The 115,525-nt window shown below is 43.1% G+C and overlaps 23 protein-coding genes across 34 annotated transcripts; 9 read left to right on the top strand and 14 right to left on the bottom strand.

Annotated features, from left to right (window-relative positions):
• Nucleotides 1-20,748: 20,748 nt before the first annotated feature.
• On the top strand, nucleotides 20,749-21,756 carry LOC111079858 (mitochondrial 2-oxodicarboxylate carrier). 2 transcript variants are annotated; one of them, XM_022375183.2, is made up of 2 exons: nucleotides 20,749-21,303; nucleotides 21,396-21,541. In XM_022375183.2, the coding sequence occupies exons 1-2, from the start codon at nucleotides 20,790-20,792 to the stop codon at nucleotides 21,452-21,454; spliced, it is 573 nt and encodes a 190-aa protein (XP_022230875.2). In that variant the 5' UTR covers nucleotides 20,749-20,789; the 3' UTR covers nucleotides 21,455-21,541. The 2 variants fall into 2 exon arrangements, with proteins under 2 accessions (XP_022230875.2, XP_022230873.2); XM_022375181.2 differs by having other exon boundaries at nucleotides 20,750-21,756.
• Nucleotides 21,757-34,247: 12,491 nt separating this feature from the next.
• Nucleotides 34,248-35,014, bottom strand: LOC111079856. Its single transcript, XM_022375179.2, has 3 exons — nucleotides 34,869-35,014; nucleotides 34,628-34,804; nucleotides 34,248-34,549 (listed from the first exon to the last, which is right to left on the bottom strand). The coding sequence occupies exons 1-3, from the start codon at nucleotides 34,924-34,926 to the stop codon at nucleotides 34,332-34,334; spliced, it is 453 nt and encodes a 150-aa protein (XP_022230871.1). The 5' UTR covers nucleotides 34,927-35,014; the 3' UTR covers nucleotides 34,248-34,331.
• A 971-nt stretch (nucleotides 35,015-35,985) lies between these two features.
• Nucleotides 35,986-36,790, bottom strand: LOC111079857. Its single transcript, XM_022375180.2, has 3 exons — nucleotides 36,656-36,790; nucleotides 36,399-36,584; nucleotides 35,986-36,323 (listed from the first exon to the last, which is right to left on the bottom strand). Exons 1-3 carry the CDS (start codon nucleotides 36,711-36,713, stop codon nucleotides 36,103-36,105), a joined length of 465 nt encoding a protein of 154 aa, XP_022230872.2. The 5' UTR covers nucleotides 36,714-36,790; the 3' UTR covers nucleotides 35,986-36,102.
• A 5,012-nt stretch (nucleotides 36,791-41,802) lies between these two features.
• Nucleotides 41,803-42,680, bottom strand: LOC111079852 (trypsin-1). The gene has a single exon (XM_022375175.2). The coding sequence runs from the start codon at nucleotides 42,618-42,620 to the stop codon at nucleotides 41,832-41,834; it is 789 nt and encodes a 262-aa protein (XP_022230867.2). The 5' UTR covers nucleotides 42,621-42,680; the 3' UTR covers nucleotides 41,803-41,831.
• A 90-nt stretch (nucleotides 42,681-42,770) lies between these two features.
• On the bottom strand, nucleotides 42,771-55,227 carry LOC111079853 (UPF0585 protein CG18661). Of its 4 annotated transcripts, none has more exons than XM_022375176.2 (2): nucleotides 55,139-55,227; nucleotides 42,771-43,455 (listed from the first exon to the last, which is right to left on the bottom strand). In XM_022375176.2, the coding sequence occupies exons 1-2, from the start codon at nucleotides 55,210-55,212 to the stop codon at nucleotides 42,831-42,833; spliced, it is 699 nt and encodes a 232-aa protein (XP_022230868.2). In that variant the 5' UTR covers nucleotides 55,213-55,227; the 3' UTR covers nucleotides 42,771-42,830. The 4 variants fall into 4 exon arrangements, with proteins under 4 accessions (XP_022230868.2, XP_041448194.1, XP_041448196.1 ...); XM_041592260.1 differs by lacking the exon at nucleotides 55,139-55,227 and adding an exon at nucleotides 43,558-43,701 and having other exon boundaries at nucleotides 42,771-43,497; XM_041592262.1 differs by lacking the exon at nucleotides 55,139-55,227 and adding an exon at nucleotides 43,558-43,701.
• On the top strand, nucleotides 44,077-45,867 carry LOC111079848 (COP9 signalosome complex subunit 2). 2 transcript variants are annotated; one of them, XM_022375168.2, is made up of 6 exons: nucleotides 44,077-44,215; nucleotides 44,291-44,485; nucleotides 44,533-44,667; nucleotides 44,725-45,206; nucleotides 45,267-45,599; nucleotides 45,671-45,867. In XM_022375168.2, exons 1-6 carry the CDS (start codon nucleotides 44,162-44,164, stop codon nucleotides 45,813-45,815), a joined length of 1,344 nt encoding a protein of 447 aa, XP_022230860.1. In that variant the 5' UTR covers nucleotides 44,077-44,161; the 3' UTR covers nucleotides 45,816-45,867. The 2 variants fall into 2 exon arrangements, with proteins under 2 accessions (XP_022230860.1, XP_022230861.1); XM_022375169.2 differs by having other exon boundaries at nucleotides 44,078-44,215; nucleotides 44,542-44,667.
• LOC111079851 (protein rolling stone-like) lies at nucleotides 45,856-47,096 on the bottom strand. The gene is made up of 4 exons (XM_022375173.2): nucleotides 46,551-47,096; nucleotides 46,395-46,496; nucleotides 46,146-46,332; nucleotides 45,856-46,083 (listed from the first exon to the last, which is right to left on the bottom strand). Exons 1-4 carry the CDS (start codon nucleotides 46,870-46,872, stop codon nucleotides 45,897-45,899), a joined length of 798 nt encoding a protein of 265 aa, XP_022230865.2. The 5' UTR covers nucleotides 46,873-47,096; the 3' UTR covers nucleotides 45,856-45,896.
• Nucleotides 47,285-48,530, bottom strand: LOC111079855 (protein rolling stone). The gene is made up of 4 exons (XM_022375178.2): nucleotides 48,096-48,530; nucleotides 47,940-48,041; nucleotides 47,687-47,873; nucleotides 47,285-47,626 (listed from the first exon to the last, which is right to left on the bottom strand). Exons 1-4 carry the CDS (start codon nucleotides 48,415-48,417, stop codon nucleotides 47,404-47,406), a joined length of 834 nt encoding a protein of 277 aa, XP_022230870.2. The 5' UTR covers nucleotides 48,418-48,530; the 3' UTR covers nucleotides 47,285-47,403.
• LOC111079850 (protein rolling stone) lies at nucleotides 50,956-54,884 on the top strand. Its single transcript, XM_022375172.2, has 4 exons — nucleotides 50,956-51,539; nucleotides 53,394-53,745; nucleotides 53,829-54,012; nucleotides 54,094-54,884. The coding sequence occupies exons 1-4, from the start codon at nucleotides 51,438-51,440 to the stop codon at nucleotides 54,281-54,283; spliced, it is 828 nt and encodes a 275-aa protein (XP_022230864.1). The 5' UTR covers nucleotides 50,956-51,437; the 3' UTR covers nucleotides 54,284-54,884.
• An 818-nt stretch (nucleotides 55,228-56,045) lies between the features above and the next one.
• LOC111079849 (protein rolling stone) lies at nucleotides 56,046-62,800 on the top strand. Of its 3 annotated transcripts, none has more exons than XM_041592258.1 (7): nucleotides 56,046-56,212; nucleotides 56,796-56,984; nucleotides 60,485-60,750; nucleotides 61,580-61,805; nucleotides 61,869-61,988; nucleotides 62,053-62,236; nucleotides 62,309-62,800. In XM_041592258.1, the coding sequence occupies exons 3-7, from the start codon at nucleotides 60,649-60,651 to the stop codon at nucleotides 62,640-62,642; spliced, it is 966 nt and encodes a 321-aa protein (XP_041448192.1). In that variant the 5' UTR covers nucleotides 56,046-56,212; nucleotides 56,796-56,984; nucleotides 60,485-60,648; the 3' UTR covers nucleotides 62,643-62,800. The 3 variants fall into 3 exon arrangements, with proteins under 3 accessions (XP_041448192.1, XP_041448193.1, XP_022230863.2); XM_041592259.1 differs by having other exon boundaries at nucleotides 56,046-56,219; XM_022375171.2 differs by lacking the exons at nucleotides 56,046-56,212; nucleotides 56,796-56,984; nucleotides 60,485-60,750 and adding an exon at nucleotides 61,171-61,431.
• Nucleotides 59,221-59,976, bottom strand: LOC111079854 (sex-regulated protein janus-B). The gene is made up of 3 exons (XM_022375177.2): nucleotides 59,845-59,976; nucleotides 59,602-59,769; nucleotides 59,221-59,540 (listed from the first exon to the last, which is right to left on the bottom strand). Exons 1-3 carry the CDS (start codon nucleotides 59,894-59,896, stop codon nucleotides 59,317-59,319), a joined length of 444 nt encoding a protein of 147 aa, XP_022230869.2. The 5' UTR covers nucleotides 59,897-59,976; the 3' UTR covers nucleotides 59,221-59,316.
• Nucleotides 62,801-66,234: 3,434 nt separating the features above from the next.
• On the top strand, nucleotides 66,235-71,024 carry LOC111079844 (adenylate kinase isoenzyme 5). 2 transcript variants are annotated; one of them, XM_022375162.2, is made up of 9 exons: nucleotides 66,235-66,484; nucleotides 68,093-68,416; nucleotides 68,496-68,638; nucleotides 69,006-69,188; nucleotides 69,250-69,358; nucleotides 69,446-69,746; nucleotides 69,818-70,034; nucleotides 70,098-70,262; nucleotides 70,327-71,024. In XM_022375162.2, the coding sequence occupies exons 1-9, from the start codon at nucleotides 66,463-66,465 to the stop codon at nucleotides 70,720-70,722; spliced, it is 1,860 nt and encodes a 619-aa protein (XP_022230854.2). In that variant the 5' UTR covers nucleotides 66,235-66,462; the 3' UTR covers nucleotides 70,723-71,024. The 2 variants fall into 2 exon arrangements, with proteins under 2 accessions (XP_022230854.2, XP_022230853.2); XM_022375161.2 differs by having other exon boundaries at nucleotides 69,250-69,746; nucleotides 70,327-71,023.
• On the bottom strand, nucleotides 71,009-72,814 carry LOC111079861. The gene has a single exon (XM_022375186.2). The coding sequence runs from the start codon at nucleotides 72,812-72,814 to the stop codon at nucleotides 71,009-71,011; it is 1,806 nt and encodes a 601-aa protein (XP_022230878.2).
• Nucleotides 72,814-75,261, bottom strand: LOC111079839. Its single transcript, XM_022375155.2, has 2 exons — nucleotides 74,567-75,261; nucleotides 72,814-74,496 (listed from the first exon to the last, which is right to left on the bottom strand). The coding sequence occupies exons 1-2, from the start codon at nucleotides 75,199-75,201 to the stop codon at nucleotides 72,849-72,851; spliced, it is 2,283 nt and encodes a 760-aa protein (XP_022230847.2). The 5' UTR covers nucleotides 75,202-75,261; the 3' UTR covers nucleotides 72,814-72,848.
• A 499-nt stretch (nucleotides 75,262-75,760) lies between these two features.
• On the bottom strand, nucleotides 75,761-78,518 carry LOC111079840. Its single transcript, XM_022375156.2, has 2 exons — nucleotides 77,857-78,518; nucleotides 75,761-77,792 (listed from the first exon to the last, which is right to left on the bottom strand). The coding sequence occupies exons 1-2, from the start codon at nucleotides 78,516-78,518 to the stop codon at nucleotides 76,232-76,234; spliced, it is 2,223 nt and encodes a 740-aa protein (XP_022230848.2). The 3' UTR covers nucleotides 75,761-76,231.
• Nucleotides 78,519-78,852: 334 nt separating this feature from the next.
• On the bottom strand, nucleotides 78,853-80,922 carry LOC111079842. The gene is made up of 2 exons (XM_022375159.2): nucleotides 80,375-80,922; nucleotides 78,853-80,308 (listed from the first exon to the last, which is right to left on the bottom strand). The coding sequence occupies exons 1-2, from the start codon at nucleotides 80,863-80,865 to the stop codon at nucleotides 78,868-78,870; spliced, it is 1,932 nt and encodes a 643-aa protein (XP_022230851.2). The 5' UTR covers nucleotides 80,866-80,922; the 3' UTR covers nucleotides 78,853-78,867.
• Nucleotides 80,923-81,063: 141 nt separating this feature from the next.
• Nucleotides 81,064-83,307, bottom strand: LOC111079843. Its single transcript, XM_022375160.2, has 3 exons — nucleotides 82,845-83,307; nucleotides 82,457-82,769; nucleotides 81,064-82,376 (listed from the first exon to the last, which is right to left on the bottom strand). Exons 1-3 carry the CDS (start codon nucleotides 83,285-83,287, stop codon nucleotides 81,132-81,134), a joined length of 2,001 nt encoding a protein of 666 aa, XP_022230852.2. The 5' UTR covers nucleotides 83,288-83,307; the 3' UTR covers nucleotides 81,064-81,131.
• Nucleotides 83,308-83,920: 613 nt separating this feature from the next.
• LOC111079845 lies at nucleotides 83,921-86,041 on the bottom strand. The gene is made up of 3 exons (XM_022375163.2): nucleotides 85,602-86,041; nucleotides 85,236-85,524; nucleotides 83,921-85,167 (listed from the first exon to the last, which is right to left on the bottom strand). The coding sequence occupies exons 1-3, from the start codon at nucleotides 86,003-86,005 to the stop codon at nucleotides 83,935-83,937; spliced, it is 1,926 nt and encodes a 641-aa protein (XP_022230855.2). The 5' UTR covers nucleotides 86,006-86,041; the 3' UTR covers nucleotides 83,921-83,934.
• Nucleotides 86,042-86,633: 592 nt separating this feature from the next.
• On the top strand, nucleotides 86,634-88,868 carry LOC111079862. Its single transcript, XM_022375187.2, has 2 exons — nucleotides 86,634-88,404; nucleotides 88,843-88,868. The coding sequence occupies exons 1-2, from the start codon at nucleotides 86,634-86,636 to the stop codon at nucleotides 88,866-88,868; spliced, it is 1,797 nt and encodes a 598-aa protein (XP_022230879.2).
• A 76-nt stretch (nucleotides 88,869-88,944) lies between these two features.
• On the top strand, nucleotides 88,945-91,298 carry LOC111079841. Its single transcript, XM_022375158.2, has 2 exons — nucleotides 88,945-89,377; nucleotides 89,455-91,298. The coding sequence occupies exons 1-2, from the start codon at nucleotides 88,959-88,961 to the stop codon at nucleotides 91,193-91,195; spliced, it is 2,160 nt and encodes a 719-aa protein (XP_022230850.2). The 5' UTR covers nucleotides 88,945-88,958; the 3' UTR covers nucleotides 91,196-91,298.
• A 754-nt stretch (nucleotides 91,299-92,052) lies between these two features.
• Nucleotides 92,053-97,888, top strand: LOC111079846. The gene is given in 3 exon segments (XM_022375164.2): nucleotides 92,053-92,199; nucleotides 95,841-96,928; nucleotides 96,930-97,888. Coding segments are annotated over 3 exon segments (1,581 nt in total). The 5' UTR covers nucleotides 92,053-92,099; the 3' UTR covers nucleotides 97,323-97,888.
• Nucleotides 97,889-99,731: 1,843 nt separating this feature from the next.
• On the top strand, nucleotides 99,732-108,376 carry LOC111079859 (glycoprotein-N-acetylgalactosamine 3-beta-galactosyltransferase 1). 3 transcript variants are annotated; one of them, XM_022375184.2, is made up of 4 exons: nucleotides 99,732-99,992; nucleotides 106,429-106,601; nucleotides 106,661-107,550; nucleotides 107,611-108,376. In XM_022375184.2, exons 2-4 carry the CDS (start codon nucleotides 106,559-106,561, stop codon nucleotides 107,848-107,850), a joined length of 1,173 nt encoding a protein of 390 aa, XP_022230876.2. In that variant the 5' UTR covers nucleotides 99,732-99,992; nucleotides 106,429-106,558; the 3' UTR covers nucleotides 107,851-108,376. The 3 variants fall into 3 exon arrangements, with proteins under 3 accessions (XP_022230876.2, XP_041448325.1, XP_022230877.2); XM_041592391.1 differs by lacking the exon at nucleotides 99,732-99,992 and adding an exon at nucleotides 100,066-100,190; XM_022375185.2 differs by lacking the exon at nucleotides 99,732-99,992 and adding an exon at nucleotides 105,216-105,320.
• On the bottom strand, nucleotides 101,793-102,632 carry LOC111079860. 2 transcript variants are annotated; one of them, XR_005967580.1, is made up of 3 exons: nucleotides 102,162-102,632; nucleotides 102,041-102,110; nucleotides 101,793-101,990 (listed from the first exon to the last, which is right to left on the bottom strand). XR_005967580.1 is itself a non-coding variant. In XM_041592392.1 (2 exons), exons 1-2 carry the CDS (start codon nucleotides 102,070-102,072, stop codon nucleotides 101,855-101,857), a joined length of 168 nt encoding a protein of 55 aa, XP_041448326.1. In that variant the 5' UTR covers nucleotides 102,073-102,137; the 3' UTR covers nucleotides 101,793-101,854. The 2 variants fall into 2 exon arrangements, 1 of the variants encoding a protein (XP_041448326.1); XM_041592392.1 differs by lacking the exon at nucleotides 102,162-102,632 and having other exon boundaries at nucleotides 102,041-102,137.
• Nucleotides 108,377-115,525: the final 7,149 nt, after the last annotated feature.

The following is a 115,525-nucleotide window of genomic DNA, read 5'->3' as shown; positions in this document are numbered from 1 at the left end:
TTTAGTCCTTGCGGTACATTCAACTGTTTTTATTCACATGCGCTTTCATTTTTCACTTTTGCACTTTTCACTCACTTGCGCTCAATTTCTTATTCCGCTCCTTTCTTTAGTCCTTGCGGTACATTCAACTGTTTTATTCACATGCGCTTTACTTTTCACTTTCACTCATTTTCGCCTTCCTTTCCCTCCTTGCCGTCTGATGACCATCCTGTACGACAACAGCATAACACATTTTGATCACTAGAATCAGCGCGACAGCTGCTTTTTTGTATTTTTCACTGTACGACAACAGCATCACACATTTCGATCACTGGAACAAAGCGAGGGAATCAGCGCGACAGCTGGTTTGATTTATTTTTCACTGTACGACAACAGCATAAAATATTTCTATCACTGAAAAACAGCGGTGCAAGCAGCGCGACAGCTGCGACCCAATACAATTTTTTCAGGCCAGCTTTTTTTACATTTTTCGCTGTACGACAACAGCATAACACATTTCGATCACTGGAAAAGAGCGAGGGAATCAGCGCGACAGCTGCTTTTTTTGTATTTTTCACTGTACGACAACAGCATAACACATTTCGATCACTGGAAAAAAGCAAGGGAATCAGCGCGACAGCTGGTTTGTTTTATTTTTCACTGTACGACAACAGCATAAAATATTTCTATCACTGAAAAACAGCGGTGCAAGCAGCGCGACAGCTGCGACGTAACAAAATTTTTCAGGCCAGCTTTTTTTACATTTTTCGCTGTGCGACAACAGCATAACACATCTCGATCACTAGAATCAGCGCGACAGCTGATTTTTTTGTATTTTTTACTGTACGACAACAGCATAACACATTTCGATCACTGGAAAAGAGCGAGGGAATCAGCGCGACAGCTGTTCGTTATTCACTGTACGACAACAGCATAAAATATTTCTATCACTGAAAAACAGCGGTGCAAGCAGCGCGACAGCTGCGACGCAATACAATTTTTTCAGGCCAGCTTTTTTTACATTTTTCGCTGTACGACAACAGCATAACACATTTCGATCACTGGAAATAGCTCTGGAATCAGCGCGACAGCTGTTCGTTGTTCACTGTACGACAACAGCATAAAATATTTCGATCACTGAAAAACAGCGGTGCAAGCAGCGCGACAGCTGCGACGCAATACAATTTTTTCAGGCCAGCTTTTTTTACATTTTTCGCTGTGCGACAACAGCATAACACATTTCGATCACTGGAAAAGAGCGAGGAATTCAGCGCGACAGCTGTTTTTTCTTTGCGTTATTCGTTCTGCTTTTAACTTTCTCTGTGCCCATATCGCCTCATTTTATTTTTATTTTTCACTCACTAGCGCTCAATTTTTTATTCCGCTCCTTTCTTTAGTCCTTGCGGTACATTCAACTGTTTTTATTCACATGCGCTTTCATTTTTCACTTTTGCACTTTTCACTCATTTGCGCTCAATTTCTTATTCCGCTCCTTTCTTTAGTCCTTGCGGTACATTCAACTGTTTTTATTCACATGCGCTTTCATTTTTCACTTTTGAACTTTTCACTCACTTGCGCTCAATTTCTTATTCCGCTCCTTTCTTTAGTCCTTGCGGTACATTCAACTGTTTTTATTCACATGCGCTTTCATTTTTCACTTTTGCACTTTTCACTCATTTGCGCTCGATTTCTTATTCCGCTCCTTTCTTTAGTCCTTGCGGTACATTCAACTGTTTTTATTCACATGCGCTCTCATTTTTCACTTTTGCACTTTTCACTTTCACTCATTTGCGCTCGATTTCTTATTCCGCTCCTTTCTTTAGTCCTTGCGGTACATTCAACTGTTTTATTCACATGCGCTTTACTTTTCACTTTCACTCATTTTCGCCTTCCTTTCCCTCCTTGCCGTCTGATGACCATCCTGTACGACAACAGCATAACACATTTTGATCACTAGAATCAGCGCGACAGCTGCTTTTTTGTATTTTTCACTGTACGACAACAGCATCACACATTTCGATCACTGGAACAAAGCGAGGGAATCAGCGCGACAGCTGGTTTGATTTATTTTTCACTGTACGACAACAGCATAAAATATTTCGATCACTGAAAAACAGCGGTGCAAGCAGCGCGACAGCTGCGACGCAATACAATTTTTTCAGGCCAGCTTTTTTTACATTTTTCGCTGTGCGACAACAGCATAACACATTTCGATCACTGGAAAAGAGCGAGGGAATCAGCGCGACAGCTGCTTTTTTTGTATTTTTCACTGTACGACAACAGCATAACACATTTCGATCACTGGAAAAAAGCAAGGGAATCAGCGCGACAGCTGGTTTGTTTTATTTTTCACTGTACGACAACAGCATAAAATATTTCTATCACTGAAAAACAGCGGTGCAAGCAGCGCGACAGCTGCGACGTAACAAAATTTTTCAGGCCAGCTTTTTTTTACATTTTTCGCTGTGCGACAACAGCATAACACATCTCGATCACTAGAATCAGCGCGACAGCTGATTTTTTTGTATTTTTTACTGTACGACAACAGCATAACACATTTCGATCACTGGAAAAGAGCGAGGGAATCAGCGCGACAGCTGTTCGTTATTCACTGTACGACAACAGCATAAAATATTTCTATCACTGAAAAACAGCGGTGCAAGCAGCGCGACAGCTGCGACGCAATACAATTTTTTCAGGCTAGCTTTTTTTACATTTTTCGCTGTACGACAACAGCATAACACATTTCGATCACTGGAAATAGCTCTGGAATCAGCGCGACAGCTGTTCGTTGTTCACTGTACGACAACAGCATAAAATATTTCTATCACTGAAAAACAGCGGTGCAAGCAGCGCGACAGCTGCGACGTAACAAAATTTTTCAGGCCAGCTTTTTTTTACATTTTTCGCTGTGCGTCAACAGCATAACACATCTCGATCACTAGAATCAGCGCGACAGCTGATTTTTTTGTATTTTTTACACGACAACAGCATGACACATTTCGATCACTGGAAAAGAGCGAGGGAATCAGCGTGACAGCTGTTCGTTATTCACTGTACGACAACAGCATAATATTCTACTGAAAAACAGCGGTGCAAGCAGCGCGACAGCTGCGACGCAATACAATTTTTTCAGGCCATCTTTTTTTACATTTTTCGCTGTACGACAACAGCATAACACATTTCGATCACTGGAAATAGCTCTGGAATCAGCGCGACAGCTGTTCGTTGTTCACTGTACGACAACAGCATAAAATATTTCTATCACTGAAAAACAGCGGTGCAAGCAGCGCGACAGCTGCGACGCAATACAATTTTTTCAGGCCAGCTTTTTTTACATTTTTCGCTGTGCGACAACAGCATAACACATTTCGATCACTGGAAAAGAGCGAGGAATTCAGCGCGACAGCTGTTTTTTCTTTGCGTTATTCGTTCTGCTTTTAACTTTCTCTGTGCCCATATCGCCTCATTTTATTTTTATTTTTCACTCACTAGCGCTCAATTTTTTATTCCGCTCCTTTCTTTAGTCCTTGCGGTACATTCAACTGTTTTAATTCACATGCGCTTTCATTTTTCACTTTTGCACTTTTCACTCATTTGCGCTCAATTTCTTATTCCGCTCCTTTCTTTAGTCCTTGCGGTACATTCAACTGTTTTTATTCACATGCGCTTTCATTTTTCACTTTTGCACTTTTCACTCACTTGCGCTCAATTTCTTATTCCGCTCCTTTCTTTAGTCCTTGCGGTACATTCAACTGTTTTTATTCACATGCGCTTTCATTTTTCACTTTTGCACTTTTCACTCACTTGCGCTCAATTTCTTATTCCGCTCCTTTCTTTAGTCCTTGCGGTACATTCAACTGTTTTTATTCACATGCGCTTTCATTTTTCACTTTTGCACTTTTCACTTTCACTCATTTGCGCTCGATTTCTTATTCCGCTCCTTTCTTTAGTCCTTGCGGTACATTCAACTGTTTTTATTCACATGCGCTTTCATTTTTCACTTTTGCACTTTTCACTCACTTGCGCTCAATTTCTTATTCCGCTCCTTTCTTTAGTCCTTGCGGTACATTCAACTGTTTTATTCACATGCGCTTTACTTTTCACTTTCACTCACTTTCGCCTTCCTTTCCCTCCTTGCCGTCTGATGACCATCCTGTACGACAACAGCATAACACATTTCGATCACTAAAATCAGCGCGACAGCTGCTTTTTTGTATTTTTCACTGTACGACAACAGCATCACACATTTCGATCACTGGAAAAGAGCGAGGGAATCAGCGCGACAGCTGTTCGTTATTCACTGTACGACAACAGCATAAAATATTTCTATCACTGAAAAACAGCGGTGCAAGCAGCGCGACAGCTGCGACCCAATACAATTTTTTAGGCCAGCTTTTTTTACATTTTTCGCTGTACGACAACAGCATAACACATTTCGATCACTGGAAAAGAGAGAGGGAATCAGCACGACAGCTGCTTTTTTGTATTTTTCACTGTACGACAACAGCATAACACATTTCGATCACTGGAAATAGCTCTGGAAGCAGCGCGACAGCTGTTCGTTGTTCACTGTAGGACAACAGCATAAAATATTTCTATCACTGAAAAACAGCGGTGCAAGCAGCGCAACAGCTGCGACCCAATAACATTTTTTCAGGCCAGCTTTTTTTACATTTTTCGCTGTGCGACAACAGCATAACACATTTCGATCACTGGAAAAGAGCTCTGGAATCAGCGCGACAGCTGTTCGTTGTTCACTGTACGACAACAGCATAAAATATTTCTATCACTGAAAAACAGCGGTGCAAGCAGCGCGACAGCTGCGACGTAACAAAATTTTTCAGGCCAGCTTTTTTTTTACATTTTTCGCTGTGCGACAACAGCATAACACATCTCGATCACTAGAATCAGCGCGACAGCTGATTTTTTTGTATTTTTTACTGTACGACAACAGCATAACACATTTCGATCACTGGAAAAGAGCGAGGGAATCAGCGCGACAGCTGTTCGTTATTCACTGTACGACAACAGCATAAAATATTTCTATCACTGAAAAACAGCGGTGCAAGCAGCGCGACAGCTGCGACGCAATACAATTTTTTCAGGCCAGCTTTTTTTACATTTTTCGCTGTACGACAACAGCATAACACATTTCGATCACTGGAAATAGCTCTGGAATCAGCGCGACAGCTGTTCGTTGTTCACTGTACGACAACAGCATAAAATATTTCTATCACTGAAAAACAGGGGTGCAAGCAGCGCGACAGCTGCGACGCAATACAATTTTTTCAGGCCAGCTTTTTTTACATTTTTCGCTGTACGACAACAGCATAACACATTTCGATCACTGGAAAAGAGCTCTGGAATCAGCGCGACAGCTGTTCGTTGTTCACTGTACGACAACAGCATAAAATATTTCTATCACTGAAAAACAGGGGTGCAAGCAGCGCGACAGCTGCGACGCAATACAATTTTTTCAGGCCAGCTTTTTTTACATTTTTCGCTGTACGACAACAGCATAACACATTTCGATCACTGGAAATAGCTCTGGAATCAGCGCGACAGCTGTTCGTTGTTCACTGTACGACAACAGCATAAAATATTTCTATCACTGAAAAACAGGGGTGCAAGCAGCGCGACAGCTGCGACGCAATACAATTTTTTCAGGCCAGCTTTTTTTACATTTTTCGCTGTGCGACAACAGCATAACACATTTCGATCACTGGAAAAGAGCGAGGAATTCAGCGCGACAGCTGTTTTTTCTTTGCGTTATTCGTTCTGCTTTTAAGTTTCTCTGTGCCCATATCGCCTCATTTTATTTTTATTTTTCACTCACTAGCGCTCAATTTTTTATTCCGCTCCTTTCTTTAGTCCTTGCGGTACATTCAATTGTTTTTATTCACATGCGCTTTCATTTTTCACTTTTGCACTTTTCACTCATTTGCGCTCAATTTCTTATTCCGCTCCTTTCTTTAGTCCTTGCGGTACATTCAACTGTTTTTATTCACATGCGCTTTCATTTTTCACTTTTGCACTTTTCACTCACTTGCGCTCAATTTCTTATTCCGCTCCTTTCTTTAGTCCTTGCGGTACATTCAACTGTTTTTATTTACATGCGCTTTCATTTTTCACTTTTGCACTTTTCACTTTCACTCATTTGCGCTCGATTTCTTATTCCGCTCCTTTCTTTAGTCCTTGCGGTACATTCAACTGTTTTTATTCACATGCGCTTTCATTTTTCACTTTTGCACTTTTCACTCACTTGCGCTCAATTTCTTATTCCGCTCCTTTCTTTAGTCCTTGCGGTACATTCAACTGTTTTATTCACATGCGCTTTACTTTTCACTTTCACTCACTTTCGCCTTCCTTTCCCTCCTTGCCGTCTGATGACCATCCTGTACGACAACAGCATAACACATTTCGATCACTAGAATCAGCGCGACAGCTGCTTTTTTGTATTTTTCACTGTACGACAACAGCATCACACATTTCGATCACTGGAAAAGAGCGAGGGAATCAGCGCGACAGCTGTTCGTTATTCACTGTACGACAACAGCATAAAATATTTCTATCACTGAAAAACAGCGGTGCAAGCAGTGCAACAGCTGCGACCCAATAACATTTTTTCAGGCCAGCTTTTTTTACATTTTTCGCTGTGCGACAACAGTATAACACATCTCGATCACTAGAATCAGCGCGACAGATGCTTTTTTGTATTTTTCACTGTACGACAACAGCATCACACATTTCGATCACTGGAAAAGAGCGAGGGAATCAGCGCGACAGCTGTTCGTTATTCACTGTACGACAACAGCATAAAATATTTCTATCACTGAAAAACAGCGGTGCAAGCAGCGCGACAGCTGCGACCCAATACAATTTTTTAGGCCAGCTTTTTTTACATTTTTCGCTGTACGACAACAGCATAACACATTTCGATCACTGGCAAAGAGAGAGGGAAACAGCGCGACAGCTGCTTTTTTGTATTTTTCACTGTACGACAACAGCATAACACATTTCGATCACTGGAAATAGCTCTGGAATCAGCGCGACAGCTGTTCGTTGTTCACTGTACGACAACAGCAAAAAATATTTCTATCACTGAAAAACAGCGGTGCAAGCAGTTCAACAGCTGCGACCCAATAAAATTTTTTCAGGCCAGCTTTTTTTACATTTTTCGCTGTGCGACAACAGCATAACACATTTCGATCACTGGAAAAGAGCTCTGGAATCAGCGCGACAGCTGTTCGTTGTTCACTGTACGACAACAGCATAAAATATTTCGATCAATGAAAAACAGCGGTGCAAGCAGCGCAACAGCTGCGACCCAATACAATTTTTTCAGGCCAGCTTTTTTTACATTTTTCGCTGTGCGACAACAGCATAACACATTTCGATCACTGGAAAAGAGCTCTGGAATCAGCGCGACAGCTGTTCGTTGTTCACTGTACGACAACAGCATAAAATATTTCGATCAATGAAAAACAGCGGTGCAAGCAGCGCAACAGCTGCGACCCAATAACATTTTTTCAGGCCAGCTTTTTTTACATTTTTCGCTGTGCGACAACAGCATAACACATCTCGATCACTAGAATCAGCGCGACAGCTGCTTTTTTTTGTATTTTTCACTGTACAACAACAGCATAACACATTTCGATCACTGGAAAAAAGCTCTGGAATCAGCGCGACAGCTGTTCGTTGTTCACTGTACGACAACAGCATAAAATATTTCGATCACTGAAAAACAGCGGTGCAAGCAGCGCGACACCTGCGACCCAATACAATTTTTTCAGGCCAGCTTTTTTACATTTTTCGCTGTACGACAACAGCATAACACATTTCGATCACTGGAAAAGAGCGAGGAATTCAGCGCGACAGCTGTCTTTTCTTTGCGTTATTCGTTCTGCTTTTAACTTTCTCTGTGCCCATATCGCCTAATTTTATTTTTATTTTTCACTCACTAGCGCTCAATTTTTTATTCCGCTCCTTTCTTTAGTCCTTGCGGTACATTCAACTGTTTTTATTCACATGCGCTTTCATTTTTCACTTTTGCACTTTTCACTCACTTGCGCTCAATTTCTTATTCCGCTCCTTTCTTTAGTCCTTGCGGTACATTCAACTGTTTTTATTCACATGCGCTTTCATTTTTCACTTTTGCACTTTTCACTCATTTGCGCTCGATTTCTTATTCCGCTCCTTTCTTTAGTCCTTGCGGTACATTCAACTGTTTTTATTCACATGCGCTTTCATTTTTCACTTTTGAACTTTTCACTCACTTGCGCTCAATTTCTTATTCCGCTCCTTTCTTTAGTCCTTGTGGTACATTCAACTGTTTTTATTCACATGCGCTTTCATTTTTCACTTTTGCACTTTTCACTTTCACTCATTTGCGCTCGATTTCTTATTCCGCTCCTTTCTTTAGTCCTTGCGGTACATTCAACTGTTTTTATTCACATGCGCTTTCATTTTTCACTTTTGCACTTTTCACTTTCACTCATTTGCATTTAGCACTTTTTCACTTGCGCTCGATTTTTATTTTCACATTAGCTTTTCCTTTGGCTCTCCTAACTCTCTATTCGGGATTTTCATAAAAAAAAAAAAAATTTACAAAATTTTGGAATATTTTCACTTTGCACATTTGCAAGACTTATCACACGCGACTTCTACGGGTTTTTATTGATATTTTTCGAAGTATTTACCGATTATTTCGTATTTTTAGGTACGCGACGTGAACAAACGTGCTTCTGCGCCGGGAATTGTGACAAAATTGTATGCAAAGGGCGCTGCGATGAGATCATCGCGAAGTCTTATCTCTCTACCCAATTCAGGTAGTGAGAGTGCAATGACCGAATGCGTGGGCGAAGAGTAAAGAGAGAATTGCCGAGCGTGGCTTTACTATTGCAGTGTGAGTGTGTGCGTGCGTTGCTGGTTTTGCGAGGCATATATGGAGTGAATTGCTGCTGCGCTGGGAATTGTGACAAAACTTTATGCAAAGGGCGCTGCGGTGAGATCATTGCGATTTTTTAGCTTTTCCTTTGGCTCTCCTAACTCTCTATTCGGGATTTTCATTAAAAAAAAAAAAAATTTACAAAATTTTGGAATATTTTCACTTTGCACATTTGCAAGACTTATCACACGCGACTTCTACGGGTTTTTATTGATATTTTTCGAAGTATTTACCGATTATTTCGTATTTTTAGGTACGCGACGCGAACAAACGTGCTTCTGCGCCGGGAATTGTGACAAAATTGTATGCAAAGGGCGCTGCGATGAGATCATCGCGAAGTCTTATCTCTCTACCCAATTCAGGTAGTGAGAGTGCAATGACCGAATGCGTGGGCGAAGAGTAAAGAGAGAATTGCCGAGCGTGGCTTTACTATTGCAGTGTGAGTGTGTGCGTGCGTTGCTGGTTTTGCAAGGCATACATATGTATGTATGTATATGGAGCGAATTGCTGCAGCGCTGGGAATTGGGACAAAATGTTATATAAAGGGCGCTGCGGTGAGATCATTGCGATTTTTTAGCTTTTCCTTTGGCTCTCCTAACTCTCTATTCGGGATTTTCATAAAAAAAAAAAATTTTACAAAATTTCGGAATATTTTCACTTTGCACATTTGCAAGACTTATCACACGCGACTTCTACGGGTTTTTATTGATATTTTTCGAAGTATTTACCGATTATTTCGTATTTTTAGGTACGCGACGCGAACAAACGTGCTTCTGCGCCGGGAATTGTGACAAAAATCATTGTATGCAAAAGGCGCTGCCGCTGCGAAGAGTGAGAATCATCACTTGTCGTCGTTGCTGATTTTCCTATGCTCCCGGCGACGAGTTGCTCGTTGGCCGTACCCGATGACATCATCTTTCCGAAACACCGTGCTGTTTTTGCTGTTCTGGCTTTGGTTTATGTTTCGTAGTTGTTGTTGTAGCCTCCCATAGGAGAAGAATGTGAAGGGGACTACAGATCATGGATCTATTAAATTCTATTATCCCTAAATTATATAAGAAAAATTTTATTATTTTAGTTTGGTAATTAAATAAATTGAGTCTATCAATATATATATGTATTATCTGTTTTTGTATTTATCTTTTGATCACTTGCAACCTCCTTTTAACTCATCCTTTCATACATCCATTATATTCCCATATATCCACTCAATAGCCCATCATTTTACATTCAAATCCAACATATCCAACATTAAATCTCATTCATATATATTATTTCTGCACAAACAACAACAACAAAATCCCCCTTGTCCACACAGAAACTTGGCCGAAGAGCAACAATTGTCAGGGAATATGTTCCCCCCCAACATTAATCAGAATAACTAGCCGCAAAGTTGACCCCCGCCCTGAGACCCAACCCGAAATTTCCCATAAATATGTCCCACAGCACAACACAAACTATTAAATGGGGGAGGCACACACATGCATACAAGGCTGACTTATTACCGAGCAAGGACGATAAGGAAAGGAGTCTCGGCCCCCCGAAAACAGAAGGCCGGAGGCAGGCAAGGCCAGTCAGGAAAACCGCAGCTTGTCATAATAAAGGGACAAGGATCCGGGGCGCACGTTTAGATTGGCCTAGCAAACGGCAGGACATCTACAAAACGGACGAAACAAAAGCAGTGGAGTCGCACAGGATGTGATGGACAAGGGCCGAGGCCGCACACTCTCTTTCCCCATCCTTTTTGCTACGTGACTTTGTGATTTTATGAGCGTTGCAAATGCCACACGTACTCGTGGCAAGGACCCCGAACCCCACACACACAGACCATGCCAAATCCTTAGCATTAACACTCAACTAGTGCTGGGAGGGGGTGGAGGGAAATCCTGTGGCAATGCTTTTTATGGCTGTGTTTAGTGAAAAAAAGGATTCAACTTGATTGCACCCCAAAGAATCCTGGCGATTCTGTGGCGGAATTTAATTGGCTGAGGGATGAACACTGAAAGGCGGAAGGCAGAGATAATCCCAACCAATTAGGCACCGCAGACAGCAAGGACACTTGAAATGTTCGGCATTGTAGGGGAAATTCCTCGTGAAATTCCATGCACAAAACATTTCTGTAATGCAAATAATTTCATTTTGATTGCGGCGAAAGAAAAGCAAAAAAAAAGGTGCCAAAGGACTCTGGGAAAAACCAGAAGCAAAGTCGTCTGTAAAGTTTTCATATTCTTTTGCCTGCAACACAACGAATTTTTAAAGCCTCCGGAAAATGTTTCAAGTGCACCAAAAAAACCAAAAAAAATATAAAAAGATGAGGAAAATCGGGTGAAAAATATGGATACACAGAGAGGAAAACCAAAGCAAAAGGCATTTTTTTGTTCCGCAAGAGAAGAGAAGGAATTGGAAAGACAGCGGCAGCAGGAACAGCGTTCTGTACTGTCTGGGGCCTGTCCTGCGTGTCCTTGTGGCGGGGCTGTAGCTGCGGCGGATTTCCTGATGATTTTATTGGGCCGCCAGCAAACATTTTTGAGTGTTGCCAGCAGCAGCCAGCAGCAGCGGCAGCGTCGGACTGCGGAATGCGCCAAAGTATTTGGTAACTTTTTTTTACCCCTCATCCCTACAAAAAACTGCTTCCCTTTTTGCATCTTTTTTCTTTTGCTATGGCCCAAGGCTAGCCAAAGGATCTGGCATAAAGGATTAAGCAGTGGATAGCCCCAAAGGCTTGGAAATTGTTGAGGCAACTTTTTTCATTCTTTTTTTGGGGTTTTTTAAATTTCAAGGCGAGAAGACACACACAATAAAATGTTGCAAAATATTGGTAGAATTTTTAATGGAAATCAACAGCGTAAGGAATGAAAAGAGAGAGAGAGGGGGAGTCCTTTCTGCCACATGTGTGCATCAGAGCATGTCCTAGCAATCGACTCCTTCTGTTGCAGCAGCTCCTGCTATTTGCTTCTCCTGTGAGTCATTGCCACTCTCCTTCTGTTTGGTGGCTCTGTTCCCCTTATTACAGCCGACAGCCGCCTGCAGGCTACTTATGGCTCAAATAGAAACCAGGCCAACACCTACAACAACTCCACCCCACACACACACACACACACACACACACACTACCCACCCACATGCGGATTGGGAACTGTATAACATTTCGCCAGAGTTTCTCCTTGGGCTTTACGTATCGCTGCTTATAGACTATGGCATGGCTTCTGGGCAACTTACTTAGCGGTTGAGTGCAAATCTTATGGCAAAACATATACGAGTGTTTGTACACGGACTGTATGAGTGTATGAGTGTGCGAGTGTGTATATATCTGAGTGTAAGTATTCGAGTGCGGGGGCAAAGTGGCTGTTTTGTAGGTTTAAGTTGCAGTTACGTGCATGGGCATGTTTAACGTTTGGGTTCACGGTAGAATGTGATTGAAATGACTTATGAGGCAGGTCACTCCCCTCCACAATCGGCAGAAACGTAGGGAATTTAAGACAGGAACTACCCTCTATCCCTTCCTTAGAGAGTACTCCTTCTTCGGGCAATCTTTGATGGAAAACTTTGATATATTTTTCCCACAGATTTCCTTTTATCAGCAGCCACTTTTAAGCTCAAGCTTCGAATAGTTTTCAAGCCCAAAAACTTGCCAAAAACTTTTGGCCGCATAAACTTTAAGCCAAATGTGATAATTACCACCAAAAAAAAAGCGACTTTTAAGCCAATGGAAAACTAATGATTTTTCTTTAATTTTTCTCTATAATTTCATTGCACTTTTCTGCATTTTCCTGCCCCCGCGACAAATGCTTGATCTTCTTTCAATGTCAAGAAGTCATGGACCAGACAAAAGCCAGCACTCGAATCGTTAATCATTTGGCCACAAGAAATTACGTATACGTCAAGTGTGTAGCCGGTCAGATAAGCGGCCCAAAGGGATGCACTCAAAGGGTGGAAACGTCCTGAAGGAAAGCACAGGGAAAGAGCCCTAAACAAGGTTAAGGTTTGAGTAGGACAAAAGGGTTTATCGTTTGATAAATGGCCCCAGGAAGTTCCACTCTCTATGGAAGACGGGGTTCAAGGTGAATACCTGAGAGCGCTGGCGTTGTGCCCACACACAAAAAAAAAAAAAGGAGGATAGAAGGCTGAGACATTCAAGGATAGAATTATGCAAATGAGCGCACACAGCAGCAGCAGGAGCAGCAGCAGCAGCAGGCAGCTGGCAGCAGCCAAAGAGGCAAACAATTTGTCAGGGTAGCGGTTTTTTGGGGGCTGCCACGAAAAACTTTCAAGACAAATCAATAGAACGAGAGACCTCGATTGCAATTAAAATAGTTTGGGGGAAAAGTTGCTAAAGACGTGACTGAAAGGGATTTCCACAGTGCAAACACACACACACACAAACACACCTCTCTCCACTCGTAGATCTGCCCACCCACTAATTAGGCGAAACGGGAAAATCAATAAACGAGTTGTGTTCCCCTTGCGATATTTATCCTTTCAGCTTTCGTATTAGATTCGACAAATGCAATTTTACAAGCAACTGAAGACAGACAATGCACTTCAGCAGCTTCAGCTTTAGCTTCAATAAAAAGTAATGCCCCTTTTTTATCCCAGAAAATACTGCCAGACAGCACAGCCACAGCAGCTACCGGAGGATGTGTTGCACATTTTTCTGCAGCCTGTTGTGTGTGTGTGTGTGTGTCTGCCTCCCTCCTCTGGCGCACTGCCACCCGCCTTGTCATTTAACTGTCAGTTTCTCGGCTTGTTTGTGTCGCCCGGCTGTCGCTTAAATGTCGCCCGAGGAGGCGCTGGAGCCAGCTAAGGGTTGGTAAAGCGCAAGGCGTGGCAGCGAATACAAATGGGAAATCTGTTGTGTGCGACTTCTTGGCGGTGATTATCTCTGTGGCCTGCCGGGATATATTTTGACTCGAAACAATACAGTAAGCGAGAGAGAGAGAGAGAACGGGAGAGAGCGATATTCAGAGTTCGATTGGCCAAAAGATAATTGATAAAGAAAGCGCAAACGGATATGCAAATGAAGATGAAGTTAAAAATCTTCGATTTATGCATTTAAATTGTAATTATTTCCTACGAAATCTCTTTCGTATTGGTGTGTGACTACTTTCAAAAATGAAAGAGCAGTCAGAAACTATCAATTTTAAGATTTTTACAGCAGAAGGAAAGCGGGGAAAAATCAACAAAAAAGAACAAATTTATTCCTTTGGGCATTGCATAGAACAAACCTGGTAAAGTGATAATAAATATTTTTTTAAAATACTGGATACCCATAAAAAGAAAGAATAAAAAAACTTACTACTCCTGACAATAAAAAAAATAGAAAATTATAAAAATTTATAAAAATTGTAATTTTAATTTAATTTATTTTTTAATTTAATTATTATTATTTAATTAATTTTTTGACTGAAAAAACTTAACTTTACTTTAATTTAAATATATAAAAAATGAATCATAGAATGGCCATGAAATGGTCAAGTGTGCCTCCTACTTCCCCACGGTTTTATTCATATTCATTGAAAAATGTTCAAAGGAAATCCTCAAACGGACGATCAGCTGCATATCATAGAAAATGTTAAACCATTTCCACCATATATCAATCATTTGTGCCCTACCAATTTGCCATCGTTCTGCATTCAGAATATTCAAATTTGCAGCTTCCTCACGCCGCCTAATTGATTGCATTTGCAAAAAGAAACCACACACAAAAAAAATTCAATAAACTAGTTAGCCAAGAGCCATGAAAAAGTGGAGAACAAGAGGGACAAAGAGAGCGAGAGAGAGAGAGTGGCGATGAAAGCCAAACGAGAAACATATTTTAGCCATGAAATTTATGCCGCCACACACTAAATGAATTTCCAGTCAAAAGAGGACGACCAAAGGACCTACTACCAAAACCAGGACGAGAGAGAGCACACAACACACCAACAAAGGACAAATGCAAACAATGCAGATAATTTAGTTGGCGGCGGCGGCGACAGATAGTTTGCAACAAAAGCACAACACAGAGGAGGGAAAAGCAGCAGGAGGAGGCACGGCCAAAAGAGGCCTGCCAACTTGTTTAAATTGGCGCTAACTCAACGAATGGGTGGGGTGGGCTGGGGTAGGTCTGAGCAAAAGAGAGGACTAAATCCATTGGCACGCCACAAAAATAGTTAACTTTGTGCTGGGGCAACGTTTAAATTATGCAGGCTCCACAGGATCCATTGGACACTGGGATACACTGGGATACACTGGGATACACTCCACCCATCTGCTCCCCATTCTCTTGGCTCTCGGCTCGCCTCTTCTGCTGTGTTTGTTTGCTAAACGTCTGTCAGAGTCTACAAATGTTTGCATTTGGCATTCAAAAAGTTCATGCAAAAATGAAATTAAGTTGACTCCCGCAAGTGGCTTTAAGGATTTACAAGAGATACCCGAGTTTAGCTAAGCCCCCAAAGATCTCTGTCTATGTCTATCTGTATGTGTGTGGCCCCACAAAATGCAGCTCATTTAAACACATGTCACAATACTTTCGCACAGCTGTCACTTTGACAATTTTCTAGATGAGTTTCTTGCGATTTCGTCTTGGCTTCCGTCTCGTGTATCCACACCCAAAGACCCAAAAAAAAAAAATCACCAGCAGCAGCAGCAGGCGAATCTTTAAGCTACATATCTCTGTCGTCGGTCTTGTCCTTTGGCAACGTCTGGTGCGTAGGTCTGTCAACGTCATCATCATCATAATGTGGCAGCCACAGAGGCACACGCACACACAAACACACACACACCACACGTTGGCTTTGGCTTCTTCTTTAACTTTTTTGGGAGACGCGCGTAATGAAAACTTATATCACAGAAATTACGAGCATTACAAAAATGGCAAACAGATGTGGATGTGCTTTTGCAGAGGCTCCTTTTTTTTACGGCCAAGGGAAGGTTTAAAAGAGTCGAAAGGGGAATTTTTGGGTTTGCTATAAGGTTTTTTTGGCTATTGCTAAAAATTGCTATTTGATTGCTATTTATAGAAATATTATTATTGTTCAGATGAATCATTTATAGGGTTCGGAATTCCTTACTTATATTTCTATTCATTTTGTTATTTTTGTATATTTTTGGCACTCGCTTTCCATTGATCAACTTTTCTTTCCTTTCTGCTTTCAATCCATAAATCTATCCATTTATTCTCCAGTCCTTCTTTTCTGAAATGATGACTTTCTACCTTGATTTGCATCCTGCCTTTCCATGTTTCCTGGTTTCTTCTTAACAAGCTTCTTTCTTACATATTTTCTCTTACTTTCTTGCGTTTCCCGCCTTTCTTTCTGCCTTTGAAGGTCTTATTCCAATTGATAGTTGCTTCTATCTTCCAGCTATCATCTCAAACAAGTTTCCAGGCAGTCTTTCGCGGTTTATCCCCTTGTAAAATGCAGCTTTGCTTCCTTCCGAAAAAAAACCTTTTGCATTAACAAAATTAAAATCCATGGGCCATGGCGTACTTTACAATTTCATGCGGCGCTATTCTCTATTCATATTTCTAGTTTGCTCATAACAAGCGGAGGAGAGCAGGAGCCAGCCTCATGCCCGGAAGTTGGAAGGATGCGCTTTGTGGACAGGACACATCCCCCCATATCTTCAGGGATGCTCTCGCGGTTTCCTAGGAAGTAAATTTCGTTATCGTTTATTATTATTATTATGCGCGATGTGTGAAATGTCTGAGTCCACCCTCCACTCACCATTCGGTGGCTGTGTGGCAGCGTGGCAGTGTGGCAGCGTGCGCGGTGTTTGTGTTGTGACGTGGGAAATAAATTTATATTCATAACACACAGGGAGACGGAAAGGGATCAGAGATACGGAATGAGGCTGAGGCTGAGGCTGTGGATGAGGCATAGAGTAGCACATACAGCGACATGCATACAAAGTGCTTTATGTGTGCCACAAGATGCTGAAGGGGGGGCTGTAGCTGGTGCTGGTGCTTGGGCAGGCTCCCAGCATTCCATCAACAAGACTTGCAAGTTTTTTGATTAAACTCGAGTGGTGTGTGCGGGTGTGTAGAGTTCTTTTTGGGGACTGCAGCTTATTAAAGCAGCATCGAGTCGAGTGCGTGTCGGAGTGGAGTTCATGTTGCAGCTAATGGGATTAGCGTTGCATCCAGAGAGCGAGAGCGAGCAAGAGAGAAGAGCCCTTCAGCCAGTAGTAGTAGCAGTGGCTTCGTCTTCTTCTTTCAATCTCCTTCACATATTGATTACTAATTTGCTTGCCAGAGACGTTGCCACGTCACAACTTTCCGCAAAACTTCAACTTCATATATCACGTCAGCAGATCCCATCCCAGATGCTTCCCCAGACAGATGCAGATAACTCGATTTTAAGGTAGCCCCCAAAACTCTAGGCATTAACATGAGCCAGGAGCAAGGAGCAACGAGGACTAAAGTTGTAACATGCGTCGTCCGCTTGATGCTACTTGGACAACTTCGTCGTCGTCGTCGTCATCGTCATATAAAATGTACAAAGACAAGGTAATTTTAGGGAACAGCAGGGAACTGGCAACTGAGGCAGCAGACACATGCAGCGACAGCGACAGTGGCAGTGGCAGGTCCAAGTTCCACTCAAAGTCATGCATGCATAAAGTCAAACGACAACCGGCGGAGAGAGCCGAACCTCCGCACAACAATCAAAAAAGCGTTGGGTAAGTCAAAGATGCCGCAGGGCCATTGGAGCTAACACAAAAAAAAAGGGGGCGAAATACGCTCTCTTCAGGGTAGGATTGGGCGAGTGCATGGCAATGGAAATGAAAGTGGGTTTGGATTTGGATTTGGTTTTGGTTCTGGGTTCTGGGTATATTTTTGTGGGCCATGTGCAATGCAATAACTTGCCAAAATGACACCATGTCCTTGGGGTCTACTTTTTTCGGGAAGAGCACAGTCAGGCGGGCACGCGGGCAGGCGGGCAGCGCGTGTTGTATCGATAACGGGTTTGTCGCTGCTGCGTGGTCGAGTCCAGGGGCTGTGGGGAGTGGAATAAGTATGCAATCGTGTCTGCACATCATACATATGTTGCTAGAGGATTCACCACCACGGGGGAGTACAGTGAGCGCAAAAGAGTAGCGCTTACTTTCGTTTGATTTCCCCTACTCAAGGCCATTCGCTTATGGGAACTTTAGGGGAATTATTTCAAAGATTCTTTAAAGATAGATGATGCTATGAAAACCCTTAAAAATCTATCAGAAATATTTGTAAAATCTTTTCGAAATTCCCCTATTTTCACATGCAAATTTCTCTCAGTGCATTTGACGGGCTGTGCAAACACAATGAGAAATCATGCACAAATCGAGCAAATTGCATATTTCTTACGCGACTGGGGCGACTTTTAATTTTTCATGCGAGAATTGCAGTCTTCGAGACTGCAGTTTTTCCCTCCGCCATTTCCATTTCCATTTCCTACATTGCGATTTCCATTCCGATTCCCCTTTGGGGACATTCTATTCCTTTTGTGCCATTTGTTTGGGTGTGTTAGTATTTTTGCACGTGTGTGTGTGTGTGACTTGTAAATTTCCCTTGTCGGACCATCGCCACAGTCAGAGGCGCTTGATTGAGCTCACGTTTCGCTGGAGCCGTAGCCGTAGCTGGAGCTGGAGCTGGAGCTAGAGCCTCCCAGTTTTTTTTTTTTGACTGTCAGACAGACACACAGTGCATATTTCCACACACACTCTGCCCCTTGACTTTTTATTCAAAAAATATCCTAGTACAGACTATGAAATGGAGTGCATACTCGAATAAGCCCTCAAATTAAACCCAGCAGCAGCAGCAGCAGCAGCGGGAAACTCTTTTTATTTCCCCCGTGTGCGTGGAAGACCGAAAAGTTTCGCCGCAATTTTCGTTGGTACGTGGGGTTACGGAATGATGATGATTTTTGGTATCTCCTTGAGGTACAAACATTTCAAACATCATTGTCTTTAATCAAACAGCATTAAAATTTACACATGTACCTCTTCGTAGTATTTGTACACAAAACAGATCCCTAATCCCAATACCCCGGCATCACATTTCCCTGCTGCTCCCAGTTGGAATCCCTTTTTCCCTTTTTTCCCTGTTTCATTTTTGTCACATTTTTGCATGTCACACGGCGTATTGCAAAACATGAGTATGTAAATTTTGCTGTGTTCTTTCCCTTCTTTCCTATTCGGGGAACACCCATAAGAGGTCCTCCGCCACTCTGCTCCATTATTTGCTGTGTATTAAGTACAGGAGTTGATTTCACATGTGGCATGGGTCCGGGTCCGGGTCCTCTGTGAAAAATGTTGCAAAGATGCAAAACAACTGTTGGCAGTTTGTCAAATTTGATTTGTCATACATCAAATGGCTTTAAAATGACAAGGAGGATGTCTGCTGACAGCCCAGGATGCCGCACATACTCCGTACATTGTGGGTGTCCCTTTTTTTTTTGCCATGGAATGGCATAGAGAAAATAGCAGAAAATAAAGCTAATGTTGGAAAATAACTTAAAAGTGTTGATGTGGAAACTGTACAAGGAAATATATGTATTGGTGGGTTTTTTGGATAAAGGGAATGGAATGGTCGCAGAGTCAAAGAGTTTATTCAATGAGATGGAAAATATTTGGATGTGTAGAAAGACAAAAGTTAATTAACAGAAGGGAGCTTAGTTAGCAGTTGATTAAAGGGGTGTTAAAAGAGTTCTAGTTCGCTGTAGTAGCTATAAGGAATTCTTTGGGTATTTATCAAGGCTATAAAGGGTCCTCCCTTCCTTACTTTACGCCCTATTAAACTGCCACCAAGTGAGTTATTTTCCTATGTAAAATCTGCTGCTGAATGCGCATTCTCCCCCTTTTATTGAACCCACTGCAATTGATCCGAGCAATTGCCAGATGTTATGGCGCCCAACAACAACAACAACCTCTTGAGCTTTCGCTTCCTTAATAGTCACTTCATCATGGAGCAGCTGATGCCCACCCCCTGTCCGTCCAACCGCCTGGCACACTTCACCTGGCGCCAAGCCAAGCCTAAGTGGAGTGCTCATTTACTTAATATTCTAATATAAATTTAACGTACTCCATCAAAAGTGCAGCCACCTCGGTGGCCAGAACAAGATTGAGATGAAGAATGGGGCAACAACAGGAGCAGCAGAGCCTGCAAGAGTACTTGTGAGAGACGAGACCCCTTGCACAGTTGAAGGACATGGAAATGAAACTCATTTGCCTCATCAGTGGCGGCCCATGGGAGGGGTGGCTGGTGGTGCTACGATGCCATGTAAGAGGAGACTCTACAGTTGGTTTTAGCCAAGGACCCAAGGACCCTGGTCTACATTTTGCGTTGCAGCGTGACAAGCAAATTGCCAGGATACACACCTAGCCACAGACAATGTCCTCCGCCTGCCTGCTACTGCTGCTGCTGCTACTCCTGCCTCCTGCCTACTGCTGCTGCTGCTGTTCATTCTGTTGCTCGGTCGCGTGTTAAACTTCGCCCACCCCCCCCAACATGGAAACTCGAGAGCTGAACACAACCCACACGACCACCACCACAAAAGCGTAGGAGGCGGAGGATGGGACTCGTAATGGGCGAACTGTGGAACTATGGGACTGTGGGACTGGGGAGGGAACCCTGTGTGACCATGACTAATTTGTTAGCAATTATGTTGGATTGACGTCCCCGGATTGGGCCACATTAGCATAATTGTTGTTATGAGATCCCCCCACCTCTGGCACTAGCCACAGAACTGACTTTTTGATGGCGATGCAGGTGCACTTGACATTCATTAACATCAGAACTGGGAGAGATGAGAGCAGAACGAGAGTGACCCAAAAACTATGGCAAACTCTGACTTTGAGTTTTAAGTCAGTTTAAGGAGCATTTTATTTGTATTTCCCCGAATGAATGGAACCCGAAAATGAGCCAAAGCCTGGCAAAGGTCGAGCCCTGCTGCAATTTGCGGCCGGCGGATCGGCGGGTCTCCTGGAATTATTGCTGTTGCATCCATTGGATGTGGTCAAGACACGAATACAGCTGCAGGGCGTGCAAGCAGCCGCCGGAGAGCTCCATTACACGGGCGTCATTGACTGCATATCGAAGATCTATCTGCACGAGGGTTTCGCTGGCTTTTGGAAGGGCATTGTCCCACCCATTTGCTCGGAGACCCCGAAGCGAGCGGCCAAATTTGTGATTTACGAGCAGGCCAAGCCGCTGTTTCTGTTCGGAGCACCGCAACCGACGGCCCTGACGCATGCCATGGCTGGGTCACTGGCTGGTACGCTGGAGTGCATTATCCTCAATCCCTTTGAGGTGGTAAAGATCACACAGCAAGCGAATCGCAGCGAATCTCTCAATACCTTAACGGTGGCCAGTAGAATCATTCGGAGTGATGGCTTTTTCATCAAAGGACTCTACCGAGGTATGACAGCGCTGCTGCTGCGCAATGCCATCTTTCATTTCGCATATTTTGGCCTCTATCAAGGACTCAAAGATGAAATTCCCGCCTATCAGGACAAGCTGGCGGAGTTTCTGCGCAGGGGCACCATTGGGTTCTTTTCGAGCAGCATTAGCTGCTTGTTTAGCATCACTTTCGATGTGGCCAAGTCCCGAATACAGGGGCCACAGCCCATCAAGGGCACCATCAAATATGAATGGGCTGTGCCCACGATCCGGACGATATACAGGGAGGAGGGCTTTCGAGCGCTGTTCAAAGGCATGAGTGTCAAGATAATGCGTGCGGGACCAGGAGGTGCAATCCTAATGCTGGCCTACGAGTATGGCTATGAGTATTTGACGAATAAATATGGTTGAAAAGTGCATAAATTAGATAGCTAAATATATATGAGTGGTGTATCGAGTAAAAACACTAAAAAGTTGGTTATCGATAATTATCGATTAATTATTTTACAGAAAAAACCATGATTGAATGATCGAAAAAGTTGCATTTGCCATATTTAACAAGATAAAGCATTTTAAACGACTATCTTCTAATCGATAACTTATCGATTAACTATTTTACAGCAAAAACAATGAACTAATCTTCGCAAACGATTCATTTGCCATCTTCCACAAGATAAAGCATTTTAAACGACTATCTTCTAATCGATAACTTATCGATTAATTATAATACAGCAAAAACAATGAACTAATCTTCGCAAACGATTCATTTGCCATCTTCCACAAGATAAAGCATTTTAAACGACTATCTTCTAATCGATAACTTATCGATTAACCGCAATGAACTAATCTTCGCAAACGATTCATTTGCCATCGATTAACACATATTTTTCATGAGAAAGCAATGCAAGGGACTTCCAATCGGCACAACTTCCTTTTCGAAGTAAAAAATATAGAAATTAAGTTTCCAATGAAGTTTCCACAGACTCCCTCCACACACATAAAAGTCACTTAAGTAACAAACCTTAAATACTCGTAGTTTTGTTGCTGTTTTCAGTTTCTGTTCAGGTTCGGCTTTTCGGTTACCTTCACACACACACAAACCTGACCACAGACCGCAGTTCTACATGTTTTACAATTTGCACTTAATTGTTTAGAGCTCTACACCGACAACAACGTCGAGGATAGAAGGGGAGAGGACTACTACAGCAACATCAGAGACACAGCATCAACAAGCACCGACAATTATAAGCCAGCCATAACAACAATTACAATTACAGGCGGGAAACACAGAGAACACTTACAAGAAGGGGAATTATAATTAATTTATGTCGAGTGTTGGAAAGTGTTTTGCCACTGGACAGGACAGACTCTCAAAGTGAGCTACGGACTTTGTTTCCACGGCATTTATTCCTTATTCCCACTTATTCCGAGCTCCACTCTCGTATTTGTTTGGTATCAAGATCAAGGGGTATATTGGATTTTGAAGAGAGAAAGAACTCACTCTGTAGAAGAGCCATGGCCCACAAAACTTATTGAACTTATTCTCCATTTCCCATTAAAACAAACCCATTTCCACATCACTAATATCTAAAAAGTAAAGGTAAGTAAAACGTCAGTACATACCAGGTATTTTCTAGCCGAAAACGTTTCATTCTTTTCCATTTTTTTCCTTCTTTTGGTTTGGTCTCATTCCACCTGACAGTCCCACCTAATTGTGTGGTAATTGAAGAGTCCTTCCATGGCGCAAAGGAAGTGCAATTAAGAGTCATTAAGGTGAACACCAGAAAAGCCAACACAAAGAAGAGCCAAAGGAAGCTGCTGGCTAATCGTCGAGAAGAGGGCGACGACCACAAAGAACAATTATCATATGCCTGAAATCGAGCGAACCAAAACATAAATCAATTTTAAATGCTGGGGATAAATATCTGCAAGCTACAAATCAAAATTTTCAAGCCATCAATCAACATTTTAAACATAAGTTTGGGCATTCCAAAGTGGGTTGTGTGAGTTGTGTGGGTGTGGGGAATTCTGGGGGCCATCAAATAGAGAGTTTCATGCTTAATTAGTTTTAATGCGTAATAAGCATATTTCTCGTCTAAATTAGCCCAAAAACATCGACCGAACGAGCGGGCCGAAAATGTTCAATTGTAATGGCAATTTGGGGAGGCCTTAAAGTATGCAGTGCACATTTTCAATTATTCATAGATGAAATTGCAAATGCGTAATGAAATGAAATCAAAAGCAGAATTCGCAATAGGCAGTGCACAGTTCCCTCTAATGCCCCACACGCCCCCTCATTCCGAAATCCCTATCTGAATGGCTGGCTGGTTGGCTGGCTGGCTGCCTGGACTATACATCTCATTTCCCAGTGGAGTGGAAATGCCCTTGAGCCATTTGCCATGCCATGCCATGCCATGTTCATGTTCATGTCGACGTCATTTTCCATGGTATTGTAATTACACTAATCTATACTCGAATACTCGTATTTCGTGTGTCTTTGTGTGGGCTGCAGCTATGTAAATGCATTTGAAATTGACCCTGGAGACATTTTTGCCTTTGCATTTTGGTCAATGCATTTATTGTTTACCCCGAGTATTGTTTGTTTCTCCTCGGTTTTGTTTAATTGTTTGCCAGCAGAGTATTTTCCACACTTCTTGCTGCTAATTGAGTAGATGGTTTTTGTGGCGAGTTCTCGTATATCTATCTGAAAGGCATGCCTCATTAATTAAGTGAAAATGCATTTCCACTTTTGCACAATTTTCATTGCAATTTATGCAATTTGCTGTATAAAATTAAATCCAAAATGAGACCAAATATTACATACACAAAAGACCTAAACAAAAAAAAATTCAACCAATTACTAAACAAAAATGTATCTTTTGGAAAAATTCCCAACTCAAAAATTTGGCAAACAAATTGAATTAACACAAAATGCATTGCACAATGCAATTTAATTGCTACCAACCCGAGTGAGACAGAGAGAGTGAGAGAGATCTCTCTCTTTGTGTCGATGTGTCTAGTCAATAAAATATGAATTATTTGAAATATTTAAACGTACCAGAAAATAAATCAAATGCCAATACTCGACACCATCGAGAGAGAGAGATAGGAAATGGATTTCTGTCAAAGCCAGAAAGAGAGACAGAGAGAGAGAAAACCAAGGCGCACACACACACACACAACTGAGAGAGAGGCAAAATTTACAACAATTTTATTTTATTTTTGTGTGTTTTTTTTTTGTTTTTGTGGTTTTTATGGTATTGTTGCCTGCCAAATACATTTTTTTCCCGACTCAACATTATATTGGTGCTCTTTGAAGAGAGTTTTATGATTTTTATCAAAGGTTTGCAATGCAACGAACTATAGATTTTCAATTCCATAGATCAATATACATAGATAATAATCTTGCTTTTCTATATAAATTAAGTCTCGCATTTTATATAATATTTGGCTAGAAGATTGCACTAAAAAGCTTCACGAAAATTATTGCATTAAGGGTATTAAGCACTTCGGCCTTAAAATTGAGACACTTTCATAGTTTTTTTTATTATTATCGGGAAACAGCAAAAATTGTGTTGTAGCTGTTGTGGTTGTCTAAATAAATTTTTTATTGACCATGGTTAACGCTTCACTGGCCAATAACCAGAGAGACAGAGGGGCAAACACACACTCACACACAAAGGGAATGCGGATGAGGGGCAGACACAGAGAGTGGGAGTGTGGCAGGGGCCGGAGAGTGTGAAAAAGGCAAAAACCACTGGAGAATGCCAAAACCAGTGGCAGGAGAAGCAGCAGCAGGAGAAGCACCAGCAGGCAGCAGGCAGCAGGAGCAGGCAGGCAGTCAGCAAGTGGAGTGCTCAAAGTTCTGGCTTGCCACACACAACGCCTCAAAGCATGCCACAAGTTATTTTCACACACCAGCACACACACACACACCAGCACACACCCACACAGGCAGCTCTATCTGTGTGAGCGAATAAATGTATGAATGAATGAATGAAATGTTCAAATTACACATGTTATACACAATTGTTGGTAGAAAATATGATTATGCTTGAGGGTGAAAAAGGCCCACAGAACGAGAAGCAGAACCCCAACCAGAACCAGAACCACAATCCAAGGACATGGATAACGAAACTTGAAATTTTGTCGGGGCTGAATGTGTGACACGGTTTGTGTGCTTGGGTATAGGTGTGTTTTCGTGGGTGTATATATGGGCGTGGGCGTGTGACTGTGTTTGTGGATGGTTAGGCTTTGGCATACTCTATGGGCGATGTTTTTGGAAGCAATTTGAAATGTTTGAGTGAGTTGAAAGCGATCTAAAACCTCAATAAAAATTTAGATTTAAGTTTAGAGTTTTTTCTAATTAGCAAACTCTATTTCAAACCCAAAGATTGTTAGTTCCCGTATCCCGTATAATACTGTGGAGAGTCTTCCTTACTTGGCATACATTTCCACCGAAAATACGACATTCCAAATAATGTTCTATTGCAGCAAAAATAAATTTCAATCACAAAGTGTTCAAAATAAAATAAAAACCACTTGGAAAGTATTCTACAAAATCTGGTTTCGGGAAACCCTAAAAATAGTATAAATAATTCCCCCCATTTAGCAAGAATATTCGCCATTCGTTCTTTAACATTTGTTTCCACAAAAAAAGGAAAAAAAAAATACACATTCCATAAATTCATAACACGTTTTCCGGTTACCTTCATTCATGGCATAGCCATCGAATGTTCAGACGGGTTTTATCCTTTATTCTTGACTTGGTTTGGCTTTTATTTTTTTGTACGAGTATTTTACGTGTCTCATGTGTTCTTCATGTGTTTTTCATTTTTAACTTTAAAGCCAGAAGACAGAAAAGCCAGGAGCCAGCAGCCAGCAGCCAGTAGGAGAGGGGTCGTTGGGGCTGAGGAGTTTGGTTGAAAATGAAATGAAATTAATATGAAGTTTGACTTAACGCCTCATAAATCATTGTCCAATTTTCAGACGACTACAACGACACCAGGACGCAGGACTCTGGAGAGTAGGAGGAGGAGGAGGAGGAGCAGTAGCATTACCAGGAGCAATATGTGTGGCTGAGAGATGACGATGAGGCGACTATCCTGTGGTGGCATCGTTGTCCTGCTGACGTTGTAACACAAACACACTTAAAATGATTGAAATATATGTAGAGTCGAGTCGGATATATATGCGTAACATGGCACGACATTGCCCCATCCCACATACATACATACATACATACATATATAGTAGAGTATAGTAGTACACATACTCGTACGACTCACTGTATATATTGGTGCTGCCGTCCTAGACGAGCGGCGTTTTGCTGGGAAGACAGAAGACTTCCTCATTACACGCTTGTCACGTGCACATTTAACGTTCCGTTGCACACACAGATACTCTCGCTCACACAGACAGACTCACATACATAATTATGCACACAGACACAGGGGCAGAGAGAGAGAGAAAGGGAGAGACAGGAGATACCAACACCAACACCAAGCCGCATGACAGTCATTCATATTAATATTGTCGGTCAAAAGCGTAGAGGGAGAGCGCAGAAAAGAAAAAAAAAACCACCGCAAAGCGAAACGAGAAGCTCTTTAGACGCCAGAAATTTCGAATTGCATACAAATTTCCAGTGTCCCAAAAAAGCAGCAGAATTAAACGTATTAAGCTCGAAGAAGTGTTTGCTTAAAACATTAAAAATATTTAATTTTAGAGCATTAATTTAATATAAAATATTGCACTTAAATTTTCACCAAAAATAATACTGTCATAAAACTCAAATCTAGAGCGAACCAAACCCTTAAAATTCCACTAAAGACACTCCACAGCAAGTCCTTGTTTAAGTTAGTCAACTGCTGGCTGGAATATGTAAATTTCTTTATGCATAGAACAAACTACAAGGACAATATACATACATAGGATCCTGGAAGCAATGCATGGCAAGTGTTTTTCAATTTGTTTTGCAAATTGAGAAACTCCCAGCCAGCGCCCAGAAAACAAAGGACACCAAATATTTGAGTAAAATTTAAGCCACAATTTGTAGAGAATTTAAGCAATAAAATCTGTGTAGCAGAAGCAAATAAAATTGCATCCGAAAATAGTAGCCTTAAATCCACTTAATCTTTCACGAATCAACTTTTAATTTCATTTCAAAATATTGTGTGTGCTAGTGCTGCAGTTCGAATGTCCAATTTAATGGCCAACTAAAAGAGACCCCGGCCAGTCCAGGGAACTACAGCCACTACCAGGGTCATTAAGCTTGGACTTGAAACACTGACCACATGAGCCGAAACCACATGACGCCGCTATGCCCACCCCCCCACTCGTTCTGCTTCTACTTATCCAGCCACACACACACACACACATCCTCATTCTGGGATAATTAAACATGCTGCGCACGTGCAACGGCTGCTTTCAACATTTTATGCTCAAGCAAAAATGATATAAAATGCATAGAAGGAGACTGTGGGCCAGGCCATGTCTGGGGCTCTGTTTTCCACAAATTGAACCCACAAGTAGACTGCTGACCGAGGCAGACAGCATCCAGCATACAGCAGCAACAATTTTTATATATATTAATTAAAACGAATTTTACGCGCTAATGAAATAAAATGTGAAAGTGTGTGTGTGTGGTTGTCCCGGAAGTAGAACATACACATAATAAGATATAGGGGGCGGATGTATGCTACATATGCCATGGGAAAAGCATGCCACAATTTAATTTGGAAGCACATTACACATATGCCCCGCTAGGATGCTTTTGTGTTATTCTCAGTAAAGAAAAGAAAATCATCTCGTAGTCAGTCAGTCCTTGTCTCAGCAAAAGTTGCAGAGAAACTGAGTCCCTGTTTGGGACTTCAAAATAAGTTTCGTTTGAAAGGAGCTCTTCGAACATGTTGCCTCTGTTAACGGTAACATTTCGGTTTGATGGGTGGGCGGTGACTGTACCGTACCCACTTAGCGATAATGATGTGTGTGTGTGAGGTGCGGGGGGGCTATTGGTAATTGAATATGTGAGTGCTTGAGTGCTTGTAATTAATTGAAAGTCCAGAAAAATGCAGAAAAGCTGAGATTTCCATTTCTTAAAATTATGGGAATTTATCTGTGCACTTTTCAATAAAGTTGTGGCAGTTCCCCACCCAAAAACCCAATGGATGGCCTTCTGCACACACACCCAAGTCCCATACGTATCCATTTACATCCTTCATTTTATCCTGAATGCTGACCCATATCGCGGCAGTTCTGTCAACGTTTTTCTGACAAATATTTTGACAGCTGTCACAGCGAAAAAGCGAAATCGAAAGTGACAGTGCACTGACCCCACTTGCGGCTGCCATGGCACCCAGCTGGATGCCTCATTGGGAGATCCTTCCTCTTCTTGATAATTGAAAATTAATAGTCGCTAGTTGCTTGTTTATGCAGGCTCCTGGTTTCCCCCCATTGCCTTGCGCCTGCATTGCATTGGTTTCCATTTTGTATTTTCGGTTGCGGCATCAAGGTGCCAATGTGGAGGAGCGAATGGGGGTGTGCATACACCTCCTCGTATGTGTGGCAACTCTGGTCGTTCCCGGAGAGTGGACACGCGTTCAGGCAAACAATACCAATTACCAAGCGCGTAACAGCCAGCCCAGCAGCACAGGATATAGCCAGGTCCTAGGATATGAGAGTCTGTACGAGACTCTGTACGTGTGTGTGGTGCATCTCTCTCCGTCTCTGTGTGGGTGAGTGCTTCCTGTCTGCCTCATATATGTATATACATATATATGTGCGGCTGTGTGTCAACTCTGGCCAATGCAGATGTCTGCTTGTGTTTGTTTTTTTGCTGTTTGTTCGTTTAACTGACATTCGTCCACTGTTATTTTTTCGCCCTCTCCAGCATCCAAGCATTTTTTTTCATTGGATTCTCTCATTTTTTGTTGTTCCTTTTGTTTGGAGTCACTCCCTGACCGAGAACCCATTGTACAATTTTAATTGGCGTTTCAGTTATTGAAATGTTGCACCCAGATCGATTTAAGTGTACCCTATAGGAGGGAGGGTATTGTGGCTATATGGAATGGGATATTTTAGGTGTCATGCAGCAGCACCGCTCGGTCGTTCACAAGCTTCGCTCTTAATACGCGTAGAATTTCCACTAAAAGAAGACAGAAGAGTGTCCAAAAATCCAGAGAAAATATAGCCATAAAATATATTATCCACGAATATTCTTACTGGATTCTTCTGGATTCCGGATTCTATTCTTTTCCCCCGAAAATATTACTCATCTCTTGCCAAGTTCACTGCAACATTTATCACAATTCAAAGCAACATTTAAACCATAAATGTAAGTGCATTCACTAGTCAATCGTTAAATGGCATGCCAGAATTTATTTTGCCGGATATTAACAGTCAATAATGTCAGGTTATTGTCGAACATATGCGGCAGCGATTTTTCATTGTCGCCTCCAATAAAATGTTTTCTCTCTTTTTCACATCTACTGACTTTTTGCCCCTACGCAGCCGTTTGCCCGGTGCATTTCACTTTTAATATGCTTAATGCGGCAGAGGAACAATAACCCTATAAAGTGTCACTTCTGGCGTTGCAAATAATGATTGATTTTCTGCTCGAGAGCCTATCGAGAGCCATGTATGCATAGGACCTTTAAGCAGATTTTCACAAGTTAATTGAGTTGCAACGGATTCACCGATTTAATTTAATTTTCTCCGGGCTCTCTCACTCTCTCTCTGTTATTGTTTGTTTCAGCTTTTCGGGGCGGGTGTTAATCATAATATGGCAAAGCATCCTGCATCCTGCATTCTGCATTCCTGTGGTGTTTTTGCGATTGTTTTGCTAATAACAAACACGAGGCACTCTAATTCCCTGTCCCTACAATCCACTACAATGCACTTTCTCGGCATCCATCCATCCATCCGGCACCTCACGTTGGCGCCTTGGCAAAGGATTAAGGCATGCCTCCTGTCATGCATAAATTCTGCAAGTTGTGCAACAGAGAGAACAGGTGGTGTTGGTGGTGTAGTTTGGAGCCAGGGATTTGATTATGCTACTTTGTGTTTGCAAATTTTAAGGTAGATAATTCATAAATCGGAAAAGTAAGACAGTAGTAAGACACTTTAATATTATGAGATTATACTGAACAAATTGTGTACCATGGAAGTGTATTACTTACACGCTGGCATCCCACTTATCCCACTCGGGCAATCCTGTGTAACTGCAACCTTCTGAATATTCTGAATTTATATGCCCTAAAATGTAATTTACGTTCCTTAAAAATGAGTTTATTATTATGGTATTATAAGCCTGTTCCATCGAAACTTTCACAAGCCAAAATCTGTAAATCATAAGCTGCCATTCGCAACAGTCCTTGTTCCAACATCATCATCATATCATGAGTAATCCCCAATAAAGTTTCAACGTTCGACACCCAACACCAAACAAGCCAAATATCTTTCTAATGACTTACAAACAAACCCCGCAAACCCGAAACCGAAACCAAACCCAAAACTTCCCTTTGGGAGCAACAACAGCAGTAAAGACTTTGCTAATCTCTGGACAAAACCTCAACCTCATCGCCTACTCCTGGCACCGCCTACTAATGCATTTTGCGACAATGCGATAAACGTTTTAGGCAAATATTACAATAATAATTTACGAATACAACAAGTTCTTCATATTAGTTGTGTGTGTGTGTGTGTGGCCAAAGGGATTTAATGCTGCCTTTGCCTTGAAATTAAGCCCCAATTTTTGTTTGGGGATTTTCACTTTTCATTTGAATATTCTTGGCATTTACACTTGTTCGTGTCTCTCATAAATTATGGCCAGTAGTTTTGTTGTGTGTGTGTGTAAATATTTTTTAACCAAAAACAGCCAACGAATGTGAAAACATTTTGGATGTTTGGTTGTGTTTTTGATTTATTTGCTTCACAATTAAATTTTGAGAAATGTGAGTAGAGACGAGAATCCTTTTTTGCTCATTTAATTTGATTTTTGAATATTCAAATTACAAAGGCATAAACAGCTTAAAATAATGCGATTTCATTTGAGTCAAATATTTTCCCCAATTTAATTTGCACATCTTTAAAATCAGAACATGAATAGAGAGATTAATGGAGAGGATTTCTATTTTATTTATTAATTCAATGAAAATGAGAATGAAAATCGAATATGGAATTGAAAGAGCGGGAAAATCTGTACTAAATAACCATAAACATTATCATTTGTTTCTCTTAAATGTGTCAGCAGTGCATGTGGAATTTCTCAATTTAATTCCCGATTTTAGCATCATAATTCAAATTGACTTTTCCGTAATACTACTTGCACACATTCCTAAAATGCCTGGGCATGCCAGCAGCATGCGGTCTGCATTTTGTGACAGTTTTAAAAATGTTTATAAATATTTAATTGTGCATTCAGTGCAATCGAATGCAAAATTCCATGGCAAATTTCAAACAACTGTCACGATTTGCGTGTCAAATTACAATAATATTAATTTTGAAAAAGATGGGAAATTGAATATAAAATGGGAATTGAAAACTGACCAAAAGAAAGGTTCACACAAAAAAAAAAAATGAATTAACCACGAATTACAAATCAATTTAAATGCGCAAAAACTTTTGGCCAACGAAGGAAACTTCTCGTTATTCTGTTTCCAGGGGAAACTTTTAATTCAATTCCATGTCTCAGGCATGTCAATGAGATGGCACCAACGGAATGGGAACGACCAGGACCTGCGACCAGCGACCAGCGACCTGCGACCCTCCTTTAATGCAACATTTTTTTTTCCGTTCGGAAATGAAAATTTGTTTAGTAAATTAAGAGTACTTAAAGTGCAAGTCAAGGAAGCCAGAGACCAAGACCGAGACGGAGACCTGGCACTGGTTCTATCTCTATCTATTCCCGTGTATTCCTTCCCCGGCAACAGGAACATTATGTATTCTTTTTTAAAACATGCAAAATCACGTCTATGCATCTTAATAACTTTTCGTGCTTGTGCAAACAATGCGAACGTGAAAGTTGAATAGGTTTTTGCTTAGTTATCAGAAGATTTCCCCTCCTGTCCTGTCCTGTCCTGTCCTGGTGGAAAACCGAAAGGCGATGGAGATGAAGCAGGAGCTGGAGACGAAGGTGGGGGCCAGGGTTCAGGCTATGGACTCTCAATGCATAAATCAAATGTACATATTGTAGTTCAAGTTAAACTTAATTTAGTTTCTTCGAGTTTTCCCAACAAGTTTTCGGTAAGGAGAGGGAACGAGAGAGAGAGCAATGGGAATCCCAGAGATACTCCGGGAAAGAGGGAGCAGACTCTTGCTCCCGGGGAGAATGAATAACGTTTGCTATCACAAGTATCATTATTTAGGTACGCAATGCATATCAGGTGGAAGTTTGTGTATTGTATTCATCGAAAACGCTTAGATTTTGATAGCAAAAAGTAGAGGATTGAAACTAAATTAATTAAATTAAGTTCACAATAAATAAACATAGAGTAATGAGCCAGGGTGCATTTAAAATATTTAAAAAATATTTATATTTTAAATTATTAAAAACTCAAAACATTTAAAAAATAAAAAATATATAAAATATTTTAAAAATATTTTAAATTTAATAAATATTTTATTTTAAAAATATTAAAGTTTATCGAGAGAAAAATGATAGATTTATCAACAAAAACTACGAAAAATCAATTGAAATATTATTATTTTCTACAATAAGTGATAAGAGATGTGAACTGTATAATTGTAGACTCCACTGCGGTTCTGGCACATCCGAAAACATTGCTCCCTCACACACACACCTTTACCTTTGATTACTCATCCTGATGTCCATATGTCAAATGCATGACCATAACTTTGTTTAGGAAGCCCATCCATTCCCATTTCGAGTACCAAAACAATTGAATTGCAAGGAAACCAATCAGTCAACAGAGGGTTTGGGATTCCCCCATGTAAACGTGACTCTCACTCTCCCACTCCCCCTGCAAAAAATCCCACCAAAAAACAAAGTTTCAGCAATACAAAAATTAATTGATGACGTACACACACCCACACACACATGCCACCCACAGTGGGCCACAGTGGGCCACAGTGGGGCACAGATGACGCACTGAACACTAATTGGCAGCAACAACAGCAACACCGTGTGGCACATAGCCACGAAGTCGATTTGATAACAGGAGAACAGGAGATGGTTCAGGAGAGTGGCATGCAGGAGGCATGGACTCTGGTTTTTGGTTATGAAACAACGAAACGGACGCCGTGACAGGGGTAGGGGATGTGGTGGTGGTGTAGGCTGGGACAGGCAATGGCCTGGACATGGCCAAATCGATGCAGACATAGACGAGCAACAATCAATCAATTAAATGCCTGACTGCAGTTCCCACACAGCGCAACACAACTCCAAAACGAGAACGAACATGACCCCAATGCAAAAAAAAAAAACCAAATACAAAAAAAAGTGTTGCCTTTTAGCCAGCCTGGTCGGCAGAGAAAAAATATTAAAGATTTATTCGTGTTGCTGTGTGCGGCAGCCACACTTAAGTGACATGCACCAAAGAGAATTCCCATGAACGGAAAACAGAGAATCAAGGGAATCATTTGGCTGGAGAAATTGCTGAAAAATTAGTACATTTTACCCAGCATTTACATTGGTTGGAGCACTCACACTCAAGGCTGAAAATATCGATATGATTGGGTCAATTGGCACTCAAGCAGCAAGTGCTAATGGGCACCCCCTTTTGGGATTTGCAAAACAATTTGTTCAAATAAAACTTAAGTACGTCTAGCCAGATGTGTTACGTTACCCAACTCAAAAGGTGTGTGTGTGGGGGGGGTGGTCATAAAAAAGTAATCACAAGTTGATTAACAACACTTGTGAAATGATGTCGAAAACGTGCAGCCCTGGAAATACCAGGTAGGTAATCTAATCATTGAATTGAGATAAGCAGCAACAAAAACCTGTCATTTATACCAAAAATAATTTATTAACAATTTGTTCTCCATATTCTTTGCTTAGTTCATCTGTAAAGTTAGTCAGAGGGGCGCATTTTAGGCATAGGTTTTGACCAAGAGCAGACCCACAACGCTGGCGAGAATGGTGTAGATGCTGCTGCTCACTTTGCCCGCAGGACTCTTGTTGCACTTATCCCCCGAGCAGGTTAGGCATTTGGTCTTGTTGTAATGCCCATAGGCAGGCTTCAGGCTCAAAGTGCAGGGACCCACAGCGGGATGAACGCAGCCGTGCAGCTGATGGATCACTTGATTATCTACAAACGGAACAACTCAATAAAGATATCTCTCTTTGGAGGGGCGGGGGGGGCGAATCTGCATATAAGGCTACTCACTCCATGTGTATTGCAGGGCCAGGCAATCGAAGCGAGTGCTGCTGGCATTTGCCACTCCCTGATGGTAGACCGCCAAGTGGAGGCTAGTCTCATTTGCCGCCGCATTGCTGCAGGTCGTCTTCTTGGGCTTCTTGCAATCGTTGGGGGTGGTGCAGGTATAGCACACCAACGATTCGGCTTTATTCCAAAAGATATATTCATTATACTTCTGCAGAGTTAGCCAATGGTTCGTTTCACTCACCAAACTGCACGCAAATAAAGGCAATCAGCACACTGGCAATGATGGTTTTCGTATACATTTTTTTCGAGTTTTTTTTTGCTTTGAACAGTAGTAAATTTTACGGGTTCTTTGCTCAATGGCTTTTCGCTTTTAACTAAACTTTGGTGGCAATTTCGGAATACCTTTATATCGCCTTTTTGCTCTTTAAAGGGGGAGGCAGAGTCTCAAAGTCTCTCTCTCTCTCTCTTAGTCACGGGCTAGCGATAAGCGATAAGTCCACTGCCTATGTACCATATATATTATATAGAGATTAGCTTATCGTTAATGTGGGGGTAGGGATTGACGAGTCTCTGAATGAAAAGGTTTTCCCCCAGGTGTTTTGTTTCTGGTTTCAAAATTCAAGAATACATTTTTGTATTCCACTCTTTTAGAAGATTTATTAAAAATAAATCTGAATGCGAGTCATAGTTGAATAATTGTTTAAGCTCGATAAAATCGTATTAATTTGAGTTTTAAATAATTAAATTTTGTAATAAAAATTTAATTTATTATATTTATTTATTAACTAAATCAATAATCTCACAGTTCTCTCACTCCCTTTGCTCACTCTTTATCTGGCCTTATCTGTGTCTGAGTTATCTTGAATCCCAGTTCCAGCAGCTTAGTCACAGCCTGTGAAATTGTACACTTGACTATGGCGGGGTCGCCGCCCATAAAACCCCCACGACTTATCGCTTATCTTCCACCATTGCAATATGCCAACTATTGGGAAAGCTATAACCATATAATACGCACAATTGGTAGCGATTAAAGGGGGATCTTTTTGGATGGATTGTTTTGAAGGACGTGCCAAGCGATCGATCATAAAAGTCTGGGCAAAACGAGTGACGACACACAGGCCCGAATTTCGCTCTGTGAATTTATTGTTGTTTGTATTTTATTCAAACCTGAGTTTTTGTGTATATAAAATACCCCAATAAAAATTCATAAAGAATTATCTCTCTCACTTGTTGAATTTCAAGGGAGGTAATAAGGGAAATAATAAGCCCATAAATGAGTGCAATAAATCCATGAAGATAGTTACAACAAAACATTACTAAAACAAATGAAATTGTTTGAGAATAACCAAAACAGGAAGTGGATTTCCGAGTGGATCATTCGCTGATCCCACCCATATATTATAATGTTATAATTTATATGTACAAAAACACTCTTCAAATACTCTACAAATCAAAGGTTCAGTTCGCAAAGGCTCCTAACTGAGAATCTTGGCCAGAAGCAGCGCCAGAACGGAACCAATCATGGTGTATGCACTGCCACTGAAGGTTCCTGCGGGATTCCTGTTGCAATAATCCTGGTTGCAGGTTTTGCAATTCTTGCTCCAAGCGGTCCTGTTGTCTGCGGCCGTTAGAGTCAGTTCACAGACCGTGGCATTGGGATGAACACAGCCCAGAAACTCAGTAATGCGACTGTTGTCTATTTGGGGAAATTCGGTTAAAAATTAGGACCAAAGAAGTCCTTCTAGAGGCGTTGTCATTCCACAACACTTACTGGAAGAATGGTAGTAGGTGAGATTGGTGCACAAGAAGCTCTGGCTGCCACCCACAACGGGAACATTGTTGTGCAACGTTGAAAGCCACACGCTGCTTTCATTGGCCGTGGTGTTGCTGCAGTCCTGGAGCGTGGGATTCTGGCAGGAGGCGACGTCCTTGCAGCTGTAGCAACTCAGGGAGTTGGCTAATTGTTGAATTCGATTCGATTAGCAAAAAACGATTCCTCCTGGAGCACTCAATCTAATTTTTTCTCACCGAATTGCACGCCCACAAAGGCCACAAAAACCACAGCAAAAATCACCTTCTTCCACATATTTAAATTTATTTATTTTTGTTTTTTTTCTTTTCACGACTGTTGACTGTTCGGCAAAGGAACTCTATGGATACTGAAGCGAATGCACTCCATGGCATCGCATTATGTAGGGCGGCACATTGGACGATAATAAAAACAAATAAAAGTGGATTTTATACGCCCCGTATAAAGATTAGATTTCGCTTATCTACGACCCACAACCCACATTGAGTCAGTACACATTTCCGTGGAATTGACTAAACTGCAATAAATACAATAAATGCTACAAATCTTATAGACTGAAGGAAGTACTCATAAAGGAAAGAATTTTGAAGGCAATTAAATTGAGGGCAATAGATTTCTGTTTCCATTCATTTTATTTTTCCATTCTGTTTTATAGCCATATGTATATATTTCCATATGGCAAGCGTATTCCTCCATTCGACATTCAATTGATGCCATTTGGTCATAAAAGTAATATCGAAAACATATCATAAATCATGTCTAGGTGATATGTAAAGCAATGGAAAGATAAACAGACAAAGAAGGCAGATATGAACCAGACAAAACTGGAGATTATACGAGTATTGTTCCATAGAAATCGTGAATGCATTTCGGCACGTGTGCCGCGACAAGAGCGTTACAATTGTTGGCATATTTGTTCTGTGATTGTTTCCGCTGGAAATACTGCTGAGAGGAATACCCCCTTGAATGGTCTTTCAGTGGCAATACTGAATGGGAAATATTTTTCCATGCTGATAAGATAAATGTATCTATGTACCTTCATATAGTTTCACGCAATATGATAAGAGAGCGTGCGAAAGTGACACACGACGAATTGCCCATTCAGGGTATAAAATATGCAATTAAAATTAAAGGAATAACGAAAAAATTATCTGGAATTAGTTTCGATAATTAATTAGTATTTTCATTTGCCCATAGCTAATTTAGTTAGGAAATTGAATGCATAATTTGGCATGCAATTAATACTCTTATGGAGTAATTCGAGGAACTATAAATATATTCAAAATAAATAGAAAAAGGGTTGGAATCAATTGGAAATTAAGTAAACATTGTGAAGTATATTAAATGCAATAAATACTCATCAGAGACTTACTTAACAGTCATGTTCTCACACCCGTTAAGTAGGTAATGGCTCTGTATCTTCCGCACAACTCCAGAAGAAAAAAACACGTAGCTTAGCTTGCCCACACAAATAAACTCCAGGATAATAGTCCTGCCTCAGGCAAAGGAATAATTTTCTAACTAAATTTGAAAGGGACTTTTGCCAGAGGTGAAATTGAAAATCATACATCACAATCCTGGCCATTGCCCAGGACATGCCACGAATAGCTAAACAGGCAGCAGCAGCAGCAGCCGCCTCTGGCAGGAGAACAACAGACCACAACGAGGCTAAGCCGCTGTCAAGGATGCGTGGGGGAATATTACAAATGACAGGACAAATGAGTGACTGCATGGGAAAGCCAGAATCCCGAATCAGTATCCACGCAGAGACAGAGAAAAGAGCACTCGAATTCTGTAAACAACACAAAAATAGGAAATCGCCTGCGGTCGAGATTTAAAAAAAAAAAAATACATATATATATAGCCATATACGTACGGGAATGTACAATGTTCAGATAAACAACAGAATTACAATATGCTTTCTTAAAAATTAAAAAAAAAAAAAACAGATAATACAGCACAGAGAAGAGAGTAGGAGAAAAGCGCAAGCATTGCCTGACAGGACAATAAGCAAGGATAAGCATCGAAATGATGATGATGATGATGATGAGGATGGCTAAGAGGAGCCACAGCCAGAGAGCCAAAAGAAAGACAAATACAAATACAAATACAAAAATACAAACACGGTTACGGATCTGCGACAGGCGACAATGATAGCAAAAGTCGTAGTCGTAGTCGTAGTCGGCAGCAGAGCCTTGACAGTTACATTTGTGTCCTGTTGCGGCTCACCCTGCATCCCTCCTCCTCCTCGTTCCTCATGCTGTTTGTCTTCTTTTTTGCCAGCCCTGCCTCTTGTTTCAATGGCTGTTTTTTTGTTACGGGGTTTTTTTTTGCACATTCCCGCATGCACATTGCATTCATATTCCAGTCACGTATCCTTTTTAATCCTGACAAGAATATTATTTCCATAAAAAACAGAATGAGGGAGAGAGAGAGAGAGAGAGAGAGAGGCCAGTGCCATGGCAACATCCTTGCAGATCAAGCATACGACGCGTAGGCCACCTAACTGAGTCATAGACAAGTCGGAAATGGCCACGAACAGATGTATTTAATATTTGGTTGTTTTTTTTCTTTTTTTTAATACATTTTGTTAGAATGCCAGTCGGAAATGTAACAAAAGTTTTCAAGAAAATGGCCAGCAGGGAAATTGTAGCATAAAAATAGGAAAGGAGTTGCCTTTTTGGGGGAGCACTAAGAGGGGAATTTTAGGCAGTTCTTTTCCATTAATCAACAAAATCTATCAAAAATGCAATCATTTGTGGATGTTTTTAAAAGATTTAATCAGCTGACATCAAGACCTAAAAATCAACTTCGGCTTTTTTCTTCTATTGGGAAAAAAAAACGTCCAAAATGCCAGTGTATCGAATCCTTTTTTGTTATCCGATCGACAATATTTGTTGGCCACATAACAAATTACAAAAGCTGCAAAATAATTTATTACAATCGATGCTGAATGTTGTTGGGGCAGCTGCTGCTGCTGCTGGAAAGAGAAACAGAGAGTGAGAGAGAGAGAGAGGGAGAACAACAATGTAGACTACAATGCAAACAAATCGACAAACTATAATAATAAGACAGTCCCCATGGCATGCCAGGAGATAAAATTAGAGACTGAAGCGAGGCAAAACAAGACAGGGGGGGAAACTAGACAGAACGACAGACAGACAGACAGTAGTGGAAGGAACAGGAACAGATAGCAGTAGTAGTATGTATGTTGGTGAGGGGACTGTGGGGATTGCCTGGCCCCACTCATTGCATTGTCTGCAGCAGCTGCAAAAACTTTCAACATCAATGAAAGGAAACAAACAAATTTTACATTTTCCATGTCTCGACTGCGTCCACTGGACACAGAACCAGCAACAGAAACAACAGAAACAACAATATCCATGCAACAGGAACAAGAAGAAGGCGAAAAAAGGAAAGCGGAAACGAAGCAGAGTGAAAAAAAAGGCGGAAAACCCAGAAGAAAAACAATAAGAAAACAGCTTAAGTACTGCTACAAGTCGTTAGTCGGGGTCACCATTTCAGGGTGGGGGGGTGGCGAAGGGATTGGTTGTTGGTACTTTAAAGGATAAACAATTGTCCTGTGTCCTGTAGGGTCTTAATTCTGTGTTGTACAGTGTTCAACATAATGATAGTTATCGATTGACACAATCGATTAATTGTTAAATATTCCAATGTTAAAATTAAATATTCAGATTTACTCACTTATTTTATTGGATATTCGTGCTGATCGATTTCGATATTTGATCGATTTCCATATTTGATCGATTACTGCTATCGAAGAGGTGTGAGAGCATTCCATTGGTACACATTCTTAAGTAATAATCCAAGATATTTAAGCACTCAATCAGGCGAAAATCATTTGCAGTATACTGGAATCCGCTCAAGGATATAAATTCTGAAAGTTAATAAAGTAAATTTGAATATATAATATTAAGGATGATATTCTCTTTCATGGTATATCCCACACAATCTATGGAAATTACTGATATTTCTGTGTGCTTAAACTTTCCTATACTTTCGCTACGCACCCTCCGTATTATACCCCCAACATATATGCCTCATGTCCTTGTCCTCAGTTCATTGAAGAGTGAACGTAGCAGTAGTAGCTTCAATGCAGTAACCATCTACCCATAACCGTTCAATTTGCAGTTCATGTCTTGACTTCGCTTCACCCATTTGCTTGTCTCTATTTTTTTTTTTGTGGCTCCTGCCACTTGCTGTTAACAAGTTCACGTGCAAAATTGCAATGACCCAAAGGACATGGCATTCACACATACACACAGCACAGAAGCACACCTCTTGGGCAATTTGCTGGCTAGCTAGTAACCTGCCGGGCTTCCTTCTGTCCTCTCCGACACGCGTGGTCGCAGTGCTAACTGCTTTGACAACAGCAGATGGCAAATGGGGAGCAAGCAGCAACAGCAGCAGCAGCAGGCATTCGAAAAACAAGAGGGAACATGACCAGAAACCGACTGAACGGTTGCAGCAATTTGTGGCAGCATTTAATCAACAATTAGCAGAAATGCGGGCTGGAAACCCTCCCCTAAAACACATTCCAAATTGAAGATGAAAGCCATAAGGGGGGGGGGACACTCAAATAAGAAACCTATGGCACTCCAAAAAGTCCTATTCACTTTGCATATTGCCTCATCTTGCACTTTTATTTGCCTTTGGGCCAATTATTAAGTAAATTTGCCTTCTGTCTCTGCTGAATGTCTGTGGCAGAATTGTCGATATGGATATGGTCAGAGTCTCTGTTTGGTCCGCTTCCTCTCTGCTGCACAGACTGTGTCAATATTATTTTATTGGCTTGAAGGTTTTTCTGGGTCAATTGCTTCTATTTGGAAAATGATGCATTGCCCGACCATCAATGTCATAAATGTCTTTCTTGAAGAAGTCTGATGCATCTAAGCTTGTAAACGCCATAGAGAAAACAATTATTGGCTTGAAATGGTCAATTGCAATGCAAATACACACTGAAGAGGCTATTGACTCTTGCTTGCTCTACAGAAAAATCATTTGAAACTGGCGCCCAAGTGAGTGTCATAGCCGTCAGCCTGTGGAACACCACCGTGCAAATGTTCCATGCTAACATGGATCTTCTGTTAACTATATTTATCTAAATTTCTGCCCAAAATAAATTGAAGAATAGTTGCTAAAGCAAATAAAGATTTGTGCCTTTTGCTTCAGCTTTCAAAATTGCCATAAATTTTAACCGCCAACAACTATGCACTCAGGAAGTGCCATAGCACGCAGCTTCAAGACACGCATATGTCACAGCTATGTGCTGTAAGGCGCACAACCGGTGCTGTTAACAACAACAGCGCTCTGTTAGCCAAACCACAACCAACTTATTTTTGTTAATATCTTTATAATTGAATAACAATAAACTCAAACTCCACTTACAGATCCTATCCAATCCCGCACGGCAGAGACACGAGAATATACGCCTGGATAGTCTGGCCGGGCACAGCCGTAGCCCCAGGAAACGACTCCCCAGAGCGTACCATTGGCGGCCAGCGGTCCACCAGAGTCTCCCTGACACGCATCCTTGCCGCCTTCTTGCAGACCCGCGCAGAGCATGCGATCCGTTATGGTGCCAAAGCTGCCGTAGGCCTCGGTGCACTGTTTCTGGCTGACTGTTGGCACAGTCACCGCCCGCAGGATGCTCGTCGGCTCCTGCGTGCTCTGGGTGTTGCCCCAGCCGGAGACCAGGACGGCAGTGCCATCCGCAATGGCCGCATCCTGCTTGGGCAGCCCGATAAACGCCTGCGTCACGTTCTTCTTGTCGTAGTCCTCCAGTTCCAGCACCGAGTAGTCGTAGTCGATGGTGTAAGTCTCGAACTTTGGATGACGATGGACGCGCTTGATCCCCACCAGGATGCCGCCAGTGTCTGTGCGCGTGGAGCCGATGCGCACCTTCGACACAAGAATGGCCGATCCCTCCGTGCAGTGGGCAGCGGTGAGCACCCATCCGTGCGCGATCAGGGAGCCGCCGCAGAAGTGATAGTTGCGCTGCAGCGACACCTGGTAGGGTATCGCCTCAATGGTCGTCTCCTGGCCGCCCACAATGCGTCCATCGAGGCGTGGCCGACGCGACGTTGCCGCCAAACAGCAGCCGACAAGCAGGACCAGCAGCAGCACCAGCAGGCGGCAAATGGCGGGCTGAAAGCGTGCCATGGTGCAGAGTTCCAGGCAGAATGTTGTCCCAGTCCATGCCGTTTGCGGGTTTTATAGCTTCTCTGCAATCTCTCGCTCTAATCAACTATCAATTGCTTATTCAGGGTCAATCTAGGTTGTCCACTTGGCCTAGTTCCGACGAGTTGGCACTCCATGCAATAAAAGCATTTATTGCAGCCACAAACGTTGTTATCTTAAGGGGTTACTCGGCTACAACTTGAGCCAGGTCACAAATTTATTGTTGGAGGGCATCTCCACTAGTTTCTCCAACCGCAGGCCATTCTGCGCGGCCAGATCTTTCAGATCCTTGATGTCCCGCACGCCCCACGAGGCGTTCCGCTGCCTGAGGCTGCGGTCAAAGTCCACATTGCTCTGTGGCTGCAGGACGCCGTCCTGGGCGTACGGCCCGTAGGTGAACATTTTTCCACCCTTCTTTAGGAGCACGCCGGCTGCCCGGAAGAGTCCCACGCTGCAGGCCCAGGGGCTGATGTGCATCATATTCGAATTGAAAATGTAATCGTAACTTGCGTGCTGCGGCGCCGTCTCCCAGTGCCCGGGCTCCTGTGTGATGTCCACGTGCAGAGGCGCCCGTATATTACCCGTCACACAATCGGCGGCGTATGCCGCAATGGAGGAGAACATTTCGCGAGCGTTTTCCGTGGGCTGAATGCTAATGTTGGGCAGAAAAGGCGCCAAAAAGCCGGCGTGCTGCCCAGATCCAGAGGCGATTTCAAGTAACTGTAAATTCGGTGTGGCTCTGTCCACCTGCGCCACAAGCGCATCGGCAATCGGCTGCGAATTGCGATCCGCCGATGGATGCGTGCTCTTCATGGCGCTGCTGCAACGAAGGGAAGTGTGTAAAAGTCGTTTCAGCAGACTGTCGGTATGAATATTGAATTAAATAATAAAATAACGGTACAACTAATACAATGTTTACCTCATTTTTGCAAGCGAAATTTGTTAAGTCACAGCTGTTCAAGTCACACACACCCACCATGTAGCAAATATGTAATTACTGTATAATTACCACGTAATTTGTTTTCATGACTTTGTTGTTGCTCACACAAAATTTGTATAAACAATCCAATAAAAAGCAGTACTTTAAATAAACCAGTCTTATAGAAAATTGACTGATCTATCGGATAAAATTATATGTTCATTCCTGAGCATCCTACGTAGCTCGTAATACTAAATCGAATATGAAACTCGAGGAATATCATTGCCACTTAACCCATCTTAGACCACCCACGAAAATGATAAATCTTGAGGAACTTTACCGCAGTTCAGATAAGATATGTACAGGCTATATTTTCTTGTAAGTAAGAAAGAGTTACAAAGAAAATTTACAAACCGCATTGTCCGCGTTTTAACTCAAGTTGTTAACCTGTTCAATTAGGTGTTTTTTAATAGTGGGTTAAGTGGGTTAAGGTGGACTTATTCAATACTCTTATCCAGCACTCGTCTGTTTTTTCGCGATTCTATATGCCGGCTGGCTGTGTTTCCTTTATTGTGCAGTAAATAGAAGTTAAAAGAGCAAAAAAATGTCTGACAACGACGATGACTTCATGTGCGATGATGACGAGGACTACGGTTTGGTAAGGAAACATTTCAAGGCAAATCAAAAACAGATTTTCAATGGCGTCGTTGGGTGGCATTTTTTTTTTGTGCAGGAATATTCCGAGGATAGCAATTCGGAGCCCGACGTGGATCTGGAGAATCAGTACTACAACAGCAAGGCCCTGAAGGAGGAGGAGCCCAAGGCGGCGCTGGCCAGTTTCCAGAAAGTTCTCGATCTGGAGAATGGCGAAAAAGGAGAGTGGGGCTTCAAGGCCCTCAAGCAGATGATTAAGATCAATTTTCGATTGGTAAATACGTAAAATGTGCGTATTGCGAATCTCTAATTAATATAAAGCTCCCCCAGTGCAACTATGACGAAATGATGGTGCGTTATAAGCAATTGTTGACGTACATCAAGAGCGCCGTCACCAGAAATCACTCGGAAAAGAGCATCAACTCGATATTGGACTACATTTCCACTTCCAAGAATGTGAGGAAAAATCCCATTAAATGTATTTCCCGCTCTATGTTTTATGTTCTCTGGCAGATGGCTTTGTTGCAGAACTTTTACGAGACCACTCTGGATGCCCTGAGGGATGCAAAAAACGACAGACTGTGGTTCAAGACCAACACGAAGCTGGGCAAACTCTACTTTGATCGCAGCGACTTTACCAAGCTGCAGAAGATACTGAAGCAGCTGCACCAGAGCTGCCAGACGGACGATGGCGAGGATGATCTCAAGAAGGGCACCCAACTGCTGGAGATCTACGCCTTGGAGATACAAATGTACACCGTGCAGAAGAACAACAAGAAGTTGAAGGCCCTGTACGAGCAGTCGCTGCACATCAAGTCGGCCATTCCGCATCCTTTGATTATGGGCGTAATCCGGGAATGCGGTGGCAAGATGCATCTGCGGGAGGGAGAGTTCGAGAAGGCGCACACCGACTTCTTTGAGGCGTTCAAGAACTACGATGAGAGCGGCTCCCCCAGGCGAACCACATGCCTGAAGTACTTGGTCTTGGCCAATATGTAAGTGGCTTCAAAGCCTAAAAAAAAGGGAATCCCTCTTTATGCATTATTCCTTTATAGGTTGATGAAATCTGGCATCAATCCGTTCGACTCTCAGGAGGCCAAGCCGTATAAGAATGATCCCGAAATACTCGCCATGACCAATCTGGTCAATTCCTATCAAAACAACGACATCAACGAGTTTGAGACCATTCTGCGCCAGCATCGCAGCAACATCATGGCCGATCAGTTCATACGCGAGCATATCGAGGACCTGCTGCGGAATATACGCACCCAAGTGCTCATTAAACTGATCAGACCGTACAAGAACATCTTTATACCGTTTATAGCCAGTGCCCTGAACATTGAGCCCGCCGAAGTGGAAAGCCTTTTGGTCTCCTGCATTTTGGATGAGTGAGCAGCAATCACCTTTGACCTCTTCGATGATTGATGATTGATTAATTAACGTTTCTTGTACTCGACAGCACCATCAAGGGACGCATCGATCAGGTGAATCAGGTGCTGCAGCTGGACAAGGTCAATAGCAGCGCCGCCCGCTATAATGCCCTGGAGAAATGGTCCAACCAAATCCATTCGCTGCAGTTTGCTGTCGTTCAGAAAATGGCCTAAATCTACGCCCTGTTTGTGGCTTTTAAAACCCCATTAAAGTATCTAGAATATATATCCACAATCCTTTCCTTTATTCCATGTTTAAGAAGCAGCTTCAACTCTTTCCTGCTTCCTGCCACAACTGTTGTAGATGCATACGCGGAGTCTGTAGAACCCAAAGACACAAATGGAGAAGCAGCCGACCAGCGCCACACAGCCAATGACCGTGCCAATGGCCTGACCCGGTTTCTCCCAGTCCAAGATAGTGTAAATGTAACGATTACCCTGGCTGGAAAGGGGTTAAATATGGGATGAATTCATTCGAATACTAAAAACATATCCTAGACTTACAAATCAGTGCCGCCGGACCAGAAGTAAATCAGCGAGAAGAGCCCATAGGTAATGCCCGCGGCAAAGGGATAGACAAAGTGCATAATGTGCGTGGGAAAGGCCACCATGAAGCAGTCGAAAACCATGAAAATCGAGTTGAAGGCATGGGCCCAGAGATTGAACAGCTCAGCGCCCATTTCAGGCATGGCTAGGAATGGAATCAAAGAAAATATTAAGGATCTCTGCTACCCATTCAGGAGATCTACTCACATGGATAGAGCGCTGCCCAGAACACGAGTGTTATCATCATGGCAAGCACCACAGTTGTGTAGTGGGAAAGCCAATAGATCTTGAGAGCCACGCTGCCAGGAGCTACAAGAGCAGAATGTGTCATAAAAAGAAACCTTCCATGGAGCTCAAACTCACCAAAGTACGAGGGTTTGATAAAGTAAATGGTGGCCACGACTGCTCCATAGGTACAGGCATAAAAGCACAGTGAAAACCCCCAGTGCGTGAGGTAGATAAACCAAGTGCCGCCGTTATAGTGCCTCACCAGGCTACCAATCACGCCACCGGCAAAGAACCCAGCCCAAATCCAGCGGTAGAGGAGCCACAGAATATTGCGTTGCCCGCGCTGCCACTGCGAGCGACAGAAGACACCGGGATCATCGTGATGCAGCGAGAACTTGGAGCGCTGGAACTCCTTCTTGAGGCTCAGGCAGCAGGACTCCTCACTTTCGTTTCGCATCGTATGAGGATTCGTTTGCGTTGACTGTTTCGATGGTGGAACTCGAACTTGAAGCAGGTGTGTTACAGTCCAAAAATCGTTTATGCTTATGGGATAATCAATGCGATAATCGCACCCTTTTCATCCGGTACGACAATAATAATTTACGTAATAATTTATGTATAATTTACCGCACGTGTCTTCGATAAGACGCCCCATGGACGCGTAAAGGTAATCGCTGACTTAAAAATCATTCCCTAAATGTAAAGGAAAAATTTCCACAGTATTTAGTAGGGTGTATATCCCCAGGCAAAATACTCAGCTGATTCATAGTCAAACCATAAAACTATTGGTACTCGCGGGTTTTCCTCGAATCGAACGTGATAAGAAATCCAAGAAAAAATGCAAAATGGCACTGGTAATACCCTCAAAATTTAAACAGAATCCAAGCTGGCAGTTCGGGGATTTAATTGCCAAAATTTGCTGACTAAGAATAAGCTTACAAATAGTTCTTAGAATATCTAGAAAACAAGTTCGGAATGTTGTTGCGACTCAAGCGACTTGCACTGTCTCCGTGGAGGCCCTTGTCGATGGAATCTCCTGCTCCTGCTCCTGCTTCCTGCCACAACTGTTGTAGATGCACAGGCGGAGCCTGTAGAACCCAAAGACACAAATGCAGAAGCAGCTGACCAGCGCCACACATCCAAAGACCGTGCCAATGGCCAGGCCCGGTTGCTCCCAGTCCAAGATAAAGTAAATGTAACGATTGCCCATGCTGGAAAGGGGTTAAATATGGGATGAATTCATTCGATAACTAAACCTATTCAAGACTTACAAATCAGTGCCACCGGACCAGAAGTAAATCAGCGAGAAGAGCCCATAGGTAATGCCTGCGGCAAAGGGATAGACAAAGTGCATAATGTGCGTGGGAAAGGCCACCATGAAGCAGTCGAAAACCATGAAAATCGAGTTGAAGGCATGGGCCCAGAGGTTGTACAGCTCAGCGCCCATTTCAGGCATGGCTAGGGAAGCAATAAAAAAAAACAGATATTAAGGATCTCTGCTACCCATTCAGGAGATCTACTCACATGGATAGAGCGCTGCCCAGAACACGAGTGTTATCATCATGGCAAGCACCACAGTTGTGTAGTGGGAAAGCCAATAGATTTTGAGAGCCACGCTGCCAGGAGCTACAAGAGCAGAATGTGTCATAAAAAGAAACCTTCCATGGAGCTCAAACTCACCAAAGTACGAGGGTTTGATATAGTAAATGGTGGCCACGACTGCTCCATAGGTACAGGCATAGAAGCACAGTGAAAAGCCCCAGTCCGTGAGGTAGATAAACCAAGTTCCGCCATTATAACTGCTCACCAGGCTACCAATCACGCCACCGGCAAAGAACCCAGCCCAGATCCAGCGGTAGAGGAGCCACAGAATATTGCGTTGCCCGCGCTGCCACTGCGAGCGACAGAAGACACCGGGATCATCGTGATGCAGCGAGAACTTGGAGCGCTGGAACTCCTCCTTGAAGGGCAGGCAGCAGGATTCCTGACTCGTGTCCCGCATGGTTGTGGTCGGATGAACTCGGCGTCGCTGGCGCTGGATTAGGGCTGAGAGGAGGGACCACACCAGGTGGCTGGTTCGCTGGTAGAACACGGACTGGCGTAGCCATGCGGCGTAGGCGACTGATAGCCATGCGAATGGGCCATAATTTCCGCAAATCGTTTTGGCTTGAATCGGGATGTAATCGAGGTGTGATACGAGCTCTCCTTATCAACCGTTTATTTCTAATTCAAACAGCGTACGCCCTCCAGATAAGACTCCAAAACGCGAACGTGGTCAAGTGGGGCCGGTGCTATCCACTAAAGTGGAACCGAACCCTTGGCTAGGCTGCGTGCACCAGGAAAATCCAAACCAATCGATGGCTCGTAAATATTTAAACTTATTTTGGGAATTTTCGCACATGATTCAAAGTCAATAATAAACCAATTGGTAGACCCATTCCGCAATGCGAAGGCTAGGCGGCCTTTCCATTTAGACCCGAGACGGTGATAAGGAGGCGAAAAAGAGAGAGAAAACAAACCCACACGCAAAGTATTAGACCAAAAATTGCTATCGATGTTGGAGTACCCTGGAAATCTCAATTAGCATCGATACATTCGATCGTTGGAGTGCACCAGTGGGCTTGCAAGATCATTGGCATGTAGTTTGCTTGCTTCGCAAATCAAATATACCCTCTGAGAGTGTATTTTTTATAGCACATGTTTCCACCTTTCCATCTTGCAAATTTATCAACGTTTTTTTGGGCTGGGGTATGTCCCATGTGTGCGAATGCTGATTGACGTTCGTTTCCTCTTCTGATATCTGAGGCTTTGACAATTGTGGAACTTGAACCATTCAAGTGGGTTAGTGTGACTGCGAGTGAGTGAGTGTGGCTCTTGCCATTAGGACAGTCAGCTAGATAATGATAGGACTGGTGCTCATAGGCCTATCTCTGCCGTGAATCATTGATTGTTGGTGAGAGAATCGACTACAGCAGAACAGAGCTAACGGAACACACTTACAGGTAATACAGGGTATTTACTTACGCGTATAAGTTCTAGCAATGATTTCCAGATGATGTTTTGTAATGGAATTCAAGGCATAAAAGTAAACACATGCCACATTGCCTTTCTGTTGTGCTGGCACTCGTGTGAAATTGGATCCGTTAATCTGGCCATATTTGTGAGTTTATTTCCATCTAATGTTATCTGAAACCCGTGCTGGCAATCGATCACACAAACCTCTTGCAGTTGTCAGGCGATTTCATCTTCAAGCCCAGATTCCCATCGTTCCCACCGAGAGGCTGCCAAAGTGCCAGCCAAATTGAGTCCCAATTTGGAGTGTATAATTAAATTTATGCAATAAAGTGGATATATCATCTGTTGGGGGTTTCTTCTTTACAACGATTGCGTCGAGAGACGGGGACGGAGACGTCAACGACACTTTCGACTTCGTCAATGGCAAGGTCAGATGCAAGGTTAACGAACCTGGGACCCGGTGGGCTGCTCTGCCTCCAAATATAATGCTGGCAATATATATATAATATATATATCTATATTCGTATCTCTCATATGCAAATTTAGGGAGGAACGTCAATGGGTAATCGATGCTCGAGTGTTTATTGAACGAAGTGTCTCGGTAAATTGATCCAAATTCAATTGCGAAAACATGTCCAACGATGACAAAGTTCAATTTGATGGGGCATGACCTATCATGACCCCTGCGCACTCTAACTTGAAGTATCTTGAGCTTGAAGTAACATAAATCATTTCATTTCGCTTTGAACTGCATTGTGGTACGCGATCTTGGACTTTAAGCTGAGTTCTTAGGGGTTATCTGCAGAGCGAAAGCTAATTAAGATGCAATTAGTCTGTGTTCAAGTGCCCAATGGCTCTCACTCTCCCTCTCTCTCGCTCTATCTCTTTTGTTTTATGGATTAGATAAGGTGTGTGTAGTAGAAAAGCCTTTCCTTTCGTCTATTTATACCATTGCCGAGCAATGTAGGTCAGAAAGAAATGAATATTGTACATACATATGTGTATGTACATATGTGTGTAATTCTTGGCACAGCATTTTTTGGCTGCTTTTGAAATATTTGTCTCGATAGTGATCTTAATTGGTCGACCTCTATGGCTTCAAGTTCAGTGCTGGTTAACAATGACAGAGAGATCACATGGATGTGTGTGTGTGTGTCAATATCGCATTGATATAATATCATCCATTAAATGACAATTCCCACACAGAGAGAGGGAATCAGTCCATCGTTTCTCAACTCACTCTTTTGGCTGCAGAATGTTGACTGCTCCATATTATTAATTAAATTTACGCTGTCGCTGTGGAGCCGTGGAGATATGATCGGTTATAAAGCCTGTCATGTCTATAGTTTGTTTTCACATTTCCCGTTAGGCATTCGATCAAAATAGTCCCTCGCCTCGGCTCGCTCTGTAACGCGCGCTGCTGTGCTGTGCTTTGGCTGTGTGCTCGGTCCTCCTCTCTGACCGACCGAAGTTCCGTCATTGTTTCGGCTCGGGTTCGGGGCTCCCTGCTCGACCGATCGACCGATCGAGCGATCGTTGATCGTTGGTGGGTTCCCCATATACCATATATCGATCTGGCTGTAGTCGTGTCCGAGTGCGCGTGCCAAGTGGAGCTACTATTTGCTAATTGCTCCGTTTCTTAGCTGCTGCTAACTTCCTACCCCCAGTCCTCCCATCTCGAGAGGGTTTCAGTGCTTTTTCAAGATCACTCACTGCCGCCGCGACTCCAACATCATCGCTTCCCCCCACCCCCCTTTTATATATCGCATTCTCGCTCTCTCTCTCTGTCTCTGTGTATCTTTCCTTCTTTCTCCCTCGGTGTTCGTGTGAGTCGTAAACATAACTCAAAGCTCTGGTTTAGTCAGAGGAGAGGGAAAAAATAAAAAAGGCCTTTTCGGGTACGTCAGCCAGTTGCCGGCTATACGCGACTCACGTCGGAGGGTCTGGGTCTGGGTCTCTTCCTCAAAATTCTGTCCCGCGATACAATCAAAAACCATACAAAAAAATATGCAACTTTTCGATGACTTCTGCAAGAGCTTCAACAAGGAACTGCAGCGGGAGAATTTCTGCTTCGCATACAAACGCGTGCATCTGTTCTACCGATCGCAGGTGAGGAAAATGTGAGGTGTGAGGTGTGAGCTGTGCGGTGGAATAACCCCCCAACAGCCCATGTGTGGTACGAGTATCAGAGTTCGGCAGAGACAGCAGTAGTGCAGCTACGATCGTAAGTTGTAACGATCGTGAGATCATTTCCCTGGGGGAAACTTTAGCACGTGTTTCCAAAGTTATGTGAGTGGAAAGAGTGCAGCAACAGGCCACAGGCACATGCCACAGGCCACTGGCACAAACGTAATGTGATTGATTAACCAAGGTGATCTAATCAATTTTTATTATGTGAAACAAATCAAAAGTTGATTATTCCTGTTGTTCGATTCGATGCGATGCGATTCGTATATATGTATGTATATTCAACGTGCAACGTTCGACTGTGTTACATAAGGCGAAAAAGGCAGTAACTACCGAGTTCTCACATAGAACAATTAAATGGATAAAAGCTGTCAGCCAGAAAAGCGCTTTTAAGACAAACAACTAACAGATGAGAGATATCAAAGTGCTATGAAAAAATCTTTATAATCCAGTGTGAAGTTCAGATCTAAATCAACAAACAACAGGGAGGCACACTCGAATGAATGGAAAGCACAACGGATCAAAACTTAAACCACATTAACATTAACCCACATGCGTGCGAAGCAATTAAAGAATTTAATTTCATAACCTAAACCCAACTACCAACGGAGTTCTCATGGCACAGAACACAGTATGGAATGAATGGGAAAGCTAAACAGAATTTCTGGCACTAAAAGCTCTGCCCAAACTAAAGTTAACGATGACAAAACAACCTCCCAGCTATCTGGATAAATGCATTATAAACAAAATGTGATAAGGACTGGCAGCTTTTTAGACATTTCATTGTCATGTTGGGCAAAAAGATAACACAACTAAAAAGCACAGTTTCAAAGTACAAATTCGTAGAAGAACATTCTGAATCATTGTGCAAAAAACAAAAAAAAAAGTACCCAATTGGTAGCGCCCCCCAAAAAGAATGCGTAGAATTCGAATCAAAACAGGAACCAGACAAATTCTGTGATAGTAAGGTTCTTATCAGACTTCAAACAAATGCCCACCATAAATATTCCCTCCAGAGGCGATGCGTAAATTGTAGCGTAGATGCCAACGATTTGATTTCCGCAAAAATTTGTTCGACTTCACATCAAACTAGTTTGATTATTATGATGATTATGATGATTATTACACTTGCGTAAACAGAGATTTTGTTTTGATTTGCAAAGAAAACAAAATGTGACTCGCTTTATGGGGCCCCCATAATCGTGTTGGGTGGGGTTGGCCTGCACAAGCTGCCTGCCTGCCTGCCTGCCTGCCTGCCTGCCTGGCTACGTCATTGTGTGATAAGCAAAAATGTGGCAGAAGCTGTCATAAATTATTATACTATACTACTAGTATTTGTTTGTTTTATGACGACCGACCAAAAGGTCTGGAATATTTAATTAAGTAATTACATAATAGAAACACACTAAAGATCATCGTGTAAAAACAAGTAAATCTGCGATAAGGATTTGTGGAAATTTTACGTGCCTACAACAATGTCGAGTGCCTTTTTAAATGGGACTTACTAATTATAATGATGGAACGAACCTGGAATACATATTTTAAATAATTAAATCAAAGATCATGGCGTTAGGGGCAGACATCTGAACCCCTGCGATAAGGATTTATGGGTATTTGATTGTAAATTGCAAGCAAGTACAAGATCTGCAATAATGCACACGAGCCAGAGATTACTTGTACTTATATTGAACCTTCATATAACATTTAAGCGATTGCAGTTCTCTTACTTAATCGATTCCGCTTTCTTTCTACTCCAAAAAAAAACTCTGCTCTCAGTGGCAAAAGGATGACACGAACGCACTCTACCTGCTCTATCGATGGATATGGGCGCTGTTCTTTCTGGGCGTCTATATCATGTGCATTATCGTGCAGTTCTGCGATGGAAAGTTCTTCATTTACATGACCAACTGGGGATATGGTCTGTGCACGATCACCATGCTCATTGCCGCAGTGCAGGTCACCTGCTGGCACTACGATCTAAGGAACACCCGGAGCCTAGTGCAGGAGTCGGGCAACAAAACGGAAACCACAAGGGGACTGAAGATCTACTGGTGGCTCTACAATATGACACTATCGCTGGCGCTGATCATATCCACAGTCTACTGGGTCTTCCTGCATGGCAAAATGAGTGAGTAGACAGACAGATCATTGGATTACATGAATGGGATGTAATGGGATGGGATGGATTGAATTGCTTCTATTAACTTGCAGATAAACCCATGCGTTTTCCGGCCATTAGCGTTATTACCCATGGACTGAATACGGTAATGATGCTGATCGATTTCCTGGTCGTGGCATTTCCGCTGAGGCTTCTCCATGTGGTATACAGCATGGCTCTGGCGATTATGTTCTTTGTCTTCACCCTCATCTACCATTTCTGTGGTGGCACAGATGAGTAAGTGTCGCACCCGCATATACATACATATATCTTGTTGTATAATTTTCATTGAATTTTTTTTTTCCCCTGCTCACATAGATTTGGCAATCCCTATGTGTATCCCATATTGGATTGGAACAATCCCACACGCTGTCTGGTGACATTTGTGGGCATCTTTGTGCTGATCATGTGCTACTGGCTGCTGCTCTTCGGCGTCTACAAGCTGAAGAGAATGTTCAATAGGGCCTTCAGTGTGGTGTGGACACCGCATGCAGTTGGTCTCATCTGAGCACATACATCTACGAGCACTAAGAGACCTAAGTATCACCAGCATTATACAACCCTCACGTTTATATAGCACACTCATATACTGTACACATCTATGGCGAGCGCCACACTCTTACACATTAGCATGCATTTATTTATATATAGATATATATTTGTACATCTAGTATTTGATACAATAAGTTTTAATCATCTGGTTCCTTAATGTCGAAGCTACATACACACATCATATATCATATCATATCAGATTAATTGGTTTAGTTAGGCTAGTGAATAAGCAAAGATCTGGTTACTATATATGAATGACATACATTGTAGTTATATAGTGTATACATAGATATGAAATTTGTTGAAAATACTCTATGCATTTGGTACGAGTAATATGAGAAATTTGAAATTGTATAAAGAAATGGCGAGAAAATGCAGATAGCAGATACAAAAATAAGCATAATATCGAAATAAATAGAAATCAAAGCTGACAAGATTTAAGTGAAGAATATTTAAGACAAATTTAACATTACAAAATGTCATATAATGAATTTTAAGCGATGTACCAAACTTTTAAATGATTAAAAGTCTGAATGGAATTTAATTAAATTAAGTTATCAAATTGGATGCATTGAAGTGGATTATTGAAATGAATTCATTAAGCTATGAAATCGATCCTTTGTGTGCTTAGCAAATATCCCAATGTATATACCCATATTATACCCCAATTTATATAGCCTAATGTTCCATTTGAAGTGGAACAAACAGGTTCAATGACACACACACACAGAATTGGGTAACGGATTGGGTAATTCTCATTTTCGGGTGTGTTTCGCTTTAATTCTTACTCCAACCCAATTCCAAGACTTACCTTACTCGATTCTTGTTCTGCCTTTGTGCCAGACGTTTTCTTTGTAAATTCTGGTAATTAGATTTCAAGACCATCGCCTCGTGTCTGTGTGTGTGTGTGAGTGTGGCACAGCTGTAAGAAAATAATGGAACAGTAATCAGAAGCGGAATAAGAATAGGAAATTTGTTTAAGACATACCCCACACACACTCACACACTCTGCTCCTCTTCCTCTATGCATTTGGCAAACTGTACGAAAAGACTTGCTGTTATTCTTCCAAACATTTGCCAAAAAGAAACACACACACACACACACTAAGATAAACGAGTAATTAAGCTCAGACGCGATAAAAGAAGAAGCAAAAAGGCAGAAAAACAGAGCCAAAAGCAAAGAGTGCTGAGGCATCGCGTCGTGTTTTATGGCTTTTATCGTTCTGTCAATATCTTGGCAGCAGAAGCTAAGATCGGTACTTGTTGTGTTACGACTAGAATACACCCAAGTAACGGGGCCAAGCCCCCTCTCACAGTACAGAGTGCCAAAGAGGTAATTTCTATTCAGCCTTTCATGCTGAAATATTTATCCAATTGGGTTTAATTTTAGTCGGGGGTTTTTTTAGAAGAATGTCTGCATGTACACATGCATCCCCTGGAAGACTGTATACCCCCCTGTACCCTATAGCAGCTGGAGCGCACATAAAACTCAACCAACCACACGAATCGCTCACCTGGCGGCTGCGGCTGCGTTCGTGCTGGTAGTCGGCGTAGCAGCAGCAGCACAACAGCAGCACAGCAGCAGCAGCACAGCAGCAGCAGCAGCAGCACAGCAGCAGCACAGCAGCAGTACAGCAGCAGCAGCAGCCGATTCTTACGATATACGAGGCCTGACTTTACGATATCCAAGCAATATACGAGGCTCGGGCCTGGAGACTCTACGATCAACTTTAAAGCCACGACAAGCTTGGAGGGGGATCAACGATCATTTTTATACCGTGCGTCGCAGCGAAAAGTCGTGATTTCGGATAGTCTGTTGTCTCTGCACTACGAGTAGAGTATCTGTTGGATGGTTGATGCGTGTCGCCTCTCTCCACTATATCCAGTGAGATGTTGTTGCCTTTTTTTTGGTTCTGGTGCATTGGCGCGTGAATGTTGTTGTTGTTGTTGTTGCAGTCATCGTACAACTCGAAAATATGTCTAGATACCGTTATGCAAAGTTGTTGTTGCTGTTGCCATTGGTGACCCAAATAGAAATTACCAACCGGGCCAAAAAAGACAGTTTAGACAGACAGACAGCCAGACAGCCCACAGCCAGCCAGCCCCCAGCCAAGCCCCGCGTATAATCCGCGTACAACAATAAAAATAAAAAATAGCAAACAACAAAAAATAAGAGTTTGTGGCAAAAACAAATAAAATAAAAATAGCTAGAAAAAAATATATTCACTGTCTAACAAAATGAAGATTGTTACCACAGCGGATCGGATCTCTTGCGAATTTCTTACTTTATTCTTTTTGTGGCAAGATTCTGGCATTTGAATTGTTGATGTGTTTTTTCAGTTGTCATGGCTTTACTTCTGTGTGTGTGTGTGTGTGTGTGTGTGTGTCCCTTCTGCAGAAGTAATAAAAAGTGTATTTATTCTATTGGAATTTACTTAAATTGAAATTCTTTTATTTTCTGGTTAAAGTTTCTACTTCTGGAGGTTTTCTGTGCGTCGCATACGAAGTGCCCCATTGTACGTAGGCACACTTGAAAATAACAGGCACGTTCCGACACATAAAACGTTAATGAGTAAACCCTCCGAAAATACTACCCACAAATGTGAACAATTATAAATTTCCTGTGCAAAGCGAATTTGGATACGAACTAGTTGAAGGTGAGTGTGTGTATTTCAAGCTACATATGTAAAAGGTGCCAAAGGTTGTTTTATTTATGGTAATCTAACGTGATAATCTAATTTGTTGATTTGCATTGGCAAAACAAGTTTTCTCCGCTCGTGTGCTGCTCTTTTAGTTGCGATTCTGAGCGGGAATCTCTAAGTATTACCCTTCCCCAATTAACTTTTACTTCTCTGGCACCTCCACTGGAACATATTATTTTCGTTTCAATTCAATAACTGACCTTGTTCAATCGCCACAAATAAAAAGACACACACTCCAAACTCCAGTCAACTTAAATAATAGATAATTGAGTGCTTGCCCGATCTCTGCCCTTCCTTCTACATATGTATAACATTTCTATTGGATAACTTAATTAGCACTCGATAATTGACTCAATATTTATGGCATGGAAGTAAAATCGTTAAAACTGTTAACTGTTTTCGAGCCATAAAATGCTCCATAATGCTCCCCAAATGGAACAATTAACGGCTATACTGTGGTGTGGTTCTTAACTTATTAATCATTTTACAACGCATTTCTGTCAACGCAAAGCAAACAAACAACACAATAATCGTTAGCCAGCAATTGTTGGGTTCGTCCCCCCCCCATACCAATCAGGGTTTATCAATGGAATAATTAGCGTCTAGTCTAAAAATGTTTACTAAATAAAACTCAAGAATTTTGATGATCCACTTGAGAATGAAAGTTTTTTTTTTGATTTTATTTGCATAAGAAATGCCTTTGATTTCACTTTTGTTTGAGACCCCCGAGATGATTGAAAAGTGATTGACAAAAGATTGTGAATTAATCAAGAGCAGCGCGTGACGTGTCTTATCTAATCGGCGAGCAGATCTTGATAAGATCTTGGCCGTGTCTGAAGCTATTTTAGCCATTGCCTTGCCATTCACCCGAGCGGTTTGACTGCATTCAATACGACAAAAATTATTTACACAGCTCCCAAAGGTCAACGAGTTTTGTGGGTACAACTTCGGGGGCTATAAACCTATATATCTTGCTGTAGACCTGGAGAGTACAGTAAGTTTCACAACGGTTTTGTTTGGCTGCCAATGGTTGCAGGCGGCTAGTCAGCAAAGTAGGTCTGCAGAGTTTACCTTCAACTGTTTTACCATTTCGATACGCACTGTACACATCTGTTGTATGCTTTTCTGGCCCCCTTTTTGAGTCGACACAAAAAAAATGTAGCACAAGCGACAAGCGCGACCCCGCCGAAAAAAGCGTGTAAATACTAGACTCCAATGTGAGTAGTCGTAGTAAATGGCCAAACAGTTTGTTAGCCATGAGCCCCCCCGCACCCCCCCGCACCAACACTTCCCCAGTCAAACACCTCTGGTGGGTAGACACGCGTTTGCCTGTTGAAAAGTTTCATTAGCGTGCCGTTCGTGCAAGTTCAGGGACACTGAACATCATGTGTAGTAGTCGTAGTAGTCGTCGTAGTCGTATAATAGCTCCAGAGCGGCGGTAATTATTTGTTAGAGAAGTTAGCTGCATATAACCAAATGAAGTTGTCTGGCAAAATATGTTTTAAATGGAGTTGCGAGTGTCTAAAGAGTGTCGGTGCAAAGAGCAGCAGTACCGAGCACTTGTAGGGCAATATCTAATCACAAGTGAGACGCCCCAAGGTTGCCATAACACTTTAGTGTTGCCTGTCTATGTATATAATAAATTACCCAACTCTTTTGGGGTGTCTGACCTACACCTCGATTTCAAACTGAACTGCGGAGAACCTCTCTCTCTCTCTCTGTCTCCCTCTGTGTCAGTGTAGCTTTGTGTTTCGCCTCATTGCATCGACCTTAGCAAGCTAATTGTCATATTTTGTTTAAATTCATATTTTCAGTGCTGCAATTAACAATCCGCCCGACCAATGCCAAAACAGCTGCGACTAGGGTTCATATTTCGCTATATGTATATAACTTTAGTCTAGCGAATAATTATTCAATGGCTACGACAATGGGTATACACACAAGTCAATAAAGCGGTGCAGCGAAGCGAATGAACTTCCCAATAAATTGATCCATAAATGATGAGCCGCCAGACCAATGCACTCCATAAAATTGTATGAATAGTCCGTCCTATAACGGCAGCATTATCAGCATGATTAAACAGACTGCTCTTGACTGCTCGTACTTGCCTAGTTTAATGTCTGGTTTCAGGTCAGGGCAATGGGCTGCGCATGCGCAAAGGAAATGAATTAATGTGAGGGGAAAACAATCATTTAACCAGTCCCAGAATCAAAATTGTGTGTTTTAATTGGAATATAAAGCTTATGTTGAGACAATAAATTTGGAAATTCTATTCAATGCATATGCCCTAAGGCTTCATACCCCCCGACTCTGCATCGATTTTAAAGTCTGGATGCACCTTACGCAAAATATCTTTGGCCTTGTCATGATCGGCCTTTCCCAGAACCCCCGATTTGCCATAGAGCTTAATGTACTTCTTTTGCGGATCATAAACGAGATAGCCGCCGCCGAGGCCCTGGGTGCACAAGCCCAAGCCGGCTGCCTCCTTCTGGAGTTTATCATAGACATGCACTGAGGGAATTGATACACATATACATATATCTTATAGATGCCGAAAGACTTTCCAACTCACGATGGTACTTGGCTCTGGGACTGCTGCGTATCACCTGCTTGGCACTGCCCATCATGCCATGGATATAGACATGGGACAGCACATATTTGTTCTTTCCTGCCTCCAACTTGGTCAGGGGAAAATTGATCAGGGCGCGCACTGAACTATCACAATACAAACGGGTAGCAGCTGTCCATCCCCACAAGGAAAATATATATTATTCCCCATCTATTCCATATCTATCTACGCTTTGATTATACTTACCCTGCATTAGAGGACGCCAGGTGGGCGCCAGCAGCTTTCGAGTTATATCCATATCGAGAAAGTATTTTTCTGGGATTTTTCAATTTTGTAGATGTTGACGACACAGAGATAGGACAGGCTTTGAATGAAAATGAATTGGTTGTGTTGACGGGGCGGATGACTTCTCATCGACTGTGTACTGAGTTTGGAAAAAGAAAGAGTTTTCCAATTGAATTTGTAGAATTACAACAAAAGCGCATAAAATTGCCAAATAAATAATAAATTTATAGGCATAAATAAATAAATAATCCCTAGCCATGCAACTAAATTAACTGCTGATGTTACATAGATGACCCATGCAAAAGGAATATAATTAAATAAATATGCAACGGCCAGCTGGTTGCATCTGGGATCTGTATGACCCTTTGACCCTTACAAGTGTACGCGTAGATTAGATAAATAATTTATTATCTACCAAATAAAATCAGCACGTAAGAAAACTCTCAAGTATTTACTTCTCCGAGCTGTGGTTCGTTCTCCGGAGCAACATCTGCACGTTATTTTTGTTGTGGTGCTGCTTTAATTGAACTAACTAAAAATATATACGAGTATTCACGACTAACTAAACTAAATTCTAATTTATTTTCGCATTGTTTTCCAGATCGTGATAAGCGCCCAGAGCATGGCATCAGAGCCAACCGTTTGCATTGCATAATCCCTTGGAGAACTTAACAGTTGCATGCATCAACGGCTTACGTAAACAAACATACGTCTAAGCCGGCAAGAGCCAAGCAAATAAATAGTTACAGACAGAAGCTAAACAAGATGAGCAAGCTGCAGGTGATAGTGCAACCCGTGAAGAAGGAGTTTGCACGCAAAAGCTGCGGCTTTGATCATGACACGCCCGATGATTTTGTCAAATCGCAGGTAAGAATTCTACATATAGAAAGACAGACAGATAGACAGACGGACTCAAGTAACACCAATGAGAAAAACAAATACTGTAAAGTTAATAGCTCTCTAGCTCTAGCTGTGGCGGATACGGCCTTGAGCACGCCACAAAACGCCCACGACTGACACGCACCTGAGGAGGTGGATTATTTGTATTGCACTCGGTGCGGGTCAATGTACATGATGGGCATTTTAAAATGCCTCTTGGCAGTGGCAGCAGTTATAGGAGACTGTACAGAACAGAACGCTGGCCAGTTCCAGCTAATCCATCAATATATCCTTGAGACTTGGCTCCATTGACTAGTAGTACCCCCAATTCCCCAAGTGTAAAACAAAGTGGGCGTTTTCTTTGCTCGCTTTTGTTTTTTTCAAACCCATTTTCTGTGTGGCGGACTACGGACTACGGACTACCTTGAGCATATTTGATGACTTCTTCCATGCCCAGTATCAATAGAGAGTGACCTCTCTCTCGTTCTGGGCACAAATATAACCACACACACAATACATATTATATTGTGCACGACAGTAAAGTTTCTCCCTTCGCACAGCGATTGTTCCAGCATTTTAAATTAAGCCATTGAAATATTCATAAGCGGGGCAGACCATCACCAACTGTCGGACAGAGCCATGGGTAAATGGGTAGAATATTAGGTATAGGTAAAACCCATTATTATATGCTTCACACGACGAACTTTTAATTTTTTAATCGATTGAATACAGCTGATAATTGTCGCTAAACTGCACTTTGCACCAAGTAAAAGCCCCCGGAATAATCTTGGAATTTTGATCTATTTTTATTTTGTAGTGGCAAACGTGTACCAAGAGCATAGCATATTTATTCTATCGCTGGTTCATGGCTCTGTTCTTTGTGGGCGTGGTAGTCGAGTCCATGTGGCCATTGGCAGATGATGAATACAGCTATTGGCTGTACTTCATCTACATGACCAATTGGGGCATTTGGATGTGTATGCTGACGAATCTATTGGGTGCCATACTAGTCACCATTTGGCACTATCATCCAGAATATGCGGGTAAGTTATGCATAAATATATAAAGTAGATTTATGGGGCTATAATTCTGTTTGATTTTCATAGATAAACTTTTGAATGTCCAGAGTTCCTTTAGTTACTTTCGCCTGTACTGGGGCATGCACATCATAACTCTGGTTCTATCCATTGTCATTACCATTATCTATTGGACTATACTGTATGATGGTGAGTTAAGTACTGAGGGATATTATCTATATGAACTGAAAACATTGTTCTTTTCTCTTTTCAGCTAATGAGAGCACTTTGGATGCCACGAATGTGCTCACTCATGCCTTCAACTCGATTTGTATGTTCATCGATCTGTGGATTGTGGCACATCCGCTGCGGCTGCTACATATATTTCTACCAGTACTATTCGGCGTCATCTATGCCATCTTCTCGTACATCTATCATGTGTGTGGCGGTATTAACAAGTGAGTGAAGCAACCACCCACCATCATTCAGCATCATTCAGCCTCATTCTTTTCAATCTGTTCATTCTGCAGGAAAGGCAAACCTTATATCTATCATGTGATCGACTGGACCAAGCCACAGAGCTCCTTCATCACAGTTCTAGGGGTTCTCATCCTTTCCTGCTGCGTCTACGTCCTGCTTTTCGCTTTCTTCAAGCTACGAATGTTCCTGCATCGACGCTGCCAGAGAGCGAACTTCGTTTTGCCCACAACTGGCAATAAGATGAATGGCTCAGCGGATGACAAGCAAACAGGGAATGGCATACAGCACTCGCCCTCCCGCATATCCATGGTGCTGGGCAATTTTGCTGGCTACGAGAACCAGGCCTATGCCCCCAGTGTGGGCGAGCAATCCAGTAAAAAATAAACTAAGTTCAACTAATCGAAGCTTTAGTCGCTTTAGTCAAATTCTGTAGAGTGCTGTAGAATGCTAACCAGTGATATTATGTTTTATAGATCATTTTGTTCTTAAGTAAATAAATATTATAATGTGGGGGATTATAAGTTGAAATATTCTTTGAAATATAATACAAAATTCGAGCTATTTTCTGCCCATTTGGATGTCATTTTCCTTGGCACCAAAATCCATATTTAAACGCGATGACAAATAACAAACTGAGTTCCCATCAAAAATTCCATAAAATAATTAAATGTTCAAAGGAAACAAAACATGTTTGTTCTCCCTGCCAAAGAGCCTTGGCGCCTCGTTCCGCCCTTTGGGAACTTTACAGTTGATGATCAAAAATTTATATTAAACTGTCACATTATAGTCGGGGGCTATCTTGACCCTCTTCCATGGGGCGGCCACACAGTTCTCGTGCACTCCACATGCCCAGATTCAGAGAGGCAAATTTTTTGTTGGGTTTGAGATGTGTAAATATTTTAGTATATTCCCTAATCACCTTTGAATGACTTTATTGGCCCAAATACATGGGCCACGCAGGGGCCAATAGACCAGCAAGGACATGCTTAATTCTGATTAGGTGAAACCTATAAATAAAAGGTGAAGGATGGCCACAGATTGTCCTTGCGAGAGAAAGAGATGGAACGGAGATTTTATATATTTTGAGTATAAATTTTCAAAGGTTTTTATGGTTATTGAAATTCCCCTATAAATCCCGTATATTTATTTTCTTTCCTTCGATTCTTTCCTCTGCCCCATACGGAGTTCTAATTTAGCTCTTTCAACACCTTCACTTAATCCCCATTGAAGACAAGTCAACCTTCGCGATTGTCCTTAATCACAGATGTTTCGGTTCGTATTGCTTAACCCAAAAATGCTCAACCAGTGACCACACCTTGCCATGGGATTATGTACATATTTAAGGCAGAAAAAGCACCGTAGCCTTAATTAAGTCTCAAAAAGGCATTTAATAACCAAACGCCCCACCGGACGGACTCAAGGACGCGCAAGAGACACGAGGCTCGGTACTCGGTCCTCTGTCCTCGGTCCTCGATGTTATGGTCATTGCGAAGGCTTTACTTTACTCATAAGTTGGGAAAATTCAGGCTTCAACCCAACGATTTGGGAGGTGTGGGTGTGGGGTACGGGTACGGGTGTGGGTGTCAATGTCAGTCTGTGGGATATATGTATGTAGTATGGCTGTTGGTATTATCTGTGTCGTGGCTGTTGTCGTTGTTGTCCTTGTGTCGACGGGGCACATGACATGTCCACGAATTCCAACAAATTAGGCGTCGCATCTGTGGTCGGCCATGGATCGATATGAGACCAATTTGATCGATATGTAATTTCCTTGAGCTTTGAACTTCCTTGCGTGTCCTTGCCTAAGCCTAAGCCTATGCCCCCAAACCCAAACCCAGACCCAGTCCCAGTCCCAGTCCGAGACCCCTGGCCGGTATTACGAGTATTTCAAAAGAACCAAATAAAATCAATAGAATTTTAATTGAACTGATTTCGGAAATTTTGACAGCTGTCATCTGTCAACGCTTCTGCCCTGCCCTGCCCTGCCTCTCCTTCGTCACACAAAGCCGAATAGAGAAACTTAATAATTACAGTCAATTATTGTTGTGAAATATTAATTGAATGCCTTCTGCCTTTGCTTTCACACAAATGGCACATCGCAGAGGAGCCCTTGCTCTATAGCACTATCCTGCCATCTTTCCCCTTTATGGGGTTTATCAATTTGGGGGAATATTTGTGGAGTGTGTGTGTGTGTTTGTTTTGTCAATGTGTTGTGGCATGATTGCGCAATTTTTACTGCCATCAGGCTCATGAAAGACTCTTTCAGAATGGAACAGAACACATCCTACAAACACACAAACATAGTATATATTATATAGCTCAAGTCATGATAGGTGAACGATTTGTTAGCACACTCAAGGGCATTTAATTAGATAGCATTTTTAATTTTAGGCATACGACACTTGCGACACCTTCCAAATTATATTTTGGATCATTTCATGCAATAATTGGAGAAAATTTAAATAAAAATATAAAATAAATGAATGTATAAAATAAATAAAATATAATTACACTTTCGGAAAAATGACATATGCAGTAATATATAATAATAATATATACGTTGTAGAATATACTAAAATTTTAAGAAATATATTTCATTAATATATGAAAACATTTAATTTTATTTAAAAAATATTTGATTTAATTTATATACAATTAAATGTCAAAAACACTTTCTATTTAATTAGACCACTTACAATTTCCAATCTCGTAGCAAATATATTGGTATATATTTGTGAATTTAAGCGTAATGCCCAGGGCTTTTTTCTCTGAGTGTACAAATCTGATCTGATCTCCAAATATATGTACATAAAATATATAACAAATAAATAAAATTAAATAAATAAAATAAAATAAATTAATACTTTCATTCCATTGCATTCGATATTCGTTGCGATATACCCTAACAGCCTGTCCCTAGCTGTTGCCTGTTTTTTTGGCCTCTCGACTTGAACAGCTGCACGTCAAAGGATTTATTTAGATCGAAAAAATATGAAACAAGCGACCCAAACAAAACAAAATGACAAGAACAATCAACATGGAGGACGGGAAGCACCAGCACCAGCACATCACGCCAAACCGAAACAATGGCAGGATGGTGTGGCAGGGTGGAGGGGCTTTAAAGTATTCCACAAAGGGCTGAACATGTGTGTTGCTGGCTGGGTGGTGTGGGCGCTGGGTGGTGCACCTCTATGAGAAACGCACCGCTGTGCGCTGGCTCCAGGACACTCCTCTCGGACAGGACACTTTGTTTGGGGCGCATAAACAAATGGCGGCGGCCCAAGAATGACACAGTCGTGGAAATGGCAGTAGAATGGTGCGTGAGTTTTCCAGCCAGGGGCCAAGAAAATCCCAACCGTGATAGATAACCCCCCCGCACACCCACTCAACCCACTCAAGCCACTCCAGCCACTCAACCCACTTGCTGTGGCACACCACGCGACTGGAAGCGAATGTGGATAGTCGTGTGGCATGTGGGGAACGGAAACCCGCTGGAATTCATAAAGTATTCATTAATTGGAAAAGCGCGCCTGGTCGACCCGTTGACTGAGTGACCGACCAAGTCCAGTCCCGACTCTCGACCAGACGGAATCGGATTCCGATTCGGATTCAGAATCGGAATCCACTCGCAGAGCTACCCAAGCCGAGTCATTTGTCAATTTTGAAATTCAGTTTCGTTTCGGACGTTCATCGAGCAGTACGTGTCGCCCTCCTGGTTTGTTAAGGCCCACCCGCCCCTCCCCTCCGGTGGAAATCAGAACACAAAATCAGAGAGTACGTGGCAGCATAATACCGGCGGCAGTGGCACCCGTTCTCGTGCGTGTTACCAACCATAAAACCCCCTTCCCCACCCCCACTAGTATCCCAGAGATACCCAACAATAAATACATACTTATAAATATATACTTATAAATATATATATATATATATTTACATGTTGCAATGTGCAAAACATTTGTGGAATTTTAGAACAACAAATTTTCCGTTGAACAGCAACACACCACCTGTTTTTCCTTGTATACGAAGGCGATAATAATATTGCCGGAGTGCAACAGTGCAACGGCTGCAAGAGGTGTGTGGTGTGTGGTGTGTGCCCGCCGGGCTGCATGTTCTGCTGCTGCTTCTGGTGGTAGCTGTTGATGTAGATGCGTGGTAGGGAAAACAGCATTGCGAAAATTCAGCTATACTGGCCACCGAATGGATAATGGGTATTTGTTTAGACACAGGTGAGTAATGCCACATGCACCACATGCCGCCCCGGCCCCCTACAGGAGATTTGTAATCACTGATTGTTGCTTGGCCTCTCGAAAAAAATACAAATACCCCTAATGAGTGGCATTGAACACGCCAAGGGGCAGCCATACGTTGCGGAGTGTGGGAGTGGGTAGTAAAGGACTTTTCATTACGACAGAAGCGGCGATAAATACTATATAAATTAATAAATTGGATTAGTATATTTTTTGGCTTTCTCTTGATTGCGATTTGAGAGCTAGTCATATTTTTTGTAGCATAATTTTGGGAGCTGCAAATAAAAAGGGGGGAAAAAAGGCAACCATTTTATGGATATTGAGATTTCTTGCGTTTCTTTATCTTAGATCTTAATCTTATCAATTAATGATATTCTTGGCATTATTCATAATTATTCACAATTAAAATATCTGCTAGAATTTTCGCTTATTTAATTTTTGATATTTAAATTTGAAGGAAGATCCTTAAGCTTTTCTTTTCTGTTACAACAGAACAGACAGACTCTCTCCCTGGCCATAGCTCTGATGGAATATTAAATTTTCATATTCAATTGTCCATTAGTCGAATGGCAATTACAATTGAAATTGCTGCAATCATTTCTCTAAAACAATTATCTGTGACAAAACGATTTTTGAATGAAATCTACACGCGTATTACGTATACGGTATGTAATGTACGGATGATAGCGCGGACCTTGCCAGCGGACAATGCTATAATTTCAATCGGAACTTTGGGTCATTCGCTGCGGCCTCGATGGCTGCCCATATCCTTGGACATGTACGTTGACCACCAAAAACCCCTGCACACATAAATTCCGAAATGGCGCGCGTCACCCACAAAACGAAAAGGGAGGGAAAGCGGTATAAGGAAAACCATGAAAAACCATGAAAAGTGTCGCCGACACACAGGCTGAAAGGAGATAGCAACAATAACAAAACATGTCAATTAAATAAAACTGCAGGAAAATCAATAAAAATGTCACACAGGACTAAAGCCAGAAGCCAAAAGCCAAAAGAGACACAGGACACCACTGGACACGACTGGAAATATGCGAAATTGCCTCACGCGAAGGTGGTTGATGGGGTGGGATAGGACAAACAGGTCCTGGCATTGCCCATATCTACATACATATGTATATGGCTACAGCTTTGATAATGTCGCAGCTGATTTTCCATGAATGAATTCAGCGATGACGCAATTCTATAGCAATTCTAGTATAGGCGGTTGCTATACAATTAAACAATTGTTAAACATGTTTTAATGATGTGTTTTGTGCGATTTGTCGCCACTCCCCTCCCAACCCCACACTATGCCAACTAATTTCCTACTTCTGGCAAATTACTTCCGACCTCTCGAAGGGGCATGCAGACTAATGCCAAACTGGCACGAGAGCCTCTGAGCAGGCGAGCAGCTGACGCTAACTTGCCAACACATCCGGTTTCCGCTTGACTAATGGCCACCACACCGCCCCCCATTCAGCCCATTCAGCCCATCCATTCGCTCAGGGTCAACTGTTGCTCGAATCAATCAAGTTCTAGGAGAAAGTTAAAGTTGTTCCTTTTCTTTTTCGATAATTTTTATTGTAGATGCCAGCGCGGCACAAGATACCGGCGAACCAGGCAACGATTGGAATCATACACGGAATCGGAATGGCCAAAATTCTGGCGATATGGAAGCCGCTGCAGTAGCGGCAGCGGCAGCAGCAGCGTCGGGTACTACCAATGCCGTCGCTATCGATATGCAAAATGCTGGAAAAATCAAATTCGATCCGCCCAAAGTGCCAGTGATATTTGTTTTAGGCGGCCCCGGTAGTGGCAAGGTAACCCATTGCGATACCTTCATGCAGGAGAGACGCGGTGTAACGCACATCAATATGATGGATCTGCTGCAGCAATATGCAATGGGAAATGGTAAGAAAAACAACGATAAAAACTTTAATTGAATTTTTTTGAGCATTTGAATAGATATCTTAATCGAATTGCTTTACAGACATGCAGGACTTTTCGCAACTATCATCTAAAACGGTCACCGAAGTGCTGATGTTGGAAATGAAAATGGCTCCAGCTGCCAAAGCATACCTAATATCTGGATATCCACGCTCCATGCGCGACGTTGTTGAGTACTCGGAGAAGGTAATTTTTCTACCACTCGTAATTTGTCCCTGTTGGCTTTTTTATTATTATTTATTACGTGTGTGTGTGTGTGTGCTGGTTGTGTGTGTGCTTTATTGGCCCAGTAAATTGCTGCTGAACTATTTGAACTAATTAACTGGCAAATGGGTCAGGCCGAAACACCACACCTGAACACCTGCACACCTACAGACAGAGAGACAGACACAGTTTGTTTATTCGGCCATAATTCCCATGAATTTAGAGTGTGTGTGTCTCTCCGCTCCGCTCACTTATGTATATCCTTGCCACGAGCGAGTGCTAATTGGATGATGGCGTTGTATTTTTGTTCCCCTATTAACGCTCTCACCTCCCCATGCTTGTTCTTTAGATACAAGTCGTCAATGGCGTGATCTTAATATCGTGGCGCCAATCGGTTCTACAGAAGCAAATCGATTATGGCGCCAAATTGGGTCATGTTGTACTCTCCCTAGCCAAAATGGAATTGGAAAATTTCTTCAAAAATGTGATGCCAGTCGCTGATTATTTTGATCAGAGCGATATGCTATTGGCCGTAAGTATTTCAAACTGATCTTATATATATCTGCTGCAATATCCAACTGCCACAATTTAAGGTTAATGGCGAGCGTGCTCCCACAGAGGTGTATAAAGATTTTCGCACCGCTGTCTTAGATATACTTAGCACGCTCGAGAATCAAGAGGCCATGATGAATGGAGTTACAGGTATGGGCAGAGGGATACATGATATACCCGGCAGTATAGTTAGCGTAGACACCGCACCTAGTCAAGTCCAAGCGACTCACATTGCAGACGACAACGCCACCAGCACCACCACCAACAACGTTGCCGCCCCAGCCACCGATACCGATACCAATACCAATACCGAGACCACCCTGCCTCTGGCCATCGATCAGAGCAATGTGGGATACCCCACCAACAGTGCTGACGATGACAGCGGTGTGGTTGTCACACAGCAGCCAAAGCGCCAAACGGATTCCGCCGATCTGCCAGTTTTGCCACCCATTATATGGGTGATTGGTGGACCGGGCAGCAACAAGGCCACCCTCTGCCTCAAGGCGGTGGGCCTGAATCCCGGCTGGGCGCACATTAGGTATGGCTACTGGGACTCAATTTAAACTTTATCTTTAATTATAATTAATTGACTTGACTATTCGGTTGCAGTGTGGGTCGCCTCTTGCGCAATATCACAGACTCTGCGCCACGTGCCAATACCGAGAGCTATGCGGTCAAAGAGGCCCTGGCTGCTGGCGATATGGCGCCCGAGAAGTCATTGAATCAGCTACTGGAGTCGAATCTCCGCCAGCTGCTCGACAGAACGGGCATCATCATCGATGGCTATCCGAGAAATCTACAGCAAGTCAAATACTTTGAGAATAAGGTAGCCAGCGGAAAGTCCCCGCAAAATAACGAATTTAAAACACGAAACTTGATTGCCTTTCAGTACCAGCAACGACCGCCCATTATCCTGCTGGACTGTTCGAAACTTCAGCTGGGACGCGGACGCATCGACGATACAGTGTCCTCGTTTCGCCGACGACTGGAACTGTTTCGGGAGCAGACGCTGCCCATGCTCAAGACCATGGATAACAGCAATCGCTTGCAGATTGTGAGTCAACATTTTGAGCAGAAACTTCAGAGCATAAACTAACCCCATAAACTGCACCCTTTAGGTCGATGGCGACACGGACAGTCCGTCGGTGCAGCGGGAATTCGAGCGCCTCATACGGAATCATATCCAGCAGTTGCTGAACCGAAGCGACGACACCGATGCCACGGCACCACTGGGCCATCCGATGATGCGCAACGAGCAGACGGACGCCATACTGCACGATCTGGAGACGAATGTGCCGGGGGCAGTGCCCACGATCAGTCACCATGTGAGCATGATGAATGGACACCTCAAGAATCGGGGCAGTGCGCTCGGCAGTGGCAAGCATCCCACGCAAATGATGAATGGCCATGTGCCCGGCAGACCACCCACTGGGCCTGTGCCGCAACCGGGGCCCGTGGACTTTAGGCACATGCTTGAGGAGGCCGAACGATATCCGGTGGATTCGTATATGTAGATCAATAGAATTTAAAGCAAGGTTTTATATAGTTTTCTAATCGATTTAGGCTAAGGATCGTTGAGTTTTACAAGGGTACAAAGGGACCATTAGGTTTGCAGAACTAGCATCAGAGACGGACAGAGTCAGAGCCAGAATTTAATTCAACATTTGATTTCACTAGATACGTAATACGTATACCTAAGTACTCGTACATATAGACGCATATCGAATAAACAAACACAAGAGTCCGATGCAATTGAAATTCAAATAAAAGCGTCCAGAGTCCCCGGGGTTGCTCCAGGATCTAATTAGCAGTTATCCTGTCGTGGCATACACAAAATCTCTGCACCTTTCTGTGCCTGATGCAACTGGCATCCCCATCGAAGGCGTTCTGTCTACTGATCTCCATCATGTCGGTGTCCATCAGATGCGTCAGCTCGTTGTAGCTGACGGTGGCCTCAAACACCAGCCTATTGGGCAGGGCCTCCAGTTGTATCCGATAGTAGCACACACTGGGATCATCATGCGGGGATCTTTCCTTTTTCTGGGCCCTTCGAATGCCCGACAAACGGAGCTTACTACACCGATTCAGTAGCCTGAGATCGGTTAGAAACTGATTGATTCGCTGAACCACAAAGTGTGCCATGGTCTGGATACGGTCGCTGAGGGGCAGCACTTTGTACGCCTCGCAGGTGCACCAATGTGGCCCGATGCCCGCATCGGAGCAGGTTCGATCCTTTGGCAGAGCGTAAAGCAGACTCTGACAGCGAGGACACGACGGCGGAGACTCGTGCGCGACCTGCAGCGAGGCTATATGTTTCAGAGTCTGCTGGAGATCGTGGGGAGAGCACAAGCGATGGCTATTCAACTGCAAGGCATGGGCAAACTTCGGATGGCGCTGGCGAAACCATTTTGGCAGTGACACGAACAACATGGGCTGACGTTCCTCCAGCTGGCCATCGGGCAGGTGAAGCAGCTCGCCAAACTGCATGCCATGGTCGCTGAGCAGCACCACAATTGCCTGGTCGTAGAGTCCCAATGCATCGAATCTCTTTAGATAGTCATGCAGCAGCTCATCGTTGTCCGACGGTTCGGCATGGCCATCGGACCGAAAAAGATTCGTCCAGAAGAGGCCAAAGAAGGGCTGCACACCCCTCACATATCGCTCGATCAGCTGCGTGCAGTAGTCCAGGGTATGTTCCATGCTGAGTCGCTTCCTTTGACAGGTCCTGGGCTTGGGCTTAAGCATGGGCAGAGGCGGCAGATAGTGGTCCACCGGTGGCCTCTGGCACTGGGCGATCTCTGGACTGTCCGCGGATATTGCAGTCACGTAGCCGGCAAATTTAAAGTCCTTCCACACGAGCGGCAAACGGTCCAGACAGTCAGTCAGATTGCTGTCGCCCACCGCGTTGAATCCGCGCATCTCGTGCCAATGCCTGCCACCGAGAAAGTCGCTCACCTGGGGCAGGACTCGCCGCAGATTGCCGCGCGACATGGAGTCAATGCCCAGCACAAGGACACTGGGCTGCCGCTGGCCCATCCGTGGCGCCTCCTCTTTGGGCTGTACAAACGCCAAACCCTCGGACACCCGCCGGGTGTGCATGGCGTAAGTTTGATTAGCCCCCAAGTCACACTGCAGCAGCATGCTCTGCACATCCTTGGGCACCAAGTGCAGGTCCTTGAACGTCACTGGTTGCCGCAGTCTGACATGGTTGTCGGGCCGTTCTTCAATGGCCCTGTAAGAGCACTCGACGATTGGCCTTTCGTCACCCAATAATTGAGCTGCCACTTGCTGCTGAATTCTTAGCTGATATTGGTGGCGGCGCGAGTTCCATTGGGACCCAACCAGACGAGGACGCTTCGCTGTGCAACTTTCTGTGGTGCGGTGCCGGTGTCTGGAGCGCAATCGAAGTATCTCCGATGAGAGAACCCTCAGCTGCGGCATCTTACAGTGCTCCGTGTCAATGTCCAGCTTTTCCACTTCATCTTCGATAATCTGATCGATCAGTTGCTGTATGCTAACGTTTCCCCCAATCAGCACACTGCCATAGCCAAATGAGAGAATGAGAGCCAGTTCGAGAACGAACAACCGACCCACAAAAAGCTCCATTTAAACTAAACTCCAGCTCCAGCTCTGGCAATTGTCACATATATTTAGTTGGAACATTGATTCGTTCCGTTGTGCTACTAACAGAACTTGTTGTAGTGTTTTCCTCAAAATTAATTATCATTCTCTGCCAGTCGGGATCGAGGTTTCCATCTGTCAGGCAGAAGCAGAACTTCTTGGCAATTTTATCCTTGATGCAGAGCGAATCGTTGTGATATCTGTTCAGCCGACTGACATCTTCTATATCGAAGTCAATCAAAATCTCGCGTTCCGTGTGGTAGCGCACCGTGGCCTCGAAGCGACCCTCCGGGGGATTGGTGTGAAAGCGCACACGATAGATTATGATGCTACCGTACAGGGTCTCCTTGTCGTTATCCAGAGCCAGCAGCTTCCGCTCGGCATAGTCCAGATCCGCGAGCAACAGGCGTTCGCAATGTCTGTTGAAATGGTGGAGTATCATCCAACGATTGATATAATACAGCGTCAGTTTGACCAGGTTGTACGCCTCTCCGTTGAGCTTTACGGAAATGAATTCGTTGCACGGACACCAGTGATCCCCGATGCAGGCCTCCTGGCAGCTGCGGTCTTCCGGCAGGGCGTGCAGAAGCGACTGACTGGTGGGACAACTCGTCAGCGGAGGAAGCTGCTCAGGTTTGGTTGCATTCAGCTGGAGAATGTGCCGCAGCGTATTGTGGAGATCGTACGGAGACGAGAGACGGTTGCGATTCAGATGGAGCGTCCGGGCATAACTAGGATATGCTTTGCGGAACCAGGGGGGCAAATAGATGTGCAGCATGGGCAAACGCTCCTCCAGGAAACCGTCCGACAGTTCAGTGAGATCACCGTATCGCTCCCCATGATCGCTGAGCAGTATCACGATGGATTTCTCAAAGACCTGGTGCGTCTCGAGCATCTTTAGGTAGTCTAAGAACAAGCCATCCAAGCTGGAAGCTCCGTAATGATAGTCGTGCGTGAAGGTGCAGCTCCAGAAGAAACCAAAGGCTGGCTGATCCAACTCCTCGATGAATCGTTGGGCGAACTGCATGCAAAAATCGTACAGATACGAAATGGTTATTCGTCTGCCCATACAATAGTCGTAGCCGAACCTCCGGAAGGTGCGCATCGCCTGGGTGAGGCCTGTCAGGAGAGGGCGCAGATAAAAGTCTGTTGGCACTTGACCAAAGCCGACATCGGGTCCTGTGAAGACGCCGTACCGCACTATATCTTCGCCGTAAGCCGTCGAGTAGCCTGCTGTCTTGAAATCCTTCCATATCCAGGGACACGAATCAATGCGGCCATGGCTTGACACACCACAGACTTTTTCTAGATCCTTCGGCCTGCCACCGGCCATAACAACACACAGATTTGGAAACGTATTGTCCGCCACTTTGTTGTAGCCCTCCAGCTCGAACCAGCCCAACTGTCGCACATATTCGGCCGTCCTTGGCATTGTGCGCCTAAAGTTCATACGCGACATGGTGTCCAGGCCCAGCATGATGACGCTGGGCTGCCTATCCGATGGTTGCGACTCAGTCCGAGGTTCCTTGTTGATCACTTGCACGAGCGGGAAGGCATCCCTCTGAATGATTCTGGACGCGTTCCTTCCATCATGGCACTCGGCTATAATTCCACTCATATTCTTATCCAGCGCCATGGACTGTGTGATTTCGACGGGTGGCAGAAGTCTGTGACAAAAGAGGTTCATTCAATCAGTAGTCAATAAATCAGAAACGACTATGAGTCCTACGGACTTACACACTAAAGAACGCTCCGGTTGCATTTTGACCGCGGATCACCTCCTGATAGCTGCAAGTCAGCTCAGTGATGTTCGGAGCCAATCCGACCAGCACCTCGGTATTCACATGGATTTTGTATTTCTGTAGTTTGAGATCGTAGCTCAGCGACATCAGATCCGACTCATTGGTGCAGCTTCTCAGTGTGGATGGAGTATAGACGGCCAGAGCTTCTCTGGAGAAGGGATCCGCATAGGGAATCTTGCACTTTCGGCTGTACACAAAGTACCGATTCGCGGGCTTGGCTGTCCTCTTTGGCTTTCTGTACAGCATGAAATCATCAACACTGCGTGTGGTGTCGGATCTGCGTATCGGGGCTTTGGTGGTGGATGTTAGGGCCTTCTCCATCTTCAACTTGTAGTACTCCCTATTCTGCAAGTGCTGCTGCTTGGCCAGCTCGTACAGCCTCTCCGAGCGTGATAGGGTGTTTAATCTAGCTGATGCTGATGCCTGATCCTTGGCATGAGGAAACGGTCCAACGGTATCATCATAGTCACTGTCGCGATTCACATAATTGGCCCATAGCACAACCAGGAGGATCGCAACGAATATAATACTGTATTTTTTTATTTTCATTATTAATTTACGTCTTATCATGTTTTCTATTTCGTGAGTGTTTGAGCTTCTTAAAGTGAGTATTGGCTAGGTATTCGAATGTGATTTGTTTGCGAACAGCTGCTATGATTTCGGCAACTAGTCGTTTAGTTGCCAAATTATATTCAAAATCATATAAAATAGTATTTTAACGAGAAGGAATGTGTGAGCTGCTTCTGGGGACGCGACTCTACTAATACCCGTACTCAGTTAGTATATACATTTTTGAGCTTATGATTATTTAGAATTAAAAAAAAAAAAAAAAAATCACATATTACATTACCAAATTTGGTTGCCCTAGCTTTTATGGTCTCTGAGATCTAGGCGCTCAACAAGACGGACGGACGGACTGACGGACAGACAGACATGGCTCTATCGACTCGGCTATTGATGCTGATCAAGAATATATATACTTTATGGTGTCGGAAACGTTTCCTTCTCTGCGTTACGCACATCCACTTTTACCACAAATCTGATATACCCCTTAACTCTTTTTTGAGTACGGGTATAAAAATACAAAACACTGTAAGGAGCCGTACATTATTATTTATGTAAGTATTATAATTAAGTCGCTTAACACCTTCCCGCCTAAATACCTATTTAAATCGAATTATAAAATATTTGATCTGTTCGCTAAATCCGTCTCTGTTTTCACACCAACATCAGCCGTTACATCGGGCTCTCCTCCGCTAGCTGGCGCACACTGCTCGAGGAAGATTGTGTGCGAGAGAGACAGAGAGTGAATGAGCAAGCGCTTGAAAGGGACAGCGTAGTCACAGCAATTTGCTTTGTGCATTCTGTCTATAATAATGATACGCTCTAGTCCAGGTCCACAATAATAATGCTGTATCGAAATATACCTCGAACTTGTATTTGACATCAAGAAACATTTAATTAATTAATTAATTAATTAATTAATTAATTAATGAATAATTAATATGCTCTGATAGATCATTGATTGATTCGATGTGATGTCATTCAAAGGATGAAATTTTGTGTTTTGTGTGTATTTTGATCAAATATTTTTTGGGTACTACTGATTCGTCCATTCAGGATCAATGATTCCAGTGCAGAAGCAGAACTTTTTGGCAATTTTATCATCAATGCAGAGCGAATCGTTGTGATATCTGTTCAGGCGACTGACATCTTCTATATCGAAGTCGTCCAAACGCTGCAGATCCTTGTTGTAGCGCACCGTGGCCTCGAAGCGACCCACAGCTGGATTGGTGTGAAAACGCAGACGATAGGTGCTAATGGCACCGTACAAGGACTCCTGTCCGTTCTCATCGCTCAACAGCTTCCGCTCCGCGTAGTCCAGATCGTCAAGCAACAGGCGATCGCATTTTTTGTTAAAATTTTGTAAAACCAACCAACGATTGATGTAGAACAGCGTCAGTTTGACCATGTTGTATGCATCTCCGTTCAGTTTTATGGTGATGAAGCTGTGGCACGTACACCAGTGATCGCCGATGCAGGCCTCCACGCAGCTGCGATCCCTTGGCAAAGGGTGGAAAAGCGATTGACTAGAGTTACAATTTTTCAGCGGAGGAAGCTGCTCAGGTTTGGTTGCATTCAGCTGGAGAATGTGGCGCAGCGTATTGTGGAGATCGTACGGAGACGAGAGACGGTTGCGATTCAAATAGAGCGACTGGGCAAAGTTAGGATATGTTTTGCGGAACCAGGGGGGCAAGTAGATATGCAGCATGGGCAACCGCTCCTCCAGGAAACCGTCGGACAGTTTGACGAGATCACCGAATCGCTCCCCATGATCGCTGAGCAGTATCACGATGGATTTCTCAAAGACCTGATGTCTCTCGAATATTTTTAGGTAGTCCATGAATACTCCATCCAAACTGGAAGCTCCGTAATGATAGTCGTGCGTGAAGGTGCAGCTCCAGAAGAAACCAAAGGCTGGCTGATCCAACTCCTCGATGAATCGTTGGGCGAACTGCATGCAAAAATCGTACAGATACGAAATGGCTATTCGCCGACCCATACAATAGTCGTAGCCGAACCTCCGGTAGGTGCGCATCGACTGGGTGAGGCTCTTCAGAAGAGGGCGCAGATAAAAGTCGGTAGGCACATAGCGGAAACCGGAGTCAGATACCGAGAAGACGGAATCCCCTATTATATCTTCGCCGTAAGCCGTCGAGTAGCCTGCCCTCTTGAAATCCCTCCATATCCAAGGACACGAACCCTGCTGATCAGGGTATGAAAATCCGCAGATTTTCTCCAGTTGCTCTGGCCTGCCACCGGCCAAAACAGTACAGAGATTTGGATAGGTATTGTCCGCCACTTTGTTGTAGCCCTCCAGCTCGAACCAGCCCAACTGTCGCACATATTCGGCCGTCCTTGGCATTGTGCGCCTAAAGTTCATCCGCGACATGGTGTCCAGGCCCAGCATGATGACGCTGGGCTGCCTATCCGATGGTTGCGACTCAGTCCGAGGTTCCTTGTTGATCACTTGCACGAGCGGGAAGGCATCCCTCTGAATGATTCTGGACGCGTTCTTTCCATCATGGCACCCGGCTATAATTCCGCTCATATTCTTATCCAGCGCCATGTTGTTTGTGATGTTGACTGAAGGCTGTAGGCTGCGTAAAAAGGGTCATTCAGTTGGTTATTAATTTATGAATTCTATGAATTTAATGGACTTACAAACTGATGAAATTTCCGGTAAGATCTTTACGGAGGATCACCTCCTGATAGCTGCAGGTCAGCTCAGTGATGTTCGGAGCCAATCCGACCAGCACCTCGGTATTCACATGGATTTTGTATTTCTGTAGTTTGAGATCGTAGCTCAGCGACATCAGATCCGACTCATTGGTGCAGGTTCTCAGTTTGGCTGGGGTGTAGAGGGCCAGAGCTTCGCTGGAGAAGGGATCCGCATAGGGCATCTTGCACCTTCGGCTATACACAAAGTACCGATTGGCCGGCTTGGCTGTTCTCTTTGCATTGCGACTATCCCGAAAGTCGACATCCATAGCTGTGGTATCGAAGGCTTCATCCGTCTTTGCTTCCTCCTGCTCCTGCTCCTGCTCCGGCTCCGGCTCCTTCTTCTTCGTAATTTGGTATTCCCGATACTTCAGGTGCTGCTGCCTGGCCAGCTGATACAATCGCTCCGTCTCGGATAGGGCACCCCCATCGGTCTTGTTCTGATTACCAGCTGAGGCCCGATCCCCGGCATCACTCTCGCGATTCGAATGATTGGCCCATATGAAAATCAAGAGCAGGCCAAAGAATATAATTGTGCACCTCTTTATTTTGAAAAATGATCTACGCCTGAACATTTTTCCTCGTCCGTGTGCTGTGGTTTCCATTCGGAATTGAAGTGAGTTTTGTTTGGACAGCTGTTCTGGGTGCTGGAAGCTGGGTGATTGATGAGTGAAGGGCTGTTGTGATTGGCGAAATTCAATCAAACATCAGACATTAAGTCTGAGACTAGCGTTGACGAAATCATCATTCGATTCATCATATTCGTCCTCTCGCTCCTCCAGCCAGGCATACCGCACTTTCCTCATTTTCGTTACCATTAATTCCTCACCGTAAAAGTCATCGAACGTCGGCACGGATGTCTTTTTGTGGCAAACACATATTTTCTTGGCCAGCACATCCTCCACACAATTCGATTCGTTGCGGTACGAGTTCAATCGACTTATCTCATCCAGTTCAATGACTACGCTCTCCGCGTTGCTTTCTGCTGCTTACCAGAGTTCGAAATTTGCCACCATTCGGTGTGGTGGTGAACTCCAGCTGATAGACCTCCATTCCGTGGGGGGGATCGATTTCGACGCCAAAGTCATCAAAGTGCAGCTGGCGCTTGGCTTTGAGCAGTTCGCCAAGGTACAGCTGCTGGCAGTCGGTATTCAGATTCAGCTTGGCCAAATACTTGTTCATCCGATAGACGACCATGCGGCCCAGTCTGACGGCCAGGCCAGTGGTGGCCACCGGCACATAGGTCTCGCAGGCGCACCAGTGCACGGGAATGTTGGCGTCCTTGCAGCCTCTGTTGCGGGGCACCACGCGAAAGAGAGAGCGGCAACCGATGCAGGAATAGGACTTCATAAAGTCAATGCCCGGACGGATCTGCTCCACAATGGATCTGATGCCCAGATGGAGATCAAAGTTGGAGGTAAGACGATTCCGGTTTAGCTTGAGGGCGCGCGCCACCTTCGGATAGCGGCTACGGTAACCGGGCGGCAGATAGATGTGCAGCATGGGCAGACGCTCCTCGAGAAAGCCAGAGGCATGCTCCGCCAAGTGGCCATACCTGGCCCCGTGGTCGCTGAACAATATGACAATGGACTTGTTGAACAGCCCGTAGTCCTTGTACTGCTCCAGGTAGTTGACGAAACTCGCATCCAGATTGGCGCCGCCGCTGTGATCGTCGTGGGTTAAGCTGCTCGTCCAGAAGAGGCCAAACAGCGGCTTGGGGGACTCATGGACAAAGCGCTGGATCAGCTGCCTGGCATAGTCGAAGATGTAGCTGTAGCTGTGCCTCCGGCCCAGGTAGTAATTGCTGCCCAGATACTCCACCGCTTCGAGCACATGCTCGAGGATCATCAGGAAGGGACGAAGATAGAAGTCGACCGGCTGCCGTACAAAGCCCGCCTTCAAATAGTTGAATGTCGATATGGAGGGCAGATCCTCTGCGTATGCCGTCAGGTATCCGGCATTGTGAAAGTGATCCCACAGATACGTAATGTAGTTGAAGCAGCCCGTAGTCTTCAGGTTGCAGCTCTTTGACCACCACTTGGGGCTGCGACCCGTCAGCAGGGCCAGCAGATTGGGCAGCGTGTTGTCCCCCACCTTGTTGTAGCCCTCCATCTCATACCAGCCACTGTGGCGCACGAATTGCGAGGTGAGCGGCATCGTACGGTGGAAGTTCATGCGGGACATGCTGTCGATGCCAAACAGAAAGACACTGGGATAGTGTTCAGCGCGCCAGGCGTCGCTCGTCTCGTTGCGATTCCCCGGATACTGGACAAAGGAGAAGGCATCGGCCTGCACCACACGCGAAACATTCCGGATATCATTGCAGCTCGCAACCAATCCCAAAAAGTGCCGCGGCACAATGAAATCGGCTTCGAAAAATTGAGCACGACGGGCTCTGGAAAAGAGAATCGATCCTCACAGGGATTAAAGTTTATTCCACAGACTGCCGCCGAGTACTCACATGGCAAACGAATCGTTTGTGCCCGCCATTGTCTCGTAATAGAAGCAAGCATAGTCCGAGTAGTTGGAGAAGTGAGTCCTCATCAGTTGATGGTGCAGGTGCAGTGTGTAATACTTCGTTTCGCGGTTGTAGCTAACGCTGAACAGATCCGGGTCCGCTGTGCACGCCTTAAAGGGCATTGGCAGCGTCATGTCCAGGAACTCTTTCGACAGTGCATCGACATAGGGTATCTTGCACTTGGGACTAAAGACAAAGAACTTTTCAGCAGCGCTTTGTGGTGTCCTTTCGCTGGTCGATGTTGGCAGATCCGAGAGGGTTGTTCTTTGAACATTTATGGTCTGCGATTTGTTAGTTTGTGGCACATGCAAACGAGTACTGGGCTCCACCTCCAGTGTCCATGTTAGCTGGCCAATGGGATTAAGAAATATAAAGATCAGCAGCAAAATGATGGCACAAGGCACAACTTTGCGTACGATATTGTGTCGAAGCATGGCTCGAGTTTGAACTGCTATGAATTTTGTGTGTATTTATTTTTGTAGTTGCAGGTTCAATCGAGGCACACTTTTTTCCCCAAAACATTACCGAAAATGTATAAAAAAACGCGTGAAGACAGAAAGAAAGCCACGTCATGCAGCAGCACCCATCGGTTGGCTTGCATTTCAAGCCCGGAAACCACGACAACGTTTTCATTTATGTGTACTTTATTTTATTATCCTTAACTCCTAATGGGATCATATATTTATTGAGATTAGAAAGTCTATGGCTTGAGGTCGCTAATGCAAATGCAATATAATTTAGCTATTTTATCGTCTATGCAGGTGGAGTCTTCCTTGTAGGAATTCGTGCGACTGATTGTCTCCACCTTTACTTCCGCCGTTTCGGTGACATTGTTGAAGACAACCGTGGCCTCGAAGTCGGCGCTGTTCTGTTGCACCTTGAACTTGGTGCGATAGACGGCCACCTCCAGTTGGGGCAGCGCATCGTGCCAGCTGATGTCGAGACCCGTTTTGATTTGCGTATTGTGGACATAGCTCAGGGACAGATTGCTGCACAGGTGGGAGAGATTCTTTGCCACGAAATACTCATTCATCAGGGGTATCACACTCTGGGCAACGCGATCCGCCCAATCCAGATTGGAGATGGTTCGATATGGCTGACATGTACACCAATGCTCATCGATGGCCGCCTGGGCACAAGTCCGGTCCTCGGGCAGTGGGTAGAACAGCGACTGGCAGGTGGGGCAGTCAAAGGATTTGGGCAGCTCGGGTCCGCCACCGATCTCAATGATGTGCTTCAGCGTATTGTGCAGGTCAAAGTTGGAGCTCAGTCGATTCCGATTGAGTTCCAAGGCACGGACATAGCTCGGGTATTCCGCGCGAAACCAGGGCGGCAGGTAAATGAACATCATTGGCAAACGCGACTCCAGGAAGCCCGATTTCAGATCTCTCAACTTGCCGAACCTTGTGCCATGATCGGCAAAGAATATCATTATGGTGTGCTCGAAGGCACCGTCCGCTTCGTAGTCCATCAGATCTGTCAGCACCATGTTCTGCATGGCCGAGGGCATGAAGGGATCGTCGTGGCTGTAGTGATTGGTCCAGAACATGCCCCAAATGGGTCGCTCCTGCACATAGCGCTGCATGAACTGGCGGCAGTAATCGTAGATATAACGATTGGCCAAACGACGGCCCATGCAATACCTCATGTACCCTCCGGGCAGGCGGGTAACCTCCGTCTCGGCCTCCAGTGCACGCAGAAACGGCCGGAAATAGTAATCCGTGGGCTTCTCGGTGAATCCGGGCTTCAGATAGTTGAATGTATTCGATCCACTCTCATCCTCCGCATAGGCCGTCATGTAGCTGGCGTTCTTGAAGTAATGCCAAATCATTGGCAACTCCTCGAAGCAGCCGGACTTGTCCGTGTCGCAGACCTGCGATTTAGCCGTGTCCGGGGAATAGCCACTGAGAATGGCAAACAGATTGGGAAACGAATTGTCGGCCACCTGCAAGTCAAAGAGACGGAGAGAGAGAGAGAGAGACTGCGAGTGTCAGCGAACAGCGATAGGTTGGTTGCCATTCTAACCTTGTTGTATCCCTGCATCTCATACCAGCCTGGGCCCTGCAGGAACTTGTGTACCTTGGGCATTGTGCGCCGTAGATTTATGCGTGACAACGAATCAATGCCGTACATTATAACGCTGGGCTTTCGGGGCCCCAAAGTCTTCGCCTTGGGTGTGGGTGTCGGTGTGGGCTCCTCCGGCTGATACTGTATAAACATGAATGCGTCCCGCTGCAGCACTATGTGAGGCTCCTCCGCCGTCTGGCACTCCATCAGCATGCCCTCCACATGCTTGGGCACCACATAGCCGTCCGTAAAGTATTTATCTGCCTTGAGTCTGAACGAATCGAATGGAACAGAGACTGTAATTGGTTTCCTACGAAGCGGATATCATTTCTTGTACTGCTATTACTTGTCGTAGGTATCTATTTGTTGGCCGTAGCTGATTTCCTCATAGAAACAGTTGTACTCCTCAGCCGTAGAGTTGAGCAGCTGCTGGGCCACCTGTTCGTTTATATGCAACACATATCGCAGCTGCAGGGCATCGTAGGTGGTCGTCACGAGATCACTCTCATTGGAGCAGGTCACAAAGGTCTGTGGCTTGTATATTTTCATCAAATCCTCACTGAAGGGATCCACAAAGGGAATATGACACTGGGCTGTTCGCACAAAGTATTGCTGGGGTTGCGGCGTAGCGACATTAACGATTCGCGTTAGCATGGAAACAGTCTTCTCCTTTCGTACATCCGGCAATTGATTTCCCATTGGTATGGCACATACGAAAATGATCAAAAGCAAACAGAACCCGAGGAGCCATTTGTACAGGGGATGTGCGGCACGAAAGCGCGAGTCCATGTTGTGCCATCGACCACAAATTCAACTCAACTGAACCTCCACCATGTTCCCCCAAAAAAACGAAGACCCTCATGGCTCAGGCATACCTGCCTGATTTGTATAGTTTTCGCACTGTTATCACTGCCCCCTGCCCTGCCATGCCCTGCCCTGCTCTGCCATTCTGTGCTCTGCCCTGAATGCGTAGGCATTCGGCAGTTTTGTAACTTGTTGGAGTGCACGTTCAAGTGGCGTTCGACCATTTTATCTGCCACTTCCCATAATTGTGACATGCGGAGGCAATTACTTGCCAAAGAAGTGAACTTAAGAGGTTTCCGAAGCGCAGTCTAAAGGTACTTTTGAGATTGGTTCAAAACAGAGAAATAAAATAAAATACCTGACCTTTTTTGAAGAATTTTAATGGTTTAGAAATGAATGGCACTGATCTACATATTATGTTATATTCATATTATATTATATTATATTATATTATATTATATTATATTATATTATATTATATTATATTATATTATATTATATTATATTATATTATATTATATTATATTATATTATATTATATTATATTATATTATATTATATTATATTATATTATATTATATTATATTATATTATATTATATTATATTATATTATATTATGTAATTTGCATTATTATGTCTTCAGCTCTGTTAGACATATGCAATATAGTTTTTTGATCTTATCGTGCATACATTTGGAGTCCGTTTTGTATGTGTTTATCCGACTTATACGCTCCACATTTATGTCCAGAGCTTCGGTGGCATTGTCGAACAGTGGAGTGCCAAAGAATTCGGCATCATTTTCGTTTACCATAAACTTTGTGCGATAATACACCATTTTGGTGTGCAGCAGCCGGCTGTCCTTTTGCTCCGTTCTGGTGACGTACTTCAGTGTCAGATTGCTGCACAGTCGATTCAGTTTGTGCTGCCAGAGATATTCGTTGATGCGATGGATAACTCGATGGGCGATGCGGCGGGTCCATTCGCCGTTTACCTCCCGATAGGCATTGCATGTGCAGTAGGTTTCCTCGATGGCCGCCTGAGCGCAGCTCCGATCCTCGGGTATCGGCAGCAGTAACGACTGACACGTGGGGCAGTCGTAGAACTTGGACAGTGCAGACGCCTCCAGCGTGGCACCGCCTATCTGCAGGATGTGCCTCAGTGTGTGGTACAGATCGAAATTGGAGCTCAAGCGGTGCTGATTGAGGGCCAGGGCTTCAGCATGCTGCGGGTACTTGCGCCGGAACCAGGGCGGCAGATGGATGAACATCATGGGCAGTGTCTCCTCCAGAAAGGATTCCGGCACCTTCTGCAGCGGACCGAATCGAGCGCCGTGATCGGAAAAGAATATCATAATCGTGTGCTCGAAGGCCCCGTCGCGCTCAAAGTTCAACAGATCCTGCAGGATCTTGTGCTGCATCGCCGAGGGCATGAACGAGTCGTCATGGCTGAAATGATTCGACCAGAACATGCCCCAAATGGGCCGATCGGCCACGAAGCGCTGCATGAACTGGCGACAGTAGTCGAAGATGTAACTGTTGGCCAAGCGGCGGCCCAGACAGTACTTCATGCCGCAGCCCGGACACAGCTGGACCTTCGTTCGGTTCTCCAGGGCCACCACAAACGGACGGAAGTAATAGTCCACGGGTTTCACCGTAAAGCCCGGCTTCATGTACGTGAACGTATTGGAGTCGCTCTCATCCTCCGCAAAGGCCGTCAGGTAGCCAGCCTTTTTGAGATCCTTCCATATAAAGGGTATCCTGTCCAGACAGCCCTTGATGTCCGTATCGCAGAGCTTGGACTTGGCCGTTTCTGGGAAGTAGCCCGTCAGAATGGCAAACAAATTGGGAAACGAATTGTCGGCCACCTGAGACCCGCACAGAAGAGACTTAATCAGTGATTGGTTAAGAAGAGAATGGAGTATTGATTCCGTACCTTGGTGTAGCCCATCATTTCATACCAGCCCGGTGACTTGAGGAACTCGTACACCAGCGGCATTGTGCGCCGGAGATTTGTGCGTGACACGGTGTCAATGCCGTACATAATTACACTGGGCTTTCGTGGCTCCTGAGGCCTCACTGGCGGTGCCTTTTGGTGCTGCACAAACACAAAGGCATCCTTTTGCAGCACTCTTGTGTGGTTCAATGCTCGACACTCGACCAGGATGCCCTCCACAGACACCGGCACCACATAATCTCGGCCGAAGTAGACCCTATCTCCGATTCTGCGCTCGGGGAAAATGATTTTACTGAGAACACTGCCTCTCCACTTATTATTACATCATTGAAGAGAGAACTTTACCTGTCGTAATCGTCCGCTTGCTCGCCGTGGATGATTTGCTGATAGAAACACGTGTATGGGGTATCGTTCGAGTGCAGCAGCCCGTGGATCACATGCTCATTGATGTGCAGCACATATCGATTCAGATATGTGTCATACTGCACATCGATTAGGTCACTTTCATTGGTGCAGGGTATGAACGGCAGCGGCTTGTAGTACTTCATAATCTCAGCACCGAATGGATCCACATACGGTATCCGACACTTGACCGTCTTCACATAATACTTTTTATCTGCTACGCCTGCTATATCCCCATGGTTTTTTCCTATTAGCTCATTGTCTCTCTTGCATAAAATGATTAAAATTAGCAGCAATGAGACACAGCAGAGACACTTTCTCACAGCGTTCAACGTGTACCGCACCATTTTCAATGCTTGTCCTAACTGATATTAACAGTCTGCTTAGTGCTTGGTGCTTGGGCTTGGGGGGGGTTTTCCTTATGCTGTACACATCACTCGTACTTTTACCGCAGTAAATCAATTTCGCGGTGTTTTTCTCAGAAGTGGCGAAGTGCAGCTATGACTTAGAGATATCTCGAATGGTTACAGGGCAAAGAGAGTTCGCGTATTATGAGTAATAGTACTTGACAGCCAGGGGCTTGCAGGCTCCGGATTAAAGAGAAAATACAGCGCTCCGTCGCCAGAAGAAAATGTAACTCAAACAACGCCACTCCGTGCGGTTGCTAGCCAGCCAATAGCTAAATATCTAGATAATAGCTGCCGTTCCGTTTAATTTTTAGAGATATCAAAACCAAAACAAATTTGGGTTCATTGCCATTCATTATCTTCTGATAGAAGCAATCGGTTAGCTTGATTATACGTAAATTTGGAGCGTATTACCGACTATTGGCATTATGATTCATCAATGGAAAAAAACACTTACATTTTCAATTGTTGAAGTTAAATTACCATAAAATCGCTTTCGACACGCCACAATCGTAGATGTCGTGGAAAGTAATGGCTGGGGATCATTCAGAGCAGTAACAGACGGCAAATGGAGCCACGTTGGGCACTTTTGATATTGATTTTGACTCTGCCATTTGCCCTGGCGTTGAAGAAAGGCAAAACAGCGCCACAGAAGAAGTCTACGCCAAGGGAAAACTACTTCATAAAATCCTCAGAGTGTCGCATTCGGAATGTGCAACAAATGCCAACGAATGCCACGAACAATAGGCAGGATGCTGATTTTAGTGAGTGCTATCAAGATTATGATTTGATCAGCACACGCTTCCACGACAAATACCAGCGATATTTGCTGCACATCAACGAACTTCTCTCGCAATTGATTGTTGGGTACAGTTGCAGTTATCTGGCGATACAAAGGGGCACCCAAATCGTACGTAAAGAGGTGCCCTTTCGGGATGGCTATGTGGTGCCGCCGGAGGTGGAGGGCATGATAGCCAGCTGCAGCAATAGCCTGGGGAAAGTGCTCCAAGCCAAGGCCTTGACCTTTGTACAGCCACGCAGTGGAGCGCGTAAAGCGCCCAAACACCGGAGACACCGTAAAGCCAATGTCATTATGATCAGTATGGGTGCCATTTCTCGTTTGAATTTTCGCAAAAACCTCCCAGAATTGGGCAAACACCTGCAAATGGAGGGCTGGTACGAGATGCAAGGCTACGGCAGTGTGGGCCAAGGCCTCATGCCCAATCTGATGGCCATACTGTCGGGCTACAGTCCCGACACGTGGAAGAACATGGAGTGCCAGTCGCAGCAATTTGGCTGCTTGGATGCGCTACCTTTGATTTTTGATCACTTCAAGCGGCATGGCTATCTGACGGCCTACGGCGAGGATATGAGCTACCAAAATCCCTTTGCATTCGCAACGTCCAGCCTCGACTATTATGCCCAGGGAATGAGCACTGAAATGCCCAGCAATTGCCTTGGCAGACTGCTGAATATTCGCTATGTCTATGAATTCTGGCAGCAATATCTGGAGCAGCACTTGCCGATGGGACCGGCCCAGCCCCTGTTTGGACTCTTCCGGACAAACAGCTGGAACTACGACCTCTTTGAGGGTGGTAATATACTGGAACCGTTTGTTATGGAATACTTTCAGCGCTTCATTGAGCTGGGACTCTTCAAGCACTCGATTGTGATGCTCTTCAGCGATGGCGGTGGAGGCCTTGCGGAGAGCCTCCTGTCCATGCTGTTCATTTGGCTGCCGCCTTGGTTTCGCGCCAAGCATCCGGAAGCGGTGCAGGCCTTGAAGACCAATAGCCAACTGCTGACATCCCCATACGACCTGCATCTCACCCTCCGGCACATTGTGGAGCTGGGCGAGCGGTGGCCCCAGGCTGTGGCCGAGCTGCAGGACTGTCCCAAGTGCCAGACACTGCTGGCGCCAATGAACGAGAGCCGCACCTGCCCGGATGTGGGTATAGGTGATGCCACATGCCCCTGCAACACCTACAAGCCACTTGGCAGCAGGAAAACGAGGCAACTGCCACTGGGTGAGCTTCTTGTGCGGGGCATAAACGACTATTTGCACCAGAGAAACCTCCAGGAGCTCTGCTCCAACCTCACCCTCAAGGCCGTCACAGCCGTGTCCGTTCGTGTGGAGAGGCAGCATCCCAAGTCCCCCCACATGGACACCTATCGCGTGACATTCAGGGCCCAGCCCAGCCGTCCAGAGTTCGCCGGAACCATTCGCTTTGACCACAAACTGCAGACAATGGGCGACCTGAATGTGGGTTCCATTCAGAGATTGGATCCCTATCGAAAGGATTCCGAATGCATGAAAAAACTCACGGGCAAGAGGTTTTGTGTGTGCAAGAAGCCCGAGGAGAAACCCGTCCACCAATTGAAGGCCCTCACGGCAAAGCACAGCATCAAGAAGAAGGCAGCAAAGGAAAAAAAACTGCAACTAAAAATAGCCAAGCGAACGAAAAAGAAGAAATACCGCGCAAAAAGAAGGCCGCGAGAACCACCGCGAAAAAATATTGCCATAACAAAAAAACAAAAACCAAAGAAAACCGGAAAATAAAATACGTTTTCCAAAGAGAGAATATTGCATCGAGGGGATAGAAAAAAGCAGGGACCGTAATCATTATAGGCTAAATTTTAAAAAGCATAAAATAATAATTAAATGTTAAGTTTTTGGATATTCATCGGTGGTAAATAATAATATATATAAATAATAAAAATAATAATAAATAAAAATAAAAAAAAAGTGTTTTACAGTCACTCTAATCATTTTGCAGCTGCCAGCATGCCCGTGCTCAATTGATTCTGCACCAAAACATTTCAATCCCCACGCTCTACATGTGAAATGTTTCGAATAAATCGCAGCAGACGACATTCGACGATTAAATCCACGATGAATGTGTGGAGTTTTCGGCGCTTTGTGATTCTGCTGCTACTCTTAGTCACCATTTGCATTATCGATGGAGCGACGAAAAAGAAAAATAAGCAAACGACACGCAATAAATATAAAAGAGTATTCCCGACCAAAGGGCACAGGAAACCCATGAAACCGAGGACTCCATTGCAAAGACGAAGTGTTGCAGTCAACAAAAATCTGACCAAACGAGATGAACAGCCCATTCAGGATGTGCACGATATCGTTAGGTCCAGCTACGATCGTCTGCGCCATTTGCATGTCCTTCATGTCAGCGAATCGGCGGTTAATCTCACAGTGCGCACTCTCGAAAGGAAGCCCCAGGACATGAGGTACACGTGTGGCTATCGCAGGATCACCGCAACTCCATTGGGACTGTACACCAAGGGGAGCATCAAGTAAGTTATTCTTCTTCTTCCATGACCCCCAGCCAAAGAACTGCGGCAGCTCATGCGACAAACGTTTCGTTCAACAGTCGTGCCGTGGAGATTCCCTTCGGGGATACTTATGTTGTCCCTGAGGATGTCAGAGGGATGATTGCCATTTGCAAGAACAGCCTGGGCGATGTGCTGCAGGTGGAACCCTTCACCTTCGTCCAGGCAATCAAACAGCCATCAAATCCGCAGCCACAGAGGCATCAACGCCGTCCCAGCGTCCTAATGTTCGGCTTCAATGGCATGACCTCGAAGCAGTTTCGATCCGCCCTAGACGCCATGCCAGGGCTGGAGAGCAGCAATCAGGGCTGGTTCGAAATGCAGAACTACAAGCGAATGGGCGAGAATAGCTACATCAATCTGATGGCCCTGATCTCCGGCTACAGTCCCAGTGCGGTGCACAATCTTCAATCATCCAGTGCCATGGACGCGATGCCCTTCATCTGGCAGCGATACAAGGCAAATGGTTACCTAACGGCCTATGCCGAGGATCTGTCGCTGATCAGGAAGTTCCCCTTTGAGTTTGGAAGTCAGCCCGTGGACTACTATCTGCGACCATTCATGCGGGGCATCGCCGACAGTTTGCATCTGCGCAATCGATCCACAGAGTATCACGGACTGGACAGGCGGCTGTATGTGGACTATGTCTACGATTATTGCCAGCAGCTGCTGGAGCATTACCTCAACCCCACACAGCCCCTGTTCGGGCTCTTCTGGACGAGCAATTTCGTGAGTTCGGATCAGGACAAGCGGGAGCCAACATTACGGGACTATATCAGACGCTTCGAGCAAATGGGACTCTTCAGGGAATCGATTGTGATATTCTTCAGCGATCATGTGTGTCATCCCATGCTGTTTGTGTGGCTGCCGACGTGGATTCGCCAGCAATACCCCGACATGGCCATGGCTCTGGCAATCAACACACAGCGTATGACCTCACCCCATGACCTCTACCTCACATTGCAGGATATTGTGAACCTGGGAGCGAAAGGACCAGCACAAGCCCCGTTGCAGCCAGAGGGTTGCCCCGCCTGCCGCACGCTGTTCAAAGAAATTCCCAAAAATCGCACCTGCCACGAGGCCGGTCGCAGCGAGAACTACTGCAACTGTGACGCTTCCATGGAACTTTTGCCGGAGGAGACCGAGCTGCTGCCACTCGGCTGGATGCTGGTCAACAGCCTCAACGAGTACCGGCTCTCGCGACCCCAGCTACGGAGTCGCTGCGAGGCGTTTTCTCTGCAGAAAGTCGAGTCCATACATCAGCATTGGTCTGCCCTCAAGTCGAGCACTGTGCAGTATCGCGTGCGTTTCACCACGCAACCCAAAGCCGCGAGATTCCTGGCCACCGTTCTGTACAATCACGACACCAACAAGCTGGTGAATGTCAGTGTTCCCTCCTTCGGGCGACTCCTTCAGTATGTGCCTCTCTCGCAGTGTGTATCAGATGGGAATGACAAAAAGTTCTGCGTGTGCAAGCCAACCACCAAAAAGAAGAAAAACCCCAGGGTAGTACGAAGAAGAAAGAACACACCGCAAGGGAAGAAACCTCCTCAAGTGGCGAAGCTATTGGATACTCTCATGCAGAAGATGGATAAAATTGAGAAATCCAATGCATTAAGGCGTCAGGAGATCAGAGGGGAAGTGCAAAAACTGAAAAAATTTATCGCAACCTCCACAACGGCGGCCGAATGGATTACTTATCTGGAAGCCATCACCACGCCAAGTCCAATGTTCGATGGCATCGAGACCCATGTCAATGTGCCGTTTAGCCTTAATTTCTGATGCAAAAACTTTCCTTCACGTAACACTTGCTTAACTCCTTGTTTAGCCCATAAAATAAATGATACCAGATAAGATAGATGCCGTGGGCATATAAATTTTACATTTATTTAAACTCTACAACAGATACAATCTTATCTTTGTTTGCTATCTGCCAACTGAAGCTGAAGCTGAATCTGACGGATGTCATTCATGTACATATATCTAATAGGTACGCTCGCTTCTCATGTCACACAACAAAGAAGACTCTAACAGCATCAAAACATTGATTCAAAACATCCTCTAACAGAAGTTTGATTTCAATTTTTTGAAATGAAAGATAACAAGTTTATCACGAAATATTTCCCACATAAAGGGAAAGTAATTAATTATTTGAACAGAATTTCATGGAAACATTTCCTCAGTCATTTCCGGTAAAAAAAAAAGTCAGAAACAAGCCCCTGATATGCACATATTGTGTTTCAAATTAACAGAGTGCTGTTGGGCTTGTGCTGAATAAGTCTCGCTGTTGTCAAGGATGGATACGAGATACCCATAAGTAAACCTGCGAATCGTACTACTGAATGACTGACAATCCCAATTAAGCTCTTATCAATTGAATGATTGTGCCAACCAGTGTACCCAGTATGTTCCAGACTTTATAACGCTGTTTACTAATTCATTATGATAATAGACAGCGACCAGCCAGCCGCCTATAGCTATCAGTATTAGCACAGAAGAGAGTGTCTCTCGTTTGTGTCTCTGTCTGTCTGTTTGGATTAAGCGTCATCGTTATCCCAGTTTGTTGGGGCCTTTCAAACGATTCGGATTATATTCTTCCCGTCAGTTCGTTGCGATAATTTGCGAGCTGCGGTCGTTGCCTTTCCTACAAGTCCTTCATCCTTCCTGCGAACACGCTGCCCACAAAATGGCGAATAAAAAGATGTTCAATAGGACGACATCCATCAGTCCGGGACAGTTGCATTATTATCACACGGATTTCTATTACTCAATGGCCGATTTGAACAGTAAGTTTAAGGCTTAAAATAAATAACTCCCACATTTATTATACCCCACCATGACACTGACATTAACATGACCCGCTGCTCCCTGCCAGAACCAGAATGATTCAGTTTTAATTTAAACATTTCCGTTTTTATCAGACAGCTTATACTCGTTGTCTTTATTTTGTTGCTCTTCAAATATTGTCCGTGTTATCACCTACGTTTTATATGCGTACGTTTTATATATTTTTTTTACCATTCTTGGAATTAACTTTATGGGGGCTCATTCGACTACTCATTCATGCTACTAAATATTTAAACCTCATTTTTATAATTTTAAATGAGTTTTATAGTTTTTAGTCCTTAGATTTGATAATTAATTCATTTAGGAAATTCTGTTTAAACTAATATATTTATATTTAATATCTTTCCTGAAACAATTTCTAAATTGGAATTTTTTCTATTGCGTTGAAAATCTGTTTTCAGATCTAAAAAAAACAATTCATATACATTTTCAAAATAGACAGAACTAACCGCCCTTAGCCCTGTTTTCCATCCCTCGAATAACATGGCATCGCCACCAACTTCCCGTCAAAACAAAAAACGTTTCACTCGTACTAACGCAGCGCAGACATTTAAGAGAGAGAGCCGAGCACAAGAGAGTATTTTGAGAGCGTACAAAAATCTCACTCATCGTGTTTTATTATTAAAAAATTTTCATTGCAACAGCTCTTGAGCTATCATTCGAAATATTGCTTTGAAAGTGAAGTGTTTTGTTTTTTTTATGCTGCGTCTCGTCGGGAGAAAATTTCGTAATTATTATTTTGTAGTTAATAATTTACTTGGGAAAATGTTCAGCAGGGTGAAAATGGTGAAATGAAAATGTTAGAAACATTTAAAAATAGTTAAACAGCTAAAAATAAAGCGTGAAATAGACAAGAAAATGGGAGAGTGAGTGAGTGCATTTTTCCGAGATAAGCGAGAGACACAGAGGGCGAGAGAGAGAGATAGAGAGAGAAAGAGACGCAGGAATCGAGAGTGTGAGAGCGTGAGAGCACCTCAAACATTTGTTGATTGAAATGTGTGTCAATATAAAATAAAAAATCGGAGAATCGGACTGATAATAATGCCAGAGCAACGGCACGTTTGATTAGAGAGCCCCCTCCTGCCCACACACCCATGCATTTATCTAATTTTGGATATCTTTATGCGAGGAAAAACCCCCAAGAAATACCTGAATAGAAACTGCAAAGAAAAGACAATGCCAATGGCAATGGCAATGGCAACAGCAACAAAAACATCGGCCGTATAAACAAAGAACGAGAACGAGATCTGCATGCGAAATTCTTTGTAAAATTCACACTTGTCACAACGCAAACCCCACAGCGCGCAAATCGGAACGATAGGGAAAAGCAAAATCATGTAAGTGGAAAATTACAATAAAAGGAAAATGTACCTGCAAAAGCCGAAGCTGCTAATGCCCTTCAAAAACTTTGAAGGGAGCACACAAAACTACAGATTGTGGGGGTTTTGTTTTCGGTTTTCGATGGGAAAAAAAATCAGGGAATTTATATACTTTACAAGGTGAAATATGCCACAGTTTCAGCCTTACAAACAGCAACGTAAAACCACAATACCCTATTTAAGGGCACACGCTTAAAAATGTGTAAACATCTGTTATTTGTGTACCGATTCACATGACTAGGAAAAAAGAGTTACAAGAATCGAATTTCTTTATAGTGGCACAAAAGTGGGAACGGTTTGATCTTATAGGCAGCTGACTTATTTCCTAGGCCTTAGTACAAAAACCTTCAAATGTGTGCGGGTTTTGTTTATAAAATGTTTACGAAAAACCGGCTGGGCTGGGCTGGGGGGAGAAAATGCCATGGCTATGCCCCCGATCCGACACACAGCAATAGCCGAATAAAAACCTGTCGTGACTGGTTTTCTTTTTTTGTGGGTCTGTGTTGCTAGGAAAATGCCCAAAAAAAACCAAACAGAAAAATATGCAAAATTTTAGCTTGAAAAATGTAAAACAGCTGTAAGAATAATAAGACACCTGAACTCTGACATTATTTGGGGGCACAAAAGAGCAAATTTAAATCAAAGGAACAGGTGCAACGGAAAGTAGACAGAGCCTGGGACTATTATGGGAATATTAAAGAGAAAGTTTAAGGTTTTCCTGTTTCGGTTTGAGCAATAATCAAATGTACGACAATCCACCATCAAGCCATCAATCACTATCAAGACTTTCAAGGTATTATTCATTCTCAAAAGTAGGACAGAGAGTCTACTTGGACATACATATGGAAGTTCTTATCACTCATTAGCTGTTGCTTACTAAAGTTCCCCCCAAAGATTTCTTATCATGCAGACAAGCAACAGACCCAAATACTCTTTGAATTTCTAAAGGCAAAGATTCGTTCGTTGTATTTAATACTGCATAATTCATGATGACTTTTAGCCCATATATTCACATGCTTTCTTTGATAACAAATTGTTTTTGTTTTACGATTTAGCCACCATCTGAGCTGACACTCGACAAAAACGTGACATGATGAAAAATTACTCGTGTGTGCCGTAAATAAAATTTGGAATATATGAATTTGATTCCCGAACGAACAGAAACCGCGTCCCGTCGCGTTTCGTTTCGTTGACTCTTGATAAGAGCCAGGGACAATATAAACAGTATTTTTCATGAGGGAAAATGTGGCTTATCAACCAATGGCATCAATAGGTAGACCGGCAATTAGCAGGGGCCCCCCGATAAGGCCCGATTAAAAGCACGGGATGGGGGAAAAATAGTGCGTAACCATGTGAAACTGGGAGAGTGTGGAGTAGACGCTGTGATATAACCCAAACTAGATTAAGAGAAGGATATGGAGATTGCCCAAGATCCCCCATATTCTCATAATTTGTGGTAATTCTTTGTTTTTCACAAGAAAACTATTTCCATGCCTAAGTTTTAGTCACTCCGCTCCTGTGCCTAAATCTTAATCTTTGCTACAAACTTGACAAAGATAAACAAATGTACTAAACAAAGTCAAGTTCAAGAGAGGCACAAGAAGAAAGAGAAATAGAGAGAGCCCAGTGGCAGTGTGGCAGTGGGCAGTGGGCAGAGCGAGAGTCATAGATCGCTAACCATCGATCAAACAGAGTCTGTCACTTGCCACTGGCCATCGATCTGTGGGGTGTCTGATCGAATCTTGTGAATAGCTTGGTTATATATGTATTTGAACTATATCAATATTCGTTGCTGGATTGTTGATACAATCGCTGACACAAAGGTCTCTCACAAATACGCAGATAAACGTAATCGAGGGGGCGAGGGAAATGGCCATTCCCAGTCTCAGTCTCAGTCCCAGTCCCAGTCGCCAGTCGCCAGTCTAATTTAATAATCTCACAATCAAGACAGTGCTCCACAGACTTTTCAACCGATTAGACGTGCTCTCAGTGGAATTTTCATAGTTTTCACAGCAAGCAGCAAAAGGCAGGACAGACAAGATGCAGCCCTTGACGGAATATCGCTTTGAAGGTGGTGCTTCCAAGAAGAGAACAACAACAACAAAAAATAGAACCATAACCATTTCACTTATCATTCAAACTGTGTGCAAAATATTTATCTTAATCTTTTGTATTTTTTTTTTCGTTTCTTCTATTTTCAGAGACCCGCAAAATGCACGGGGTGAAGCGGGTTCTGATCTTCTGCCTGCTGATTGTGATACTGCCGGCCACGCTGATAATTATGCCTTTGCATCTGCGCAAAACGGTGTTCGCCGATGTCGTCTATCCCATGGCCGAGTCGGATATCATCGAGATCCGTGCGGGAATATCGTCGATCTTCTGCTCGAAGCACACCCTCAAGATGACCTCGAATTTCAATGCTTTTCAGCTGCGCAACAAGCCGGAGATATCCACAAATCGCAAACACATTCGGCTAAAGAAATCAATGACCCTGCCCGACGATACCCTTGAGTACTGGGGCTTCTTTCTGCTCAAAGGCGCCAATGTGAGAGTGAAATTCTGCTCGCGCTTCGATGGATCACGGATACTGATTGTCAAGGGCCAGCGGCAGCTGAATCTGTGCGGCTTGACGGATCACAACCAGAAAAAATTGGGTGCCAACTATGCCAAGGGCCACGAACAGGTCAAGGTCTTCTTTGAGGACAAATGGGAGATGGAAGGCCCATCCCCGCCAGCAACAGAGGGCGGTGTGCAGGAGCACGAGAACCACGGCGGCGAGGACTTGAGCGAAGACCCATCACCGCAGCAGTCATTGGATCTGCCACCTGGCTTGACCCTCGCCGGATCCACTGCCACCTCCACCTCTACTAAACCCATAAGGAAGAAGCTCAAGAAGGGAACACCCCATCTGCCACAGATGCCCGTCACGCACCACCATCATGGACACAGTTCGAGTGCTATGCCCCATCAAGCCGAACACAGTTCGAGTGCCACACCCCTGCATAGTGCCGAGGCAGACCACAGCTTAGGTGGCAAAGTGGTTGCCCCGACGCAAGGAGCGGCGCAACAGAAGAGGCAGCGAAAGCGAGAGCTTTACGAGCGGCTGTACAACCGCACGAAGCGAGAGAGTGTGTACGACAGGAAGTACAGTCACGGCGGAAATGCGGTCAATTTCACAGAGACAGACGAGTCCAACTCGGTGTCCAGTTTCGAGAATGGTCTGTTCCTGTGCTTCAACGGTGCCATACTCCTGAGCAATTACTTCAGGCCGAATGAGAGCTGCACGAGTCCCGCACTTCATGGAGAGTGCTGTGAACAACAATCGTTCGTTCGGCTATGCGGTGCAGGATGTTGTCGACGATGGATACTACTATTATATATTCTATAGCGACAACGACGAGGTGCGAAACGATATACACGTCATATTCGATATATATAAGCCGACGTTCCAGTACTCGAACCTGAGTGAGTCGCAGAGTTGCCTGAACACCACGGAATGCAACTTCAACATCAGTTTTCTGTCCGACGAGATTGTTGTCGTGGAGGTGCCCACACGGGATGGCATCGAGCATGAGGAGGATGACATTTCCTATCTGGTGTCCACGTGCCATCCACGCAGCGAGATCTATGCCATATTCCCCATCACGGTGATGGTTCTCATTCTCTGCTGCTCATTCCTGTAGGCGACCGACCGACCGACCGATCGGCCGACACCTTGTGACTCGGGTCCCACTTGTGATATTTATATATTGAGGTAAACTGAGTGATATACGAAGATGTGAGTATGTGAGTAAATGTATTTGCCGGCCCCAAACTAGAGCTTTTCACATAGCCATAGAATCCAAAATCGATTTACGGAATGAAACAGTCTGAACACACACAATACATAAATGTATATGTAACTAAACAAATCACTGAATACGATCTATCGACGTTTTTTAAGACAACATTTAGTCAAAGACACAAGCATTTAGGAGTGTAACAAAATATTTACTATAAATGGTATAGCATATAATGAATAAATTGTACATACATACATATATAAGATTAGAATTTTAAGCTATCAATAGCACACTTAAATAAGTACTTATCATTAGTTCTCATCTTCACAATCTTTATTTGGATGTTTCTATCGAAAGTTGCATCGAAAGTTGAGGATTTTGTACTTAATCGAACTAAAATATATTTTGTATAATTTTCATCACATTTTAGGACTACATTTAATCAATTTTCCCTTTTTTAGTTTCACTTGAAATGTAATAATAAATAAAGAGAAATAAAACTAATAAAATCCCATACGGTTTCAATAAAAAATAAAAAACGAGTATGCGATAAAATGAAGAAGTGTTTCTATATTTTTGGTATGCAAAAATGATAGCCAAGTAACAAGCAATAATTGAATTGTATATCCCTGTCATTATCTTCATAGAATTACTGTTTCGTTTTTGGGGGAGTGGCACTTGTTGGGGCATAATTTTCCATTCTAATTTGAGGGCACAAATGCCACTTTGTTGGCTTTACTTATTTGAAATTAATTCACACACAAGTCAGTCGGTCGCTGCCTGTTTGCAGAGAGTATTATGGCAGGCAATAGTGCAAATATTTACGAGACATAAATGTATATGTGTTTGCAGTTCAAATGCTAACAATGAATGAATGGAAATCAAAAATATTGTCATCCCAAATGGATTAATTTCCACACGTTGCTGTGTGGAAAAGTGCCTTAGCGAGTATTATTAAAGATTAGTTTCACTAAATTAAGACCCCAATAAATTTTTAAAAATCATTGGAAAGAAATAAGTTTAACAAAATATTTGAATGTTGATTTAAAATGTAACGTTCGATCGGTGAGCGCACTCTGACAGAAGCTGGGTGCTCTGCAACTCTACATTCCCCCTGAGCCTTGAAATATGTAGATAATCATGTAGATGTAGAGACTCACCTGTGTTAGACATTTGCTGCTGCGGCAACATTTAAATCAATGAAAACAGGACTTAAACTTGTGCTTTGATTAGAACACAACACACATTAACACTGGACAATTGTTTGGCACCATTTGGCATTGTTTTTTCAGTTCTTTCTTCATATTCGACACTGTTTTTTGTAATTTTACTTGCCGCAGCTTCGCTAACCCGCGCTTACTACCAGTGTGACAGTGGAATTAGTGATCAAATATACCGTCTGATCCTCTGAAATATACCGTGATATACCAAATAATTTATGAAATATACAATATTATATACCGATTTACCTAAATATACTTCAAATCCCTGCTGATCTAAGTGATAGAGCCTTGAGCTCTGCGATGTAAAATCCACGGAACAAATAAATTAAATACATATGTTTATTTGAATCGCAGTGTGATACCCTATACAAATTATTGAACATGATTGAACACGTATCTTAATTGAAATTGCACACAGTTCCTTATCGTAATTGCTAGGCAGGTAAGTACGTGTGCAATATCTTATCTGAAATGGCCGATAGATAGCACACATTCACTGGAAATAGATCAGTCGGCCAGTTCAATGGAGAAGGAACAAAGGTTATTAAATGTTTCAAAAGATCAAAGTAAAATATTTCCCATCCCCTCTAGGTCCTACCCTTAACCTAGACAACAACTCTGATGAGCGAGCTGCATGCAGCTTTCGCTCTCTCGCTGCTAAACTAAACATTTCCATGAAATTTATGAATTAAAATCGAAAGGGAAATATCTAATACCTATATAGGTATATTTGTCCATGTGTATGTTCTTCCTATCATTAATATTTTATTTATAGTCTTTTTCCAATCAGTATTCATGCTCCCTTAAACCGGTTCTTTTGCCGGCAATCCATTGACACTCTCCTTATTTCGTTCACTTTCCTCTCCTTTCGTCATGCGCATATTCGGTTATTTTTGTCTCTCTCCCGCTGCATGCTACTTTCAAGGTATATTCATATGGGGTGACGCAATTCCATGCACGTCTCTTTTTCGCCCCATCACGCTATGCACGTTGAGAGAGACCTAATTGAGAGAAGCACACCTTAACACAATCTACCTTGGAAACAATACAGTGCTGTTCTCTTCTTCGGTCAGAATTTCGCGCCCATTTCTCTTTGGTCGGTTCCAACGCTCTGCTCGCGCTCAACTTTTCGGTCGGTAAATAATATTAATTAAATATTTTAAGTGCCTCGATTAGTACAAAATACGAATACAAATCGCATGAATGACAGGCCAGGCAATTCGATTTCAAACAAAACAACGTGAGTGCAATCAAAAGCAGAAGAATAAACGAGTCAAAAAAGGACTGGAGGCGTCGTCCTGCGCGAGGAAACATGTGAGAGGAGAGAGGATGTGCAAAAAATCAATTTGTAAGTAACGGCGACTGCTGCAGACACAAAATCTCAATTAAAATGTAAATGAAATTAAATTTGTAAAAAATGTAAAACCATTTTGTCAGCATAAAATTTCGGCTAAACCCAGCGCGCGTTTTTAGTGTGTCAAAACAAAAACAAAACGACAGAATTATGTGCATATTCACAAAAGTGCAGACAAAACGAGAGCAAAAGGTAAAAGAAACAAAAATTTTGCATTCAGAATAGCCGAAAAAAAGCAAAAGCAAAGTGAACAAACGGTAACGAAAAAAAGTGGGATTCCAATTGGAATGCAAGTGAGCAAGGAAGAGATGAAAAAGGACGTCGTAATAAACGCTACCCTTAATTGAAACAAGAGCTTATCGACTCTAAGATAAGACTTGTACTTCTGTGTTATAATTGTGTTGTAAACTATTGGGGGTTTATCGGTTTAAAAAAACAGTTTTAATTTGCTTTTCAGTGCAGTGTAACTTTGCCAACATTTGTCGAAAATATAGGGAGTGCAACAGGTTGATAATTTAATAATATTAATTTAAGCCAACCATCTGTTGCTTGTATGACTTGTATAGTCAGCTGCATCAAAGTTCATAAATAAACAATAAACACAATAAAATTAAAGATAATGCACCTAGGGTATTCCATATTCGATGTTTTCTGCTGTGTGTCTAGTTTTTGTTATTTTTAATACGCTGTCTGTCATTCCCGCAAACAGCTGCCCTTTGCCTCGCTCTCTCTCTCTCTCTCTCTGCCATCCTCTTTGTCTCTCTGCAGTTGCCATTTCCGTTATGCGTTTTGTCTGCTCGTACCGCTGCCGCTGCACCCGCCCCCACAAGTTCCATCCATTCCAGGGGTGATTTGCCTTCGACCGAACTGCATTTACTTTAATTTATTTGTGGTTCGCATGTGATACTCGTATGGAAGGGGGGGCGGAGCACTCTCTTAGTCCCCAATTCGACGCTCTCTTTCAATTGCTGCACATGTGATTGTCTGACGCCTCTCCGATTAAGTGTTGTTTTTGCCTTGGGGCTGGGGCTGCATTACGATTGCAGTGGCGCAGAAGCTGACACTGATAAGCGAGCATCTCTCTCTCTGAATAATTCTGCGCGTGTTGCTGCTTTTCCTACAGGGTAGTCGCTGCAATCAAGGGCCTACTAAAATGTATCACTGTTGATCTATTGTAGCTTCTCACGCCCATAAATGACTCAGGGTGAAATGGTACTATAATTAATAGTTCCTGCAATTTCGCATAACATATGAACAACAAATATGCCCCAAATTATGAAAGTACCTCTCATGCAAAAGGCGGAAGAGCGATAACAGAAAAGGCAAAGCTGAAAAGTTCTGATCAAAGTAGTTTCTCTGCGCCGAAACAGAATAAAAGGGTATCGTATGTTCTGTAGACTTGACAGCCATTGTTGCCCCTTGTGCCACTGACGTAGCCCCAATTAATATCCAATTAAATTCGCACTTGAACATGTTAGCTAAGCCTCTGATTTGCTTCGGAGCAATCCCCATACCAAAAGTTCATCGAAATCTCAAGTGCGACGCCGACAGTTGCCTCTCGTGGCACGAGGGGGTGTCAGATAGCATGTTTATTACATGATTAAACATATAGAACCCCATCGGAAGCGACACGAGAACTCACATAAATGTCTTGTCGTCTAGGTCATTGGGCTACTTTTTCCAAATACTGTTATATTCATAACCTTTGACCCAATTCTGATTTCTCTCAAGAGTTTTTTAATATTTAAACAATGCACATCATTTGCCTTTAGAACAGGCACAATAACTAAAAGAATATCTTAATCTTTGGCAGTAAATAAATACATTTCACTAAAATCCAATCCTTGACCCGCTTGCTAGCCCTCTTCCTTCTGCTCTCGGAGGTTCTTGTAACTGAAGCTATCGAAGCTATCGATGCGCAGCGGAACGGACACTAGTTTGGCCAATCCAAAGAATACCACAAGACCAATCAGAACTATCAAAATCAAGCCACTGAAATAGATATATTTTGTATAGTCTATAAATGGAAAGATCTTCCTTACCTTTGCTGGAGCTGAATTTTGGATGATATCATTTTACTTTGGCATCCGAAGTGGAAATGAGCACTAAGACCTTTTCGGAATTTTAGTTCATTCAAACACAATAACTAAAAGAATATCTTACCCTTTGGCAACAAATAAAGACAACATATCTGTCAATAATTCATTAACAGAACTACAAATTCAATCAATTCCCAGTTTCATTCTTTGGCACCACTCTTGTCATAGTGACTAACATGATGTAGACACGATCCATCATGATATAGACATTACACAACTGGTTCCTATGATCAGCTAAACAAGCAGTCATTAAGTAGAACAGACTTTCATAGAAATTACTTTTCAGTTTTGATTTGCGAATCATTTAATTGAATTGATGATAGTTCTACCCTGTATTTGAAAGGGTATATTCGTTGTTCTGTACCCAGGAATATCTCCTATTAGTTTATTTATTTAATAATTGTCGGAAGCCACAATCTGTATTCCGCTTATTACTCATCGACAAAAATTCCTGCTGTGATGGAACCGAAAGCAAACGGATGCCTCCAAGCCATATTTCTTTTTGTCCGTCGATAACAATACGAGTAACCGTTGAGGGCTGTTGAGGGCGACAGCCACAGTTCCCCATTGATAACCAGCCACCTAATGTATTTTTTATATATATTTTTTGTTTATCTGCAAGCTAAACAATTGAAAGTGAAGTGAAATAATATCAACCACAGCACAAAGCATTTTCATTTAAAATACTCATATGTAATGCTCCCAAAAAACAAAGAGAACAAAAAAAAACCCAGCAATAATAACCGAAATGTATTGAAACTTGAGCGGAATCGTGGAGCGTAGCTGATTTTATTGCCCCAAGAGGAACGGCGGCCAAACAAAACAATTAAACAATTGGTTTGGGTTCTCGTTGGCCGATTGGGGGGTTACGTTCGAGCTTGGGGTTCAGGTTAGGGGTTTGGTTATGAGGTTCGTTTTGTGTAAACTGTCACGCCAGTGTGGTCATAGGGCAAGCGCTGAAAGCGAATCTATTAAACGAAATGACATAATAATATATCCATTTTCACTTAACTTTTGAGCTTACTTCTGGACCAAATTATGTTTATAGAGAGATTAATTGAAGAGTGTTTTATCTAAAAGACCCTGTACAGACATCTTTTAGAGGTTAAAATATATTTACTTGGATCTACAGATTTCTGCCAACGTTTAGGATAGCCACACAGACTTTCTTTAAGTTAATTTCTTTATTGTTTTTTTTTTCACATTCTCCATATAGTCTTAAGCTTTCGCATAAATTTATGAAACAAAATTCGTATTATAAATGTTAATAGATAGAGATACGCCCTCCTGAACTACAACGCTCTTCATAATAAACTTTATATTCTGCCATAAACATTTAATGTGGTTTTTCTCCACATTATAAACGTTTTATCTATACTGTATCTGCTGACTCAAATTTGCTAACATAATTGTCAATGATAACATGACACCGCGTGACAGTGTAATTGTGTGTGCATACAAATAACTAAAATATTTGATAAATAATACACAATAAAAGAAGTTCTAGTTGCATAAATTATGGGCACGCACGTTGTCAAATGAGTTCATATTCGTGATTTAAAAATAGATAATTATATAATTTATATCTTTTTTTTTAGGCTATTTATGCTAATTTTCAATTGGAAGCTACTGCACTTACATATGGTTAGATTAGATTCTAAAATTAGATACATTATTTATTATTTGAAAGGTGCGCCATGCCTTCCTCTGGTATTTGGAATGATAGGCAAATTTGCAACGCTGTTAAATTGCGTTTAATTGCTGGAATGGAACTCGAACTGGATGTGCTGGTCCGCTGGCATATGGTGCATGCCTAAATTTAATTAATTTGCAATTACAATTACAATTGCCAACTGGAGGCAGCAACGGGGACAGAGCAGGCATTGAGGTCCCCACCCACATGATGCAATTGAATTCACACACATTCAACGACACAGTCACAGCCACAAATTGAAATAATTTCTGCTCGGATGCGGTTCCATGGATTGCCTTTTAGGCTCAGGGTCCAAATCCTTGACCTGCTTCCTGGCCCTCCTCCTCCTCTCGGAGGTTCTGGTATCTGAAGCTATCAAAGCTATCGATGCGCAGCGGAATGGACACTAGTTTGGCCAATCCAAAGAATACCACAAGACCAATCAGAACTGTTAAAATCAGTTGTCCCAGGGCCACTGAAATATATATACATATATTGGATGAAAACTATAGCCAATTTATGAGTTTATGTACAGGAAGATCTTCCTTACCTTTGCTGGAGAGCCAAGGCAACTGAATTTTGGATGATATCATTTCACTATGACATCCGAATTGGAAATGAGAATTAAGACCTTTTTGGAATTCTAGTTCATTCAAACGACACTCGAATGGTAGTGTAGACCACGGGCAGCTGTTCAAACAAAAATTACGTGTATGATCTGTAGAGCTAAACCGATCTTACACTGGCGTCTGGGAATAGCGTGGAAGTTGCTGGAAGATGTGGAATAATGCCAGGCAGAAATACAGATCCCCTACTGTCCAAGCGGCGCTATACCCTCTTCTCCAGTAATGATAGTTGATGATCTTAAAAGTTACCCTCAAGAAAGAATATACCTTTCAAAGACTTCAAACGTCCGCAACTATCTGTAAGATAAGGATATTTTGCTACCATGGAAACAGCCCCAAGTGTATTAAAATTTGTTAAAAACCAATTTCCAAAAATAGATTTTGTTTATAGATTCTTAATGGAGTTCGCATATGAAAACTTTCGCTGTCCGGCAAAACTTGACCCGCAAAATGTGATTGAAAAATGGAACCATCAAATAATCATCAAACGTTATCGCTTAACTCCGGGCCAAGCCTAATGATAAAGTGTAAATATTACTTGGCGATAACGTGAAGTAGTGGCTGATTGATAGGTTCCCGTCCCAGGCCCATCGAGGCCCAGGCCCAACCCCAGACCCATGTGATTCATACAAAATAAAATCAATTACTTTAATGTCCAAACCATATTATATTATCGCGTTTTGGCAAAGGCACAACACAACTGTTGGCAGAGAGTGTTTTTTTTTTTTTGCTTTTCCAGCTGATAAAAAATCCATTACGAAACAACAAAAGAGAAGAAAATCCGGAAATGCGGTTGCATTTTGCTTAAAACTCTCTTTCATCGAGTTCTCCAGTTGCATTCTTAAACGAAACGTTGGCTTGTCCGGGCAAAGATACTTTCCCATCAGCTCTGAATATTTGCAAAGTATCGGCTTTATTTATATATTATTATTTATATTATTTTATTTAAATCTTGAATACAATAGTGGTTACATTTGTACCTATATATGTATAAATAGTCAGGAATCTCAGTGAAGTTAAAAAGACATCCAAAAGATATTAGTAGTAACCAGCAGATACCCAAGGTGCAGTGTGTGATATACAGAAATTTCTGCAAAAACTAATCAAGTGAATATAGACAACTCAAGTGATCGCTGATCAAAGCTAATGCTACAAATAATTGCTGATTAAGGATTCGATTATTTCGTATTAATTTTATTTCTAATCAGAGGTTCAGGGCCACAAAATATCTACCTTGCTTGCAGTAAAATATTATTGATGAATAACTAAACGAACGAACCCCAACGAACTCTTCAAAAAGGAACTCCCACACCCAAATAAGTTTTTGACATTAAAGTGTGAAAAGTTTAATTGCCTTTGTACAATATTTGCACTGGAAAAGTCAAACATAATGAATGTTTAGACAATTTTTAATGATGTCTTGTCATTTTATGACACCAACTCGCAAATAGACAAATTTGCTGCAGATACTTTTGGCCATTCCATCGTTAAAGATGTTTACAAAGTGGTTTGTTCGCTCATTCCAAGATAAATACATGTGTAAATAAAAGCAAAAATATGTACCTACATATATTATGTACATGTGTATCTTTGAGTAAATGCCAAAAAAAATAAATTCAACGGAAATTCAAGCTGTCTGGAGGAAGAAAGAGAGATGCGCGAGTGTTAAAGACGTGCATTGTAGGAAAGAAACGGCAAATGAAAAATATGCAACAAATAAAAAACAACTAAATTGTTTTATTAAATAAATATTTATCAAGCAGTAGCAGAGCAGCAGCGGCAGGCAGGCGCGGGAATGCAATGAGCGATTCTTCAAGCAATTGTCACGTTTTTGCATGAGATTAACACAGTTTCAGAACGATGGAAAACCGAAACGAGCCACAACCAGCACAATATTCAGATAGTTGACACTTGTTAATGGGCGACAGACGAGTGCAGATGTCCGCCCCCTAGAGTTCTACGGGCTTCGATCTATGTACACATGTTTCTATAAAGCAGATCTTGTATTGCAGAAGATGTAAGATAAAACCAAAGTGGATATAACTCAACCAAAGAAGATAGTCCCCCCAAGAGTGGATTAGCAAGAGATCCCATCCAATTCGAAAGCCTCCCGCCCCGAACAGAATCCCAAACTAAAGCCAAATGACTGCCAATAGTCTGCTAGGACGATCCATATTAAATGAAGGTGAGTAATTACTTAACTTTGATTTTGGTATCGATAACTAATCTTTAATTTATCCACAGGACGTTCAAATAAACGATCTTTTGTCTCGCTGATTGTGGGCCTCATTGTGGGCTTCTGCCTGGCCGAGCTCTTTGTGTACTCCACGCCGGAACGTGGCGAATTTATGCCCTACGATGGCCACCGGCATGGCGATGTCAATGATGCCCATCACAGCCATGATATGATGGAGCTGACGGGTCCGGAGCAGGATGTGGGAACCCATGAGCATGCTCATGAGAACGCCACCATTGCGGAGAAGCTGTACAGCGAGGTGCGGGTGCTGTGCTGGATCATGACCAATCCGACTAACCACCAGAAGAAGGCGCGTCACGTGAAGCGCACGTGGGGGAAACGCTGCAACAAGCTGATCTTCATGAGCTCCGCCAAGGATGAGGAGCTGGATGCTGTGGCTCTGCCCATTGGCGAGGGACGGAACAATCTGTGGGGAAAGACCAAGGAGGCATACAAGTACATCTATGAGCACCACATCAATGACGCCGATTGGTTCCTAAAGGCCGACGACGACACCTACACGATAGTGGAGAATATGCGCTATATGCTGTATCCGTACAACCCCGAGACCCCTGTCTATTTTGGCTGCAAATTCAAGCCGTACGTTAAGCAGGGGTACATGTCCGGTGGCGCTGGCTATGTCCTCAGTCGCGAGGCTGTGCGTCGCTTCGTTGAGGAGGCCCTGCCCGATCCGAAATTGTGCAAGCAGGATAATACCGGTGCTGAGGATGTTGAGATGGGCAAGTGCCTGGAGAATGTCAAGGTGCTGGCAGGAGACTCGCGCGATACCAACGGACGGGGGCGATTCTTTCCTTTCGTGCCAGAGCACCATTTGATACCAGCGCACACGGAGAAGAAGTTCTGGTACTGGCAGTATATCTTCTACAAGACCGATGAGGCTGGTTTCTGAACCCCATTCAAATGTCGATAGATTCCTAATGTGTTTCCACTCTTTTAGGGCTTGGATTGCTGTTCGGACAATGCCATATCCTTTCACTATGTCTCGCCAAATCAAATGTATGTCCTGGACTATCTGATTTACCATTTGCGACCCTATGGCATCATCAATGCCCCCGATGCCCTGCCCACAAAGTTGGGCATAGGCGAGCTAATGCCAGCCCCGAAAGAGCCGGTGACTGAGGCGTCCAGCGAAAAGGTGTCCAAACGTTCCGCAGAAACTGAGACCAAGACGCAGTAAATAAGTGGAGAGCATGGCCCGCCCCCTGGATGTATATAGATATCTATTGTATATAAATCTAAGCTATGCTAGCATTGCCATTACCATATCCATTTCCATTTAGACTACAAGTAGATTCCGTGTCGTGTCCGTCGTATTTGCCACTCGCCTTAGTTCAATTTTCCCCTTGCGTTTCCAATTGTACAAATTACCAAAATTAACTATAAATTAGCTTTAATTTAGATCCTGTTTCTATAGTTTCTAACTTAGTATAGGTTGTACAATTAGATATATGTTTAGGAAATTTTTCACCTTCATTCAGTTAGAGTTCTGTATATTTTGATAAGATATGGCGCAGTTGGCCTAAGTAATATTGCGATATTATGATATCTCTTTTTGTTGCTTTCATGCCCGAAAAAACGACTATTTAGCTATATATTATGAAATATCTTTATTGTGATTGAGAGGCATTACGTATTACCATTTAAAATCTACTATTTAATGAACTAATTAAATAATTTAATTAAACGATACTGTATTAACAGAATTTTGCATATGTGTTTGAAATATTTTTTCTATTGGAAATCTTAGTGGACGCCATCTGTTGGGGCTCTGCAAAAGCTTTTCAAATTGGTTGTGAGTTTGGCTAGAAAGAAAGTGAAAGCAGTAGAGCAAGCAGTTGCGCCCAGTTCGATAAATTATTCCATATAGTACATCAAGCAGTGGCTTGAAAGCTTTGATAAGCAATTGAAAGTTGTTGAAAGCTTTTCACGTTCATTTGAATTTAAATTCATATTTAAACAGAAAATAATTAAATAATAATAATGTTAGCAAATTAAATATTAATGAAAATATTAAATAAATATATAATACTAAACTAATTAATTTAACCCGATTTCAATAAATTTTCCATAGAAATGGCTGACTTATCAACCAACGTCTAGGCCCAAATAATTGGCCCGCAATAAGACTGTCAAAACGTCAACCACTAAGCCGGAAATATCAGCTTCTTGGACCACAAAACGCGGCGAAGGATCCAATTTAATTGATTCATGGTAAGCCGGCGCTGGCAGTCGCATCGTGGGACCGGAAGACACTTTCTGTAAGCCTCCCCCTTTTTCGTTATGTAATCTTTGTATAAATAAATCCAACTAATATATATTTCAGGCAGCATCACCGCACATCACATAAATCTTGGCCATCTATTATGCAAAATCCGTTTGCGGTGCTCCACCGAGAATTATTTATGCGACATTTAGTAACCGAAGAGGATATTTGGCTGCTGTTTATTTTTGCCTATTCCTAATTGCATTTGGGAAAGCATTTCGGCATGCATTTTCCAATGGTATGCAATTAAAATTGTTTAATCTTTTTGCACTAATTTGATTATTGATGCACGTAAATTGTTGCTACTTTTTGCAGGAAGGCAGATCCTTGGGCTCAGCGATGCGTGCGGCAATTGGCAAACTTTTCCATTGGCATCCGGAAAAGTGTAAGAAAAGTGGAAAATTTGTTTACCACCAAAAGCCAGCAGGCTGTATGCTCTTTATGGGGCCATTATCAGGTGAGTTATGGGCTTAACGAAGATGCATAAATTGGAAAAGTGCCAGGGACTGCAGGTCTTTATCTTTAAACTCTCATAAGTAGCGTCCAGGCAACAGATTGGCATTTTAATCTCTCAAATTGAATGCATCTGTGAAAATGCTTTGGAGGAATTTTCTTTAGTTGAACTGCGGGCACAAAAGAACTGCGAATTTCTATTCAATTTTCATTCATTTGATGACAGGATTTTACTTGACTAATGCAAACTGTTGGATACTCTTTTTATCGAATATTATAGCTGGAAGTGAATTTTTCCTTGCATTCTTATTCAGATTTTACTTGTATTACGCCCCAATCGTACCCCTTGGATAGGGTATTTTAAATATTTGTAATTTGCAGCAGATGCAACTTTTTCCCTTTTCAATTTTTTGTGTCTCTGCTGCCTGTGTTCGTGTTCCCCACCCACCCCACTGAAGCGTTAATGAAAAACTTTGACACGGAATAAGAAACTGCAGCAGCTCAGAACTCACGGCAGAAGTTATCTTTCCAGAAAAAATCAAGAAAATAAAGCAAAGGAAAGGAAAGGCAAATGGAATTGCAAAGGTAAAACATGAAGAAAATCTGATGAAAGAATAACAAGACGAGTGCGAGGGCTCCCCCTGTGTATTCCCCCTGGTTCCATGCCGTTAACATGGCGTATGATTAATGCTGCCCAAAGCCCTGGCAGACGCCTCAATGAAAATCAATTAATTAAGGGCAACAACAACAAGAGGAGGGGGAGGGAAACCCCGAAAGGGAAATGGAAAAACAAAAGGACACGCGCTCTTGTCTTCTCATGAATGAATCAACGATTGAATGAATGAATGAGTGTAATGACTCTTTCATTAAGCACTGGACCGTGAATAAAGCATTGAGCAGCCAGTCAGCCACCCAAAACAGTGGCCCACTGGCAGATCATTGGGACAGAGAGAGAGAGAGAGAGAGGGGAAGAAGAAGCAGCAACAGGAGAGCACTGCATAAATTTCCATTTAGTTAGACAAATGTGACAAAACGGAAATTGCAAACGGAGCACTCGACAGCAGACTCGCTCTCGTTCTCAGCAGCAGCATTCCACTTCCTGTTTGCATTCGGCTAGGAGTCCCAGAAGGATGCCATGCCAGAAGCTGGAGCTGCCAGCCCATCCGAAGGATCCACCTTTATTGGCATTTCGCAGCCTGCCATCTCCCCCCAGACGGTTAAATAAATGATGAACACGTTGAAGCATATTGAAATGTAATTCATAACGAAGCAGCATCGCATCGCATCGCATCTCGCGTCCTGTTGCTCCACTCCATGCTCCTTCCCCTTTCCCACCCCTTTCCGACCTTCCCCCTGTAGTTCCGCATTGCAGCATACGTTGCCTTGTGCACAGGATATGCCATTGGGGCGGCCACTCTTTTCCACATTGCTAATTGAATTATGCAACGGCCAGAGCTGCCATTGTAATTCAATTATGAACAGAAAGTGACTCGACAATGCCACCTGCATTCACAAGGAAATTTATGAACTTCTTACGAGAATATGCCACTGTATATTCCACTGCAAGGCTTAAATTCCTCAATATTTCATCTTTAGGTTGCGCAAACTCATGCCTTGGTTGCGGTTTTGCTTGGTTTCTGTCAGTAATTTAGTTAGGGTTTTGTAATTGGATATTTGGCGCTCTTTGGCATCGATTAAGCTATGCGGCTAAGCAAATTTCCTTATTAATTTCATTTCTGACGTGTAGCTGTAATTTCATGTAATTTTAATCATTCAATTAAATAAAGTTTTCAATTATTTTAGAGCTTTTAAGTGGTTAGTGGGGCAGTAAACTATCTTGGTATAATTATGATAATTAGTAATATTCTTCCTTAAATATTTACCATAATAAAAGGTAAACTAGCTTTCAATGCAACAATCCCCGAACCAAACATTGATGGTTTACTTCTCAAAACATTTTTTGCCTTTCCAATTATGCTTTTATATTATTCAGTCTCCGACACTAATCAGAAATTATAGATTGCCCTTCTAGGTGATTTTATTACTCGCTTCTTCAGAGAGTAGAATTATCTGCAGGTTTTAATAAAATTAATAAAAGTTTCAGTAATAATCACTTGAATTTTTAAACACTCAAAAACTTTTCCACTTACATTTCCATGCTATTTTTATCTTTCGAAAAAATCTTGATTGGCTAGCAAACGAAAACCGAAACTATTTAAACAGTCATCAATTTTGTAATGGAATTAAAAATATCAATTAAAGTTTCACCAGCAAAAAGCGACAACGGCTGGTTATTTACTCGTATCTCCTCGTAATCCATTGGGGATTGAGTGGCTTTTACAGTTTAAGTTCCTGACATATCGGTTCGCCACACATCTCTGACTCTGTGGAGAGAGGATAAGTATTAAGTTTTGGTTCTGGCTACTTGTAGTTTTACTTTTGGCCAGGCTGTCTTGGCCCACATGCCTGCCCCCCATTCCGATTGGTCTCCCACTGAAAACTTTCATTGGCCACTTTTGGGCTCTGATTTCCTTTATTTTTTGTTCTCATCTTTTTCCGCCTCTTTCTTCGTCGGTTTCTACTTGCATTACGCGCTGACAAACTTTATTATTTCGCTAAAAACTTTTTAATGACAAAATCAAATTGGTGCGGGCCGGACACACAAAAAAAAGTTGTGGCCAAGGAAAGCCTGGGGGGTTGAAGGAGGAGCAAACAACTGTCGCTGTTTGCCATATAATTTGGGGCTTATTAAAGTGAAGAAGAGTAATGAATCCTGGGGCAGATGCTGAAAAATTAGAGGACATAATTTCATGTCCTGCCCGTCAACTGCAATGTGAAGGAATCGACTTCCATTTAAGGCATGACATGCGGAGGAAAATTAGTTCGCCGCAAAGTGTGTCATGCCACATTAAGTTGCAACTACTTACCATCTGTTTGCTCCTTTTCTCGCATCCAGCCACCACACAGGGAATGCCCAATGGACCATTGATTCATTCTTTCATTCATTCACTCATACATTGTGTGGCAGTGGCAGTCGCATACAAAAGTGTCGGGCCATCAAGGATATTGAATTTAAAGCTCAAATGTTTATGTTTATCGATTGTTCGATACACAAACACACACACGGACGGACTGTATATAGTTTTTCTTTCGTTGATGAAGCATTTTTATGACACAGCAGAGAGTGGGGACAGTGCGGTACATTAATGTATTAAAAATGTGCTATGGAATCTTCGAATCTAAAAGTATTTGTTAGCCGATTAAATGTTTCCTGTGTGAAATCATTTAATCATGATTTCATTTAATCCCCAATTCAATAAACAACACAACTTATAGCTCAACTTTTTCAATATACTCTTAATCTTAATGGTCTACCCTGCCTGCAGCCTTATGGCTGCGAACCGCACTGTAGGCATGTGAGGAATGGACGGTCAAATGGTTATGTGGTCGTTCCATCAAATGCCCCGACATGTTGGAGAGGGGGAGGAGTATCCATCGAAGACATCGAAGTGGCTGGGTTTGCTGCGTGGGTCGGTTGTCGGTTGGGGGAGGAACCGTCCATCCCATGCCCCATAATGGCAGCCACCCATCTCTGGCAGCGGGGATAATTGCAAACTATTTGTTCGGACTCCACATAGCAAAAGGTTTCTCCCTGGTGCAGAAATAAGCGGGCCCACATAAAAACGGAACTAAAATGCAATTTTTTAGTGAATTAATGTGCTGGGGCAGCCCAACAGGCATTACCATCAATCAAAGGCTTGTCAATTTAGAGGGGCAGCAGCGCCAGGGGGTGGGTGGACAGCTACATGTTGCAATGCAAAATCAATAAAGAGGAGGAGCAGAATTGTGGGCCCTGTGACTCATTTATTTAAACAATCAGTCCGGATGCCGAGCCAAATGTGACTCAAAACTACATTTGTTAGAACCGTTTAAGGGGGGGATATTTTCTTCTCTTTTTTCTATTTTTTTTTGCGCTCTGTGCACCCTTGCAGGGGGTATGTATGTGCTTGGGGAGAGGTATGCAATGCAGGAAGAAAGAACTTTCAGTGTATATTCTTGATTAGAATCAACAAACATCTCTTCGACTCTGGATTCAATGGGGAAACAGTCGCTCAGTTTTGTAAATGTCTCTTCTTGAGGCAGTTTTTATGCTAATAATACCTAGCGTTCTTTTTGCAATGATATATCGCATTGCTTTATTATGTTTTGTCCATTGAAACCCTAGATCCATTAGGGTATCTGCAACTTCGTCTCCAAATCTATCTCTACTTACACTTTTTTGGACCTTTTTTGGTTTTTTCCCAGCTCACATGTGTCCCACGCAAGGCCCGTCCCCCCCTCCCACTTTTGGCCATAAATCTTCTTGAGGCTTGACACACAGAGAAAGGCAAAAAGTTGGAAAATTTTCGTCAAGTCTTGTACTCGTATTTGTGTTTTGGCATATGATTGATGTTCCCTAAAAAGGGATACAAAGAAGGGGTTTGGTTTCGCTTTCAGTAGTGGGGGGGGGGGGCGGAGCTGGAGCTGCCTTTAATTACTCGAGTGTTGCTAATTTAATTAAACACAGGCCATCAACAATTGGAAATGATTATCTGTGAAGGGAAAATATGCATTCTTTCCTTTATGTCCACAACAAAAGCTAATGAGTGTTTCGTTGTCGGTTTTTCCCCACTTTGTCCCTGTCTGCGGCAGGTTTTTCCAAACGGCACTCCAACTGACGCTGAGAAATTGCCAGAGCCATGAAATTAAAAATAACTCAAGCAAAAATCTCGAGAAACAAAAGCAAAACTGGCAATTTATGAAGCCACCCATGCCACCTCTTCTGGCGCCTGTTCTTAGCCCACAGCAAACACAAAAGGCTTAAAGTATTGTTAACCTAAGAGAACCCAGAGCTCTACCTCTACCTCTCGTTTTCGTTCTTTTTCTTTGGTTCTCTGGTTCGTCTGGTTCTCTCTCTTACGAAACAAAAGCTGCAAAAGCAAAAGCAAACGAAAAATTCGTTAGTACGTTGATTTATCATCGACAGTTCTTGCTTTCTCTCTTTCCAAATGCTCTGTGGGTTTCAATGGGTGCTGGCTATGGCCCGGGAGAGGCTATTGCTTGAGATCCTGTTCTAGGTAATTTTGCTGCGCCACAAGTAATTCAATAACAGCCAAGTAGTCGACCAGCCATCGTGGGACAAAGGCGCACAGAATGCGAGTAAATTTTGATATAAATCAAAGCAAGAAAGCAGCAAAAAGAAGGAACAGCAGAAGCTGCAAAGGAAAACCAAAAAATTCCCCCTGTTGGCAACTGACAGGCGGCACCACCGCAGCATCCGCACCACCAGCACCACCCACACAAAACAACAGCCAAGAAAAATGCCGAAAATAAAACTCGTTAGAAGTTTTCTTACGGTCACAGAACCAGCAGAGTCTTAACCGAAATGAGTAAAACGGCAACAAACAAAAATCAAAAGAGTATTGCCGGGTTTTTTTTGGGTATGATATTTGACCAGGAAACGAGGTGAGACAAAGAAGTTACAGGATACATGTACTTATCCTGAGTATTAAACCAATCCGAGGTTCATTCAAAACAAGCTTTGAAATATGTTTGCCTAGAGAGTAATTTATTGATCAAATTGTTTATACCTCTCTCTATTTTTAAAACCCATTTCTTGTCCCTTACAAAAATCCTTCAATCTGCCCTAAATTCATTGCCAAACAAAAATCTGCAGCAATTTGTCTCAGCCAAAGAGAATATTATTTGAATGTCTGCTCATAATTGTTCATAGTATATTTACTCCCCCATATATGTATGTACATATACTGCTGATGAATGGCCGTAAAATGAACTTTAATTAAATTTGCTCAACCAAAACAGAAAGTCATAAATAAGTTGAATAGCGGACGCCATGGGGCGTATGCGTGATGGCGGTCGAACAGCAACGCAACACAAAAATTATAATTAAAACTTGTCCAAAGATACATTTACACATACATATGTATTTATATATATATATTCTTTTGCTTGTTGCATTTAAAGTTTGACAGGCAGGTCCAACAAGTGCAACAAAAATACACACAGAGTTTAAAGAGCTGAAAGTCGCACAAAAGTAGGCAACACTAACACGAGAAGACCCCTCTGTGTGTGTGTG

The sequence above is a fragment of the Drosophila obscura genome, unplaced genomic scaffold (genome assembly GCF_018151105.1).
Source record: "Drosophila obscura isolate BZ-5 IFL unplaced genomic scaffold, ASM1815110v1 contig_179, whole genome shotgun sequence".
NCBI classification, from domain to species: Eukaryota; Metazoa; Arthropoda; class Insecta; order Diptera; family Drosophilidae; genus Drosophila; species Drosophila obscura.
This window is presented reverse-complemented; position numbering and strand designations above follow the sequence as displayed.

Excerpts from the sequence above, each read along its gene's own strand:
- LOC111079858 (XM_022375181.2), top strand. The coding sequence starts at position 20,790 with ATGGAACCCGAAAATGAGCCAAAGCCTGGCAAAGGTCGAGCCCTGCTG.
- LOC111079856 (XM_022375179.2), bottom strand. The coding sequence starts at position 34,926 with ATGTATACGAAAACCATCATTGCCAGTGTGCTGATTGCCTTTATTTGC. Across the intron at positions 34,805-34,868 it reads CTTTATTTGCGTGCAGTTTG|CCGAATCGTTGGTGTGCTAT; the intron begins GTGAGTGAAACG and ends TTTGGAATAAAG. Across the intron at positions 34,550-34,627 it reads GGCCCTGCAATACACATGGA|ATAATCAAGTGATCCATCAG; the intron begins GTGAGTAGCCTT and ends TTCCGTTTGTAG.
- LOC111079857 (XM_022375180.2), bottom strand. The coding sequence starts at position 36,713 with ATGTGGAAGAAGGTGATTTTTGCTGTGGTTTTTGTGGCCTTTGTGGGC. Across the intron at positions 36,585-36,655 it reads CTTTGTGGGCGTGCAATTCG|CCAACTCCCTGAGTTGCTAC; the intron begins GTGAGAAAAAAT and ends TTCAACAATTAG. Across the intron at positions 36,324-36,398 it reads CACCTACTACCATTCTTCCA|ACAACAGTCGCATTACTGAG; the intron begins GTAAGTGTTGTG and ends TTCCCCAAATAG.
- LOC111079852 (XM_022375175.2), bottom strand. The coding sequence starts at position 42,620 with ATGGCACGCTTTCAGCCCGCCATTTGCCGCCTGCTGGTGCTGCTGCTG.
- LOC111079848 (XM_022375168.2), top strand. The coding sequence starts at position 44,162 with ATGTCTGACAACGACGATGACTTCATGTGCGATGATGACGAGGACTAC. Across the intron at positions 44,668-44,724 it reads ACATTTCCACTTCCAAGAAT|ATGGCTTTGTTGCAGAACTT; the intron begins GTGAGGAAAAAT and ends GTTCTCTGGCAG. Across the intron at positions 45,600-45,670 it reads GTCTCCTGCATTTTGGATGA|CACCATCAAGGGACGCATCG; the intron begins GTGAGCAGCAAT and ends TGTACTCGACAG.
- LOC111079851 (XM_022375173.2), bottom strand. The coding sequence starts at position 46,872 with ATGCGAAACGAAAGTGAGGAGTCCTGCTGCCTGAGCCTCAAGAAGGAG. Across the intron at positions 46,333-46,394 it reads CTGGGCAGCGCTCTATCCAT|CCATGCCTGAAATGGGCGCT; the intron begins GTGAGTAGATCT and ends TTCCATTCCTAG. Across the intron at positions 46,084-46,145 it reads TGGTCCGGCGGCACTGATTT|CCAGGGTAATCGTTACATTT; the intron begins GTAAGTCTAGGA and ends ACCCCTTTCCAG.
- LOC111079855 (XM_022375178.2), bottom strand. The coding sequence starts at position 48,417 with ATGCGGGACACGAGTCAGGAATCCTGCTGCCTGCCCTTCAAGGAGGAG. Across the intron at positions 47,874-47,939 it reads CTGGGCAGCGCTCTATCCAT|CCATGCCTGAAATGGGCGCT; the intron begins GTGAGTAGATCT and ends TTGCTTCCCTAG. Across the intron at positions 47,627-47,686 it reads TGGTCCGGTGGCACTGATTT|CATGGGCAATCGTTACATTT; the intron begins GTAAGTCTTGAA and ends ACCCCTTTCCAG.
- LOC111079850 (XM_022375172.2), top strand. The coding sequence starts at position 51,438 with ATGCAACTTTTCGATGACTTCTGCAAGAGCTTCAACAAGGAACTGCAG. Across the intron at positions 51,540-53,393 it reads ATCTGTTCTACCGATCGCAG|TGGCAAAAGGATGACACGAA; the intron begins GTGAGGAAAATG and ends CTCTGCTCTCAG. Across the intron at positions 53,746-53,828 it reads CTTCCTGCATGGCAAAATGA|ATAAACCCATGCGTTTTCCG; the intron begins GTGAGTAGACAG and ends ATTAACTTGCAG.
- LOC111079853 (XM_022375176.2), bottom strand. The coding sequence starts at position 55,212 with ATGGTCTTGAAATCTAATTACCAGAATTTACAAAGAAAACGTCTGGCA. Across the intron at positions 43,456-55,138 it reads CAGAACAAGAATCGAGTAAG|CGCCATGAAGAGCACGCATC; the intron begins GTAAGTCTTGGA and ends TCGTTGCAGCAG.
- LOC111079854 (XM_022375177.2), bottom strand. The coding sequence starts at position 59,896 with ATGGATATAACTCGAAAGCTGCTGGCGCCCACCTGGCGTCCTCTAATG. Across the intron at positions 59,770-59,844 it reads CTGGCGTCCTCTAATGCAGG|CTGCTACCCGTTTGTATTGT; the intron begins GTAAGTATAATC and ends GGGGATGGACAG. Across the intron at positions 59,541-59,601 it reads TCCCAGAGCCAAGTACCATC|TGCATGTCTATGATAAACTC; the intron begins GTGAGTTGGAAA and ends CAATTCCCTCAG.
- LOC111079849 (XM_041592258.1), top strand. The coding sequence starts at position 60,649 with ATGAGCAAGCTGCAGGTGATAGTGCAACCCGTGAAGAAGGAGTTTGCA. Across the intron at positions 61,806-61,868 it reads CTATCATCCAGAATATGCGG|ATAAACTTTTGAATGTCCAG; the intron begins GTAAGTTATGCA and ends TGATTTTCATAG. Across the intron at positions 62,237-62,308 it reads GTGTGTGGCGGTATTAACAA|GAAAGGCAAACCTTATATCT; the intron begins GTGAGTGAAGCA and ends TTCATTCTGCAG.
- LOC111079844 (XM_022375161.2), top strand. The coding sequence starts at position 66,463 with ATGGGTATTTGTTTAGACACAG. Across the intron at positions 68,639-69,005 it reads TTGTTGAGTACTCGGAGAAG|ATACAAGTCGTCAATGGCGT; the intron begins GTAATTTTTCTA and ends CTTGTTCTTTAG. Across the intron at positions 69,747-69,817 it reads CCCGGCTGGGCGCACATTAG|TGTGGGTCGCCTCTTGCGCA; the intron begins GTATGGCTACTG and ends ATTCGGTTGCAG.
- LOC111079861 (XM_022375186.2), bottom strand. The coding sequence starts at position 72,814 with ATGGAGCTTTTTGTGGGTCGGTTGTTCGTTCTCGAACTGGCTCTCATT.
- LOC111079839 (XM_022375155.2), bottom strand. The coding sequence starts at position 75,201 with ATGATAAGACGTAAATTAATAATGAAAATAAAAAAATACAGTATTATA. Across the intron at positions 74,497-74,566 it reads ACCGGAGCGTTCTTTAGTGT|ACTTCTGCCACCCGTCGAAA; the intron begins GTAAGTCCGTAG and ends CTTTTGTCACAG.
- LOC111079840 (XM_022375156.2), bottom strand. The coding sequence starts at position 78,518 with ATGGAAACCACAGCACACGGACGAGGAAAAATGTTCAGGCGTAGATCA. Across the intron at positions 77,793-77,856 it reads ACCGGAAATTTCATCAGTTT|CCTACAGCCTTCAGTCAACA; the intron begins GTAAGTCCATTA and ends CTTTTTACGCAG.
- LOC111079842 (XM_022375159.2), bottom strand. The coding sequence starts at position 80,865 with ATGCTTCGACACAATATCGTACGCAAAGTTGTGCCTTGTGCCATCATT. Across the intron at positions 80,309-80,374 it reads ACAAACGATTCGTTTGCCAT|AGCCCGTCGTGCTCAATTTT; the intron begins GTGAGTACTCGG and ends TCTCTTTTCCAG.
- LOC111079843 (XM_022375160.2), bottom strand. The coding sequence starts at position 83,287 with ATGGACTCGCGCTTTCGTGCCGCACATCCCCTGTACAAATGGCTCCTC. Across the intron at positions 82,770-82,844 it reads CAAATAGATACCTACGACAA|ACTCAAGGCAGATAAATACT; the intron begins GTAATAGCAGTA and ends CGATTCGTTCAG. Across the intron at positions 82,377-82,456 it reads AGATGCAGGGATACAACAAG|GTGGCCGACAATTCGTTTCC; the intron begins GTTAGAATGGCA and ends TTTGACTTGCAG.
- LOC111079845 (XM_022375163.2), bottom strand. The coding sequence starts at position 86,005 with ATGGTGCGGTACACGTTGAACGCTGTGAGAAAGTGTCTCTGCTGTGTC. Across the intron at positions 85,525-85,601 it reads CAAGCGGACGATTACGACAG|AATCGGAGATAGGGTCTACT; the intron begins GTAAAGTTCTCT and ends CCCCGAGCGCAG. Across the intron at positions 85,168-85,235 it reads AAATGATGGGCTACACCAAG|GTGGCCGACAATTCGTTTCC; the intron begins GTACGGAATCAA and ends TGCGGGTCTCAG.
- LOC111079862 (XM_022375187.2), top strand. The coding sequence starts at position 86,634 with ATGGAGCCACGTTGGGCACTTTTGATATTGATTTTGACTCTGCCATTT. Across the intron at positions 88,405-88,842 it reads ACTCACGGGCAAGAGGTTTT|CTGCCAGCATGCCCGTGCTC; the intron begins GTGTGTGCAAGA and ends ATCATTTTGCAG.
- LOC111079841 (XM_022375158.2), top strand. The coding sequence starts at position 88,959 with ATGAATGTGTGGAGTTTTCGGCGCTTTGTGATTCTGCTGCTACTCTTA. Across the intron at positions 89,378-89,454 it reads TACACCAAGGGGAGCATCAA|TCGTGCCGTGGAGATTCCCT; the intron begins GTAAGTTATTCT and ends TTCGTTCAACAG.
- LOC111079860 (XM_041592392.1), bottom strand. The coding sequence starts at position 102,072 with ATGATATCATCCAAAATTCAGCTCCAGCAAAG. Across the intron at positions 101,991-102,040 it reads AAAATTCAGCTCCAGCAAAG|TGGCTTGATTTTGATAGTTC; the intron begins GTAAGGAAGATC and ends TATCTATTTCAG.
- LOC111079859 (XM_022375184.2), top strand. The coding sequence starts at position 106,559 with ATGACTGCCAATAGTCTGCTAGGACGATCCATATTAAATGAAG. Across the intron at positions 106,602-106,660 it reads ACGATCCATATTAAATGAAG|GACGTTCAAATAAACGATCT; the intron begins GTGAGTAATTAC and ends ATTTATCCACAG. Across the intron at positions 107,551-107,610 it reads TCTTCTACAAGACCGATGAG|GGCTTGGATTGCTGTTCGGA; the intron begins GCTGGTTTCTGA and ends CCACTCTTTTAG.